Source organism: Molothrus aeneus, chromosome 2, assembly GCF_037042795.1.
Source record: "Molothrus aeneus isolate 106 chromosome 2, BPBGC_Maene_1.0, whole genome shotgun sequence".
Lineage (NCBI taxonomy): Eukaryota > Metazoa > Chordata > Aves > Passeriformes > Icteridae > Molothrus > Molothrus aeneus.
Window position 1 is genome coordinate 108,653,086 of NC_089647.1, and position 143,430 is coordinate 108,796,515.

General features: G+C 45.2%; 2 protein-coding genes across 3 annotated transcripts; both read left to right on the plus strand.

Annotated features, from left to right (window-relative positions):
- Window positions 1-10,664: 10,664 nt before the first annotated feature.
- Window positions 10,665-102,421, plus strand: TSPAN7 (tetraspanin 7). Its single transcript, XM_066545481.1, has 8 exons — window positions 10,665-10,799; window positions 83,156-83,344; window positions 85,844-85,918; window positions 87,410-87,505; window positions 89,270-89,425; window positions 93,973-94,056; window positions 100,321-100,393; window positions 101,289-102,421. Exons 1-7 carry the CDS (start codon window positions 10,719-10,721, stop codon window positions 100,387-100,389), a joined length of 750 nt encoding a protein of 249 aa, XP_066401578.1. The 5' UTR covers window positions 10,665-10,718; the 3' UTR covers window positions 100,390-100,393; window positions 101,289-102,421.
- A 37,206-nt stretch (window positions 102,422-139,627) lies between these two features.
- MID1IP1 (MID1 interacting protein 1) lies at window positions 139,628-141,424 on the plus strand. 2 transcript variants are annotated; one of them, XM_066545483.1, is made up of 2 exons: window positions 139,628-140,037; window positions 140,214-141,424. In XM_066545483.1, exon 2 carries the CDS (start codon window positions 140,371-140,373, stop codon window positions 140,863-140,865), a length of 495 nt encoding a protein of 164 aa, XP_066401580.1. In that variant the 5' UTR covers window positions 139,628-140,037; window positions 140,214-140,370; the 3' UTR covers window positions 140,866-141,424. The 2 variants fall into 2 exon arrangements, with proteins under 2 accessions (XP_066401580.1, XP_066401579.1); XM_066545482.1 differs by having other exon boundaries at window positions 139,628-139,834.
- The last annotated feature ends 2,006 nt before the right edge of the window (window positions 141,425-143,430 follow it).

Below are 143,430 nucleotides of genomic sequence, written 5' to 3' on the forward strand. Positions count from 1 at the left end.
AAGCCAGTAAAATCTATTTTGTGATGATGAGGGATCAGGCTCAGTAAAACGTATCCAGAAATTAAACAAGTAAAACAGAGCAAACAGCTCTGTCCTATCAAGGTGATTTATATCCTGTTAACCACAAGAAAAAAAAAAAAAAAACAACCCAACATGCTCAAGAGACATCTGGAAATGAAAATTAACTAAAACCAGACTGATGACATAAACAAGAGAGAAATACAGCCTCCAGATCTGTGTAGCTGAGTCTGATGTATATCACAAACTAGATTGCTTGGGGTTTTTGTTTTTAAAAGAACACAACAAATCAGGGAGGAAGTTTTCCACTTAAAGCCATAACTTCTCAATTCAGACATTTGCGAGGGCATAAAAGACAGAAGCATGGAGGAAAAAAATCATCTGCTAAGAGTTCCACATGCATGTTGGTCCCAGAACTGATTGAATAGCAATAACCCTTATTTGAGAATCATTTTGGTTGCCAGAATTCACAAATAATATCATTTACAACCTGTTGTATGACCACCTTCAGATTTAATTGAATTAAAAAATACATATTAGCACATACACACAAAAATTTAGAAAAAATAGTTTTAATTTTAATTTAAGAAATGACCGTTGAGCAAGCACATGATTTCATTGTGAAAAAATTTCTGGGTTTGGTGTATTTCCTCTAAATGTATGAGAAGGATGTACATGCCACATACATGAAAAAAAATCTGGGCATGGTTTTCACCTCATCACTGACCTTGACTATTCTCTTCCATATCTAGCTCTGAAATCTTCATCTAAACTGCAGTGGGATCTGCCATCTGTTTGATTCCCCTGCAGATCTGGGCAGAGCAGTTTTATGATCAGTTTCCATGTCTATAATAGAATTTTTATAAAGATGGCAGATGTTACTACTTAAAACACCGAGGAGATGTTGGCTTATTTTTTATTTTCAGTATTGGAAAAAAATATTTGGAAAAATATTGGAAAAAAAAAAAAGCTCATTATGGAGCTTTCATTTGCTCATATTACCCCCAAGACCCCACCAAAACAAACATTTGCTAAAATAATGGTAAAGCTCAGCAAAGCAGAAAGGTTCAGGTTTTGAATTATATACCATTAGATCTTAAACAGTACTGCCTGCCAAATCCAGAATCCACATCATTTTCAAGCACAAGTAATTTTCAAATTTTCAAATACCAGGCTAGTTCTGCAATGCTGACAGACTAAAACGATCTCCTGCTTTACTTAGAAGTTGACCCAATTTGACAGAAAAATCTTCAGGAGAAAGCAAATGTAGAAGTTTTTATTTTATTTGATACTACTTTACTGACTACAGCAAAACTCTGAAGGTCAGTAATGTTATCCAGGCACTAAATGCCAAATCCTGCATCAAAACACATCCCAGAAAAGTGTGCCTGGTTCTTTTATTCCTGCATGGAAATGGGGAAGTCTTTCCTTATGGTACCCCTTCCTTGGTGAACCCATCCTGTGTCTTTATTGTCCTGCTCCTGCACAGAAATAACACAATGTCAGTAATTCATAAGGATCATAGAGGCCTTTGCTGTGCTTTGTGAAGTCACCAGAACCCAGTAAAAGGCAGTTTACAATCTAGTTTGGTGTGGAAACCCAGGGCACCAGGAATATTTCTGTGTCTGCTCTGGGGTGCCCTGACCCCCAGGGGAGCACTGACTTTGATTCTCATTCATGGAGAAAGTTTCCTAAACTCCAGAATAGACTGGAATCCACAAAAGTGTGAAATAGATTATAGAGAGCAGTGTAGGTGTATCACTTGGTGAGAAATTTAGGGTTTGGGATTTTTAGTATGCTGTGGATGGAAGCAAGATGGAAAGCACAGGGCGTCATCTGTAGCCATGATATTTTCTGAAAAATCCTTTCTTTAGGATTTTTTCTCCTGAGAAGCTGAGAGGCCTCAGGAACAAAATGTAAACAATGGTCATCTGCTGCTGTGGAATGCAACAGGTGCATCTGGGATTGGGCTCATGTGGTTGTTTCTAATTAATGGCCAATCACAGTCCAGCTGTCCAGACTGTCTCGGTCAGTCACAAGCCTTTGTTATCATTCTTTTTCTATTCTTAGCTAGCCTTCTGATGAAATCCTTTCTTCTATTCTTTTAGTATAGTTTTAACATAATATATATCATAAAATAATAAATCAAGCCTTCTGAAACATGGAATCAACATTCTCATCTCTTCCCTCATCCTAAGACCCCTGTGAACACCATCACAGTCGTCCTGGGTTTCTTCTTCATGCTTCTTCTTCTTTCTTCTCCATGGCTTTGGGTGGCATTTTGTAATTGGGCAGAAAAGTGCCCATTGCAGCTCTTTGAGATCAGTTATTGGGTTAAAAAGGAAATAATCTAGGTATCAGCTCTTAATTGGATATTTTAGCTTTAAAAGACCTTGGAACAAAAGATTGTTGGCCATTTTTGTGGTGCTTTTCCAGTGCACTGAGCCTGGTGTAGGCAGCGTGCAAAACTCCAGATAAGATAACAATAAACAAGAACCTGAAGACCAAAAAAATCTACTGTGACTCTCTTTCCTGACACAAGACCACTCCAGAAGGGTCTATCCCAGACAGGGGAGCCCCCTGGGAGGGCCCAGCCAGAGTCTCTGAAGTCAGGGAATTGGTGACAGTTTGGGTTTGTGTGACTGGTGCAGTCCTTATAGCCCCTTATGGACATCATGGAACTGCCTCATGACAACCTCCCTAAGGGGGTCTGAGGGAGAAAAGATCCTGTGCAGGTCTGCAGGCTGGCCTGGGCTTGGAGAGGACTGCAAAATGCAAGGTGGAAGGAAAACAATGAAATGGAAAAAAGAGGACAGTCATTTCCTAAAGCCTGCAGGTTCTCAGGCACCAAAGTGATGAGTAAGAGACTTGCTGAGCTCTTCTTCCCCACAGGGGACATTCCACACAAGTGTCACTGGGGCTGAGGGCAGGCTTTGTGTCCCTCATCCATGAGGCCAGCATGCCAGCAAGGAGATATGGGAAGTTCTGGGGTTCTTGGGTCTGAAGCTCCAGGGAGAGCTGTACAATCTAGGGGGTTCTGCAGAGATTGTTTCCACAGGCTGTGGTTGTGGTGAGGTTTATGCAGCCCTGGTTTTATGTTCTCTTTTTCTGTATGAAATTGAGTATTGAATACAAGTGACATCATTAAAAATATTTCAAATGAGTCAATAAACTATTTATCTAAGTTCCTAATACAGGTATATTTCTGGGGGGCTGTCAAGAAAAAGAAGAAATTTTAACAAATACATACAATTTAGGACAAACATGGACATCCCAGATTTCAGAGGCAATAAATCAATAAAAATTTTATCAGCCTCCACTATGCATCCTTAAAAAGGAGAGTCCTAGCTGATTCTCTGTTAGTTAAAAATCTCTGTATCTCCAGTCTGAGCCTGGATGAGGAGAGGGAGAGAGAGAGGGAGAGGGAGAGGGAGAGGGAGAGGGAGAGGAGAGAGGAGGTACCTCAGTTATCCAGCAGTGCCCATAAGGAGGATGGGGGGAGCATGAAGCAAGATGTCCTGGTGCTTTCCCTGTGCACCTCCCTTTGCCCTGGGCTCCTCCTTTCACTCCTGCTGCTCCAGCACACGGTGCTTTGCTCCCAGTGCCAGGGAGGCTTTGTGAACGAGCTGTGGGTGCTTCTTGCATTCCTTGACCTGAGTCCATCTCGGGTGGGTGGGTGGCCAGCTGGAGCACAGGCATGGCCACAGGCATGGCTGCAATGTGGCTGCAGCATGATCAGGAGAGTGCCCAGCCTAAAAGCTCCTCCAGAGAGAAGGGCAGCCCTTCCATCTCCACCAAGGCTTCTCCCAGAGCTTTCCCAAAGGTTTGATTCAGGATGGGACACCTGCACCCCTCACCTCAGCTGGCCCCAAGCCCAAGCAGTCCAGAGCCCAGGAGGAGCAGGAGGGTGTGCTCAGGGTCAGGGTCAGACAGGCTGTGCTTGGCAGACTGGCACAAATTGAGACACAACTGTGTCTTGGAGGAGCAGAGCTCCTCACCCAATGGCTCAGGGAATTGCTGGATGGCTGTGGAGGAAAGGAGGCTGCTCATGAGGGAGCTGACAGGGACAAGCAGTGGGTGTCTCCAGGGAACAGATTGCTCCTCCAGAAGGAAGGGATGTGGGCACAAAGCAAGAAAATCCTGCACAAGGGAAGCAAAGCTGCTCTCGTCCACCTCCCAGCTGAGCCAAGAAACAAGCAGGGTCTGAGTGAGCAGCTCTGCCCCATTCCCCAGCATCACAGGGAAGGAATCTGCTCCACAATGGGCAGCTGGGCCTCTGAGCTGGGGCCAGAGCTTTTGTGTGCTCATGTAAGAGATACCTGAATGCTACATGCAACAGGCTGTCCCTGAAAAACAAGAACTTTGCCTGCACTGGCACTGATGTGGGCACAGGATGTATCAGTCTTTTTTCTTTGGTTGTTTTAAGATTTGTTGTCCCACACTTTACCTGTAATGAATTGTTTTTTAAATGCTTGATACAGCATAATTCTATTTACTAAAACATGCGACAATTTTGTTGTCATTTTCTCTTTTCATCACTAGCAAATTGTTGTTAGAAACATGGCAGCTTTAAAAATCAATCATCTCATTTTTTGAAGATAAGAAGAGGAGCCATTGTTTAGAGGAGGAGAAGGAAAATTAGACATCATATAGAGAGAAAACACATTGGATCAAAATCCATGCAGTGCACCTCAAATTCCTTTCATTATGTATCTGATATGATTATCATATGTACATGGTATGATTATATACTTATTTTACCTTGAGCATGGCTATTTACTAAAGAGCTCTTGGTGTTCCCATAGCCTCTGTGGTGCTTTTCACATTGGACTATCACACTCCACACCTTGACCTCCCTCAGCAGCACCCATGTTGCCCATGCTCCATCAGCTGTCCCTCCTGAGCTTTCCCCATCCCACTGTCCATAAGCTGAGGACATCCAGAATTCCCTTTCCAACACTTAGGTTATGGTTTCCTTTCCTCTGGAACTCGGCCTGAGATGCATACAAGGAAAAGCAAGCCTCAGGGGAAAATGAAGTTATAGTAGAGGAAATGTATTTGAATATCTGTATAGAGGCTTTGCCCCGGAGGTCCCAGTTGCCCTTGATGGGCTGCAGCTGCCATGTCCTTAATTGGGCTGCAGCTGTAACCAATGAACATGACTGGGATAAAAGGGGGTGGGTTAGCCAGTCAGGGAGAGCCTTGGAGGAGTTCTGACCTGAGAGAGAATGGCATGCAGAAGAAGGAGTCAGTGAAGAGCTGCAGCCATGAGAATATGCCAAAGAGGTATGGACTTCAGAAGTCTGAGAATATCATTATAGAACTCTAGAGAAATAGAACAACAACATGAAGTTTTCCCAAACCTGTTTGCAAGCTGGAGTGGTCTCTGCTGAAAGGATTTGAACACTCTTATGGCTGACACAAAGCAATCCAGAGTCTGCAGCTGGGGTGACAAGGGTAAGAGCACCCCAGGCAAGAGGTCCATGTGTCACCTGTGGCTGCTGTCAGAGCCAAGGTCCAGGGCCTGGCAGGTCCTTGCAGGTGCTAGGCTCACCACAGTCTCACCCAGCCCAGAAAACACCACACAGTATTCAGCCAGACATTCCCACATAAGCCAGGGGCCTGTGTCTGTCCCACTGGGGGATTGCTGCAGACAGAAAAGCTGGGATTTGCTCTCCTGCCCCTGTTTCTTATGCAAACTCTCACAGACCAGCCATGACAATGGGTAACTTCTGCCAGCACTGGAGAAGAGGCCGAGCTCTGCCTGCTTTTGCTTCAGGGCAGACAAAAGAGAAATCTAGTGGAAACAAATCATGGCACAGTCAAGAAAGGAGAAGGAGGCAAATAAAACCAGTACTGAATGCTTTGGTGTTCACAGTTTAACCCAGTGCAGCCCAACCACACTCCTTGACAGAAGCAAATAACAGAAAACCATGGAGGAGGGGGACCTCATAGGTGTTTCTTGGCTCCTCACATTGATCCTTCCAGAAGAAGAAATTATCTAATTCCTCCCAAGATTATTGTAAATTATCTACTGACCTTAAGAAAATGTCCAGGTATTCCAGGGATACACAAGAGAGAATCTGGTGTTGTTACTCATAACTACAAAGTAAATAAAAACCAGATAAAATACAGTGTGACAAAGTAATTTGAGTGACTTGGCAAATGTGCAGGGTTAATTGTCACTTTATTGCTATAGATGAAGATAATAAAATTGCATGCTCCATTCCTCTTGCTGTGTGTCAAAACTCCCATCATCTGGAGATGTAATAATGCTTCTCCTGAAATAACATAGACCTGTTCTTTGTGTGTTTATATGCCCTTTGTGTATTTTTCTGCTCTCTGACCTCTTATCTTTTCCAAGTCCTCCACCCACCCTCTGTAAATGCTGGTGATCTTAATTTATCCTGTTGTGGTAGTTATGCTTAGTCACAAATGTATTTCTGTTCCATTCCCTTCAAGAGGACACTTCACAAAGCTTTGGAGTAATCAGGAAAGTCATCACAAGCCATGAGAAATACCTGCCTACAAAACAGCTGTAAACCTCCCTTTTCAATCGAGGCATTTTCTGAGAAATATGAAGAGTTATGAAAAGCTTATTTGTATCAAAGTTACTGATAAAAACTAGATATTACATGCCTGCTCTGAAGGGAAATGGGACATCTCTTTTTGGCCTAACATTAGAGCATAAAATGAGCATGGTTCATAAGGCATGAGATGCTTCCTACAAAGCATCCTAAAGACCTTCTTAAAAGGTTTAAGAAAGTTTCCTAACATTGCTACTTCCTCTGCAAACAGGTACTGCTGCCCATCAGTGTCAGCACCACGATCTCAGTATTTCAGAGCCATCCCATGAGCCCTTTATGTTGAATCAGTGCTGAATCTGAATTTCATCCTAACTCATATGTGTTGCCAAACTCTGAACCTGATGTCTGTGTGTGCTCCCTTATGCCTGTGCTGCAGGAGACTGGGCCTTTCTTTCCAAGTTGTGGTAAGTGGAAATACCTTGGTTGACTTTGTCAACACGACGTTCATCTCCTTACAGGCTCTTTTCTGGCAATTCATTCTCTGGCACTGGTTTTGAAACCCCACATCTCTTCCTTGGGGACCTATAAAGCCTGAGGCATCTTTAGAAAACACACTCTGGGGCCTGGGCCTGGCAGCTTGGTCCCACTGATGCATCTGCCAAAAGCATGAAGCCACCAGCCATGTGACAAATGTGCCACCAGCCATGTGACAAACTGGCTGCTGTGTGAGTGAGAGCTCTGCTTTTTTAGAGCTGAAGGATGCATGATGCAGAGGTGGCAGTGGGACCTGTACAGAGTTACCTGAACTGACCTGTGACCCCTCAGTGCAGCAAAAGTATCAGACACTTGTTTTTCCTCCTGCTTCCTGCATTTTGCCACAAAATTTGTGGTTACTCTGCAATGGAGTGATGATGGAGTGATGTGGTTACCCTCCAATGGAGGACAGCCACTGGCAGGTCACCTGGAGATAGGGGGGATGGGAAAAGGACAAAAAACCCTCAAACCTCTGCTCTCCAGGGAGGATGAAGTGAGTGTGGATTATAAGCCTGAATGCCCAATAAATGATAGCAGAGGTTGCTGCCTTTACTTTCAACAGCACCACAGCAAATCTGTGAAAGGCCAGAATGGGCATGAAGAGAACAAAGCACCACATTTCTCACCTGCTGTGATTGCAGAAGGGTGTGAGACCTTTACATTTTTCCTCTACTACTCCCAGAAAGAAGTTATTTCCCCATCAAATAGCCAAGATCAGCTCCAGGTAAGGATGGAAGTCCTCATTTTCACTTTCAATGCTCTGCCACAGGATGCAGGACCTCCTTCTAGACTGATGCTTTGCAAACAGACTTAGTAAGACAGGATATTCCCTGTGCTTTATGAAGAAATAGGAATTTACAGATTAAAGAAGAATCCCTGCAAACTGCCAGTGTTTTAAAGAAATATTTTCAAATGACACAGTTAGGCAAAAATGTCCTGTTTTGAATAACTACAAAAATGTTCTCTCTGTGGGGAGATGTGAAGAGCAATTATGTTCCCAACCTTGCAAATGTGGATTACAGAACTGAAAATGTATTCTGCTTTAGAAAGGCTTGCTTTGATTTTGTTCAAGTAATACTTGAGAATCTGCCCTCCCAAATCTGCAAAACTATGATAAAAATATTTTTAAAAGGTAGATGTGTTTCCAAGCCACACATAAAGGCTAGCAATTGTTCAGTAATTCCATTTAAGCCTAAAATGTTTGATGGCTCGGTGCTCTTGTCATATTTTAATGGTATTTGCTGTAATCAGGCAGATTTTTGTTCAGCTCTGTTCAGACATTCTCATTTTTAATCCAAAATTTGCATCTACATCCAATAAAATATATCCTCCTTGACTGCATGCCAAAAAGCAACTCAGAGTTCCTCCACAGACAGCCTGGTGAGAAGAGTGGAGGCTCAGGTGGAGATATCATGAAGCCTCTGTTTCTCAGTTCTCAGGACATCATCCCCTCCAGGGCCTGACATTTGTGAAAAATGGAGCTGTATTTCCTGGTGTGGGTTTTTCTTCTTGCACCTCTGTTTTCTCTCTGGTTCCCTGGTGCAAAATCCTATGAGCTTTACCAGCACTGTCAAGGGAGGCTTTGTAGGCACTCATTCAGTTTAGATCCCCAGCACATCCTTCTGAGAAGACTCGGGGGATGTATCCCAAATTAGGCACTATGGGACAGAGTGACCTAAAATCACATGCTGTTGGCAGAAAATGGGAGTCTTTGTCAAAATCAGCATCTACCAAAATATCCATTCTGATTGATATTATAGTTTGTTTCATGCTTTCTTAAAAACACCTGAAGGGGAGGGGAAGTATAACCATAGCTACTGAAATAAATGGCTGCTGTCCCCTGGGCTGTGACAGCAGCATTTATCTTTCTACAGCCCATGTGTGAGAGGAAGGAAGAGAATTCTCCAGCTTGGAGCTATTTTCTGTCAAAAATCTTAGTGTAATTTTTGTACAGTGAATATTTATAACTGTTGTTAGTGTCAATACAATTTTTTGCAGTTAGTGCACTTATTTACATTTTAATGGCCAAGCCAATAAAGATTTATGCACCTGTCATCTGAATTTTCCACAAAAGTGGTGATTGCTTAAAAAAACCCCCAGTACCTCCTGCAGAATACTCCCTCTCCAATCATCTTTTAGATGCCTTCATTGTTTTGGGAAACAGTAGGCTTACAGCTCTAAAAGTCATAAGTTAAACCCAGCAAAATCCTGCATCAGTCTTCATGGCAAAACTTCTGCATATTACAAAAGCACTTGCTCAGGAACCATTTTTTTCTCACTCTGTTTTTCAAACACTGTCTCTTGAATGGCAAGGGCTGTTTAATCACTTTGATATGTCTCAGCTGCACAAACTACATTACTTTTGCAGCTTGAGGAGATTCGCTGTTTAGTGTTGACCTTGTTTTGATTTTAATGCAGTTAAAGGCATAATTCAGATCCCTGCTTTGTGTGCAGCCACTCCACTCAGGAGGGACACACAGTGCTCCAGCATCCACTCCCATGCACACATAACCTCCCCCAAAATGTGAACTACAGAAAAAGCCCTGAAGGCATCCCCTCTGTGCCTGCCCACGGTCCTGGCACAGCAGCCAGGACATGTGTGCCCTCATTCTGGCCATGCTTCTCCTGGAGGCAGCCAGCCCACAAGCCTTTTTTATTCCCACACCACTGCTTTGGTGCCAGGGCTCTGCAGGATCAGCTCCTTTTCCATGCCCAGACTAGCCCGGTTATTTCCCTGCTGTCCATCCCTCGCTGGATTCCCCAGTGGTGGCTGCGGTGACAAGGAGGAGGGGCAGGCTCTCTCGGGAGCTGTGTGCCCTCTCCGGGCTGCGCTGTCACTCAGCTCTGCTCCAGCCGAAGCTGAGGGTCTCAAAGACATAGAAGTGTGAGGTTTCTGATCAGTATAGCTGGGGTTCAATGTCCAGAGTAGTTTTAACATAGAGTTCAGATTCGAGGCATAAAGCCGAGGCCAGGGGCCAGGCTCTTGTAAGGCACCGTCCATAGGTCACAGCTCCTACAGTTCCACACAAGCACCTGCATAGAGCTGCAAAAGAGGCACGGCATAGGCCGAGAGCTGGAGGAGCCCCGGCCCCCAAATAGCTTCGGTGCAGAGCTCTTGCTCAGCCAGACTGCGTGGCTGTGACCAGAGCACCGTCAAACCTGCGCTACTTGCCCTTGCTGTGGTCTCCAGACCTTTGAAGCTTGCAGGAACACACATTTTAATCGTGACACTGAAGGATGTTTTCTCCCGTACGGGCAATTCCCTCCGCAGCTCCGACCGTGCAGCGCCTCCATCCCCAAACCCCTGAGCAGCCCAAGCAGCGACACCTCCGAGCATCTTCCCGACAAAACGGGGCGGCCGGGGGGTGTCCTTCAGCTCATCTTTCAAAACCTCAACTCCCCCCGTCCCTGAGATGAATGTCACCCCCGCGGCCGCCCCCCGGCAGGCGCTGCTGGAGCCCGTGCGCGGTGCCCGGAGCGGGGGTCCCCGGGCGGCAGCAGGAGGCGCGGTGAGCCCGGCCGCGGCAGCCGGGCGCTGAGCTCACCTCCCTCCGCCCCCCCGCTCCCTTCTCCCTCCCCCTTCCCTCCCTCCTCCTCCGCCTCCTCCCGCGCCCAGCCTGCAGCCGGGATCTCAGTATTATGGCATCGAGGAGAATGGAGACCAAACCCGTGATAACGTGTCTGAAAACCCTCCTCATCATCTACTCCTTCGTGTTCTGGGTGAGTGCGGCTCGGCGCGGCGCGGGCACACGGGCACCGCAGGGCACCGCAGGGCACCGCAGGGCACGGCCCGGCACCCCCCGGCCCCACCTGCCCGGGGCGGGGGGCACCGGGGGCTCCGCAGCGCGGGGTGGCACCGTCGGGCGAGCGGGAACGGGGCATGTCCGCCGGATACAGATCTGCATGCACACACACACACACACATATATGAGCTCACACATATGTATATATATACACACATTTCCATGTATAAAAAATGATGGCTTTTGCCTCCTCTCGCGGCGAGCACATCCCCCCGAGCCCCCGCGGGGGAAAGTTGCAGGGGTCTCCCTGAAAGCCTCCATAGCCTGCGCCTTCCCCGCCGCCCCCCTGGCCGCCAGGACCGTGTCCCCACCCTCCAGGACCGTGTCCTCACAGCCGGACCGTGTCCCCACCCTCCAGGACCGTGTCCCCACCGCATCCCCGTCCCTCCGGGCGATGCCGCCCGAGCCCCCCCGGTACCTGCGCGCAGCGGGGGCTGCCCGAGCCCCGCCGCTGTACCCGCGTTTCGTAACCGGGCTCAAGCTCCCGCAAACCATTTTCCTGACCCAGATGCATTAATTGAGTTGCCGCGATTGCCTGACACGGCCCGGCCGTGTTTTTCAGGCCCCCTCCGGGGACCGGAGGTTTTCGCAGCGCCCCGGCCTGTTAGTCAGCAGATCCCCGGCAGGAGCCGCGCATCGCGGCGGCGATCGGCAGGTTAAAGACCTTTCAGTGGCACACGGTGACAACACACGCTAATGGCCCCGCTGTGTGCAGTTAGGGACCTGCTCCGCACGCCATCGGCACAGCGCACCGAGGCGCATTTGTCACTTCCCAGCCGGGGGAGCTGGTTGTGCTCTCTCGGTTCGGTAGCTCTGCGCTGTGGAAAGTGTCTGTGAAACACACTGGCTCAAATCTTCATCTTTCTGCTTCAAAAGGCATTCTAAACAAAGAATTGCTTATTCATGGCAATAGCGTTTGACATCGTTACAGTGAACATAGGACTTCAGCTGTTTCAACTTTAACTTCATAGCCTTTCCTTTTTTTTTTTTTTAAAGCATAACCAAAACACATTTTTGTTTTTCCATACTCATGGAAGTACCTCGGTGTTATTGGTTCCCTCATACCTCGTACCCTCCCCCCCAATATTTAACATATCCCCCCCTCTTCCTTTTTTTAATAATCTTGGTGGCAGCAGAGGTGTCTGATGACTGAAATGGATAGGAAGCCAGAATTATCTGTTGGGGTTTTTGTTGGCAAGTAGATTCTTCACATTAGTCTCAAGGTGGCTAAGTTTATATACTTACCACAGTTTTAAGATTCATCCTTTCCAGTTCTCAGCAGATCTGTAAGAAACCCCTCTTCATTCTGTGATGAGTGAGCAACTGCAGGAGCTCAGGCGAATTCATGGCATCTTTTAAAATTGTGTCTTTTTTTTTTTTTTTTTAAAGTGATCGTTGTATCTGCTGCAGCCCGAATAAACAGAGGGCTTAGATCAGCATGCCCGTTGAGCTAGCACATTTCACCAACGCTAATCTCATTTAAAAAGAGAGAATTGTACCCTGAGCCAAGCAGCTGGCTGAGGGCATTTGTGCTGGAGGCTGTCAGGATGCCAGGCCAGGTTGACAGCTGGGACCTCGTGGGGTAGATGACACAGCTGAGCTCGGGGTGGGCTCTGTCAGAACCCAGGAAACGGGCTCCAGCAACACAGCTGTGCTGCTGGGATGCTCTGCTGTGAATTCTTTCCCTCTGAGCTGTGGGTCAGGCTCCTGTGTCTCCAGATCTTCTCCAAGGGCATGGCCCACTCTTCCAGTTACTTAACATTTGATGGCTACCAGAGTCTCTGTTTGTCCTCTTCCCTGAGCCTGGAAAACGAGGAGGAAATCAATGGTTGGGGACAGAATCCTGCAGCCATGATCAAAGGAGAATGAAGAATCATGCTTGCTGTTGCATCTGGTTTCTCAAGGCACCAGCCAAGGGACATAGGCAGGTGTCAGTGGGAGAAGACAGCAAAGGATTTGGTAAAGGTCCAGAGCATTTGACAGCAGATTCTAAGTCTTTATCAGTTCTTCTGTGCTAAAATCTAATTCATATTTTTGTCCTCTTTCTGGGCTCTGAATCCATTTTTGTCCCCTTTCTGGGCTCTGAATCCATTTAGAATAAATTGGAGCAGGATGCCATGAGGAGAGCAAAAACATGGCATACTCTGGCTGTATGCTCATTTTGTTTTTTTCAGGCAAGTTTGAGAGCTGAGGGATGTATGGACTTCCCTCAACCCCACTCCATTATTTTCTGGGGTGATTTTTGTACTCTTAGAATCTGCTGGCTCCAGAGTCAGTGTAACTCAACTTGAGTCCTTGTGAATTCTCAGAGCTGAAAATATGGGAAGGATTCTGTTGGAGGAACTATTTTATTTTTTTTTTCTTGGACTGAGCTAAATACCAGAAGGAAACCATGCCAGCACCACAAATGGCTGGTTTGTAAATTTTTATTCTGACGGCTTTCCCACATTTTTTGGAGAGGTTGTAAGCTGATTTCTGAAGGAGAAAGCTCTGTGTTGCTTAGCTGCAGTTTGTATGGGTTTTTTTTTTCTAGCTGTGGGAATGGAGCTGTGATACATCACAGGGCAGAAACTCGTCCTGTGGCATGGTGGTGTGTGGTGGCAACCCTTTGCCTGGTGGGTCAGGTGGTTACAGATGTGAGGCAGTGGGGAGAAGGTGCTTCTTTGCATCCAGTGAGCTGTTCTGAACCGTCATGAAGGACTCCTGTGTGTTTCACATTGTTTATAAAATAAGAAAGTCTGTGTACGCAGCATGTTCCCCCAACAAGTGATTTTTTTGTCAGGCTTAAATATGAATTGCATTTGTATTTGTGGGACAGATGTGTATAGGTGAAGGCTTTTAGTATGAGCATTAAATGAGGCTGCACAGATTTCATGGGAGCTGTAGGACCGTAATGGGGAGACACAGTTCATTCAAATTTCATACTGCGTAGCTCGTTCCTTTCCAAATAGGTTTTGTTTAATGTAACTTGTTATTTTGATAGCTTCTTCTCCTCCCCCTCACCATACTTCCCAACTTCTTTCTGTAAATGTATCAACATGGTAAAAAAAAAATTCCATAAACAGAGATAACAAGCTTTTTGTGTGCTCATATGCATTGTTATTCATAGAACACATTAAATGCCTAAGGTTACCGCTTTTGGTCCTTAAGGGATGTAGTAATAAAAATTCAACAGCCATTTTTTTCCTAATCAGAATTCTATACTGACTGCATCTGGTTTGGAACTAGCAGATTAAAAAAAAAAGTTGATAAAAGCTCTGCTCTGCTTGTTAGCTATTTTTATTTTTTCCTTTTGGGTATCATAAAATGCTTGCATAGAAATCTGAGTTAGAGCCTGTCTTGTTTTTAAGAGAAAATGAATTTTGAATTAGAATTCTAAGTGAATTTTTTATAGGAGAGAGAAACCTTGAAGCACCCCTCAGTACCTTGTATTTGTCTCGTACTTAAGTAACCTTTGGTCTTAAAACATGTGTATAATTAATATTTCACTGTAGCCTTCTAAATATATTTTGTTACCAAATTAACTGCCTGCCTCAATGTGTTTTGGGAGGGAGCTTTGAGGGGGCATGCACTCATCCTTAAAGTTATATGGCTGAGGAAGATGGGTTTTCTCTTCCATGCAAAGCTTGTTGTTGCCCCAAATAGGCACCGTAGCAAAGTGATTATTTTCTGATCCCAGGCCCTGTGAGACACTTGGCACCAAATGAGTGCTTTGTGTGTGCTGTCCTGCTGGAATGGGGTTTTCTTGCTGTCATAAAAGCATGTGAGTAGAGTTCCCATTTAGATAACATTCCAAGGTGGGTCACTGATCTGAAGAGCATCTTCCAAAGTTTGTGGGGACTACACTAGGTTCTTAGAACTTGGCCTGTCTTTGGCTATGTGACAAAATCAGAGCTAAGGTACCTGCTTAGCTCTGTAGTGGTAGTTTGGTTTGCTGAGTTTTTGTTGCCTTGAAAATAGACCTGTGCCTGCTGGTGTGATCCCTTGGAAGTTAGCAGGGGGCAGGAGAGAGGTGAGGCAGGTGAGTGTTGCTTGGCTGTGAGGCCACAGCAGGGCTGTGATTTTAAAAAAGGTACAGTTCCTCTTCTTTTAGCCAGTTCCTCTGGGAATGTGGTGTCACTCTGGAGGTCAGGGGGTCTGCAGATGGCCCCATGAAGGGTGATGGGCTCAGTGCCCCTCTGGCATGGGAGGTGTGGGAAGTCCTGGTGAGTGCTTTGAAGTGCCTCCCCATTTTCATCTTCTCAGAATTCCCCCGAAAGGGGTCACTGGTGGGTGCTGGGAGTGGCTCTGCTGTTGGGACAGACAGCTCCCACTGTGGCAGGAGGGTGGAGGGGGCATTTCCCTGCCATTCCAGGGCTCACAGAGCTGTTTTCCAGGAAATGACTGAGACAAAGAGCGAGTGTGGCAGCCTGCTTGGGAACACAGATTTATGGCTCAACTCCTGACCCGTCCTCAAATGCAGCCATCTGAGCTCTGCATTACAATGTGGGATTAAATTTGTGTGTCCCTTTGAGTTACTAGTGGCATTACTCATCTCCCCTATATGTGTCCAGCTGGGTTGCTGAAATAACTGGTTTTCTCCCCAAATCTTCTTTCCAGTGTTTCTGCATTGGTTCCTGCATGTTTCTGGTCTTTTTAATACCTCTTACCATGCCTGTATTTCTTTTCTTTTAATTCTTTTAAAATATATGTTAGCAGATGGTTTTAGAGGAAATATTTTGGGAAATTTTTAGCTTTCCCATGTGGCTTAGATTGCTTAATCTCTTGGTGGTTCCATTTGATTGCAAAGTCAACATTGCTATACTTTTAGAAAGAAGTGTTATTACTCATATGTAGTTACCTGAAATCCCAAAAAACCCCAAGCTCTCAAAAATGCCCAGTATCCCCCCCATCATGACAGATTTGAAGTGCTCCATGGTTCAGCACAAACCTCATGCAGTTCTCTCCTGAAGTCAGTTGTTCCCTGTTCTGTTCTCATAATGATATACATGTAAGATTAAAGATAATGGTGTTTTCTAGTAAGCATAGCCCAAGGTGAATTCTGTTGGCTAAATAAATAACTGGATTTTTAAAAAACAACAACAAAAAAGGCTAGATGGTGTTTGAAACCATAACTCCAGTCAGCTTTGTAAATTCCTTCTCGGGACGTGTACACAGCTTGGCTTAGTTTAGTGGGGTTTTGATTGGGATTTCTCACGTTCTGAAAATTGTGTGGTTTTGGTACAAATTAGCATTTTACACCTCATTTAATGGAATAATTGATTTTGCTGTTGGCTAAATCTTCCTTCTTTCCTGTTTGTGGAGCTGTGCTTGCATCTCAGCAAGTGCCACCCCTTGACCTTGGAGTTTGCATCAGGACCATTCTGTGGCTTGAGGATGGTGACATTTTCACATTAATGGGTCAGTTTGGACTGGTGAAGGGGGATAGTGGGGGACTTGGAAGTTGTTTCAGCTCTGTTTGGGAAGGCACAGGATGCATTCATAACCCAGCAGAGGCAGGAACCCTTTTTTTTCCACAAGGAAGGGCAGGAGGCTGTGGGGGAGTGCCACTGTTTGTGTAGTAAACATTTGGCTGTTTAGTGTTCCCTCCTGCTCTGAGCAACCTGTTGTGTGCTAAACAGGGTAAATATAAATTCTAGGGAAAGGTGCTGGGGAGGCCTTGTTAGCACTTTTCCATGAAAACAGCAGTAGAGTCCTTGGATGCTGCCTCATTCCAGCCTTGCTTGTCAAGGAAACGGAGGCAATTATCGTAGGTAAACCAAGGGAATTTAAAATGGATCCAATAATCTGATTTTATCTCTGATTCTGTGACTATTTATCAATTCCCTGTGCTGTCAGGGAGGAAAATTAGGTTACCTGGTACTGTTAGTTGTCTCCATCTCTGGATTTTTATCATCATTTCTTCTGTTGGTGCAACTGTCCTACAAATTTACGTGCCAGTGAGTTAATAGATGAGTATCTAGAAAGGCTCTTTGTGCATGTGAGCTTGCAGAAGCATCTCCTTCAATTTTTCACATGCTGTTTAAACCCAGTGATGCTTGTTAGAGAGATGCTGGCTTTGCTGTAGTGCTGAGTCCCTTCTGCAGCCACCAAATTTGCACTTTTCAGCCCTGCTGATCTCAGTGCCTTGCAAACCTCGGGACTGAATCTTTAAAATAAAATACAGGACTCAGAAGTGACTGTGGGCAGCAGATGACAGACATTGTGCAGCCATTTTTATTTTGCATGATGTTACTTCTTTAGGCTCATTTCTATTAATTAGCATTTAATCATCTCTCAGAGATGAGAGATGGGCAGAGCAGGCTTCTTTCCATCTTAGCTCTCTCTCGTGGTGGTGGGCAGATGGTTGAAATGTTCTGTCTCTATCACAGTTCTGGGTTAGCAGAGGGGAGCATTTGAATTTCCCTTGCACTAAATGGACTCTGAAGCATGGCACACTTGTGTCTTACTGGATTATCATTACTTCATAGCTGAGCTGGTTCTTTGAGCTCTGGCAGGAGGACACAGGATTTTTAGGAGCTACTGTAATGAAAGAGTGGAAGTTAATGTTGTTAATATCAATTTTGCTGTAATTTCCACGTAGTGTTTTGCAAGATGTTTTCCAGATGTGCTTTTTTCATCTCTGTGTTTCTGGGGACAATACTAAAATCTTTACAAGAAGTAAGCAGCCCCCCTTCCTCTCTGTTTCTTGCTTTTCCCATCTCCCTAAATTGCTGTAATGAGTTCAGTTGGTGGCTGGCCCCAGTGTGATGCTGGCAGTGACCCTCTCCCAAAAACCAGGCAGGATTCACCACATTCACCAACAGCCTGGGCTGAGCAGAAGGTTGAAATTTTGCCATCCTTTATTATTGGGAGATATTTGCTGAGAGCTTTGTGGGAAGGTTGGATTTGGTTTGGGCTGAGTGTGGATTTGGATGGATCAAACTGAATTTTTTTTTTTTTGTCATTATATTCAAAGAGAGTCTTTTTCAAGAGTTTAATTGCTAGGAGAATGTGATGGGGTGAGTAATGATGCGATGGACTTAATCTGGCAGAAGCCTCTGGATCTTGGGAGCAGAGCTAAGGAAAAGGGTGGCATGCTTGTAAGGTTCTGCAGAGAAGTCAGAGAGGAGAAAAGAGAGTGAAACCCTGTAAATATCATAGGAAGAGGAGCACTTACACTTCCCTTTAAAGTGGGAAGAGAAGGAAGCCCCTGCTGTCTGACCCACATAACCACTCAGTGCCTTAATGCCTCTGAACAGAAAGGATCAGCTCAGACCTGCTGCTGCCACGGGATTGGAGCTGCCAGGGAAGCTGACAAGTTCCTCAGGCTCTTGTTCCTGACTGGATTATGGGCACTGCTTCAGAGAATGCAGGGACAGGAACAGCAAATTGCACTGAGTGCCACCAGCAAAGCTCATCTGCAGCTCAGCACACAGGAAACTCTGCCTGCAAGGACCTGAGTACATCTCCTGCAGCTGAGGATTCAGCTAGGCCATGCTGATTTCGTCATTTGATAAGTTTTAAAAACATTTGTCATTTGGATGGAGTTTCTCTTGGGTTGGCCTCCATCTGGAAGCAACTTTGAAGTGTTTGGAGAATTCCTTTTAGCAGTTTTTGGCAAAAGAATATGAAAAATTGCTCATTTTTGTATGTTTCTGAAAGTAAATGGGAGCTATATCAAAACCTGACATTTTTGATGGAGGTAGTCTTCTCAATTATATAAACTTAGTGATTTGGGAAATTCTAAAAAAAAAAGAATTTTTCAAATAAGTGAGAATTTCCTGAATATGCCAGGTAGCACTGAAATTCTTTTTTAATTTTTATCTGGACTTGAAACTGAGGCCAGTTTGTGGCATCACAGGTTGTGTCATGGCATCAGTGTGGCATCAGTCCAGTTGGGCAGCACCAAGGCTTCAAAAGTTGTGTCTGGGGCTTGGAGCCCAGCCACAGGTGAAAGCCTGTGGCAGAGATGGGGACCTGGGGTCTGCAGGCCCCTGTAGCCTGCAAGGATTTGCACCTGGATATCCACCTGGAGTGGGATGTTTGTCCATGCTTGAAGATAATACAAAGGTGCATGGCAGTGTGCAGCTTGCTTGGACTGTAAAGATACTCTGCTGTGACCTCAGCCAAAGAAAAGGTGGAGGACATTGTAAACAGATTATGGAAACACATCCAAGTCAATCCCAAAAGCTATTTGAGGAGAATTGCTGCAGGTTTCCAGCAACGGAGAGCCCATGATTTTTGTTGTCTTCCCTAATAGTTTCCTACCCAAAACATTTTTATTACAACTTGCTGTGGCCTCTCCTGCATTAAAAGACAGTCAACACACCAGAAATGTGTCACACAAGTTGTGCCTTTCATTCTTGGAGAATAGGTTAAGATAGAAGAGAAGGCACTTTCCAGGTATGCATTAACAGAACAGATAGAAACTCAATCTTCCTGTTTCACTTCAATAGTACTTAACATCTAACTGGCTCTAATTAGGCTTGGAATGGGAAGATAATTAAGAGCATGTCTGTTTCCCTTTGAAAACAAAGAAAGGAAACAAATGCAGATAGGTTACCCTCAGTACCTTGATGGCTGCATCTTATGGCTGGGTTCATTTTCACTGGTGCAGCTGCCCTGTGCTGGATGTAGCAGTTATTGCTCTGTGGTGTGCACTGACTGCAGACAGAGCATGATTCAATTTACCTGCAAAATAATGTCTTAGAGGAAATAAGCAGCTGATATTATTACATGTCTTTGAGAATTTTTTTTTTCAAATTTCCTCTGTTTTCAGGTCAGTGATGCTATGCCAGAGCTCCTTTCTTTGTTTAGCTGAATCTTTGAGTCAGTTAAAGCTGATCCAGTGTGCAGTTGCTTGTAAATGTTGAGGTCAGCTTGAGTGTTACCTGGAACTGAGTTCCTCTTTCCAGTATACTTCAGGAAAACTGCTGAGTTAAATTGAGTGGGTTCAAATAATCTAGAGGCTTAAATTGATCTCTCTTGTCCCTGAATAACCTATAGGCCATCTGTGCATCACCTTCAGGGTTTGGTTTTTTTTCTGTGCAAGTGTGACCTAAAACCTCCTGAAGAAAGAACCAGAACCTCAAGATGCTGGAGAGCTGAGTTTCAGGGATGTTTCCCTCTTATTTCCTGGATCATACAAGCCAGCCCTGGGTATATTCCTTGATTCCTGTTCTCACAAAACAGGAGCTGATGCAAAGGGATTGAATCAAGATTTTCCAACAGAAGGTCACACCATTTAAAAATAAAAAAATGTAGTTCACAGAGATGACCTTACAGGTTTATTTCTGTCATGGCAGGTCGGACTGGGGACACATAAGAGCCTTTCTAGGAGGCAGTGTGACCTTGCTGCAGTTACTGAATATGTACGGGATGTCTGGGCAGCTTTCAGAGCACTGGTGCAAAACTCTCACTGACAGGATGGGGCAACTGCTGGTTTTGCCCATGGCCTTGTGGATAAATAGTTCCTTATGGAAAAAAACCCACTCCTTTCTAAACCTTTCCCTGTTGGTTTCCAAAGTGATGCTTTTATTGGGCATCCTCCCAGCGTGGAAAGGGCAGCTCAGTGCCCTCTGTGCCTGCTCATCATTGACCTCATCCCCCCTCAGCTGTGTTTAGTGGCATTCTCACCAGAGAGATGTGCAAGACAGGGCCACTGGTCCTTGTCCCATCCAAGGTGGTCCCTGCCACAGCCAGGGGACAGCCAGCAGCCTCCTGGCCAGCACAAGAGCACTGCCAGGCAGGTGTGGGTGGGCTCTGTACTCACCAGTGAAATTACAAACTGCAGGAGATGTGCTGGACCAGCCAGTGTGGTCATAAACAGTATTTCATCCAGAACTTGTGTAATTTTCAACAGAAACCAGCAACAAAAATAAGGCCTCCGACTCCCAGGACTTTTGTGTTTTGTAAGCAGCAGCTTTGTGACAAGATGATTGTGCTCAATATAGGTATGTCTGTGGTAGAGAGAATTTTCAGCTCATGGAATTATCAGAATGATATGGAAAATTTGCCTGAGTTTCTGTGAGCTGGCATGATATGCATGTAATACTCTTTAACACAAAACAAAGTTGTCCCTGTTGTACAGAAACCTGAGCATACTGCACCATAGCTATTTTTTAACAGAAGTATCAGATTTAACATGTTCCCTTCCCTCCTGCTCACTGACCTCAAATTGCTGGGGGACCAGACAGGATTAATCCCTGTGCCATGAAGACTATCCAGTATTAAAGCAAGGAGCTTGGTTGTTTCCTAGAGCAATGCAATCCCCAAATGATAAAGAATATAACTGAACCACAACCACTTAGTTGATTTCTACCCTTAATTTCACTTAATTTCCAGTGTCATAGCAGGTATTAGACCAAAATTATTTCCTATTTTTTCCAGCACTATTGAATATGAAAAATATTTAAGAGTGAAGACTTCTAAATCTGGAGGATATAGAGAAGAATTTCATGCTAAGTCTTAGCTCTTAGGCAATCAATCAAGTTATTAATGATATAAGAATAAGAGCCACCTCATCAGTGAGGAGCAAACAATTACCCAGTTTTTCTTCTGGTACCATTAACCAGCTTATCAGTTGTTTACCAAGCTCAAGTCTGTGTGGCACTAAAATTTCCCTTTTGGAAACATATTTGCTCTACATCATATGTTAGTGCAATACTGGTAAGCAAAAGAATATGGAATAAAAATACATTTCAAGAAGAATTACATCAGCTCTGGTTGATGGGCACATGTGGGTGGACTCAGCTTGGTCCATATGAAAGGTGTAAAATGTCTTACAACATCATCTTTCTCTGCTTAAATTCAGTGGGAAACAAACATGACCCAACTGTCTTATGCAGCCAGGCAATGGTTTTTGAAACTCACTGTGCTTAATATTCATGTTCAGTGAAACAGGCAGTTACTCTGGCTTGGGTTCCTCAGAATTCCCACAGACATGTGTGTGCATGGGAGGGTTTATCATTCGTGTGCTGGATATCTCAGCAGGATAAACCTTCTTCCCCTTCCTCTGCCAAGTTAAATTCTGCCTCTGGTCTCTAGACTCCCTTTGGTTACCCTGTGATTTTGCAGCACAGCATCATTTTACAAGAAGATATGTGATCCTCTGGTGTGGTGATGCCACTGAATTCAGATGGACCCTAAAATTGTGTTTAAAATTTCACAGCTTCTATGAAAACAAAACCTAAACTAAGAGAATACAAGAGCAAAAGACTTATCTCTGTGTGGATGAGATGGAGTAGTGTGTGACCACCTGAGTCAGCTGGTGGATGAATAAATGCTGAGTATTGTGGCTGGCATCAGAGGGCATGGCAGAGTGCATGTTATTTAGATTAAATTCAGGAAAAAACTGGACCCTGGCTGCACCCTGTATGTTGATAAGATGGGATTTTTTAAATGTTGATAGCTGTATGTTATATTTTCTCTATTCTTGAGAAGCATTGTGCAATTACTTAGAGCAACACTAAACCTTTGGATTTATTTACCAGTGGTAATACCTAGAAAAAGAAATGTATGAAAAATGTATTTTTTCATACAGTTGGTATGTCCATTTGATAAGACAGAGCCACTGCTGCAAGTCAGGCAATATGTCTAGGATGTGGCCCAGCTGTGAGTTGGTTATTTTAAGTCCCTAACTATAATAATTATTATGTTGTAGCATTCACTTTGACATCTTACTTCAATTGCAGGAGTAGAAAGCTGAAATAATAATTAGGGTCACCTGATGTTGCTTGTAGCGTATGGGAATGCTTCTGAGAAGTTTAATGAATTCTGCTTGTGAAGACAGATTATGATGGAGCAGCTGGCTGTATCTGAGCTATGAAATTCATACACCATGATGCTTCTTTATTCTGAAGCTGCATAGACAATGCTCTGAAAAAAACTTTTAAGCTGCCCAGCATCTTGGGAGAGAGAGTAGAGCTGCTGCTGCATGAGAGTAACCCCAAGGTGAGTGGGCTTCCACAGCTGGGAATTATCCATGCAACTTTCCTGACTTCACAGGAAAACCCTTTTGTGGGGAAAAAAAAATATTCCTGCCATGCAGGGCATAGGTGGGGGATAGTTTTTCTTCAGGGAAAGAGCTGCACATTTCTGTAGATGAATATCCACCTTTATTTTGGAAGATATTTGACTGGGCCACAAGCATGTTGACACAGCTCCCCATGGAGAGGAGACTTGGTGTACCTGCTTAAGAATGTCCTCCTCCTCTTGGTGCTGAGTGATCTCTTATCTCCATGCTGTGTTCCAAGGGTGGCAGCCAGGATCAGCTTTTAGTGGTGACCTCCAGAACAGGGTGGTTTGTTTGCTTTTACCCTGCTGTGGACATGAAGACCCAGAGGAAGATTTTGCTAATGTGGAGTTCTGGTTAAAGACCAGTATGCAGAATTTTGTCATTTGTGGGTTCTGCCAGGTCTTGTGAGTGGGATTGTCAAGTGCTTCTAGGAACTGGACTGACTTACTGGATCAAGAAGGGTTTCTCTCTAGTTTACTCATGCAGTGGATATTTTGACAGCTACAAAGAGTTATTAGCAGTTTTGTTTGAGAAATTGTAATCAGGTCGCTAAAAAGAGCACTCTCTGTGGGGATGCAGCTCTCAGGACTCTGCTTTAGCACAGGGAGAGACCCTAGCACCTACAGGGGCAGAGGCTGTGCTGGGAAGGACAGTGGGAGCTTTCCAAGCTGTCATTTAAGGCTAGAACATGTTCTAAGGAAAAGGGTATCAGGTAACTTACTGCTTGGAGGAAACTTTTAATTTGGGGATTTCTTCAAGTAGAAGGGAGTTTGTTCATGCTGAGAGCCTATTCTGTAGCTTGTGCTTTCTCCCACACCCCAGTGAGCCCTTTCTGGAAGAAATTAATGCTGGCTGCTCTTGGGTTTGTGTCAGAGTTAAATTAAGGCTTTTCACTAGCCCGGATTAAGGTGTATTTTGGTGTTTGGTGAGTGTAGGCGGTGACAACTCATGGAAAGATGTGATCATTCATCCTAGCATGCATCTTGCATCTGAGTGGGTGAATGACAGGCTGGTTTTCTTCTGATGGCCCTGTGCATTTCTATCTAAAACCCCTGTAATGCCCAGCTGGTCAGGCTGGGAGCAGAGCAGAATGCCTTAAAGCAGTCACTGTTTTGTTCTTGCCCTCTCCTATGGCTTGGGGAACAAGAGGGCAAAGGGCTCAGCAGGGCCTCAGCAGAAGGTAATTAATTTCTCTGGCATTCCTGGACCATGCTGCTTTCAGGCAGAGAGAATTTTCAGGTTAGCCACAGCATGATTTCTGTTTCCCACTTCTCCTTCCCCCTGAGTGGGTATCATGTAGGGACAGAGATTGCTCTGTGGCTTAGCTCATGCTTTTGTTTTCTTTTATCGCCTTATGTGGTGCAGTTTAAATTACACTTTTCAAATGGTAAATTGCTTGGGAAAGACTTCTTAATGCCAGTTCTCCTGGCAGTTTATTTCATACTTTTCATGCAAGTTGTACCAATCAGTGTCTGGTGGGGCTGCCTGCTAAGCAGGACCAGATGGCCCATGCTAGTGAGGACAGGAAGGATCACAGGGGTAGGAGCCAGTGTTATCTGAATATGTGTTTTGGATTGCATCATGAATGCTTCCCAGGAGGAAGCACAGCTGCCACTGGAATTGCAGAGATCTGATTTTTGGTATTCTCTATTTGAAGTCTTGGCATAAGTGAAAATCAAGTTCATGTTGAGCCAGATCAATAATATTGAAATTCTTCTTGGATAAAATCAGTTTGCTTGCTAGTTTTCTTTCTGTCTTTTTGCTTATCCTGTAATCAAATGTACTGTGTGATAGAAAACACACAGAAGAGAGCAGCCAGGTCCATGATGTAATCTTGCTTCCATGTGTGCTCTACCACAGGATGGCCTGAAAATGGAGTAACCAATACATAACTGCAGGAAGAAAACCAGAATTAATCATAGGTGGTTTGACCACTATTTCCCCCTCTGGCACTAAAATACTTGAGTACCCTGCTAGGCAAAGGGCCAAAGAGGAGAGGGAGATGTGTCAGAAAGTGGCTGCCTTGCAGAGCTCATGTTCTGGGCAAATTTCTTTTTCTTCCTAATGCTGGGCTGGCAGCATCCCCTATGCTTTGACCTGGTTTTCATCTGTAGCAGTGGGCACATCTCCAAAGGGGCAGGGAAAAAGCATGAATGAAGAAAGCTGTGATCTTAAACACAGTCTGTGGAGGCCAAATTTGATTCTGCTAAGGCTTAGCCACAGCCACCTTTGCTTTGTGTAATGTATTATATTGGATGTTTGTCCAGGTGCCAGCAGGAAAAGGCCAAGAGATCCCAGACATGGCCACGTGATTGAGATTTGGCACATCAGGCCTTTCAGAGGGCTCTTGGAGTATGTACTGGTACCTGTCTTCTCTTGAGACTAAGACACAACATGAATAAAAATGTGAGAAACTTCTTACTGAAAAACTCACTATCAGAAAGTCATGGGAAATTCATTACTTTGTGATTTTTTTGGGATTTTTTTTGGGGGGGGGTTGGTTGTTTTTATTTTAGTTTTTTGTTGTTATTGGTTGGTTGGTTGGTTTTTTGGGTTTTTTTGTTGTTTTTTTGCTGGGGGTTTTTGGTTTTTTTTGTTGTTTGTTTGGTTGGGTTTTTTGTTTGTCTTTGGGGTTTTTTGTTTGGTTTTTTTGTGTGGTTTTTTTTGGTTTTTGGTTTTTGGGTTATTTTGTTTTGGTTTGGTTTTTTTTTGTTGTTGTTTTTTGCTGTCCTATAAACTTTCAGTTTAGAAGATAACACTTCATTTGGTTCTGACATTTAAATCCTTTCCCTTCCCCTGCATGGACAGAGGCTGAGCAGTCCTTGCTTTGTGTAAGGCACCAAGAGCTTGTGTCAGTCCTGGGATGGTGTAAGCACAGAACCACAGAATGGTTTGGGTTGGAAGGAACCTGAAAGATCCTCTGCTTCCAATTCCCTGCCAAGGGCAGGGATGCCACCTGCCACACCAGGTTGCTCAAAACTCCACCCAGCCCTGGCCTTGAACTCTGCCAGGGCTGGGGCAGCCACATTCTCTGGGCAAATTCTTCCAGTGCCTCACCACCCTCTGCCTTCTATTCTCACCAGCAGAATAATAACCTGTGGTAGATAAAACACATTACAACTGCCCAGAGAATGATCTGGAAGATAACCTGTCAGGATGTGCCCTTATCCTTGGGCAGCTGAGCACGGGGAAGACCCTTCTTGTCAGCCTGGCCTGGAAGGAGTTGTCTCACAACTTCCCTTATGAATTTTGCACTTTCCTAGTGCTACATCACGGTGTTTACCATGGTTCCTGCTGCCTTGGTGTGTGTCTTTTGAGCATAAGCAGAAAATGTTGGCAATGTGTCAGGAAAAAATCCATGAAGAATGCCTCTAAAATGCCCTGGGAGGGAAGAGGAAACCAAGTAAGGTGGTGACAATTCCTGCTCTCCCCCTGGCCCATGTACACCAACTTGCTTGGGTTTAGGGTAAAGCCAGATTCTGCATTCACTTAAAAGCTTTTTCACCAACAACTTTGTGTGTGGAGAGAGGACTAGAAACACATGGCTGGTCACTCAAGGGAAGGAAAGGTAAGTTTATCCCCACTTTCTCCAGGAGACATGGAATATATGGAATATATGGCTGTGCAGAATGGTCAAATGCATTTCCCCTTGATGGAGGTGGCAGCTGGGTATTCCCTGGTTCTCCTGTTCCCTGTTAGCTCTGGTGTGGAGTCCCATGGCATTCCTCCTGGAGAACAGCAAAGGAGGGAGCACCTGCTTTTAGATACAAGCTGCTGAAGGGATCAAAGTATTTACTGATAACTCTCCCTTGCACTTCCCTCCCTTAAGCTCCGCTCTTGAGAAATAGCTCATTAATTTGTTAGTGGCTTGATGAGAAAGGAGGGGGTGGAAAGCCACTAAAAATGGCTTTGGTCCAGGTCAGGTCTCTCTGTAGCAGGAGGAACCTGCTCTTTCCCCCCTTGTTCCAGTGGGGAGATGAGGAGCTGGATGGCGAGGAAGTTCCTTCCCCTGTTATTCCACAGACTGGTTTGGCTGCTGCTCATACACAGGCTGCTATATATAACATTTCTTCTTGGTGGACATGACAAGCTACCAAAGAAATGATGTAAGGGCTGTAGAGCTTACACATATTCCAAAGTTAACTGCCACATTCCTCCCAAAACTTCACACCAGAGTTTAAATGTGGAACTTTCCTCTCCTTTTCAAAGACCTGTGTGTATATCACAAGTAACAGGCAAAAAGATCTTTATCATAATACTTTGACCTGATAAATCATTCTTGCAGACAGATAGAAATTGGCAGGTTCCTTTTGAATGGGTTTGGCAGGCACTGCTGGAGGAAAAGGCAGTTCAGCACCTCCTTAGGAAGGAGAATATCCTTGTCATAACACCATCCATTGCTGGCCTTGTCTCTGACTCACAGCAACAGTGAAACATCAGTTTTTTACCTGACTTTGAAACTGGCAAGAAAACCACAGGAGGACTGTAAAATGGAAGTGTTTGTACTTGGTTCCTGTTGTAGGAAGATGTGGATTTTCACTTTACATATTTCAAATTGGTCAGAGGAGGTGAGGAGGCCTGTAGAGACAGGAGATTTTATTATGCTTTTTGTTACATCAAACAATATGTGAAAGATGATTCATACAGAAAAGTTGGAAGAATTTAGGTAACTTAATCTGATGATGTAGGTATTTGAACAAAGAAAAACTCTAGCATTGTTTGTTTTGAAACTCTCTTTATGAAGGGACATAGTTGCTCACAAATATCCCGCTACTGAAGTTTTATAGGTCTTTGCTCCTGACATAGCTGCCAGTGTTCCTACATGTTCCTACAGCACACCTGGGTTGCACATTTGAGGCTCCCAGCTTTAGGAGTAGAAGACAAATGGTGAACACTTTGTCTTGAAACACTTAATGATAAAATGGTATTTGTGTATATACCTGACCTAAATACTAACACCAGGAATAATGTTGAACATCCTGGATGTAATCCCAAAGTTCAGAGCTCACCCTGCTTCTGATGCTTCCAGCAGAAGCACTTTTTCAATACTTCTCTCTGGCTAACCAGCAGATTCCCTCTGATTTTATGACCTGCTCCACAGGGAATGCCTCATCCTAAACAACATGAGCTCTTGCACTTCCCCTTTTCCTTTTTTTAAAAAAAAAAACTGATGAAATCATCTCTCTCTCTCTCTTTTTGTTATTCCCTCCCTCCTCCCCCCAGTTTAAAGGTTTACCTTATGGTTTTGGGTTGGTTCAGAAAAACTTGCCTCCCCCTTTGAGCTCTCTCTATCTAAAGCTCTTCCCAGCTTGTCAGAAGTCCAGATGCTGGGACTTTTAGGCTGTGGTACAGTCTGGGGATCCAAGCCCTCACTTGCAGGCTGTTTTTCCTGTGCTTTTGTCCTTGTTCAGCATTTTGGGAGGGATCTGCCTCTTGGGAATTGCTAAAACAAGAGAAGGAGCTGCTGCACTGCAGTGGCAGGGGATCCAGCTGTGGGGCATGGAGGGTTTACATCAGTGCTGAGGAGCACAACCACACTAAACCATCCTGTGCCAGCTGGGATTTAAATGCCCTCCCAATGAGGCTGCAGTTATTTACTGTGAGTGCTCAGTGTGGCAGACTGCCCTGCCCTCACCAGCACCTGTGCCCTGAGCAGCATTGCACACCCTGCACACCCTCCTGCTGTGCCCTTCAGCTGTGCTGGTTTGAGCTTTTTCCTATATCCAGCAGTGTGCAGGGAAAAAAAGAAGAAGAAGAAAAAAAAAAAAAGGAAAAAAGGCTGCATTGCATTTTAAAAAAGGAGGGGAAGGAGTGAGGAGAGTTGAAAAAATAGAAAATAAAGGTCTGCAGGAGCACACACTTTTAAAACAGAAAATAAAAGGGAGGTGCAGAAGCGTACACCTTGTTGCACTGTGTGCTGACACAGGGGGGAATGGCATCAGCTGAGGCACCAGCACACCCAGAGATGTCAGCAGTGCAAACTGGGCTGCACCCCTGACACCTCTGTGCATGCTGGTGCCTCACCCCTCATGTCCTTCACACCTAACCCCCCTGGACAGCACAGTCTCCTGTGCAGAGCTGAGTGAGCTCTCACTCGCTGTGGGGTTGTTGGCAGCTGCACCCAGGTATCCCCAGGGGTGCTGCTGTGGGCAGGCTGCCTGTGGTGTGGCTCACACCGTGCTTTAGTGGGGTCCAAGTGCCTCCCCCTGTGCCCAGGCAGGGCAAAGCTCATTTTGGAAACAGGTGGAGTCCAAAGCTGCCCTGTGTGCTCCTGTGCTGTCCTCCAGCAGCAGGCAGTGAATGCTGCTGGCCTCGGGGTGCCAGGGGGCTCTGGTGGGGCAGCACCCCTTGCTTAGCCCCAGAGCAAGGCTGCATTGGGCATCCCTGCCCCTCAACCCCTGATGCATTGCCAGAGTTTCTCTAAGGCAATAATAGCATGGAATGCCTTTGGGGTAGGAATTCCTCCTGTCTTTCCTTTGGGCTTTTCTTCCTTCACCTGCCAGGAGTGAGGATGGGTGCTGGTGCTGCCTGTTTCCAGCTGTGTGAAATGTGGCTGTGCAAAGGTGCCAAAGCAGAAAAGGTGGGCTAACAGAAGGAGAGAGAAGGAAGTGTGGAGAAGTATGGAGAAGGAAGGCAGAAGTTAATGGAGAAGGGCAAAGGGAAACAGGTATTTGAGGCAACCAACCAGTCAGTTTTGTTGGCCAGTACAATAAGTGGCCAGGCAGAATAAATCAGGGAGGTGAAAGAGGAGATAAGGCTGGCAGGGCATTCTGGTTTATGGCCCTGTTCATTGCTTTCTGGGACATTTCACTTCTGTATCACTGGGTTTGTTGCTTCACTGTGGGGCCTATTCATGCCCCTCTCTGCTCCTTGTGCCTCTGAGTGAGGAGCTGCTGCCCCACTGACCCCACTCTTTGGTGGGGGGAGGCAAAGGGGAAATGGTGTGGGAGCAGGATAGTTTGGGAGATCTGTGCATCTCAGGGGTTGTGTTGGGATAGAAGAACCCTGGGAAATGGGCAGGGGAGGACATCCCTGTGCTTCTTTTCAACTTGCCATCATGGCATAAAACCCCTTTATCTGCAGAGGTCTGGTGGGAGGGAAGGCGGCGTGGCACTGACAGCAAGGAGGGAAATTTCCAGTTGTGTGGGTGCGAAACTCCCTCATCAGTCCCTTCCCCAAACAGCTTTGTCATGTTGTCCCTCTTGGTGGCATCACGATTCACAGAGTTTTCACCAACAAACCAACAGTGCCAATGGCATTGGCCATGAACATTGTCACTACAAGGACACCTGTGCCTTGAATCCAACCCCACGCCTTTGGAAATGCCTGTGAGACTGCATTTTAAAGCTTTTTGTGCAGGAAAAAGGAGTGCATATCAAGGGTACTTAGGAGACATCTCTGGCTTGAAGATCTTCTGTCACCTTCTTGGGGACTTGTCACAAAGCCAGCTACAGCAGCATCTTTGTCATCAGCCACATTGCTGTTAATGAGAGTGAGCACTGAACCCCCCAACAAGCCAAGCCCTTCACTGGCTGCACCCCATGTGTCTGTCCCATGTGCTGGAGGTGTTTGTGCAGTGGGGCTGGGCCTTCAGTGCAATCCTAAAGCCAAGGGGTTCCACATGCCCAGTGAGCTGTGCAGGACAGCAAGCTTCAAGGGTCTTACTTTCCATTCCTATCAAAATTCCATTTTCTCCCACTTCCTTTTCTTCTATTGAATGAAAAAGCCAGTATCACTAATGATCCTATTTTTAAATGTAAGTTTCAGAAATTCATGAGCTGCCTGGGTGGGACAGAGCATCTCTTTTGTTTACAAGTGCAAATCATTTGATCTTTGCCAGACCCATGCATGTTGTGGAGTTCCTTAAAGAGACTTTTCTGGTGACATTAAAGGACAGAATATGTTGAGACACCCAACAATAGTGAAGTTGAGCTTACGGTGGGCAAGTCTGTTCTGAGAAAAGAGGACTTCTTCAGAGCATTTGTACTAATGAACTTTCTTTGTGCTCTGCTTGTTTGTCTGCTTTGTTCTCTCAAACGATGGTGCATTTCTGGATAATTTCCTCTGCTGGTGAGCTACCCCCATCAAGTTGAAAGTTGTCTATTTTTAAAATGCCAGCTGCCTCTCGGATAAAAAAGCCAGTGCTGATGTACCCTTGCTTGCAATGCATTATTCAAAGTCCTTTTTAGACTCTCTCAAATAAAGAGCTTCATTAATATTTCAGCGGTCGCTGTGATTCTCTCCAAGGGGGCTCCATTCCTTTTTCTCACTTGACACCCCTGTCTTTCTCTGTGCAGTGAAGATGATTGGATTTCCAGTTACCTTTGGTAGAGTGAACTCATCGTTTTCTGCAGGAAGTGGATCTTAAAAGAAAATCTGACCTTGAGATTGGTGCTAAGCAGATACCTGGCATACCCAGGGTCTTATCACAGCCCTCAGCAATGGGAGAGGTTTGGGAGTGGAGGGGCTGTTTTGTGCACCAAACTGTTGTGCACCATCATTCTGATCATTCCAGCTGGCTTTGCTAGCTGAGATGGGAGGTAGGGAGGGGGATTGGAAAAGGAGAATCACAACAGGTTGGATTTCTAGACATAAAGATTTGCTTAATGAGGTTTTCTTATGTAAATATTAACTGCATTTGCACTGATTTCAAAACCACACTAAGGGTTATTTTTTTTTCTTGCTGTTAGGTACAGAACCTGTGATAAAGCTGAGGTTTTGAGAAAGAACAGAGTGATTTCCACACTTGAGGTACTGGTAGAAAATCAGTAGCAGGCAGGTCTGGGAAAAGCGGGTTTAGCTCTAAAGAAGAAAGGCTGAGACAAAAAGTATCAACCATTCTGAACTCACTGCAATATGAGCAGTTTTCCTAATTTATAGGGTTCTTACATCTTTCCTTATGATGCCACAAATAAAGATTCCTTTGGCTTGATTGTGCATGACAGGTTTTGGTGCTGGGAGATGGAGATCAAGTGATACAGAGCTGCATAGTAATTTTAAGAGGTAGTTTCTCAATACATCAAGCAATTAAGTGTCTGGAGAGAAGACAAGCATTCAAAGCTGCTGCTCAGCCATGAAACAAGAGCAGGAGAGAGAGAATGGTTGCAAAAAATCATTGCTGCATCCCCTGAGTGCACGAGAGCTGCAGGCTGGGGTCTCCCCTGTGAGTGGAGGAAGGGCTGATGAAGAGGTAGAGCTAAGTAGGGTGGAGACCATCAGTCATCAAAGAAATTAAACAGCCACAAGCATAGAGGGGATTCACACTGTGGATACCTGGCTGGACATTGTGTTGGCTGCCTACAGCATGCCTGGTTTGCATGTCAGGCAGCTCTTGCACTGTCAGGCCTCTCCTCAGGACACTGTGCAAGGGGAATCCTGTGGCTTTGCTTGCAAAACACTAAAAATGCTGTGAGCTGCAGTTGCTGAGTGTCCAGAAACTTAAATTCTGCTTTGCTGTTGAAGAAAATGACTATGACCAGGCTGGTTAAGAATAGCTTGATGTTTCTGCCCTGAGTCAGCAGTAAAGTGATATTCTGGAAAAGAAATAGGTCTTCAGTTTGGGGGGGTTTTGTGTTTGGGATTTTTTCTGTGGGTGATGCTGTGCTCCAAAATATGGTCTGTGTTTAGCTACCTTATTCAGTATGAAATTAAATTTCCTTTAGTTTCATGAGGTGAATGTTAGTATCTAAAAGCTGCAATTCTGCTTTCCCAAAATGTGCAGAAGTGTTGCTTGTTCATTTAGGACCCAAATAACAGCTGCTGTTCCCAGAAAATAAAGATTCTCCCCCCCCCCCAGACACACTTCACTGGAATCATTCATGACTTTTCTGGTGTAATTTCCTTAACATTTTTTAAAGGATCTTGGCTCACAGGCTGTTCAGAAGGTACAGGAGAGCACATTTCAGGGTGCCAGGGGGATGGAGGGGATGCCAAAGCAACACTGGAATATTTTGACCGAAATGTTGTGTCTTGCTGGGAAAGGGCTGAGGACGGGGCCTATTGGCAGTGATTCGCCATCGGTGTGTGGTTCATGGTTACTTTCCTGTCTTTGCTTGTACATCTGAAATGATTTTAAATTGCCACAGATAATTCTGGGCAGAATTATCCAGATCTGGGCAGCACAAAGAATATCTCCTTGTTCTTGTGCCCATTAGTCTAATGGGAGTGAGGAGTGAAACTCTTTGCCAGGCTTTGCAAATGTACCTCTGGGCCTATTTATTTTGTGTCCTGTGGAGTCTTTACCTTCCATGGGTGTCTTCTGCTGATGCAGGGACAGCTCTCTGCCATGGATGGGGCTCTTGGGGTCTGCCCCGGCAGCAGCTCCGGGGGCAGCCTGGGTGAGCAGAGCCACTATGGGGCCAGGCAGGTTTGTGTCCTGTCCCTGTGTGCTGTGTCCCTGTTTGCTGTGTCGCTGTGTGCTGTGTGTGCTGTGTCCCTGTGTCCCATATCCCTGTGTCCCATGTCCCTGTGTGTCCTGTCCCTGTGTGCTGTGTCCCTGTGCGTGTGCCGTGTCCCGTATGCCATGTCCCGTGTCTCGTGTGCTGTGTCCTGTGTGCCACGTCCCTGTGTGCCGTGTGCCGTGTCCCTGTATCCTGGTTCAGGGCAAATTTTGGAGAGGACCCCCAAAGGGGCTCTTCTAGGAAAAGAGATTCAATTGGCAAGATTCAATGGGCAATTTCTCCCTCCCCGCAACTGGTCCAGGAGAAAATACCTCCTTGGAGAAAAGTGGAAAAAATCTGTTCATTAAACAATGAAACCTAAACAATATTAAACAATAAAACCCCTTGCTGCTCCAAAAGAGATGACAAACTCAGAAAGTCCCTCCCTGGGTTGCAGCTCAGCTCACTCAGTCTCTGCTCAGTCCCTCCGGTGCTGGAAATGCCGCGGCCCAGGCCCGGCCTGGTGGCCACAGGTGGAGCTGCCGGTGCTCCCCTGGGTGTTCAGGCCAGAGCAGGTTAAACAGGGCAAAGAAAAGGGAAAAAAAACCCCACAGTCCAGGGAACTTCTTTGCCTCAGCTAGCTAAACTAACTAAAACAAAGGAGAGCTCTGTCCTGCTGTCTGTCCATCCGCAGACAACACAGTCAGGAGCAGGACTGTGGAGGAGTGAGTGCAGGGTCTGAAAACAAACTGCAGCTTCTCCTCTCCTCCCTTCACTCTCTGGAACAAGTCTGAAAGGTGCAAAACTTATTATTCAACATAAAACAGAACGAGACTATTGGGGCTAAAAGCATCATCTAGTCAGCCTAGGACACCCTGTCACCACGCCCGCAGCGGATCATCCCGTCATGCGCTCCTGGGCTGACCTTAATCCTCCTAATACGGGATCGCCCTCCCGGAGAGGGACAATAACAACCCCAGAGGGACAATAACAACCCCGGTGTCCCCTCCGGTGGTAACAGGGTAAAAGAGGGACAATAACAGCCCCGGTGTCCCCACTGGTGGTAACACGGTAAGAGAGGCACAATAACCAGCCCCGGTGTCCCCGCTGGTGGTAACAGGGCAAGAGAGGGACAATAACCAACCCCAGAGGGACAATAACCAACCCCGGTGTCCCTGCTGGTGGTAACAGGGCAAGAGAGGGACAATTACCAACTCCAGAGGGACAATAACCAACCCCGGTGTCCCTGCTGGTGGTTATTCCGTAAGCAATCCCACAGCTCCCACAGGGGTGGAAGCGTTCGCAGGGCACCGAGATGCAGAGGATGGAAAGAGTGCCCTGGGGAAAACCAGGAGAGATGGGATTGCTTCCTCTGTTCCCTGTTGCAGCCAGGAAAGATGGGGTTGCTTCCTCTATTCCCTGTTGCTGTGTTGTTATATGGCAATGCTTACTGTGAGCAAAAAAGATGTTTTAAGCAAGTAATGAACAAATATATTCCACTAAAATTATAAAACACAAAGTAGTTAATAATAGTAGTTAATAAACCTTTGTAACGACACAGTTACAAAGGTTTATTTTTAGTTGGACCGAGAGGGGGGATTGTGGGAATCCTCAAAATCAGAAGGTTTTGGGAAAGCTGCAAAAAGCAGGCCTCAGAGACAGAAGAACTGTGGTTAGGGCTAAGCAGTAGCCATGAGATTTGTCAACAGGAAAGTTAGAAGTAGAAAGGGAAGACAAACAGAACAATAGTCTGTGTATTAACACTTCAATAGAATGACTCCCTAAGCTAAAGAAAAGTATATCTAGCAAGATATTATGAAGTTCTAAGCTTAGTAATGGAGCTCTGTGTATTGTATCTTAAGGCTTACAAGCAGGTATTGTATTCAAAATAAGCAAACATTGTTTTAACCAAAGGTACGTGTGCTTATAGTGGTTAGATGAAACTACTGTCAATGTGCTTTTGCTTTGTGTCATTGGTCAAAAGACTTTTAAAGTAAGTTGTAACATAAAGTTCTTTGTCTGCTGCTGGGGATGTGAGCTGATGGCATCTTCCCATTGTCATAACCATGTAATGAGACTGATGCTGGAAAATAAAACAGCTTGAGGCACATTCCCAGCAGTCCTGTCCTGTTTGTGATTTGTACATGGACCCCCAGCCAGCACTACCTCAGGGCTTCTGCAATTAGCATTGCCTGCTGGGACGTTCCACCTTCTAAGGTTGCTTTTCCTGGCCAAGACACCTTTTCCCCATTCCAACAGGGCTCCCCCAGGTACCTGGAGTGGCTGCTGTTTGCTTTTTTAAATCTCTGGAGATCTCTGCTTCTTTTCCCTGTCCCAGGAAGGAGGGAAGAATCTCTTCCCTTTGTGTCCTGGCCCTGCTACCACTGCCTTTCCTTCAGCAAACTGTTAATTACAATTAAATGCCTGTTACAGGCCCTGTATAAGTAATAGGTTACTTGCTTCTGCAAGGGCTGCAGAAGGGTCCCAGCCCAGGGGACCTGTCTGAATGGTGTCTGGAGCTGATGTTCCCATCTGGTTGTTAAACACTGACACTCATTATTTTACCCAAATGGTGGCTGCTGGAGAAATTTGGGCCGTTGTGTTCAAGGACTGACTGATGTGAGAGCAGATGCTCAAAGACAAAAATGGGTGCTTGGGCCTGCCTGACCTTGCAGATGGCTTATCTTGGGAAACAGGAGCCAAATCTCTTGCAAAAGCCCTTTACATTTGCTAATGATAAATCTTCTTTCCAGTGTGGGAAGCAAGGCCTGTGTGCAGGAGTGGGGAAACAACAGTGACAAAAAAGGAGAGCAGGAGTCCAAATTGTCTGGGCAGGTTTTTAATCCAGTGTCTTAGGGGATCAAGTTAGCACATAAAAATGCCTTTTTGTAGCTTCAGCCAGTTCTTTTAGTTGTGTGTTTTCTGGAAATGTGCTACAACAATCAGTATCAGCTCTGGTTAACTCCACACACCATCCAAATTTGAAAGGTTGAAATTTTCATGAAGGGACAAAGGTTTTAGGACTCTTATGGTGACATACATGGTTCTATCTTTTTCCTGTCCATTTTCCTCTCCTTCTTCCAAGCCAGTTCAGAAAAAAGGTCTCCAGGATTTTTTTTTCTGAGAAGACTTTCTGCAAGCCTCCTGACTCCTATTTGCTCAGAGAGAGAACAGGGGATTTAGTCAGAAAAGCTGGTGTGGTTGGAGGGCAGCCAAGCAAACAGACACTCACACAATCAGTGCTGCTGATAGAGTGAGACTCTGCTAGAAGTGACTCAGAGGAATTGGCCAATACGTCCTGCAGCCACAAAGTAGTGCTCAGAGCAGGATGTTGTTGTCAGCAGAACGGCTGGTGGTGCAGTAGGTAAACTTGTTTTTAATGGAAACTGGGAGGTAAGGCTTGGAAAAATGTCAGGGGCAGCCTTGAAGGTAGAAATTGAATGCTGTATTCTTGGATGTTTGCAGGACTGTAATGATTATTTAAGAGAGTAGAAAGTTAATTTGTTAATTAAATGTTCTGTCATTCTGCTCCTCAGTGACAGCTTCTCTGAGTCACCACTTATCAGTCCAGCTTTCCTTCCTACAAGTGTCACAAGCTTCAATTTTTACCACAGCTTGCTCTGCATGTACTGAAAACTGCACTCTGCTCATTTAGACCTGTGCAAATATAAATGTTGCCTGCAGTGTACCCAGTGTGGTTAAAATTACCTCTTTTGTGGGAGACATGTCAAAATTGGCTTGGATTTTCTTCTGGGAACAGCTGCTGGTGGCACTGTAGAAACACTGGGTTTTACCAGTGGGTTTTACCAATGGACAAGCAGAAAAAGAGAGTGTTGGCAGGGTTTGGTGGCTCTTTGGGAGCACCAGAGAGCCCAACCACTGCAGTGTGAAAGCAGAGAAATGGCACATCACAAGTGCCTGTGGTGCAGTGTCTACAATTCCTTCTGGTTTTTGCATCCTTGCCCTGGAGTTGGGGGTTTTGCCAGGCATCAGTGCAGTCCCACGCAGCTGCAGCCTCTTCACAGCCAAGTTTTCAGTGGAGATCCCAGCAGGGAAAGCTTATGTGAGGCTCAAAAATGTAACTCAGAGCAATGAGAAAATCCATGGAGCATCTGTCATGCTGCCTCTTGCCTGGACAAATGTCTGGTTTTAAATCTCTTTGGGAGGATGTCTGTTTGGAGCTGAGCTCTCCCAGCTCTGGGGTGCTTTTGGGAGGGATCTCTGGCTCAAAGTTGCTCCTTGCTGGTGCAGCAGACCAGAAAGGAGGCTTTTTGCTCCTGAAACTGCAGGAGCCAAGAGGATTTTGCAGAAGGATGCTGAGCAGAGCCTCCCCTTCCACTGGCCAGTGGGAGCTGGGCACCTCACTGCCCTCCAAAGATGCCATCACCACTGCCAGAATGCTCCTGCTTTGCTGCTCTCAGCAGCTCATGGCCTCTTGCAAAAGCAAAATCCTGCTTGTTTGCCTCTCTGGCATTAGGGGAGGTGCTGGTTAATGCTGATTTACAGCCCCTGCAGGAGCAGCAGCAAAAGAGAGCACATCATTTTGCTGTGTTTGTGCATAGCTACCTCAGTCAAAGGCTCACAGGCTGAAAGTTTCTTCCAGACAAGAAAGTGAATCTCCTGTCCTGCAGGCTTCTCAGTAATGCCTCCAAGGGCACATTTCACTGGGACAAAATGGCTCTTTGTGATAAGTACAGTGACAGTGCTATTACCACACACTAAATTAGGTCTTGGGTCTGAAATGAAGCTATTTGGACTTTTAAACATTGTTAATAGGAGAGATTCAAAGGCTCTTTCCCTCTTTGCTTTTTCTGCTATTTTCCCCCTCATCTTTGCTTTTACATCTGAAATGATTTAAAATTGCCACAGATGGACCTTCTGGGCAGAATTATCCAGATCTGGGCAGCACAAAGAATACCTCCTTGTTCTTGTGCCCATTAGTCTAATGGGAGTGAGGAGTGAAACTCTTTGCCAGGCTTTGCAAATGTACCTCTGGGCCTATTTATTTTGTGTCCTGTGGAGTCTTTACCTTCCATGGGTGTCTTCTGCTGATGCAGGAACAGCTCTCTGGCCACCTGAGGTCTTGTGTGTTCAGACCTGGACTGGGGAAGCCACTGTGCCTTGCAGAGTCACCAAACCAAGTGTGCAGCAAAGGCCTCCTGAAGGAGCTGTGTTGCCATTTCTTCTCTGCCCGCCATGCCCAGAGTGAGCCAGCTGGGATGCTGGGGGAGGCTGATTTTCTGTGGATGAATCCTGGGTTTTATGGTCATTTCTTTGCTCCCACCCTTCTCTGCAAGCGTGACTGCTGCTGATTCCCAGTGTGCACAGGCCATTCTCTAGAGCTTTATTGCCCTCACTTTATGGAAATGCTTGCTGAAATGTGGATCTTGATGAGATTTGCTTAAGTACTAGTACCCAAAGCACTAAAATATTCAATTCTTCTTAAAATAATGTTTGAATCATTTAAATAAAGCAGAAAATAACTTCTCTAGGAGACCTATAGGTTAAACAGATGAGAAATCCAAAAGTACAGCTAAGGAGAAGGAAAAAATCGGTTGTTCTGTTTTCCTTCTTTTGTAAGAAATTGCTTCATTTTGCAAAAGATGAATTGTTTGCTAGCAATTCCTGGTGACCTAGAGAGCCTCAGACAGTGACTGTGGCACTGCTGATGTCTCTGTGTTTTGCTGGTTTTCAGGAGAACCCCTGAATGCACCAGGTGATTGTCTCAAGACATGGAGCTCCTCTGTGGAGAGGACACAGCAGTGCTCCTGCATGGGCTCTTGCCCCCAGCATTCAGTGTTTTTGGGAGAATGTGGCTCCTTGGTTGTGGTGAGAGGAGGACTGACTGCCTTAGGAAGCTGCTCAAGTGTCCAGAGTTCTCCCCAGAGCTGGGAGAGCTCAGCTCCAAACAGACATCCTCCCAAAGAGATTTAAAACCAAGACGTTTGTCCAGGCAAGAGGCAGCATGACAGATGCTCCATGGATTTTCTCATTGCTCTGAGTTACATTTTTGAGCCTCACATAAGCTTTCCCTGCTGGGATCTCCACTGAAAACTTGGAGAGTTGGAAAGTACAATTTACTGTCAGTGAACTTCTCTGCAAAACCATCGTCCCTGGCATGATTTGTCCTTAAATGACTGGTGCCATTAACTTTAATGGCTTGCATAATCAAGCTCTCACATTATCCTACCCCACACTGTATTTTAGTTTGCTTCTCATCCTTCTGCAAGCCTCTGAAGAGAGGTGTGTGCTGGATGACACAGATACAAGTGTGCGGGCTCCACTCCTCTTGGCCACTTGGACACCTAAGAATCAAGGATGGCAGGATTGTTAATGTATCCTAGACAACCTCTGGAAGCATGTTTGACACTAGAAGTAATGTCAGGGTTCCTATTTCTGTTCTCAGGCACTGTCAGCATCAGTAAGAAACAAGGGTTGAGACCAGTAAAGGATTTGTGCGATGTGCACCCAGCACTGGGGAATAATGGGAGCACTGGCCTTGGTCCAGGAGAAATATGACCCAGTAAACTCCTTAAAAGACAATTCAATCACCCTCTTTATTATTATGCTGGAGCATACAGGCTGTGCACAGGATGAATGGCATTTTCATAACTGCTGCCAAAGGAAACATTTTCTGTGCTGTGTAAAGTGATTTTCTCTACTTTGGAGTCTGGGCTGGCAGCAGAAGAGGGCTGCTCCTCACCTCCTCACAGGGGTGGGTGGTAATGGTGCACTTTGAACTGGACCCTTCACCAGTGATTAAATTCCATCAAGCTCAAGCACAGCTTCATTGCTTTGTACCTTTGCAGAGGAATCCACTCTCTGTCTGTAGTCATAGAGATCAGGAGCGAAATAATAGAGAGAAAAAAGTTCTGTTTGAAGAAAAACAGCACAGCCCATGGATATCTGGATGGGAACAGCAGTGTTGCTGCTTGGCTGGAGATGCCCAGGCACCTGAGAGCTGTGGCTGCTCTTGGAGGAGGGCTGGAGCATAGAGCTCCTGCAGGCTCCTTCCCAAAAAAGTCCTCAATAATATCAGAAATAGCACAGTGTCTCCAGGTGGGGTTTTTTATGCCTCTAGCCTTTTCTCTAGCCTTTGCCCTTCCCTGTGGTTTATTGCTTTCCCAAAATAGGTTTCCTGGGAAAAAAATTTTCCACTACATTCACTCTGAAGTCAGAGTAACAAGCTGTTTATTTATTTAATTGGTTTTATGTTCCTACCAATAAATTAATCTTCTCTGTGTTTGATTTTTGAGCAAGCAAAGCTAAAAGAAGGGGCAGTGCATACCAGACATGTGGGGTTCTCTTTTTCATGTTTTATCAGCTCTTTCTTTAAATAAAAAGCTTAATTAAGTCTGTGTTTCTCATTAGAGTCTGTGTAAATGTAGCACCTAAGGAACGTGATCTGGGCTTGAGAACAGTTTGCTGTTCCTGTGCAGCTCATCGTTTTCTATATAAGAGCAATTTCTGCCTATAATAATTTTGCTATCCCAGTGTATTTATCTTTTGCATCTTCATACATGACTCTTGGAGGTTCTCCTGGTGTTCTGACAGCCTGAGCTTCCCCAGCACTCAGACTGTTTATTTCTCACAAGTTTCTGAAACTGCATTTGATTTTTTTTCTTATTTTTTGAATCTCCAATTGTTTTTTTATGCATCATAAGCCACAGTGCTCACAGTTGTGTGTACAACCCATCTGCACACAGAACAAGAATGAAATATGCAGGGTTCATTAGTCAGATGTGGTGAATGGCTTGAAATGTTTAATTAAAGAAAAAACACAAAAGGCCCAGTGAATCAGATGCTCACAGAGTAATAGAGGTGGGGGAAAAAACTTTGTGAATTATCTGCTCTTTAAATGTAGATTCTCTCATTTGCTCACAGTTAATTCTCACCCATGTTTTTTGCAAGGATGATCAATCAGTAAAATATATGACATCCTCAACTTTTTATTTCTTATGGAAATTTTGCTATGCCAATTCTTTTGCTTTGATGTTTTGCTTTCTTTTGTCCTAAATCTATTTTAAAGCTCAGCATTGCTGGATTCTACAATGTACCTTTGTTTAAGAATATAATGCCCATATATTTCCTAGCAATGCCATGGTCGTTTTGTCTTGGAACTGAGGCTTTGGAAAAGTCTCTTCTTCCCGCTTAGGATGAGTCTGTTCCCACTTAATTCTTATGAACTAACTTGCAAAACCAAACTGGTGACATCCTTGCTAATCAGCCTTTGCAAGATAAAAAAAACCCAAAAAAACATCAACAACAACAAAAAACACAACAAAAATGAACAAAACAAACAAACAAAACCAAAACAAACAAAAAAGACACAAAGAAAAAGCAAGTGCTTTATGTCTCTTGTCGTTGCTGTTAAATTTGCACGTTTTTTTAAAACCTTTCCTGACGATTCATGCTTCTTGTGAACCTCTCATCAGTGGAAAGCTGAGCAGAATAGAGGTTGTTTCAGCTAATTGCAGGGTGACGTTATAGCTTGAAATGGAGGATGAGGGATGAACAAGCACTTTGAGTGCTCTGCCCCTATTCTGTTCTGTGCAGGCATGTTAATAGCTGGATCTGTTAGTATATTTTTAAGGCTGTGTTCAGTCTCAATAGGGTGATGTTTGTCTGTGGGCCTGGCTCTCAGTCTGTTTGTGCCCAGTGTATTTGTGACAATGCCTGCACTGTGTCTGTGCCCTGAGCTGCTGAAGGGGGCTGAGATGTTAGACTGGGCTGTCAGAGATGCTCTTCATTTGTATTCTGCTCAGGGGGCCCAGCCACTGAGGAGGAGACGTGCCAGAGTGCTTTCCTTACAGAGCCCCTGCCCTCTTTCATTTGCCTTTGCATTTCTTTACCCCAGTGAACGTTTCTCTTTTGAGGTGTAACTCTTCCTGCAGCACAGAGCTTGGCTTTAGATGATGAAACAGCTAGGATGTGCAGTACCTACAAACCAGTGAGTTGTTTGGGGCTGGTTTATTTTTGGCTGTGAAATGTTGAGCTAGGAAACAGAGAGTTGCATTGAGAGCATCTGGTGCCTGCCCTCTTCCAGGCTGAGAGGGGGGTTTGGTGTGGGCAGAGAAATGTGAAGTACATTGTGGGAGTATGGCCTGTGCAGAGCTGCCTCTGAAGCAATAGCCAGCTCAGCTTTTTAGGGAATGGCACATGCTCTTGGAACCCCATGAATGAGGAGCTCCCAAAGTGGAATTGTTTTAAACCAAAAATGCTGGGTTTGCCCTAAATCTAAAAGGCTGCTCATTTGAGACCTGACATGTTAATGCAGTTTGTTTTTCCTAAAATGGTGCAGTGATGCATCCTCAGTGCTGAGGGGATGTGCAGATGAGTGCAGTGTCCTCACCTGCTCTGCTGGTGAGACAGTGGCAGCCTTTGGGGACAAGGAAGGATGTTTCAACAATATGAAGTAATTTTGTTACTGAATTCATGAGTACCTTCCTGTTCAAGATCTTCTGAGTTTGCTCTGTGGTTTTCTGGGAAGAGGAGGGTGTTGGTTGTACATCCTGTCATTTTGCATCCTTCCTTGCTTTAACTGCAGCAGTTTCCAAGTCTCTTGGTCCTGTTTTTGGGACTGCTGATGCAGTACATCCCCATGGCAGGAGAAACCAGCACCTCTGAGCGATTCCTTGTGCTCCACACTGACACAGCCAGGCTACCCCAGCTCCTCTCCTGGCAGACAGTGATTAATGTAAAGTTCAACAGCACCAACTTTCATTTTCTGCCACGTGAGTTGTCCCCCCCCAGCAAGAGAAAGCTCTGACTGTTCTGCTGTGGGCTGCAGTCTCTGCTGCTGTCCACATGCTGGTGTGACTTTTCTCTCCTCCATCTTTCCTGCAGTTCCCTTTTGCCCTCTGCCCTTGGAGACTTCTGTGTAAAGGTGAGATCAAACAGTCAGCCTGAAAGGAAAACACAGAACAGAGAAAAGGCAGTTTTGGTGAGGAGTGCAGGTCATGTGTCAGGTCGAATCAGTCCCTGATGGAGACAGCAAAGAAAATGTAACACTGCAAGAGCAAACGTGGTTTTGCTGAGGAAAGGTTCCTGGCTGGTTTTCATTGCTTCAGGGTCATCTGCATGGCTGCCTAGAAACCCTCTCTGCACTTAAACTCATGTGGTGCCAAACTCTTTCAAGTGAGGAAAATGAAGATCAGGAGGAGGTTGCTGGACCCTGGCCAGGGTGAGTGCCTGACCATTTGTGTGAGCCAAGTCAGGAACAGGACAAAGCAGCTCCTACCTTGGTGTGCCAGGGAGCCCCATGACAGGAATGAAGATGCCCATTTCTTGTACTGTACTGTCATTTTCCTCTGAGCCTCCCATTGTCTGCCCACTTGTCCTGGAAGACAAAGATCTAATTCTAGATTTAGACAGTCCCAGGTGGAATCACAGTCAGTTGCAAACCAGGGGTATATTCCTAAAGAAAACTGTTTTCTCCATCCAACTTCCCTCGGGCTTTTTGTATGTGCTGGAAGCAAAATCTTGCTTTCTTCTAGATTTCACCAGCTTTTGGTTTGGTGGGCACTGCAGGAGACTGGCTATGATGCTGCCAGTATAAGGAAAAGAGGAAATTCTTCTGTTTGAAGAACATTTTGGATGGAGGCCTGGTAATCAAAAGAAAGTTCAAACAAACTCAGCAGACACTGTATCCTGAAACCATGCTAAACCAAAACATGTGATGGCAGAGCAAGCCCTTATCTTCCTGGCCTATGAATGAATGAAAGTGACTCCTAATTTCAAAACAAATAGAAAAGTAACAGAAAACCAATTATTTGTTGTATTTTAGTGGGATTGTGGATCCTGTACACAGAGCTAGAACAACCATGCAGTAAATCCTGTTATCTCTTTTTCTTCATCACTGATGGATGCAGGGAAGCAAACTGAAAGGAAGCCACATCACAGCAAGTGAAGCAAGGCAGAAATAGAAGCTGGGCCTGTTTGGTGCCTGATGTGTTTGGAACTGAGTACCAGAAAGAGAGGTCCCAGCATCCTCTGAACAGAGTGGGGTGATCTGCTGAGGTCCCAAAGCCCTGTTGTTCCCATGCATTACACATTTGTTCCTGTCACAAAGATCACCATGACAGTGGAATTTTCTTACGTAATTAGAAGGAATGTGATCACCTTCAACCCTGGGAGCAAATGAGCCTCTGCAGCAGCAGCTCCCATTCATTTGTGCACTGCATACCAAGGGGAAGAGGAATACAATGGATTTTATGTGTCTAAGCAGAACACAGTCTGCAACTGGAAATGCCACTTCTTGAGAAGCAATTTTATGCGCTGGTGACTGGACATTTTTCATTTGAAAATAAATTCCTCTTGGCCCTGCTGCATATTGGGGTTTGGATTGATGAGTAATTTCTCACAAATCTGTGCATCATCTCTGTTTTGCATCTTCCCTTTCTGCTGCTCCCAACACTGCAAATTGATGGCAAGAAGAGAGCATGACTCAAATTGTTACTTGTTAAGCCTTCTGGTTTTATCTCGTATAGGAATTTTGCTATTTGAAAGTAAATCTTTCAAACATAACTAGACCTGTGAAAAATTAATAAACAGGTGAAGGAATCACCCTGTCCCAGCAACAGGCCAACAAATATAGTCTGTGGTACTGCCTGAGCAATGCCTGTGAATTAACTACATTTTAATCAAGTGAAGTGGGTAGCTTGGGTTTGCTGAGACAAGTGTTTGAGTTAAGGATCAGCTTTCTGTTTCTCAGTATTTTCAGCAAGCCTAGGAAGACATTCTGGAGTTAATCAGGCAACCTTCCCCAAAATGCTGTCCTGACTGCAAGCTTTCCAGGTCCCTAAGCGTGATCTCACTGCCTCTTTCTCATACTTAAACTTCTGACTAGACTGAGCCTCAGATGCAGATGTCAGCATGTTCCCAATTATTATGGCAGTGTCCTTGAGTGGAGCCATCTCCAGTCAGAAAAATCTGTAGAGTTGAATATAGCAAAGTGCTATTTCAACTCAAGTTTGGCTTTCTTCCAGCTGACATAGCATTTGTTCCCAAAGTCAATTCCAGGACAATTTTTTTTCCGTTTTCCCTTTTTTCTCCTTTCTCTGTTCCTTCCCCAAGGCCATTTCAGGGAAGAGAAGTCACACAAGTTGCATTGGCATCTGAAAGATGTAGCTGAATACGAATTCATGGTTATTTTTCAGTTGATGTTCTGTCCCATTTTTATCAGAAATCTTTTTCACAGGCTCATCTTTGAGAGGAAGGGGGATATCTGAATGCAATTCATTTGGAATTTTCATATTTAGAAGTTTGCCCTTCTTCCCCCTTAGAGATAGCAGAGTTGTCTGACTGGCTGTAATGTATCTTTTGGCATTACTGCACTGAAAAACAGAAAAATGTCTCTGTTCTTGCCTGATAATGCTCTTTTGCTATGAAGAATGTTTGCCAGAATCAACCCATCTTTTATTGCCGTGTGAAGTTTCCAGAATAATAATGGATGCTGACTTCCAAATATTTAGAGTTCTCTAATTAGAAGAAATTATCTCTGTGCTCCACAGTAGGGGAATCGTGTATGCCTTCCTTGCCCTCCCAGCCCCAAGGGGGCTGGAATGAATGCTGGGGTGTAAGAAAGCAACTCCTGCACCCTGCAAAAGGCCCATGAGCTGTGGGACAGCACTGCCCTGGCTTTGTAGTGTTTTCCAGAGAGGCCATGCCCCACCAGGAGACAGCCCAGTGCAAATGGGCAGATCCCAGACCTGAAATGTAATCTGAAGGATTCTGCTTTTCTTACCTGCAAGAAGCTAAGCCTGATGTTCCAGTGAGGATATTACATGAGCTGTTCCTGTCTGGAAGTTTCCCAAGTTGTGTCTTGGAGAAAAAAAAAAGGCTCTGAATCCAGAGCTAATGGTACATCTTTCAAAGAAGTGTTTCTCTAAAAATATACTGACATCCCATATGAAATAACATCAATGAGAACCCTGAAGTATGCTCTGCTCCCTTGTGTAGTAAAGGTTACAGCCAAAATCTTTTTAGAAGAGAAATGTAAAATCTGTCGGAGACCTGCCGGTGCTGTGCAGCATCTTCTCTGGCTGCACTGATCAGGCAGCTTCTGCAAGTGTCAGCATGGGTTTCTGGCTGAGGGGCTGGGTGTCACAGACACATTTCATGAAAAATCCTTTCCTTAGGACTTTTTCTCCTGAGAAGCTGAGAGGCCTCAGGAACTAAATGTAAACAAAGGTTATCTGCTGCTGTGGAATGCAACAGGTGCATCTGGGATTGGGCTCATGTGGTTGTTTCTAACTAATGGCCAATCACAGTCCAGCTGTCCGGACTGTCTCAGTCAGTCACAAGCCTTTGTTATCATTCTTTCTTCTTCTATTCTTAGCTAGCCTTCTGATGAAATCCTTTTTTCTATTCTTTTAGTATAGTTTTAGCATAATATATATCATAAAATAATAAATCAAGCCTTCTGAACCATGGAGTCAGATCCTCATCTCTTCCCTCATCCTAAGACCCCTGTGAACACTGTCACAGCTGGGTGCACAGGTGAGTGTTTCAATGCACACAGACAAATCATCCTGTATTGATTACCTGTACAAGAAATCTCTCAGTTCCAGCCAAGCCCTGACCCAGCCTGAGGGTGCCTGCCCAGCCAGCACAGAGCACAGCCTTTATCCCAAAACAGGTCTTGACACCATGGGCAGTTGTCTCTGTTGGCTCTGCTGAGAGCTGAGAGTGATATGTGGCTGAAATTTCTCTTCTTCTGCTAATCCTATGTCAGCTGAATCATGCCCTTAGTAAAAGGCACTTCCCTGCCATCACACTGACCAGACAGCACAAATCATTTGTGATTTAATGGTTGGCATGAATGAGGTACTCAATATATGTAGACTTCACTGAGGTTTGTGGTAGCTCTTATGGTTATAATATTGTTGTAGCTCTTAGTGCTTACAGCTGTACAGCTTGAGATATATGGAAAAGTGGGAAAAATGGGATGGGGGGAGAATGCCACAAGATTACCAAGGTCCTCTTCCTGCTCCTGAGTATGATCAGCAGTGCTTCAGGGATGCACCACTGCTGTTAATTTACCCTGTGTTTGGAGAACTCTGAGTAAAATCTATTCCTGTGCTTTGTTATCATTATATGTAGTTTTTATAATCTTTGATCTGAGTCATTCTTGCTCCAATTTCAGCCCATTACTCCTTATCTGCTGTGGTTATGGAGAACAGATCGTTCTATTGACTTTTGTAGCACGTTTCTATGTACATAGCAGTCCATTATCACCCTGCTCATAGCATTCTCCTCACTAGATAAAAACAATGCCATTTGCTGCACTGCCTCCTGACAAGTCCTATTTTCTAGATGTTTTTCCTGGGTTTTGTACTCTCTTCCTTTGGTGCCCTTTTATTTACTTAAAGCACTCAGTGTGGGAGATAATTCTTCATCCAGGGACTCAGAAAGCTGAGCAGGAGAATGACTTGTATTGTAGGTGATGTGGGCTCCTGTATTTAGTAATCCCAGCTTGTTCAGCTTTCATAACAGTATGACTTCACCCAGGCATGTTCCCCTTATAGCCTGCTACACTCCAAATCTTCCTCTGAAGAGCTGTTGTCTGAACATTCAGAACAGTTTTCCCCAACCTCTCTTTGTTGGTTGCTCCTGAGTGCCTGTAGTAACTGTACTTCTGGCCGTGTTGAATTTCAAAGCATGTCTTCAAATGATGAAATAATCTCATTTAATCTTGTCCTCTGGTGTAATTGCGTTCCCTCCAGACTTGTGCGCTGCAAATTTTAATAAGCATGTCCTCTACTTCCTCCTCTCCTTCACTAATGTTAGCAGGGAATAGAACCAAGAAACAAAAAAAAAAAAAAAAAAAGAAGGAAACCTACTTAACATCTCTTTTTGCTTTTACAGTGTCCCATTAATGACACCCATGTGGGTCCTCCATTTGTTGCTGGTTTCACTAAGACTGTGCTTCTTTGGTTGCTTATTGGAACATCTGTGAGTGCAGCATCCAAGGAAGTGTGGCTATACATGAAGTAAAAACTATAAAAATGTTTTTGTACAGAGGTATCTGGAGCCTTCCTGTAGAAGTGAAAACTCATGGGCCATCAATATACTCTCTTCCTCTTCAGTTTGGTTATAGTCAAGTTGGAACAGTGAGTGATTGTCCAAAACAGTGGGGGTGTAAGTGCAGGTTCCTCATATGAAAATCTTCATATGAGACAAAAATCATGCAGACAAGTGTAAATCAGTCATAAAAATAAGGATTTTGGAGGCTGGGAAGCAGCAGACATTAAAATGGCCATACTCCTGCCTTTATGTTCAAAATGTTCAAAATCAGGTAACTAGGTGCTGGCATTCAGGAAAATTGGCCCTGAAAGCTCCCATGTTAAAAGGCCTCATAGACTTGAAAGCTAAATTATTTCACAGACTGAAGGCAAATGTAGGTTCAAGTGCTATGTAGGTCCCCAAATCCCTTGCCAGTGTGTGGGTTTTGCAGTAGGCTCTTTTCATAGTACTTTTGCACTTCTCCATGTGTGACAGCTGGGGAGATTGGAGATGGGGTGTGTGGCACAGACAAGTGCTCAAACTGAAATAATCCTGAGAAGAGTCTTCGTGCCACTTTCTCTTTGGGTTTCTGATGAGCACAGCAGATGTCTGCAGGGATGGGAGATGCAGGCTCCTGCTGTGAAAGACTGTAATAATGAGAAGCATTTGATGAGCTGTGTGTTTCATTCTTACTGATGAGTTGATACTTTAAGTATACAAATTATTACAGCAACTTTGATCAGATTTAGTTTAGGTGCAACTAGAATTGATTCCAAGAGAGGCATCTTGCGTGGATAGAAAAGTAACTAAGATGTGCTATCTTGTAGGCTTTATTTTTCATTCCTTCCTCATCCCTGTTTCCCCATCTACTTAGCACTGATTTTATGTTAAGTATCTCTTTAGAATTGTCTTGTTCTGCAGTCTTTAATGTTTAAGGTTGTGTAGCATCATTTTGGTTGCCTGGTTATCACAAGTACAGGGAAAATAGTCTTCTTGTTAAATATGAGTCTTACTCTGGCAGAGTCAAATTGCAAACCCATGTGTGCCTTGTTGCCTGGCTCTGTATGGAAAGGAACCTGGGAGAGCTGTACAGGGTGAGAAATGCAGAGGCTGGGACTAATGCTGCCCTTCAGAGCAGTCACTGGGGCTGAGGGACTGGAACACTTCCAGGAAAAGAGTACTGATACCAAAGTATCTTCACACATCACTGCTAATACTGGGTAGGAAAGTGCCTGAGGGAAGGACAAAACTCTGTAAACAACTCTGAGATGGAAATACGTGCAGCAGCCCTTTGGGTTGCTTTGACCGAGGGCAGGCCAGCAGGAAGTCTGTAGCAAGCTGTTGCTTTCTCCAGGTCAAGGAAAACATTTGAGGAATAACCTCCCCATTTTATTTTGCTTCTCATTCTTGGGAAACAGTGGGGGTTGGAGAATAAGTGTGCAGCAGTTATTATTTCATGGCCAGTGCCCCGGGGAAGGGGGTGCAGCCTGGTAGCTGTGCTGCTCTCTGGTCACCTGCCTTCCTGTGGAAACTGCTGCAGGCAGCAGGTGCCCTGCCAGCTCTGTCAGGCTTCTCTTCCTCCAAGATTCCCCAGATGTGGAGTGGCTTGGAATACCTGTCCCTTTCTCCATGCCATAACTTGCCCTGAGCTCTCTTGCATCAAGGTGCTCCCGTCACGACGTGGGGCTGGAGGAGCTGCCATGGGCTGCCATGTGGTATTCACATGCCCTCTGAACAGAGAGAGGCTATGAGAGAAGCAGAGAAAAGAATTATCAAAACAATTCTTATCTCGTTTGCTACTCCTATGTAGAATGTGTTAAAAAAGCTGTTTACCTGGAAGAGTTTAGTAATTAGATTCTAGTAGAAATTGTTTATGTTAATTAACCTATCAGGTCCAAGCTGTGTGGACTGTTGGTCTGGAGACAGACAGCCAAGAGTTAGTTGGTTAGTGATAGTTCTTGTTAGTGTAATGTTTGTTGCAGTGTGATTTCATGGTTTACCCCAGAACCCCGGGTTTCTCCCCTGAAGATTCCCTCCCAGGTGTGTCAATCACCCCTCTTTTCCCCACCTTGACCCCTGCCAAGCACTGTCTGTCAATCCTGGCATTCCAGAAGTGCGTTGAGTGATTGGGCAGATTCAAAAGATGCTCTCTACCCCCTGGGGGCATTGGGCCATGCAGGTGTCCTTTGTCCCTTGAGACCTCGCCTCCTGTACCTGTTGGTGGCTTCCTACCCCTTCCCTCCTCCCCTCCCCCGGGTAAAAGGGTGAGCAACCATGCAGTCAGGAGTAGTTCTATTGGAGCTGGTGCTGGATTCAGAGGCCTGAGGGCCAGAATAAAGCTCTGGATCCAAACCCTCCATCAGAACCAACTCCTTTCCTTCACCATCGCCTTAAAGCTTCTCCACCAGAGGGAAACCTGAGGAGCGGCTCCTCCATGGGGGGAAGCTCCATCCCAGCACCACCATAGCTCCTGCATGCCTGGACTTGTCCCCAAGTGCCCAGCTGCAACATCCAGCTGGCCAAAAGTGTCTCTGGGCTGAAACATCACAGTTGCCACTATTTGGTTCAGCTGCAGGGGCCAGACAAGCCAAGGCACGTCCCGTCCACAATATCGGTAATACCAATAACATTCTCTAATATAGTTATAGTATAATATAGTATAATAAAGTAATTAATTAGCCTTCTGATGTCATGGAGTTCTACACATCATTCTTCCCACCCGTTGGGCATCCAAGCACCGACAGGCCACCACCCAGGGCTCCTGCGCCGCTCCCAGCGCGGTCGGTCAGCCATGGGGCTGTGAGGCGGAGGGGGCAGGGTCAGGTCATTTTTGGAGAGCTGCTGGTGAATGTGTCAGGGAGCTGCTGCCTTCACATGGCCCCAGCAGGCTGCTCTGAGCCCAGCTCTATAATTAGCTGGTGGCAATCAGCGCTGCTTGCTGCTGTCACAGGGGCTCAGGCTGGCTGGAGCAGTGAATGCACAGAGCTCCTGCTTTAATGCCTGTGCTTGCCTGGTGCCAAAGCCAGCTGACTTTTCAGCCTGCATTTCAGATTGATTTGAGGCTTAATTTTTGTGATTCGGGTGTGGATCGGTCTTTGCTTTCCCCAAGTAAATTCTAGGAGATGTGCTGGAGCATTAATAGACCTGACAGATATTTCTGTGCAGCCCCTTGGATTTACAGGAAGCTTTCATCAATTAAAAGACCTCACTGATTGGAATATGTGCAGATCCATTTGTAGAAACAGCCTCAGTACATTCCTTTAACCATGTCCTTCCCATGTTAGCTCACTCTGCTTGAACCACTTAGGAATACAGGAACCCTTATGGGGTTTGAAGTTTTTGAAGGCATTTCTTGGAAGTTCCTGGGTCCTTTTTAGCTAAGATTGCTCTCAGGCCTGATTGACTGGCAAAATTCTGTATCCCCCTGACCTTCTGACTTGCATCATCTACCTGACAAGGAGAATGGAGAAGAGATTGTGACGGTGCACACCACCAAATGGTTTCTGTGGGAGCCAAAGCTAGGAAAGGAGGATACCACATTCTGCTCACTCTATTTTTATTTACAATGTGATAAGCTAGGACATCAAGATTTGTACTGGCTTTTAATAGATTTTGGGAGTGCAGCTAACTCCAGTTGTTCTCAGTTAAGGTACCTGCCTGCTCTGGCACATTACCCATTTCCATTATTTTGTTCTGTGGTGGTAGGAAATGTGCTTCCCCCCTCTGAAAATTATCTCTGTACCTAAAGTTTGGGGTTTTTTGGTGATATGCCAACATACAGCATAAGCACTTCTCTGGCAGTTTTTAAGAGCTTGACTGTGGGAAGGGAGAATGAGGTCTCACATCCTGGGGAGCGGGGTAGGATCCAGAAATCTGCATTACGTCAGACTGGGCAAGACCGATTTTGACCTGATTCTATCAAACTCAAGTGCTGGCAGTAGGAGCTGGAAACATGAACTCCTTTTGGTGCCTGCAGTTGTAGGGTACGATCAGCCTGCCCTGCACTTGGCTAGAGAGATGGACAAACAGCATCTGGAAGTAAACTGGGCACTAACAAACTTGGGGGCTTCTTTATTAAGGGTGGGTTTTTTCCTCAGTCTATCAAGTAAGTTCGAGTTTGCTTACTGAAGGATTTGGGGTGTGCACTGACAACCCTTGTCTGCAGCTGTGATCAGCCCTTGAAGCACAGCTCTCCAGGCTTTGCCTTTAATTCCAATTACTGGTTTGCATGGAGTCTCCTCTAATGCCTTCATGCAGCCTCCTGCTCTCCTACACAAGGATAAAGCCATTTCTGTGAAAAGCCCACAGCAAACTCAGCAGGTCTGTGCCTGGATCTCTGTGGTGAGGCTCTGAACCACTAATCTTTCCTGTGGTTGCTGATGTGCATTTGGAAGAGTGAAATGACATCATAAGGCTTTCAGACAACTGTGCAGTCTCATCTTTCAAAGTCAAAAGTTTTTTCTTGAAATCCATACATATGTTAGAATCCTGGGCACCTTGTTTGTACTCATCTCTTCCCCTTTGTCTACCCCCTTTCATGAGTTACTCACTGATTTATAAATAAGTAAGGATGAAAGTACATTTTGGGAGACTTTTCATGTGTTGTTTATAGAAGAAATTTGTTTGGTAAAAAAGATAGCTCTAAAAAGCTTTTGGCGTCAGATAACAAGACTGGAACCCTGAGGACCTGCTTCACACCCAAGCTGCCATAACCTGAAGGAATTTTTAGGAGGCAGCACTGCTTGCAGTGTGTGATACTAGAAGTGTCTGCTCCTGATGTACTGTGGAACTACTGCACAGCCTCAGTGGCTGCATTTATAGCACACAACAGCCAGATCCACCACAACAAGCAGAACTGCTCTTCAGTGTCGTGGGATTTCCTCAGTGTTCTGGCTGAACAGAAGGATGGGGACATCTCCTCACTGAGAGCTTTGGAACTGGAGCCCTCTGAAGCAGTTTTCATGTGTCACATGCTGTGTGTACCGAGTGCTTTATGCCGAGGTTGGCACAAACCAATTTGTTGCTCTGTTTACCTTGTACTCCACACTGCTCTGTGTTCCAGAGAGGAAGGGAAAGCGTTGGGTCAGCTGCTCTCATCACCTGGGAGAGGGATTATGAGGGGAAGCAGAGCATCACTGGAGCAGGAGCTGCTGCCCATCTATCTGCTGCTCACATAAGCGATAATCTCCGGAACAAAGCGCTGCCCACACCGCTCCCCTGCTGACATCCATCCTTCCACTTCCCATCTGCTCCCAGCTTTCCAGGGCATCAGCTGCCTCCCCAGCTGCTGGTCCTCTTCACAGACCACCCAGCTCCTGGGACAGGCTTCCTGAGGAGTTGCCCACTAATCCAAGCCCTAAGGGGTGGCAGGTTACCCCTTCGAAACACTGTTCCTTCTATTTTTTGTACTCGTATGTAGAATCATTGAATGCAATGTATAAAATCATACGTGCACAGCTCCTACAAAAAATAATTAATTTGCCTTAGGCTATTGGCCACTTTACCAGGCTTCCCTCTCTTCACCTGATGGCTTTCAGCCCTGTTGCAGCCTTGAGTGTCTTTAAGCCTTAGAGGTGTTTTTCAGTCACTCAATCTGCCATAGAAACGTTTTTCTCCTCTGGACCTCCAAGTTCCTGTGCCTGAAGGGAGTCAAATATGTAATTTAAACATCCTTTGAGCATGTTCTTGGCCTGCTCCTCTACAAGATGTGCTCTGCAAGAGAAGTGGGAATTTTCCCCTTCCCCTGGGATTTGTAGCGCTTCCATCTTACTTTGGAGAGGACCCAAGATACCCATTTTTAAAATTCTTACTCTTTTTACAGGAAAGTGTAAGTGTTCTACATCATGTAACAGACTTCAGCATGCTCCAAGCCTTGTATCCATCACATTAAAGGGATACAGAAAACTAGCTGTGGTAGGATTTGAAAAGCATTTCTGGAGAGGTGACATATGGATAGTACAGGGTAGCTCTTTTTTAACATTTCCATCTCGCCATCCAAGCCCAATTGTGGCTTCACCACCTGTGAACAATCCACAGTTTCAATCTCCTGCTGCAGTCACCTTGTATGCCCTTCCTCCCCATCACATATTCCAATTTCTGCTACAGAGTGACTTGAAAGGACTCTTCAATTTTGGCAGGAACAGTGTGGCTGCTATAGAGCCTCTAATGCATCCTTCTGCATTTTATTCATCACTGAAACAGGATTTGGAGAGGGTGGGGATTCTGAATAAAATGTGTAAAATTTTGCTGCCAACAGCATGATAATTAAAGAGAGAAGGTAGCAGTACATGTAAAAATATTGTTACATGTGCACAAAGCAGGGCTGATCTTAGTGTTGGAAGCTGGGTATTTCTGAGCCCTGTGCCTTTAAGACCTACATAATGCTGTTGCATTACCTTAGGGTTTTTCTTTTGAATTTCCAGCTTCAGAAAACCAAGCTTGATTTTCCTTTTTTCCTTCCATCCCCTGACGATGCTCTCAAAACCTGGGGCTGTTTATTTGAAAGAAGACTCTCTGCCTGTAAGATATCACGGTGTGATAAGACGCGTTGCAGTAAATAGGGGTAGAATCATGTGGACACCCCTGTCAGAGCTGCCATGGCCGGGTGACTGTCACCTCCCCTTCACCACGCCAGCTCCGTCATTTAGGGCAGCACCACTCATTTTTCTCTATTGCTCCCTGACATCTCGTGGCAGCACCAGGTAATGCAGTCAATTGCTTAAAATTTTTCCAAGAGAGTAGCTCTGACATGAGATTTTGAATCTTCAGTAGCTTTGCTGGAAAAGAAACTCATTTAGCTGTTGCTATTGCGTTTTGGAATTATTTCCCCCCCCCCCCCCCCATGGGGAAGAACGCTTCTCTAAGGAAGGATTTTGAAGAGGCCAGAACTTACAACAAATTGTGTAGATATATAGATATATATATATAGATATATATAGATATAGATATATATATATATGTATATATGTATATGTATATGTGTGTATATATATGTATATGTATATATAATATGTGTATATATATATGTGTGTGTATATATATATATATATATATATATAATTTTATACATTAAATTAAAAGCTTGCACTAACATGGTGCATTCTGTTTTAAAATTTTTCCAGTGAAATTTCACTAAATTTCACTAAGAACTGCTTTGATGCTTGGAGAGGAGGAGGTTGATGACAGCCAGTGCTGCAGAAGAGCTGAATGCCTTTGGCTGGCTCTTTGATATTCTCTTGCTCTAGCATTTAATTCCCCAAAAGAGTTGGAGTTTTGCTGCTTAGCTTTGAGAAAATGGCCAAGTCTGGGAATGGAAAATTATGCTGCATTCTGAGCTAGAGAGAAACATACTCTTGCTAGAAACAACTGAGTATTTTCTGTATCTTTCCTCCCTTTCTAGAGTGCTGAGTAAGGACAAAAATGAGGATAAAACAAGCAGAATGGGCAGTAAATGCACATGTTTGTGTGGCAGGTGCAGCAAAACTTAAGAGTAGGACTCGATGATCCCTCTGGGTCCCTTCCAAGTCAGACTATTCTGTGATTTCTGTGATTTCAATATATGATCTCCCTGCAATTCCAGCTCAGGGGCTTGGGGTTTGTGTGTGGCTGCCAAGAAGGTGTCAGTGAACCTCCCCCTGGTGCTCGAGTTCTGTGCCACCTAGAAATAACAAGGTTTCTCTGTGAAGGCCAGGAATGAATGGACAAAACATTGCTAATAGGAAGGGTGGCTTGCTCTGTAATGGTTTGTTTTCTGTTCACAAGTCCCCCTTGTAATACCTGTTGCTGCCTCCTCTCTGGGTAGGAGCAGTGAGACCTTGGTGGGAATGTGAGCTGATAGTGATTAATTTTGTGTGGCACTCTGCAGATTGGACTCTTGTTCCAATTTTAGGTAGAGTGCCTGAAAATTCATCTTTCTTTTCCTCTCCAATCTCCAGTCCCAAGGTAAGAAACCAGCCACAGCTTGTGGTGTAGATATAGATATATCTCTCTATATATAGATATATACTCATCTGTGCAGTGAGTAGTTCTCTATTCCAGAATGGGCTTTTCCACCATCTCTCCTGCTTTGCACTCTGTGCCATCTTGGCTGTTCTTTTATATGGATGGAATTATCAGCAGCTTGTCCCATCTTTCTCTGTCAGTTTAATGAGGTAACAGCTACAAGTGTCTTTTTTTTATTCTCTTCCTTGGTTTTTTGGGGTTTATTCTTTGCTTGTTCCAAAGCCCCTCCATCCTGGATTTTGCCTGAGAGGTTTCCCACCTGTACCACTCAGGCAGAGTTGCCATGTGTTTATCTCCATGACTCCATGAGTAGATGGCCACACATCCCAGCTTTCAGTGCTTGAAGGGAGGGCAGAGCAGGAGCAGCAGCTGCTGCCTGCCCCCAAAGAAAACCTGAGCCAAGGGCCAAGGTTTATGTCCATTGGCACTGCAGGGCTGAATTCTGCACAGGAGAGACTTCAGAAAACACTGGCTTTGTTCAGCATGTGGGACAGTTCTGTGGCAGCCCGAATTTCACCAGAGACCCAGTGTGTGTCCATATCCCCTGAAATACCTGTGAAGTCCCAACCTCCCAGTGGCACAGAGGATGTTTTGGAGAGAGCAGAAATGCTCCAGCACAGTAGGAGATATATTGCCTATGAACCAAGATCCTATCCTGAAGGGCAGCCCTGGGAGGGCTCTGGCTGATGGAGCCAGGCTGGCACCACAAGGAGTGAGAGCTCCAGAGAAAGGGCAAAAAAAGAGAGCAACATGAGGATTCCTTGAGCTTATCATCCCCATCCTTTGCTTTGTAAAGTTTTAACAGAAACCATGCCATAGGAAGGTGCCCAAATTAGTACTTCCTTCCCTCTTTGTCCTGTCATTGATCAGACCATGAGTTTAGTCCATTATTTTGGAATTATTTTCCACAGGGACTTTGGTGATAATACCAGAACACTGTTTTAGCTAGACAGAGTCATTTCAGCCTTGTTCATGGTGTCAGTGTGCCGTCCCATGCAGAAAACAAACCCCTAAAAATTAAAACCTGCACTTTATAGGGATGTTCATAGTCTGAATTATACCCAACTCCATCATAGCTTATCAGGTAAAATATTTACCATAGGTGTTTTCCCACAGGGAATGACAGCTGGACTTGACTGGATGTTTAAATGCTCAGATGTTTTGAATGAGGAGTCCAAGGGAGGCTCTTGGTTGGTGGCAGAGGCAGCATTAAGGGACAATATCAGCCTGGGAACTGCCACAGCATCTCCCAAGCAATAAAACTGCACTCTGCAATCTTTGGTGTTGAAGATGACTGGATCTTAACCTATATAGCAAAAATTTCCTGCTCACCAGAGAATGAGTGATCACATGAAAGTCTGCTCAGTCCTTTTGTGGGGAAGGAGAGAGTGCAAAGATCTTGGGTTTGCAGTGAACCCAGGGGGACTCCACCTCCTGCCTTGGAGAATGGTGTCTTCTTCTTCTCAACTGCTCTCCTCTGTGTGGCAAAGAGTAGTTTGTCCTCTCCTTCCTGACAGCTGGCTTTTGTGTGAAAGTGAAATAAACTCCCTGTGCTGAAGGTTTCATGCAGGGCAGTGGCTCCAAATCCTGCAGTGCAGCCCACGCCTCAGCAGAGGGGTTGTTTCATGGCACTTCAATATTGTGTAGCACCCCTGAGGTGGTTACACCAGGCACTTCTGCACAAAAGCACTAATTTTGTGTATTTTAGCTGCATTTGCTGCAATTTAGCAATTGGTTCTAAATAGCAGCAGGGCAGCTCTGTGCTTGCTGTCACACAGGAGGTATGATTTGGGAGCCAGGAGCTCTGCTTGTCTCTGAAAACATCCCAGCACTGCCTTTCAACATCACTCTGGGGTAAATGAGCTCAGGACCCTGCCACCATGGAGCCAGGAGGGGTTTGCTGCTCCTTCTGTACAGAAAATATCTCTACATTGGAATAGATGATTTTTGATTTAAAACCTTCATTTAGCATTTGAGAGAGAGATTTTTTTTTTCCTGTCTGGTTATAATTGTTAAAGTAGGTCAAGGTTGAGATCCAGATCACTGTAAATCACTTCCCTTTAAAGGCAAATGTTTTGCTTTGTGGCCCAAGGGACTGAAATCAAGTCTGACAAGGTGCACAGACCTGCATTTTATTCCTGGCTTTTCTGTGCTGCCTCTGTCATTTTTTTTCTCCATCTGGAGAGCAGTGCTTACCTCGCTCTGCTGTGGTGGGGATTAATTAATCCCTCTATTTGCACAGAGCTGTGAACATGCCCAAATGCAATGCTGTTATTTTAATTGCCTGGTGGCTCTGTGCAGCCTCCTGTGACAGCAGAGGCTGGGGATGAATGGAGGGGCACAGAGAGGCCCCTGGGCTACCCCACGTGCTGATTTCTGAGCTCTGCCTGGCACTCCCAGCCAGCCCAGATGCAGGGGACACCAGGTGTGACAGACCCCTGGGCTGGGCAGAGGTTTGTGCAGATTCCTGTTTCTGTGCCCTGTGGCTGGACCAGCTGGCGAGGAGGCTTCAGCAAGACTGGCTTGCAGGTTGCAGGTGTGCACTGCCTGCTAAAGATTTGGACATCAATTTAAGAGGCAAGTGGCTGTCTAAAGTTATCTCTTGGTGTTTGGAATCCATGAGGAGGCTTGATCTCTGCTTAGAAGATGTCAAACCACCACAGGATGACAGTGCAAGCATCATGTGCAAGTATCTAAGGATAAAATGGTCACTTAGCCATCCTAAATGTACATTATCAATTCTATGTGTAATCTACCAGGCATTTAAGGCCATAAATCAGATTACTGTTTTTAGAGGGCCACAGGCTTTGTGTATTTTTTTGGCAGAGGGCTCTTTGATACCCTTGTGATCTCACCTCCTAGAATTTTCTTTGTTTTACTGGTTCGCTGTAAAACAGGGGCAGGTTAAAGGTGTAACAAGGATTTTTATTACCCAGTTGTAGTTACAGCAGCAAGCATTTGCATACCAGAGATTGATTTTTTTCCTAGCATCTCTTTCTACAAAAGAGATGCACTAACAAAGCATGTAGGGCTTCACAGATGGGCTGTAAAAGAACAATAGGAACATTGTAGCTGTGTCTGCTGTGTCATTTCCTTCCATCTTTTCATTTTCTGTCTTTCCCCATCACTCTTCCTTTTTTTTTTTTTTCCTCTGTCTTGTCATTCCCTATTTGCTTTGCTCCTTGCTGGCAGAGTTATTTGGAGTGGAAGTGGATGGTTCACATCACATGGTGATGCTCATGCAGTGGTGCCCTCACCTGCCCAGCCAGCCTGGCTGTTTGAGAGCTGCAGAAAATGCAGTCCACAACAAGGGAGGAGAGACCAGAATTCACTTTGCTGTCATCATGGCAGTGGATCCTTTTCCAGTGATGGATTTGGGACACTTGGGAGGAAACAGAATAAAAGCAAACACAGAGGGAAAGAAAAACTCCAGAAAAACATTTGAGTTACTAATTATGTGCTTGGAAACAAATTTGGGATGACAATGCTGGAGGGACAGGGTTGTCTCTGGTCAGCCCATGGTGACCTGCTGGAGCAGTGGTGTGGGTTTTTCCTTGCAAGGAGGAAGAGTATGGAAAGGACACTTTTCTTAGGGATGCTCTTCTTAAATTTCCTAAGCAGAAGAGATGCTGCATAGGTGTAGCTTTCAGAAAATTCAGTTCAGGCATGAAAGAGCAGCTTGTGGAGAAAGCTTGAATTACTCCACTCCACTGAAGAAGAAAAACAAAACTTGATCGTAGCTACAAAAATCCATACAGGAAAACCACATTATGCCACCATGTTTCTGTGACAAAATGCAAATGCCATTCTGGCCATGAACATGCTTACTGCATTGTCTGAAAAGATGCATTTTGATCCAGTAACAACTGGATTTCACCCACCTTTATTTTGTCAAGTTATGCTGCATTATGCATGCCTGCTAACTGGAATTTTGGGTGGCCATGGGTGAGACCTGGATGTTTGCTGGGAAATCAGAGCTTGGAGCTGACAAACTCAGCCCATGCCCCACTTTAGAGTGATGCCAGTGTGTTGTGAGGTACAGATTGCTGTCATTTCCATCTTTCTTCATGTGCTTTGCCACAATTTAAAGGACTTAATGATGGTATTTGGTATAAAGCAGCACCAGTAAGAGGGATAATTGAGTACCAGTACAGATGGTTGTCCATGTATGTCCATCACTGCAGCATGTACTGACCTGCCTTCTTCATTTAAAGCCCTCTAAAATTCCCTCTGCTTTCTTCCTGCCATGGACTGCATTCCACAGAATAACCCAAAGACTTCTTGAGGGCATTCTCTTTATCATCAGTTTTCTGTTGGCCATCCCTAGAGCTGCTTTATACCTTCTTGCCAGCATCCCTCATGCTAGCTGCTGTGATGTGAGCTCCTCCTTCTGCAAAAAAAAAAAAACCAAGCTGACCCAGTTGCCTTGGGTAATGTTCATTCTATTAATGCACATTGCTACGATAAGAGGAATGACTGTCACTTGAGGTAGCTGGAAAAGGAAATGAGGAATTTATTCAGCAGAGTGCAAATTGTATTGCTTTCTCTTCCAGGGAGCCAGCAGGTACCAGTGGTTGGTGTGAGGTGAAGAATTGCTTGGTCCTGGATCCGTGACTGTGATCCTCACCATGCACATGCTGTGCCTTCATCATTCATTGCTTGCTTCTGTCTCCTTCTTTCCCCAAAAAGTGGAAGGATAGAGGCTGCTGTCTTTTATTCCCTGGCTGATGGAAGAGCAGCCTTACATTCTCTTCCTATGGATTGTGTCCTTGGTGTTAAAACCTCATGTGAGGGCCTTTCTGCTGCCTTCCTGCTCAGCCCAGCAGGGTTCCAGGGCTCCTTTCCATCACCCTGCCTGGGCTGGCAATCATGTCCTCACACACCAGACCTTGTGCTCTGGCTGGTGGGAGGCTGAGCCTGCATTTGGGTTCTGCCACCTCCATCTGGGGAAAATAATATTCCTGTGCAGCTGGGGCCCCTGGGGTGGGGAGGGAAAGTTCACACCTTGGCTTTCAGCAGAAATGCTCAGGCACTCCCATGCCACAGACATCTTTTATGAAAAATCCTTTCTTTAGGATTTTTCCTCTTGAGAAGCTGAGAGGCTTCAGGAACAAAATGCAAACAATGGTTATCTGCTGCTGTGGAATGCAACAGGTGCATCTGTGATTGGTCTCATGCAGTTGTTTCTAATTAAAGGCCAATCACAGTGAGCTAGCTCAGAGAGAGAGAGTCTGAGCCACAAACCTTTATCATTTTTTCTTTCTCTATTCTTATCTAGACTTCTGATGAAATCTTTTCTTCTATTCTTTTAGTATAGTTTTAATGTAGTATATATCATAAAATAATAAATCAACCTTCTGAAACATGGAGTCAGATCCTTGTCTCTTCCCTCATGCTAAGACCCCTGTGAACACCACAACAGTCCCACACAGCTTTGGCTGCTGGCTCAGTTCTCAGTGCCTTTGGTTTGGTTTGGTTTGGTTTGGATGAGAGGGAGGGAGGGAGGAGGTTGGATGGAGTAATCCCTGTGGCCCCTTCCTTTGGCTTTACTCTTCCACAGGATGCTTTTCCTTGGCTTTCTCCGTCCCACCTGCCCGTGCAGCTGGTGTGTGGGAGCTGTGAGCAGTGCTTGGCTGAGTGGAGGTGTCACTGAAGCCTTGCCACGTTCTGCAGTTCCACCTGAGACTCGAGCAAGGCTGCACCATCACTTTCTTTCCTCCAGTCACCTCGTGCAGCTCTACACCTGCTGGGTCTGTCATGTGCTCACTCAACCCAAAGTCTGGTTTTTGTCTCCACTTTCCAGGATGAGAGGCTGTGCATGACCTGGGAAGGGACCATGCATGACCTGAAGAAGGCAATTCCTTCCAGCAGGATCTGGCTTGGTGTCCCCTGGCTGTTCTGGCCCTCTCCTGGACCTCATCTCTCTGCTGCCCTGGGCAGCTCTGGGCTGTGAGATGGGAAACACCCTCTTGATTTTCAGACTGAGGTCCAGAACCAAAGCAGGACCTTAAGCCTTGAATATACTGAAGTGGGGTTTTGTAGGAGAAAGCTTTTAGAGCAAAGCACACCAAGTTCATTTGTGAGTTTGTATGGAGTGAAGGGAGTGGCTTGGTGTTTAGTTTTGATCAAAATATTTTTAGAAGCAGGTCAATTACACACAGCATTCATTAGCTTTCATTTCCCTGTCAGTCATTAGAAATGTTGCATTTTTGTTGTCTTTCACCTCTAAATTGAAATAAAGGAAATAAATTTTATTAGAGCATCTCTATCTCTACCTCTTAAATGCTTAAAGTTGGTTCAGAACCAAGTATTAATAATTGCATTGTATTCATTTATTTTTAACTTGACTCTAAGCCTGAAAGCAACCAAGCAGAAAAAGTATTTAATAACCAACAAACTTAGAGGAGCAGAACACATAGCCCAGTGCTGTTAACATCCTTCAGCAAAAAAGATTAAGTACTGCTGTCGTCATTTAGGCTTTGGGGGGGTGGGAGAAGGGAGAGAGGAGATGTCTGATCCACTTAATGCAAAGTATAAATTGATGTCATTTTAATTTTCTTCTTATAAGATTTACCACTTTACATGTAAATACCAGGCAGCACTGTGGCTATGCTGGATTTCTGATTCATATGGAGAATGTGTTCATCTGCTGGAACTTAACTGATCACACTGAGTTAAGGGGAGGATAATAAAAAGCTATGGAGTGAATAATGGAAGGATTTAAAAATGAGGCATGGGGGGCAGAAGATAGGATACAGAGTAATTTTGGAGGTAAAACTACAGTTGAGATTAACAATATATTTCTGGACATCTGGCTGATCTAAAGTCTGTCTGATGATTGTCTTGTAATTGTTAAACCTGCTGCCTTTATGTGTGGGATTAGGCCTTTTTAAATATGCATGCAAAAGGCAGAATGGTTATTGATTCTGTGCAGCATAATTTGTGTGGATCTTAGTTTGGAGTCAAATGGAGTTTATTTCTACTTTAGTTCACACATACTCGGATCTTGTTTAGCTTTTTTTCTCAAATGCAATGTCAAAATGAGCATCTGGGAGAAGCTTAATGATAGGGAAAGAGTTTAAAATAAAAGTTACCATTTTTAGAGGGATTGATTTATAAAGGAAAAATGAACATATTTTTAGTTACTTAAAGTGCATTTTCTGAACAATTGTATTACATTTAGCATTTAAGGATCCTGCATCTGTATTTAATCCCTTTCACTGCCACAGATCTTTAATTAAAGACTCTTCCATCTTTATGCCAATTAGTTTGAGATCCTAACCTTTGTGCTTAACAGAAATGGTTGCAGGAGCTCTGCTGACATCCTCAGTGCTGTTTGTAAAGAAAGAAAACTCCAGGAAAAACCCATCAATATCAGCCCCCATGGAAACACCCAAGCATTTCATTAGTGGCTGTAAGCTGGAGCGACAATGAGCTGGAGGGAAGGCTTTATTAGGCCAGAGGTGGTAAATGGAAAATTGGCAGCAGAAAATCAAAGTTTGATCATGAACAGCCCCTCACAACTGCAAACAGTATCTTATTGTGCATGGGTTTGCATTTCCACCATGCCCTGATCACAACGGTGTCAGGCCACGTAATAAATAAATAACCCAACCTTCACGAGCAGGAAAAAACAAAATGATGGCTCAGAGCCAGCCAAAGCTGCTCTGCAGCCATCTGCTCAGCATCAGCCCAGCACCAGCCTGCATGCTGAGAGCAGGGAGTACAGATCATTCCCCAAGGCCTGATGGTCAAAATGTCACTGATTTTATGTTCTTTGCAGAAGATATTTAATGTGATATTAAATTCCTTACAGCAACCATCTCCACTGGTGTTTTAGTTACATGTCTGTATTAGAAATCCACTGTAAAAATGTTGTGTCTATATTAACAGGCTGAGGGTAGGGAGAATACTTTGATTTGCTGTTCTAAGATGGTTTAAATGGAAAAAATGAACACAAGTCAAGGGACGTAAGAGAAGGGACAGATTAATGCTGGCGTGAGAGTGGTCAGAAAAGGTGATGTTCATGTAGAGTCACATTTCCATTTAGGTACCTAAAAGTGCTGATAGGTCCTGCAGTTTTTACATGGTCAGGCTGCTGGACCTCCGTGCAGTGAAAGACAGCCTGTGGAAATTGGGTGCCTGTTTTCTACTGCATTGTCTCTTCTGAATATCTTGGTGCTCTTGAAATGTCCTTATTTATATGCTAGGCTTTTTACATCTCTGCAATCTGGTTTAAGTGGGTATGGAATCTGCAGCCTCTGTTTTTTATCCTCTGCCCTGTGATGCCCATTCTTGGGTGCAGTCTTCATGCTTTAGCAGTGTTGACAACCAAAGTCAACACTGGGATTTTGGACAAGAGATGGAAGAAGGAAATAGAAGACATGGGAGCTCCCAACTCTGGTTTAGTGTTTAGATACCTAAAATCTGTTAGTATAAGTGACCTGTAGCCTACAAAGTGTTTTCTTTATTTCAGTTCTGCTGTCAGTTCAGGCAATATTTTATGGGTGTGGGTGTTCTTTGTCCTTGGGGGAACTAAACACTCTTAGGTGTTAAAAAAGTAAAAGTGACACCTGAGAGCTCTGTTCAAGTAATGCTGGGTGGATTTAGAGATTTAGAGAGATGGGGATTGAAAGTGTAGCAAAAATTGTCAAGTGTAGCAGGAATTGCCAAGTTGGAACATAAAAGCTGTAAATGAGATCTACCCTTACTCTTTTATTCCCAGCCAGCTCTAATTTAAGCTGGCTGTGTAACCAATTTTACGTGTGATCCACAGAGTCACGTAGGCCATGTGTGCTTGCAGAAAGAAAAGATTTAAGAGCATGACTGAAAACTGCCAATAAAGCTGCCCTCAGACCTTGCACTGTCGTGAGCATCACTGGTGCTGCTGCTGAAGGAACCCCCTGAGCAGCCCAGAAACTCCGACTTCTGCAGCAGTCATGGTGCCTTCCACACTCACGGTACAATAATCTGAGCATGGACAGCTCAAATCATACTCTGCTCCAGAGGAGATTTCATCAGGGCTCTGTTCTGTAGTACTCAGATTTCCATGTGCTGGAACTACACAGTTTGCACAAGCATTTTTCATGCCTTCTTTGCCCTGGTAGCTAATATTCACCTTTTGAGCAGCTGGTGCAGGCCTTTCATCTGGAATTCCTGAGCTCTGAGACCAGGCTATGCCAGAAATCTGTATACATATTAGGATATTAACACATTGGACATCACACAGTTATTCAAGTTCCTTCTGTTTTGGTGTGAAATGCCTCCATTTCCTCCAGTGTCCTCTTTGTGACAGTGCTTGTTGGAACTCAGCACATCCCTCCAGGTGTCCAGAGCTGCTGAGGACCCCTCCAGGGGGCTTGGAGACCCTGGCATGCAGCCCAGAACACCTGGGGATTTGATTTTTGACCCCTGGAGCAAGTTGCCAGCTTTGTATGAGGACCTGAAAGTCACAGAGGTTTGAATAGTATAATAATAAAATTATCACAGAGTGAAAATGTCGATTTTAGGATTTTTGGTATGGGGGTTACAGGGGCAAGATGGAGGAACTTGGGCGTGTCTAGCCTTTCTTCTTCTTCTTCTTCTTCTTCTTCTTCTTCTTCTTCTTCTTCTCCATTTTCTGCAGTGATGTTGGCACTTTGGGATTGGTCTAGAGTAGAAGCTCACTGTCCAACATAGGGGATAGGTATTGGGAATTAAGTGTAAATATGTTACACGTAGTTTGTAGTATAAAAGGACAACACTGCCTCGGGGGTGGTCAGAGTGCCTGTGGCTGCCTTGCTGAGCAGACCTCAGCTGGGCAGAAAGAAAATTTTATAGATAAGAATTAATAAACAACCTCAAGAGCGAAAGGTGAAGAGTCCAGACTCGTTCTTCAGTGGCACGGGCCGAAACAGAGACATCCTGCACATCTTGGGGCAGCAATTAACAACCAGCTACCCGAGAAGTGCTGGCCGTTTTCATCCTCAATAAACTTTCCTTAGGATGTCCCTCATTTTTTTGTGACACTCATAAAAGCAAGTCAGCTCCAATGCTTGCAGAATTTCTCTAATAACTCCTGCTGGCACAGGTGATTGCAGCTTCCCCTGTGTTGGCAGCTCCTTTGTCATCAGGCTGTTTCAGTGCAGCTTTTTTGTGTTTTCCACGTGGTGCTCTGTCAGCAGGTTTCCTGCAGGGAGCTCAGATGGTTCCTGTGGTACTTCTGTTGTATAAAAAGTGAGTCAGCTTTTCAGAAAGGGTTATTTGGGTTAATTTGCAATAACCAAGCTTCAGTGAGCCTTGCTTTCTGCATGGCTTTATCCCACTTCCTACTTTCCTCTGTGCCTTCATTTAACAAAGCAAGTAAGACAAACTAGAAAAAAATATTTTTTTTTGTTTTTTTTTTTTTTTTTTTTTTGTGGTCAAAGTAGAGCATCTGTTTAAACTAATAAAACATTGGGGTTTTGCTTCATTTAGCTGCAGTAGCACAGGCAATGCTGCTAAAGATGTGCGCTGATCATCTGGATATGAAAATTAATGCTGGTTTTAAGTTTTGAAAGGAATATTTTCATTATATTGTAGCATTTTGATGGGACATTGAGAGTTTAAGAAAAAGTGAAGATAATACCTTGCTGGTAAAGATAATACCTTGCTGCCAGATGCCGCCCATTCCAAAAAGTGGAGGCAATGGCTCATACTCAGTGGTATGACCATGCAAGAATATTATTTTATTTTCAATAGGTGGACCCTAGTTTCCCATTTATATTACACTGTATCAGCTTGTACAATGAAAACTATATCTACATTTACTTAACTTTTTTCTAATATTTCTAAGGGTTTTTTTTTTTACTTTCTTCTTGTATTTGCATTCCTAAACAGTGCAGTTGCTGTAATGATGCATCAGGGGTGTATTTATTGTGCTGACATTAAAATATCCATTTGAATGAGAAAATATTTTCCTCAACAGAAGTGTAAATGTGTTTTAGAAGCCCTTACAGTTCTGTATTGATCAGCAAATTTGACTAAAGCAAGTTCAGCTTACTTTGTCATGTTGGCATAAAGCATTTGCCTCTGTTTGAGCAATTCCACTGGGGAAGAGGGCAAAGTATGTAGAAAGAACATTTTTTCATTATAGTTCAAGCATTGCTTTGCTTTGAGGCATCTCCTGGGGTGCACTTACCTAAGCTTTGTTTTGTAAGGCAGCTTGATCTCACAGAGGCATCATTTATCCCATGTGGAGCATTCCTGGGATGTGTTCTCATCTGGACACTCATTTATGCATTTGTGCCTCAGCATCCAGCCATAGCTCTTTGCCTCTGTGAATGACATGCATCTAAACCTTTAAGTCAGGCTGCTCTGCTGACCAAAGTGTTCAGCCCCACTCCCTGAGCCAGAGGGACCATCCAGAGCTCCCAAAAATCCCTCTCCTGTCTCTGGCAACACCACACTGCTCTTGGAAGGGATGCACTAAATCCCTTTTCTGTGTCTAGGACATGGATGTGGTCGGTTGGATGTTTCTCCTATAATTTCTCTAGAAAGAGACAAAGTGGGAACCTGGAAGATGGATGGTAAGAACTTGGTGGCCTGAGAGACAAAGGTTTTTGCCTGATCTCTTGAAATGGTGTAATGGTAGAAGGGGTCAGTTCCAAGCAATTTGCATTTTGCAAAGAGCTTTGTAAGTCAGATTGTTTGTCTTTCTTGCTGTGGTAAAGAGTGGTACTTTTTCTTTAATCGATGAGACATTCCTCTGGTGTTGCATTCATGGTGTTTGGGTGACTTACAGGTCAGTGAGCTTCAGCCCTGCTGTGCTTAATTCACAGTGTATCTGGAATATCTTTTGAAAATATGCCCCTATTTGCACAAACAGAAGAAGATTAATTTTTGTTAATTTTAGATATTCACATTTCTTGATATGGCATGTTTTGGGATGCTTTCTACTGATCTTGATTCTGGGTTTCTACAAATTGCACTGCAGAATTTGCATCAAGACTTTGCAGTGTAGAAACTTGAAACTAAAGTACCAAGTTGAGTGTAAGTGAGGTGGGAATGGAAATGCCCATGTGGGAAACTGCCATAAGAAACAGCAAGATAAGGGTTAAAGGAGCAGCACCTTAGAGGATCCTTTGTGTGACGTTCAATCAAGGAACCAAACAGCAAGAAAATAGAGAATTATATTAGACTTTCTCAGAGAAGTTCCTGTTACTTGTTGGGTTGTGTCTTCTCCAGACATTGATTTTGGAGCATTCCCTGTCAGCAACACTTAGATAGGAATAGCTTGTTTTGGTTTTGGAGAAGCAGAACTTGCTGGGACTGTTTGGCAGGGCTGTCACAGCTGGAAGCAGCCTTTGTTTTCTCCCTGTGAATCCTAGGAAAGTGCACAATTCCCAAGCTTTGACCTCTACAGCATTCAGGCAGGAGAGCTCCCCAACAGCCTGGCATGCTGGGAAACCATAGGGTCCCCTTTTAATATAATCCATTTCAAAATGCAGGTCCTTATAATTCTGTACGTTAATTAAGTAGGCAGATGTGGTCCTTTTGCGTGTGCCTGGAGTTTGGAAGAGAACTCTGCTGTGTGTTAACACTGAGCTTGGCAGCATGAGGTGGAAAAGGTGTGTCTGGTCTTTTCCCATACTCTTTGGTGCCAAGGTTTTTTTAATTTTTTCTTTAATTACTGTTGTTATATATGGATGAGTGTAGCAGTTTGATTTTTGTTTCCTTCCTTGCTGGTACTGCTGCTCTGTCATTGCTCCCAGGCTCTGATATCTTAAGCTGAGAGAAGCTTAGGATACAGGAACTTCTCTGAGAGAGTCTGATATCATTCTTTATTTTCTTGCTGTTTGGTTCCTTGATTTGCTAAACCACCATGGTGCTGGTGTGCCATCCTGGATGAACAGTGTGCATCAGCTACAGCCAGCTAGGAGGGCAAATTTGGGAGCCTCATCCCTGCCTGGACTCACAGTACAGTCCTAGGGACAGCTGCTGGCAGGGTGTAGTGAGAGCTGGTGAAGTAGAAGAGGAAAGCTTGGTAGAGTAATCAGTTAGGAATTTTTATGGCTCGTGCTCAGCCTTTTAAAGGTTTCTATTTTCTGTTGTTAGTAGGTGGTTCCCCAAATTGGAACCTATAAAGAGCAGAGATGAGGCTTGAGTAAGATCAACTGGCAACAGTGCAAACATGAATTTTACAACAACCAGTCAAATGAAATAAAACAGAATGATGTGTATAATGATGGTAACATTAGCTTGCCTTACTGCTCCTATGAATGCTAGTAAGATAAATATTGAATATCTGTAAATAAACTAGCATTATACCAGCATGAAATCCCCCTCCAAACTGTAATTCTTCTTGAGAAAGATGCAGTGGTTTTCTTTAATCTTTTCAACAGGGGCTCTGCAGTGAATCATTTCCTTTAATTGCTGTTCTGAAACACATAACAGGTTTTTTAATGCCTACTTTTTATATTTGTCTTTTTTCTTTCCGTTAATTGCAGTACTTCCATTCAGGCTTGAAAATGAAATTGCTTCCTCAACATATTTCTTCTCTGCTTTATGTAAACATGGAGGGGTTTATTAGCCCAATTTCCAGGGAAGATGGAAGTGCACTAACGCCGAGCACGCGGAGAGGCTTTAGTCAGCTGTTGTAGTCACAGGCACTTTAAAGGAAACTCAGAAGAGCTGCAGGCAGAACAAACCTCATCTCCTTCTCTCACTCTGGAATTTATCTCGTGCCTGGGGGACTGAAGGGCAGCACCAAAATCCAGTGGGATGGCTGCTCCAAGAGGCTCAGAAAGGCTTTGCACGTGGCACTCTGGAACTGTGTGCACCAGAGCCAAGGATCAGATAAAGTCCTTCTCTTCCTTCCCTTTAAACAACCCACTTGCTTAATTTATTTGCATTGATTGCAGATTTGGTTAGCAAGTATGTTAACTGAATATCAAAACCTGATTACAGCTGATGAGATGAACAGGAATAAAGAAGCCTGAAAGTACTTAAAAATTAATCATCTTTCATAGCAATAAGATATGCAAAATCCCATGCAGTTTGGTCCGTCTGTCATTTAGGACATCGTTGCAGCTCTTCCAGGAAAGGAAAACTTGAAGGATTAAGCAGCAAGCGAGCCTCAAGTACTAGATGTAGAAATCTAAAGAGTTTGATTTAAAACCCATGAGTAATCCATCCCTTCTGCAAATCTCATAGTGCATCTCAAACAGCAGGAGCAGTCCTGCTCAGTTTTGGGGTATTTTGTTGGTTTTGCCAAAGGACATTTCATAGGCCAGGTGGAGGCTCGTGGCAGGGATGCAGATGGAAGCAGCCTTTGCCTCCCAGGGCTCTTCTCAAGGGGACTGGCAGCAGCTCAGCCACAAATGGCTCAGACATTTGTCCTGTGCTCCCACAGGAGCTGTGGCAAAGCTTCAGGGTGGGGTGAGGGAATCCTGCCTGATGGCATCCCACAGCTGCTGGACCCACGCCAGAGAATGAGTTTGGGTTGGTGGGAGACCTGTGGTTAAAAGAATTTCCTGGAGGCATCACTGTGCTGGTGGGGAAGAGATTGCAGGTCACTTTTGTCTTTGGTATTGCAATTATCTGGTATTTTTTACTGGTTTTGCTGTTTTGGTGGTGGTGATGGCTTTTGGGGTTTTGTTGTTGTTGTTTTTGTCACTCAAGTTCTTTTGTGTTGCTTTGGTTTGATTCAATTTTTTGGCTTAGTTTGCTTTTGCTTGGGTTTTTTTGTTTTGTTTGTTTGTTTTTTTCTTGCAGTGTTGTTTTTGTTTTCTTACTAATCAAACATCTGCGTTGAAATATTTTAAGTTTTGTTTCTGCTCTGCCTGACATCTTTTGGTTTTGTTTCAGCTGGAATTTAGCAGTTTGACTGCAGGCCACTCAAAATGTAGAAAATTTCTACATTCATGCAGAAAATTTCTTTTCTTTCATGCAAGCACATATAGTCATACACACTCAAAGGTGTCAGACATGTAGCAAAACCCAGATAATATGTGAGGAATAGGCCTTTATTTTCAGACACATGCTCGAGTGAATCCCCACAAACAGGAACTCGTGTCTCAACCATTTAAGCACCAGTGTATATGTATGTATAGGAATAGAAAACACAATTAAGTTGTTTCTTTTAATTTTATCCAGGGAGTTTTGGTGAATGGTTACAGGTCCTAAACTATTTCAAAATCATATTTATAAGCCATGGTATGAAATTTTGATTGTGCAATCCTGTTGGGATTTGGGGCAGATATTTCCTTCCTCTCTCTAAAAAAGCATTGAAGTACTTAAAAAAGAAGCTTTTTTAAAGCAGCTTCTGGCTTTGGCTCCTGTAGCAGGAGCAGCACATGAAAACCAGAGCTGTGCACAAATGAACAACAGAGCAGTGTGAAAACTGTTGTGTAGATGCAGAACCAGAGTGCTGGGCCTTAGGTGGGAAAACTGGGCTGGTTTTGAGTAGAACAAACCTTATTTTTGCCATCCTTAGCAGGTGAGGTGTGGGTGAGAGCAAATGCAGATGGTTATGGAGAACATGGTTGGTTTTGAAGGACTGACCTGGGTATGCTGAACTGAGAACATTTTATTTCTCAAGTGAGCTGTACAACAGCATAGTGGGGATCCATCCTCTGTGCACTGCCTCCAAAAGCAGACCTCCAGAAAACACTGGAGCCTGAAGAACACAAGAGGAGAACATGGCTCATGTGAAAGGAGAAAGGGAAAGAACCAGAAGTTGTAATGATGGAATAAATGTTTCCTTTCTGGGGAAAAAAAAATAAACCAGCCCCTCAGTGGGAATGGCAGTCCTCAGCCCTTTCTGAGTATGATCAGGATGTAAATAACCAGTGATTTTCCTTAAAATGGGATCAGGACATGAGGGGCTTGGTTGCAATAATAAAATCCCTTTTCAACTTTAAACAAAACCTTATCATTACTTGTGCCTTCAAGCTGATTTTTGGATGGACTGAACTGAAATTATTGCTGCAGCTGACAACCTTCTTGCCAGAGGCATCCTGGCTCTGCAGGGATGGAGGCTGAGACCCTGCTGTCCCCTTTTCCTCTTTGCAGCTCTGGCCTTTTAGGCATTCAGTGGGACCCCCAGCTCTCCATTGGTGCAGCCCCCATCCCACAGTGAAGGGATGAAAGCTGACACCCTTTGCAGGCTCTGGCTGTGTTGCTGTTTTCCCCTCCTTCCCTCTCCCAGAGGAGGAGGCTGCTCCCACCCTCACCACCCTGATTTACACCCTCCATGAGCCCATGGCCAGCATGGGCTGGGCTGTCCTGGGGCTTAAGCAGCTCCCTCTTGTCCAGGGAGTGGAATCCCCCCACTGCAGGTTTGTATCCCCTCATCCCTCCTCATCCCCACACGCCTCAACTCCTGCTCAGGGAACTCTCCAGCACCTCCTCATCCTTCACTCCTGCCAGGGACCTGCTGCAGCACCACCTCAGCTTCCTGAAACAGCCTCCTCTGGGAATTCCTCACCTTTGGAAATGCTCCTCTGGGAATTCCTCACCTTTGGAAATGCACCACTGCCTTGGGTGTGCTGTATGTGTGTGCCACGAGTGGCTCCTTGTGGTGTTTGTGAGGTCCCCAGGACAAGGTGAGAGATGAGAATTTGACTCCCTGTTCTCAGGAGGATATTATATTATTATTATATTATATTATATTATATTATATTATATTATATTATATTATATTATATTATATTATATTATATTATATTATATTATATTATGAATGCTATACTAAAGAAAGAGAAAGGATACATCAGAAGGCTTCACAAGAGTGATAATGAAAGCTCGTGACCGACTCAGAGAGTCTGGCACAGCTGGCTGTGATTGGTCATGAAGTTAAAACAATTCACATGGAGCCAATCAAACATTCACCTGTTGGTGAGCAATGTCCAAGCCACATTCCAAAGCAGCAAACACAGGAGCAGCAATCAGATAATTATTGTTTTCATTCCTCTCTGAGGCTTTTCAGCTTCCCAAGAGAAAATTCTGGGCAAAGAGGATTTTTCAGAAAATATCATGGTCACAGTTCCTCATCAACACCGTGGTCAGCGGGCATTCAAAAGTCCTTTTCCTCCATTATTAGTTGCAAATTCAGGGGCTTGAAACTGCTGGAATTGGTCCCAGCACCATGACCTTGCATTTGTTACTACTCAATTTATCATCTCACACCTCAGTGCCATATTCTGCTTTTTCTGAAGGTTATTAGGACTGTAGTGGCCTGAATAAAAAATTATTCTGAAGGAGTTTCACGCCACTGCTGTTGTGTGCAGTGACTAATGAGCTTGTACATCTCTTTTTAATTCTTTTCAAGTTCTCTTACTGCTAAATTCAAACTTGGTAAGGCTGTTACATGTGCAGGGAGGAATTTATGTGCTGATTGATCCATTGAAATTATCAAAACTCCTTGACTAGGGTCTCTCTCAAAGTCTTCTCTGCCCTGGTCAGTCTTGAGGGAGCCTTTCACCTGAAGCCTGACCCAGCCTGGGCTTTGGACACAGTGTGAGTGCCATGGGCATGGACAGCACTAGAGGATGTTTTTCAGAGTGTTTCTTTTTATTCCTTTTCCTTGTCCACATAAGCATTATAGAAGTTTAGACTTTGCCTTGATTTATTAGGAGGCAAGCAAACAACAAGAACATTTAAGAAACAAAGTGTTTAATTAGGGGTAGTCTTGTTTCAAAACATTTTATTTTCTTGCATTTTTAAAATTTCAGATCTTCTATCTCAGTAAAATAGGTGAACTGTTTTAAAATTTGAGGCCGAGCCATGTCATGCTGTGTAAATAATGTTTCTGTCACCTCTGCATTGCTACTGAAGGGATTTTAAAGTGAGAATATGAGGGACAGCTGCTGCATTCAAGCTTCCAAAAACTTTCAGGCCCCACAGGTTAATATTCTCTGGCTGTATCACTTTGCTGATGATCAGTTAGTTCCTTCTGGTCTGTGCACTACCAGACCTCCAAAACATCCCCAGTTCCTCTGGCTAGGAGCGTGCCTTAGCCTTGCAGAGTGGGATGCTGCTTTTGAAGTCTCCACTCTCTAAGTTCTTTTCCCTGAGATGTTCAGTCATGCATATTTAAAGCTACATTTCAAGAAATTAGGTCTGAAAATTCCCAGCAGAAATGTATTTCTGCGTTTTATTTTTATCCAGAGATGACCACATTTTTGTCTGCCAGCTGGCTTAAAAGATACATCAATTAATAGAGCCACTGGTGATTAAACTGCAAAGCAGAATATCTTCTCTCATTTAATGAAGTGCCTTACATAAAAATAAGTATAATTCTCATGATAAAGAACTCAATTTTACTGAGATTTCCAGCTTCTTTTCTGAAAGTGCAAGGTGTTATAAAGCTACATCTTCAGCATAAGAATATGGCTGTTTATTATAATTATTCATCACTGGCATGATATTAGTATAGAGTTCACGTCCCAAATGTCCTTATTCTTCCTGAATCTTCCTACAAGTGGCATGTAATCAATTGTTTCCTTACAGAAAAAAAAAATCTCTAAAAATAGGTATTTGCACTGTATTAGCAAGAAATCCTTAGTTTTGAGCAATGCTGCACGGTTGTTTTCAAGTTCTTGCCTCCCCACTGCAGTCCTTGTTAGTGCTCCTAGGACTTCTTGGGCCATGTCCAATTTTTTATCCTGCAGCAAACAAAATTACTGTGATGTTTTCTTCCATGCTGTTCATTAAATGATCATTGGCCTCTTCTGGTTGCAAGGAGAAGGTTGCACTCACCTCTATGTGATTTTTAATCTGTTTTCCATACAGAGCCAGTGATTCAGTCCTGGTTGTCATTTCTGCCCCAGCCTGCAAGGAAAGCACCATTAGACCTTGGTGTGTGGTTGGTATGGATGGGTGAGGGTGCTGGAAAACCCCACCTGGGTTGTTTATAAAATATCCACTTCCTTTCAGAGGTCATTTAACTCTGCAGTTGATAGAGGCACTATTAAAGTTAGGGATTAGTACACACTCTGTTGTCTGCAGAGTTGGTGGTGAGAAGCCAGATCAGCTCCATGATAATTTGGTTTTCACTTTGTCATCTGTGTGACAGCCAACATTTCAATTTCTTTTCATTTTTTTTTCTTTTTTTTTTTTTACCAGCACTACAGTTTGACCTCTGAGGACCTTAATCTGATGTCAGCTCACCTGGGACAGCTATTCATGTTCTTGTAATAGTGTCCCAGCTAGGACAAACACTGAAAATTAAAACTATTATTGAAAAGGAAATAGGATGGTAGTCATCTCACAGAAAGGATCTGTGCCAGAACAGGGTGTTAAGCTTGATATCAGCGTGTCTAATCAAAATCTCCTCCACTGTGTTTCAGGGCAGATTCAGTATTGTCCCCTGATTTGAGTGTGGTAGATACTCAGCTCTGACCCAGTGGTGACATGGGAGCAGAGGCAGCATCCCCCTTGCTGTGGTTTGCCTGTCCTGGTACCCCTGAGGATGCTTTCCACATGTAGCTTTAAACACAGGAATCTCAGTTTTGCACAGAAACAGCAAGGGCTGTGGTGGATAATCAGTGTTGTGACAGCAGCTAGCTCTGGATGGATGCTGAGCAGCTGGAATCATAACTCAAACAGATTCCTGAGGTGAAGGGATGGAGCAAGATTCCTTGTGCTGGACATTCCACACATGCAGCAGGGAGAGAAAACCCTGAGCCCAAGGTGTGGCAGCCTGCCCAGGTGAGACAGGCAAGGCATCTCAGAGAGCAATGTGGATTAATTTTAGGGCGTTTTTCCTTTAAATCCTTTTGGCTGTGTCTTTTTAGGAAGGAATTATTTACATGGAAAACTGTAGGGAACAAAGAAGGAGAGGGACAGGCCTGAGTTACAGGAGCAGAGGAACAAAGTAATTAGGTTAGGTACTGGGGAGATGTGTCAAGAAATGGTGAAGTCAGGAATGGAAGACACTAGAACAGTTAGTCACATACAAGAATGGCCACTGCAGGTGTTTTCCTCTAACACAGTGACCTTTACAGGCTGTCTCTCAGTTTGCCAAGGGGCCAGAAATTATGATTTATTGGCTTCCAACTTGTTGCCTTCTTCCAAAGGTACAGCTGGTGGCATCTTCCTTTCCTGTTTGCTCCAGCAGAGATCAGCCCTGTGCAAAGGTGACCCAAGATGGGTTTGCAGGTGTAGTCAAGATCAGCAGATGAGAGGACAGAGAATTCAGGTGTGTTGCTGGGTCACAGGCATTCCCATGTTCTGTTGTGTCTTGGCCTAATGCTTTGCCCCTGCCTGTGAAGAGCTGGCACTGAAGCTCAAAGGAAGATTTATATCCCTTTTAGTCACCTGCCTGCCTGAAGAGGGCCCAGGGGCTGAGGAAGGAGAAGACTCAAAGCCAGCCACTCCCAGTGCTTGACAAGCTGTAAAGCAAGAACATTTTGAATGTGATCCATTGCCTATTTTGGGAAAGTTATAAAATTTTCAGAGGTAGGCCAGTTATTTTTAAGTCTCTCTGGACATGCTTTTAACGCAGGATTTGTTCTGGATGTTGTCAAGGTCAGACATTTTCTTCATGAAAATGTTTCCCTCCTTTGGGGAAATGTCTGGAAGAGCTAATTAGCTGTGTGCCTTGGTCCTCTCTCATTTCCTCACAGCCTGCTAAACCTATTGCTAGACCTTTCAGCTTCAGCCAAGATGGATTGAGATAGTTCTTGTCTGCCTTCCCCTGGCTTCATCCTTTTTAAGCACATTATCCATTTTCTCTGGCCTGTTTGAGGAGAAGGTTGCAGGACAGCTGTGCAGAGACAGCATGCCTCCACCAAAATGCAGGGAGGCTGGTGTTTGGAAAAGGATGGAATTGGAATATTTGGAATTGAGAAACTGAAAATACCAACAACGTGGTTATTTTCCTTGTATCTGATTCTTTGCTCCTGCTTTGAATTTCTTTTTAAGTTGCCCACATTTTTCATTCATTTAGCAAGGTGAAAATATGAAATGAAATAGAAGAATTCTACCTACAGTGAGATAGATCCTCATGAATGAAGATGCCCTCCTGCATCTCAGTTCTGTAGATAAAGAACCAGTCCAGAGAAATGCTGAGCTCTTCCTGCTGCTTTTGGGAGGGGAAGGAATTGCTGTGTGCTCTGCAGCAATCAGCATTGGCTTCCAAGTTTTATTTTGACAGACCTTAGGAATCAAAATTGCTCACATCAGTAATGAACAGGAGGACATGGATTATGTGGACCAATAAACCAGCAATTCCTGCTGCACATTTATCTTCATCTCTCTAACTGACAAACTTTAAATATTACATATGGCAATCCTGAGTATAAATAAGGGTTTGAATTAGGGTCTTGTATTGTATTTGCAGGGAATGCCTCGACGAAGGCAGGAATGATGCATCTGACTCCATGTTCTCAGAAGGCTCATTTATTACTTTATAAGACTATATTATATTAAAGAATACTATACTATACTAAAGAATACAGAAAGGATACTTACTGATTGCTGAAAGGATAATAATGAAAACTTGTGACTCTTTCCAGAGTCTTGACACAGCTTGGCCCTGATTGGCCAAAGAGTGAAAACAACTCACAGCAGAATCCAATGAAGCAATCACCTGTGGGTAAACAATCTCCAAACACATTCCACATGTGAGCACAACACAGGAGAAGCCAATGAGATAAGAATTGTTTTCCTTTTTCTCCGAGGCCTCTCAGCTTCCCAGGAGAAAAATCCTGGGCAAAGGGATTTTTTCAGAGAATGTGAATGCCAGAGTCTTGAATCTCTGTGGATGTGAGGTGTAGAACCTTTCATGCCTCCTGTATCAGCAGCAGCAACCTTCAGATCGTGCCACCAGTGCTCTGTGGGTTTTGGGGTGTGGAGACAACAGACTCTTTTAGGAGTGGTGTGCATCCAGTTGAAATGAGTGCATAGTGTTTTCCTGCCTAATTCTGACAGAACTAAAGACAGTGTACTTTCAGAAGTTATTTTCTGAACACTCCTCTCTGTAGATTTTGCTGCTGTTACCTAAAAGAAGGGGATTGATAGTTTGATCTTTGTTTTAGCACTAATAAAAGAAGGAATTCTCAAACATTTTTCTGTTGCCTTTTATTGAGGAACTGCATGTGTTTAGTATTAGTTCTGATTTTATGAATGCCCATCCTTACCAGGGCATGACTCTCCCTGTGTCCTGTAAAGCTGTGGCACACACCCTTGTGTCAGTGCTGTTGGCCACATCCTTGTCTGTGTGTCTCCAAAAAGCAGCTGGCTCATTGGACAAGTGGAGTTAGAGCTGAGAGTCAGTTCTGCTGTATTTCTGCCTGCCTGCAGCATGGTAGCTTTACCACCACATCCTGACCTGTGAGCAGTACTGCAGGTAACACTGGAATCATCTGTATTGATGCTGAAGGAAGGTAACAGGACTAGAAAGCCTGTCTGCCTGAAATCAGTGATGGTGGGATGTGCCTGTGGTACCATGCTTGAGGGGAGGCAAGAGGCAGAGCTGGGGGTGGGGGGGAAAGGTTGGTTCACAGATTTTTTTTTTATTTTTTTTTTTAAAGCCAGAAGAATCCAATTCATCTAGATTAAAACATTCTGTGGGAACACCATGATTTCAGTGGTGTTTTTTGTTAGAAAATGTCCAGGTGGCCCACCTGCTTCATTTCCTGCCGTCTCATCAGTCAAGGGCTTCTGGGGTGTGTTTGCTGAGCCTGAGCTCAGAGGCACTGAAATGTGAGACCTGCTAAGACTAAACAATGTGATTTCTACTTGTGTGCAGTCTTTACAATCCTTGCCCTACTTGGATATCTCCTGTGTTTTGGGTTTTTGTTTTTTTTTTTCCTTTTAACCTTTAAAATTTTGACCTAAATGAAGGTCAGGACTAATAATGTTTTATGGAATGCTGCATCTCTGGTTTCCTGGCTGAGGAAACGTGAGTGCAAGGGGCTTCCACTGCAGTGAACTTTTGTAAGGAAGATATCATCTACCTTTGATGGAATCCAGGATGAAATAGCTTTCTAATAATGTTTCAAACTACAGAAAGAACACAGAAAAGAAACAGAAGGTGCAGGGAAAATCCATCAAAACAGTGTAGGGGGCAGGACAGGGTGCAAGCATAAAAAAGAGACAACCAAAACCAGCACAAACCACTTGCAAGCCCATTTGTGGACACAAAACCTGTCTGAGTTTCTGGGGCTTTTTATGATCATAGGAACTGGTCCCAAGCATGGATAAATCAGGCCAGCCCTGGCTGCTGGCAGGAATCTCTCCAGTGATGTTCTCTGGTTGGGTGTGGATATGAGCTTTGCCTGTGTTATCCAGAGTGGGCTATTTCTGCTTAAACCAAGGCTTGTATAAAGTCTAAGGAAAACTTTAGAGTTTTTTTCTGAATCAAAAGCATTTGGTAAGTTTGTGACAGGCCTTGAAACTTGGGATTTTGGGTAGTTGTTCTCTTTTGCTTTCCCTTAAAAACACCAAAAGACAGGATCCCACGTGTCTTTACATTTAGATAGGAGTGTCTGGCAGTTGCTTTTTAGAGGGAAACTTCTTCCTTTTTGGTTTTTTTGGGAGGTTTTTTCCCTTTGCAAATGCTGGTTTTTCTGTACCACTCCAGATGTCTCATTTGGGGCATCATGGATGTGCATGATGCCCCAAATGAGCAACAGGGGCAGCTGCCAGTTCATTTCTTCTGTGGCTGCTGAGGATCTGGAGTGGGGTCATGACACTCTTCCCTCACTGTAGGCTGTAGCTGTCATAGCATCTCCAGGACAAATCTTAGAATTCTTGCTGGGCCATATGAAGACCAGGTTTTGCTGTAGGAATTCACTGGTGGAATTTCACTGCTGCTCTCATGCTCCATGTGTGCTGGCTCTTCCAGGTGTTTGTAAATAAACAAAGGTGTTTGGTTTAGGTGTTTGGATGCTCAGAGGGTCTCTAAAGGTCAAAGGGCTGGCAATCACTCTCCTCTGACTGCCAGGATATCTGAAATACTTTGTACATCTCCTGTATGATCATTGTCTGAATTGAAACATTACCGTGGAAAGGGAGTAGGGAAGACTGGGGGGGTGGGGAGGAGGTTGGGGGGATTGTGCATTGGAGAAGGTGCTCTGAGTTTCCTTTTAGACCTTTCAGGCATAAAGGGACACAGAGCACCCTGCTTTTGTAACAATTGAGCCTGGTCACTGGTCACAGAATTAGGCTGGTGGAGAGATTTTGGGTCAAAGGAAGGAGATAAGGGGAAGATGTGTGTACTGATGGTGAGTGTCCAGAGCAGTGTCTATTCCTGCTGCCTTGTTCTCAGGCCAGCTCTGTCCTGGTCTTCTGTCTGCCCATTTCTCTCCTGCTTTTAAAGAAAAATCTAAAAACCAAACCAGAAACCAGCACATTGATTGTTCCCTAACTGTGTGATGGCACAGAGAGATAGTGATAAAAAGTGTGTCTTGGAAATAAGGAAATGAGGCTTGCCTTGGGGTGGAGGTAGGCATTAGTCACACCACTGCTTGTGCTCTGCTGAATAAAGGTCATGGAAAGGTTTGTAGGGAAGTCTTATGGGTTTTTGTCTTCAGGAGCAAAATTCCAGCCAGCACTGCTGCAGCTTGAGGTGCATCTCCAGTGTGTCTTTGTGGGAACATCCCATCCCCTCTGCACCATGCCAAGCTTCCCAGGGGCTTAGACCTCCCAACAAACTCAGGGATTTCCTTAAATCCCTGTAAATCAGAGCTCTATTAAGAAGCAGAAGGGGAATAAACCACCAAGAGGCTTTCCTCCTTTTTTCCAAAGTCTGTGTGTGCCATAAATTGAATAGGCCCCCCCTGAGACCTGGGGAAACCAAACTCTTAAAATGCATAGTAAAGGGTTAGTAATTGTTTCAAACAGCCAACTAAAAATGCTTTTTATTAGGAGGCTTGAGCTCTCTTTCATATGTGAAGCTGCCTGTTCACTTTGGCAGTGAAGGCTGCTTTTATGCCTCCCTGGGGATGGTGGTAAAACTTTCAGCAGCTTAGGCACAGAAACCAGCCCTTTGTGGAACTGGAGGCGAGAAACCAGAAGTTGTTCTGCAGATTTCTCAGTCCCCTACAGCTTGCTTTCAGATTTTGCTGATTAATCCACTTTTGTTCAGGCCAAGGAGAGGTGAAGTGCAGGGATGGGACAGACTTGGCAGGGGCATTGCTGTCTGTGGGTGGGTAGGCTCCTCAGTGATTTTTTCTGACATTCAGCTGTTGGGTGCCATAACAAGGATTCAGCACTTTTCACACAGTTGCACTGAAAGATGGACAAGAGCTGGATTTATTATTACTGCCACTGTGAGCAGGAGAGCAGAAGTCTCTGCTAATCCTGTCCCAAGGTGGCAGCAGAAATGCCAGCACCTGCTGAGGCTGATCAAGGGGAGCAGGGGACACTCAGGCAGAGGGACAGGAGAAGCTGGCTGTGTGTCCCTGGGGCTGCAGGAGCAGAGAGCTGTTCTGCAGGGGTGCACTGCATCCTCCCCTGGCAGTGATTACCCTTGGATGTTTGTCCTTCAGTGCCAGCCTCAATGCAACAGGTGCTGGAGTTTAATTCATCTGTCTGTCCCTCTGGAGCTCTTGAGGCTCCTTGCTGCCAGCAGCAGGGCACCAGCACATCCCTGCAGGATCACTGAGTGCTTTGGAAGGCTCTGGATGCCCTCCCCAGTGGCTCCTGGTTGGAACCCTGCTGGCTGAGAATTTTAGGCTTTCCATGCTGGCAAGCAGTGACCCCCCCCAAGAGAACACTGCATTTGACCTGAGTTTGTGTAGAAGGCTTCCAAAATTGGATGATAAAACTGAGATTATAAGTGTGTAGTTTAAATAGAAGTGTATAATATGACATGGTAGAAAACTTAAAATTTAAAGTTTTAGAATATATAAACAATACATAAAACAAAATAAAAACATAAAACATGCATAAAACAAAATTTTAAAAAATTAAAACAAAAGCTAGTCCTTCTTCTTCACCTTTTTCTTCATAAGTTTAAGTAGTATTGTATAATTAAATTTAAAACTCCTCATTAGGAACCACAAGTAGTTAGTTATTAAGTTAAAAGTAAAAATAATTTAAATATCATTTCTTAATTAGACAGTTTAGCCTTAAAAAAGCCTTATAAAGAAAAAAATACAACTCCATCTTTAGTATGTTAAAGCACTATAAAACCCACAATTTATAAGACTATAATATATATAAAAGTTAATAAACATCTAAATCCAAACAAAAAATACCATCTTGCACATTTCACCCCAACCTTAAAAAAAAATTAAAAAAAAATAAAAATAAAAAAAAACAAAACCCAAAAAACCAAAAATCCACAGTTCCTGACAGGTTTGTTCCCTTCTTCCACCAGGCAGTAACTGATAGAGCCAGAGGACACAGTCTCAAGCTATGTCAGGGAAGGTATAGGTTGGATATTGTTGTTGTTCTTCTATTTCTAGAGTTTCATATTGCTGTTGTCAGATTTCTTAAGTCTGTACTTCTTCAGTGTATTCTTACGGCTGCAGATCTTCACAGCACAGACCCCTTCTTTTTCTGCATGTTGTTCTCTCTCAGTTCAAGGCTTTTTTCAAGGCTCTCCCTGACTGGCTAACTTGCTCTCTTTTATTTTAGTTATCTTCATTGGTCACAGCTGCAGCTTAATTAAGGACATTGCAGCTGCAGCTTATCAAGGACAAGTGGGACCTCCCGGGGCAAAGCCTATATACAGATATTCAAATACAATACATTTCTTCTTCTATAGGATATCAGGAAAAAAATTTCACCTAAATAATAATAAAGTACTGGAATGCACTTCCCAGGGAGGTGGTAGAATCACTATGTCTGGATGTGTTTAAAAAAATGCTGGCCATGGCACTTGGTGCTATAGTCTGGTTGAGGTGTTAGGGCGTGGGTTGGACTGGATGATCTCAGAGGCCTCTTCCAAGCTCTTTATTCTGTGATTCTTTGCAGATCACTGGCGTTATCCTGCTGGCAGTGGGAGTCTGGGGCAAGCTGACCCTTGGCACCTACATCTCCCTGATTGCTGAGAACTCCACCAATGCCCCCTACGTGCTCATCGGGACGGGCACCACCATCATCGTCTTCGGCCTCTTCGGCTGCTTTGCCACCTGCCGGGGCAGCCCATGGATGCTGAAGCTGGTGAGCAAACCCCAGTGCCTGAGGAGGGTTTGGGATCAGCTGGGATTCCCCCCACTGTCACTGCCATGGGTGATGATTAGCTCTGACTCCGTGATTCACAGAAGGCTGATCAATCTCGTTATTATTATTGTTATCATGATTAAGAAACCCATTGCTTTTATAGACACTTATGATACAGCTGGACCTAACTGGCCCTTTAATTAAAACACCATCACCTTTGGCTAATTAAGAACCCACCCTTTGGTAAACAAATCTCCATAACAACACTCCACATGTTCACAACAACAGGTTAAGATAAGAATTGTTTCTCATTCTTTGCTCTGATCTTCTCACAGCCTTTCCCAGGAGGATGCCTGGGAAAGTTGTCCCTGTCCCTCTCTGTGACCAGAGAGCTGCTGCCACACCCCCACCCCCTGACAGATGTTGGTGAAACTTCTTAAGCACATAAGCTAGATTTTATTAATCATTGCTTTCAGCACTTGTGCCTTTTGGACAAAGGGGGGGGAAAAAAACCTTCACCAAGCCCAGTTTTTGATTGACTGTGGCTGAATTTTGCAACACATGGCACATAGGCCCATGTGTTTGGAGCAGGGTGGTGCTGCTGAATTGCTCTGTGAGTTGTTCTACAATCATTCTGGTTTTCTGTGAGCCACACAGATAAATATATTTACAATCTGAAAGATTCCCAAAGCCTTATCAATTTGAAATTCTTTCAAATTGTATTTTAAGGGATCAGTTTAATACCCTGATGTGAAATTATGGAACTTCATGAAAGCCTGCCCTTCTTTTTCTCCTAACATTTAGGAGAATATTGTTCTAGGATAGAACAATTCAACCCAAAAAGAAGGGCATTTATGGTATGTTTGGCCTCACCTCAAAAGCAGCAGGGGCTCAAGGTGCACTGAGCAGAGGGGGAGCTGTTGTCCCTCAGTCCACTTTAACCTCTCTCTGTATGAATTTCTCTGTTCTGAGTTTTCCAGAAAATTCTGGAAAATTTCCTTAAAATTCAAAATAACTACAGGTTAAACAAACTTACATTATAAACTGTGTTTCTAGGCATATTTAGGAGCAAAATGCTGCATGAGGAATGAAGGGTGGAAACAGCACTTATGAAACACTGAACGAGTGAGAAAGGGCTTGACAGTGCAATGCATCTCCTGCTACAGTATTTTGGGACTGGTTTTCTAAGGAGATGGGATTATTTTTCTCCAGTTTTAACTGCATTTTAAAAAAGAAAGAACATGTTAAAGGGAGTTAATTTCCCCAAATGATGGCAGGGAGGGGAAGGGGAGATGCAGCAGCTGCAATTCCATCAGCTGGTGGCCAGCTGGCAAGAACCTCACTGCTGTCTCTTGCTGGTGATGGGTGTCAGGGCATGTGCAGAGGCTTGCTGGAGTCACTGCAGTCCAGATGGGAAAGGGATAAAGGTGAATGATGGTATAAATCCATAGGAAATCAGGCTCTGCTAGCTGCTCCATAACTTTCTTAAAGCTATGCCACTAACCCTAGCATGTGGTGTTCCAAGCACATGGGTTTATTTTCATTGTACATATAAGAAATATTCCTGAACTTCTTTTCTCTCCTGAACAGACAGTGTTTTGACAGCTGCATTAACTGGACACATGTTTTTTCTAGTTCTGCTTACACTGTTGTGCTCCTTTTCCCAATAACCTTTCATGAAAGCTATGTTTCCCTTTCTCCACTAAATCCTGCTAGGACTGAATTTAAAATATTTCCTTTCTTAATTAACTGTTACTTAGCAGGTGGAATAAAAAGGTAATTTTTCCTCCAGAAAATTAAGTCCCAACTTCAAATTTTACTATCCCACTTTGCAATTTTTCTTTACCTTCTTTATTTCTGCTTCAATATATTTTTAGTACTTGGTGAGTGCCTACACTGAAAGCACTGTTTTCAAGGTTTATTCAGCTCCTGATCCAAATGCTGCACCTAAAGCCAAACACGGACCTTGGCTCAGCAAAGTATTTGGAGCATATGTCTAGTGTTACTGTGAGAATATTTCCAGTCAAGGCAATGTTTCAGTTCATTCATTGGAGAAACTTCAGGAACCAGGCAGCCAATCCCAGCCTGGCAGTGAGATAGATAAACACAAACCAAAACACCTGGGGAAGCATGTTGAGCTCAGCAGAGCACCATGCAAACAGGAAGGGTCTGTTTGTATTCCTTATTGCAAGATCAAAACCTGAGTGACTTGGATTCACTTCTGGCATGTGAGTGTGTTTTAATTTATATAAGAATGCTGAGAAACTTGGAACAGAAATGTCAGAAAAGCCAATAATTAAGCAATATACATCAGTTGTGAGTTGTATAAACACGTGTGTTACATTCAGGCCATGACCTGTGTATCTCCTCCAAAAGACCTTTGGTTTCTTAACATCTTTGAAGGGTGCCTAGAGGGGAAGGTTACATTTCATGTGATAACATCTGTGCTGAGACAAAAGCCTGTCGTGCTCTGACTTCTCTTGCCTCCTGCCTTTCCAGTATGCCATGTTCTTGTCCCTGGTGTTCCTGGCTGAGCTGGTGGCTGGCATTTCAGGGTTTGTCTTTCGCCACGAGGTAGGTGGAAATGTGCTGAGCTGGAAGGTGGGAGGTGGGAATGTTTGCAGCTGGCAGAGCCTCCCTGGCAGGGCAGGAGCTGCTGAGGAGCTCCCTGGAGGGTGGAGAACGTGCAGGGCACTGAGCTTGGCTCCAGCACATCTCCAGGGATGGGGCTGCTGTGACACAATGACCTGTACAGCTCCTAAAAACCAGTGCCATTCCAAATGAGGGGATTTAGCCAAAGCTCCTGCCCTCAGCTGCCTGGTGATTTACTCTGGAGCTATCAGGTTTTGTGTGTCCACCACGGAAGATCTTCTTTACTCTTTTACATATGCTGAGGGCTGCAAAACAGATTAAATGCTTTTCTTGAACACACTTTTTCAGCCAGGCAAATGCTGGTTTATGTAAGGCAGAGAAAACTTCTGCATCACACCAGAATTGCTGTTTTGTAAATCTTTTTTTTTTCCCTGGGGGAGGTGAGGGGGAGAGAGGGGGTGGGGAGGGAGTGGGATGGGATTTCATTTCTATCTTGAGAATAAGGAGAGATTAGAAGTAGAGTGAGGGAGGAAACTGGGACAGGAAGAAGCTTTAAAAAAGCATGAGGGTCTAGATTTGTAGTAACACTCCTGCTTTATCCACTGTAATCAGGTCTATCTCTGGCTGTAAGTCCATGGACCTCCATGCCACTGGTGCTGAACCAGAGCAGCCCCAGGACCCTCCTTGTCTCCTCTCTTTGTGTGAGCTGGTTTTCCAGCTCTTTTGACATGACATTTCCATTGCTATAGAGTTTTCTGCTGCTCACCCGTGCAAGCAGTGGATTGTTTTTAATGTGGTCCTGAGGTGCCTGTCCAGCTGCTGAGGATTCCCATTTCATCCCACCTAACCTGCAGCAGCCCCAGTGTCAGACTGCTCCCTTTTGGGAGAGGCAGTCTCTTGTTAAGGCCACAGCCATGTAGGTTGCTCATATCATCTGCTTCCCAGCCCCTGTCCCACCCCGAGTGCCATTCTTGATGATGTGCCTGACACCTTCCAGCTGAGGGACCTCTTGTTCCTTACCCAAATCCCTTTGGTGCTGGGGATGCCTGGTCAGGAGATTTATGTCCTACTTTGGTGCCACTGGCTTGTGTCCCCAGTGTGTTTGTACACCTGGCATCCATGAGCAGGGAGAAGCATGCAGTCTCCTTCAGACTTAGTGCTGGAGCAAAGTGTTTGGGTGGAAAAGCATAAAATGATACCTTTTTGATAGGTTAAGTCATTTTACAGTATTTTTTAACATATCAGTTTGCTAGGGTAGTCTTCTTTCTGTGACTGATATCCCACTGGAAAAATGGCATAAATTATTCCTGACATTTAAGAGGGAGCTCTGCCAGCTCTAAAAACACCCTTAAAAACAACTGGGAAGAGCTAGTTTGGGTATTTTGTTAGGAAATCTGCTTCCTGCAAAAACTGCTTCAGATATTGTGCTTCTTGTTGCTCATGTGGGCTGTTTCTTATTCCTCACCCTCACAGATCAAGGATACTTTCCTTAGGACATACACCGAGGCAATCCAGAATTACAACAAGAATGATGAGCGGAGCCATGCAGTGGATAACGTACAGGAAAGTGTAAGTTTCAAACTGGGTACCAAAATTAGACAATAGAGAAAGCACGGATTTAATCCCAAAATGTGAAGTTTTGATGGCTCAATCTGCAAGCTGTAATCTGCAAGCAAAATTAGAGGCTGGCAAAACTGATCTAAAGGAAATGCTTGCCCAGGATTCCTAAATTTTAGTGAAAAAGCTGTCTGATAAAGGCAAGGCCTGTCCCACTGGCTTGTTGTTGGTCCCAGATCTTGAATTAGGTTTATGGGGCAGGTCTATTCCTAAAGAACACACCTTATTCCTAAGGGAATTTGCCAATAAGATCATAAAATGTTTTAAATTTGAGCTGGATGAGACAGGGTTTTATAATCTTGTGTCCTGCATCACTGATAAAATGCAGCAGTTCTCTTCACTAGTACAGTGAGAGGCTGGCAAAGGAGACCTGGTGAGTCAAGAAGAAAAACTGGGTATCTTTTCCCCAGAGGAAAATGGAGGGGAAAACTGCTGAGGTTGGCAGTGAAAGCTCTGGTGGAGGGATGGAGTAGGAGCTTGGTGGAGAAGAGCCTCTCTGACCCTCAGGGTGGCAGCAGGGCAGTGGGAATTGCCTTGCCTTCCAGCAGAACACATGGCAGGAGCAAATGCCACAGCACAGCCAAACCAGCTGGGGATGCCACCCACAAGAGACTAAATACACCAACTACAACACAGAGTGATAAAATTCACATTTAAATTCCCACTGGAAGCTCTGCCCTAGCAAGAAGCTGTTCCTTCAGTTTGCAATACATTCCATGAGCCAATTTCCTTTCCATATGATTGTGGCTCTATGAATGGCTGAAATTATCAGTGTAATTGTATTGATGATTTCCAGACCTTTAGAAATTACAGCTCTTGTGTTGGACCCTTCAGCATGGTTGAAACTGTACTCTAACCTGGCTTCTCCTGGTTAGCAGATTACTGCAGTGCTCCAAATCGAGTATATTGTGCTGTCAAATTGTCTGTTTGCATAATGTTAACCTGTATTTTAAATTTCTGATTCCATGGAGTTGGCCAAATGAAATAATTCTGAGTAGTTTTTCAGTGTTTCTGTTGTAGCAGAATGTTAATTTCATTCATAGTTCTCTCTTTACAGGAACTGCACTTATAAGCCCTTTCCATGCAGAAAATTCAGCACATACTCCACACTTTTGAGTCTCTGACTTCTAGCTTAGGATCTAAATCAGAACATCCTTCCCAATTTAGGGTTTTCTAGCTGACTTCCTAGATACACCCTGTGAACATATGGTCTCTTTCTATTCACAGCTCAGTGAATTGTCCTAGAAATTATTTTGGTGAGTTAGAGAGGCTTCACCTTATGGATTTGTACTAGTTTTAACCTGTATGTGTTACATGTAATTCTGTGTAATGCTTTGAGGTCTTGAATTTACAGGATCATCTTTAATCAAATAAAAAAGTAAAGAAAACAAACAAACAAAAACAACCCAAAACAAACAACAGACTGTCAACTAAAAAAGATGTGTTTATGGCTGGACCTTTATCAAATGTTACAAATAATAGTTCTGCTCATAAAATACCTTCTTTTAGTAGGTCATCATCTCCCATGTTCTGTAAGCTGCATCCCTGGTACTTTTGTAATTAATGGGGCAGGGGTGTTATCTGCTTTTCAAAACTTGAGGTGCCCTGTCATTATTTTGATTATGAGCTTATGAAGTGGGCTGAGATGATTCTGGTCTAGTTTGAATTCTGGTTTGTTTGTTTGTGTGTTTTAAACCTGCCTCTTACCCCTCCCAGCTGAGCTGCTGTGGCATTCAGAGCTACACCAACTGGAGCACCAGCCCTTACTTCTTCAAGCACGGCATCCCTACGAGCTGTTGCATGAACTCCAGTGACTGTAACGCTCAGGATCTGCGCAACATGACCGTGGCTGCCACTAAAGTAAACCAGAAGGTACCAGTAACCTTGTGCCAGAGGCACTTGTGACACCACCCAGCACCCCAGGGGAGCGTGTGCCTGCTTGCACCTTGCATTTCATTTCAAATGGTTGGTTGATAACGTGCAAGTGAGGCTGGAGTAATGGTGAGGATGGGCTTGGTCCCGCACTTGCTTCGTTTTCTTTCAGCTGCCCTTTCTCAAATCCAATCCCAGACCCAGCAGTTCTGAAGAAAAACAGGTGTGGGGTATTTTCAGGGTCCCCCATGGCAGGAAGGAAATGATGAATCTGACTCCATGTTCTTAGAAGGCTAATTTATTATTCTATTCTATTCTATTCTAGAATGCTATACTAAAATTCTACTAAAGAATAGAGAAAGGATACTTAGAGAAGACTAAAAGATAATAATAATAAACTCTTGACTCTCTCCTCAGAGTCCAAAACAGCCTGAGCAGTGATTGGTCATTAAGTCAAAACTATTCACTTGTTGGATAAACAATCTCCAAACCACATCCCAAAGCAGCAAAACACGGGAGAAGCAAATGAAATAATATTGTTTTCCTTTTTCTCTGAGGCTTTTCAGCTTCCCAGGAGAGAAATCCTGGGCAAAGAGGATTTTTCAGAAAATATGATGGTGGCACAGGTGATTGACAGTAAATGCTGTGGTTGGTGGGTACATTTATTGTGAGTTAAAATCTTTGAAGGTGTAGGGCTGCAAAGTGACCCCTTCCCTGGGTTCACCTGGAGGAGAAGGTTGGGAAGACAGAAATAGGATTGAGAAGGCAAGTAGGGAGAACAGGAAGAAAATGAATTAGAGAATAAAAATACAGAAAATGCTAAGAAAGGAAAGAATAAAGAGAAAATAATGCAGCATCTATGCATTAGACATTGTGCTGAAGAAGTGCTACTCAAGTTATTGCTTCAAGTGCTACTGTTTCATCAATTCTTTCTCACGTGAGATTTGCAAGAGAGGGAAGAGTTTGTTGGTAAGAGGAATGATATTGTGGCTAAATCACCATTCTAAGTAGTGCAGCTTAGTCAGATTTAAGGATTATTTTCTTTTCTGTTTTTATTTTCAGAGATCTGTTTAAAAAATAAATAGAAGTCCTGAGGTCAACAGGGGAAATATGGAAATGCCTCTATCTCTTCTGTTTCTGTCTTTTTCACCTCAGTCACCTGTGACTCAGAAGGTTGGACTGGTGGCTGAGCACAGCCTGAAACATCTTTGAAAACCAGTCAAGTAGACAACATTTTCTGGCATCTATTGTAAAACGGATGCTAGAGGATTATTTTCCACTAAGCCTTTCTCTTTTTTTTTGCAATGGTTTAATGAGAGCCACTTGTTGCAGGTGTGGGGAATGTTGGTAGTGTCCATTGGTTGAGTAACTCACAGTCACCACCAGCAGAGTGACCTTGCATGAGCATGGAGGGTGAGCCACTCTGTTCAGCTGCTCCTGGTGAATTTGTACTACCTTGATGTTTTTGTGGAAGTGGAAGGAAGGTGAGAGGCAGGGTGTATGTAGGGCATGTGCAGCACTGCCAGCACCCCCAGCAGGTTTGGTGCCTCCTGGGCAGCCCATCCTGAGCCTCTGCTTCTGCTCCCCTTCCCAGCAGGAGAGCTTTCTGCTGTGGCTGGTGCTCCAGCAGCTTTGCAGTTCAGCACAGCCGTGCACTCCCAACCTTTCCTGCCTGCAAAACCATTTAGGTACCATTGGCACTCCCAGCACTGATCTGTGGTTCCCCCAGGTGTCTTGGTCTGCCTGCTCAAGGAAACCCCTGTCCACTTTGGAGTTCCTGGTGGCACAGGATGCCTGCTGAAATGTAGGGAGTGACTGAGGGATCAGTGAGTGCTAGGCCAGGGCTGGAAACACATTTCCAGCCATTCTTGCTCCTTGCTCTCCTGTCAAATGCACAAGTCACCTAACAGAAAAGCACTGCCAATTCTTCAGGAAATAGCTGAAGTAATTACTTGAGGAAATTTGGATGTTTGGAAGTTCATGTGGTTTTGACTCATTTTCTGACATAGCCATTGAAAATCAAAAGTTGCAGATTTCTGTTGAGCAGTTGTGGGAGCTTGGAGTTGTCCCAGGCATTTGAGCAAAGTGGGATGCTTCTGAAAGATGCATGGGAATAAAAAGCAAGAAGGAGAAAATGTTGTTTAACCCTATCCTTTCACTTCAGATAGTACCAAACACCATTGCCTCTGACCCAAGCCCCTTGCTCATCTTGGAAACAGACCCTTTGCTCTCTGAGTGTTGGAGAAAAAGGAAAATATTTATTGCCTGTGTTGTGGAAGACCCATCTCACCATGCCTATGGACAAGTACATTTGGATTACATCTTTTGGTGGATTCTTGCAAAACTATCAGAAAAACGAGTTCTCTATGAGCTAATCAAATTACTAGCAGTTTCTGAGGACTAATAATGAATTAACCAAAGAGGATTAAACTAATAATATAATTACAGGACAAAAAGACAGCATTCCTGGATTTTCTTTGCCAGTTCTGACCCTAACTTGCTCAGTGACCTTGGGTTAATTATTTGGGCTCTCTGTTTCTTCGTCTCAGACAGCACTAATACCGAACTTTAAGGGCTGTCATTAGGATTAGCTAATTAACGTTCATCTAGTGCTTTTAATCACAGTTCTTTACTAAGAAACCTCAAGAACCATTTCTCTCTAAAATCTTAAGAAAGGAACAGATGCATGGAGTCAAGAAAGATCAGATCCATTGTAAGCTGTCCCTTCTGTGCTCTGGATCTCTGCTCAGCGCGCAGAGGTGCTCACACACTTCTGTCCTGCCCTGTGCCAGTGGGTGCTGCCCGTGCCCAGTAAGGACTGAGCAACTGGGCCATATGTAAGCAATGTTCTTCAGAAAACAGGTTATTGTGGCTTGGGAAAACAGATTCTTCAAGTTAGGAGGTTGATCACAACTCTGCCATTGCATGTTTTGTTGACAAGATCTTCTGTCTCCCTCAAATTACCACTGTGCTTCAGTGTTGCATCTCTTGAAGGCTCTTCAACAGAACTGGTTTCAGAAGAGCTGGGAGAGCATTAAGCCATGTCAGACAGAATGAAAATGCTGCTTGAGAAATCTAATCTCATTGCATAACATGTAAGACACACAAAATATAGTTGCTTGATGGGTTAAATAAGCAAGCTTGAATCAGACTTACTGTACACTGTGGTAAAACAAAGTTGATATGTACACATAAACATTTCAGAAATTAATCAGGATCAGCTGTGCTACTATTAGGTTCAGCCCTTCATTACTCTCAGGATTAAATGTTTTGTGATGTTATAAAAGAAGTTAAAGAAATGGTACAATTTATTTAATGAATGGCCTGTCTGAAATAAAGAACATTGTTTGTCCTTCCTGCTGTTATTTTTTACAAGCACCTGATGCTCTGAGGCCATCAGGAGTTCCTACAGTGCTTGCAGAATGAGGGGTGTGTGGGTGTGGGTGAAATGTGGAGACACTTCTCTCCTATGGGACAGGAGTCCAAGCTGGGAAAGGCAACTCACTGTTATTTCTGAGTTTTCCAATTTCTGATCAAGTGGATAAAGCTATAATGTATAAAACTCCTCAGGACTGGCCTTCAGCAAGAGTGAAGTTGGTCATTAGAGAGTGTTGATCATTTGAGGAAGGTGGCAAAAGGGGCTGAGGAGTGACTTTGGGTTGTGGAGACAGATAATGGGGGTTAATAATGAAAGAAAAAAGAGATGTGTAGTGGTTTTGGTGCCATCTTTCTTTTTTAATTCATGTATCAAGTCACATGTTTAGATTAATTTAGGCACCACAAAGCAGGAGATAACTTCAAATGCTTTTTTGAGGGGTCAAATAGGTGAGGGGAGAAACTTGGCAAACATTATTATACTGAGAGGGAGCATCTCAAAGAATTCTATCCAAGAGAAGGGCAGATATTGCACATGAATCCTCTGGCCCCAGTCTGAGCTGTGAATTGAGGCCTGAGAAAGAGAAAGAAAGTCAGCAAAGAGAAAATTCAGTCTGGGGAGCAGGACAGGGAATTTTATGTCCAAGGGCAAATGAACCAAGAAAATTCATAGAAAACCCTTGATAACTTTGTTACATGGTTTAAAGTTACATGCTGTTCAGTGCCTTGCCTGGTGTCCTTTGATGGGTAAAGGCAAGCAGAATGCCTCAAGGGACACTTTATTAAATATCTAGAGTATTAGGAAATCAGCATCATTTATTCATTTTTGACATCTGTGTTGTATTATAACATTGGTGTATTGTTACTAGTTTGGTTTCAGGTCAAAGCTATATTGTTTTTTAACTGACTTTCTTTAAAAAGACCCATAAAAATGAGTGCAACATCACATTTAGATTTTAAAAGTATTGAAATGCATTCATTTCTAAAAGTAATTGGTTTTGCCACAACTCCACATCATTCACTCAGAATTGCTGTTTTAGAAAAAAGGTGACACTGTTGGAAATTACAGCAGAAATATTGTCTAGCCAGAGTTCATTCCAAATGAGAAATTTGTATGTATGCATTCATGGCAGGGAAGGTCAGTACAAAGAATGATGATGTTTGTTTTCCAGGGCTGTTATGACTTGGTGACCAGTTTTATGGAGACAAATATGGGAATCATAGCTGGAGTGGCTTTTGGGATTGCATTCTCACAGGTATGTGCATAAACACTCCCCTTCCCCCCCTTTTCTTTTCCCCTCTTTTTCTTTACCTGGACTTCAAGGAAGGAAGGAATATGGAAAGGGACTGAACTCAGCATGCTCTTTAGTCCTGAGGTCATCTGTTCATTGATTTTCTTTTTTTCAACTTAAATGAAGTTTCTCCTTGGGAATATCAGTTACGGTTGAGCTAATGACTAGCTCAAGGAAAACAACTTGTCCCTGCACTGGGTCAAATAGAGGTTAACCCAATAAAACATTGGCTTAAATGGAGCATAAATGCTAAGAAGACAAATAGCTTATCCATTGTTTGGGTAGGCTTCTATCTTCCAAGTACTCTTATTTGTTCTTAAAGGACTCAAGAATTCAAAGGAGTGCACCCTCAGGCCTCCCCATCCTGGACCTGGGGCCTGGAGAGGACACTTTGTGACCAATTTGATTTATTTTCCCTTTAACACTGAACAGTGAGAAATGTTAAGTCTACCAAAATCAGATTGTTAAACCAACTCCTTGTCTGCACCAAAAGGGGTTTTCTGCTCCATGATGTCCAAACTGCGTTTATGTAGACAGGAACTGGGGAAAGTATAGCTCTGGTCAGATTGTTCTGATCAAGAAGGGGCAGGAGAACCCCTGAATCTTTCAACAAGGTGTCCTTTTTCCAGTCACTTTGTGTGTCACAGCAAGGACTGTACTGGAAACATGCAGAAATGAGAGAGAGGGAAATATAAACAATTCAAAACTATCCCCAAGCCACAAAAGTGTGAGAAACGGCCCCCACATCCTCTCCATCAGCATGCACACAACCTGAGGGAGCCCTAAAATTGTCTGGGCTCAGTCTGGCTGAGTGCCCTGCCTTGGGCATGTCTGGAAGCCTGATGCCCTGTGGCCAAGGTGCTGGATGTGAGCAGCCCATGGTTTGGTGCGGGTGGAAATGTTGGTTGATCTCAACAGCAGCTGCCCAGAGCATGTGCCCACATGCCAAGGATCCAGAAAAGGAGAACAATCTGCAGCTGTTTGTGCATGGAGAAGGGGAGGTCAGGGGTTTTTTAAATAGGCTATTCTAATTCTTGTTCAATGGTGACAGCACTGATATTCTTCTCCAGCCTTGATTATGGTTTGATTGCTGCTACAGGACTCCAGGCTCGGGTTTCAGTTTGGGTTCTAGATAGCCAGAAGGCTGTAAAGCATCTTTTTAAATGCCTCCTGTAAAGCTATTCAAAAGAAAAATGAGACTAGTAGAATTGTAAAATATGCTGCTGGGGGGAAAGAGTCAGGACCAATACTGCCTGAAAGCATTTAATGGGTGTTTCATGGCAGGCTGCAGGCAGCAAGGGCTGCAAGGCATTTTGTCCCTGTGACTGAGAGGAAAAATGAGGTGTGTTTTGGTGTGGTGTTGGCATCTCATACTGCTGGTGGCACCAGGAGCCCTGCTGCCAGGTGGGGATGTCACTCCCCAGAGCAGGCACTGGGCTCTGGCACTGTGAGGACATGCCCAGCTGCTTGGGGTGCTAGCAGGCTTCTCAAAAAAAGAGAAGAGAGAGGCTGCAGAGGGGGAACACACAGCTCTCCCAGGCTCTGAAGAATAGAAGGTGGCCAGTTGTAATTTACTGAGTAATCTGTTTTGCTGGGCCCAATTAGGGACAGTGTTGACAAATTGATTTCAGGTTAAGGTGGCTGGCAGAAATGCCAGGCAGGGCTCCAGCTGCAGGCGAGGTTTTGCTGTTCCTATTGAGAATAGGTTTAATCTAAATAAAAGACAAATTAAATCATGTTGCTCCTCTACAGCAAAGCATGCTCAAGGGCCTTTCCTCCACGTGATTTGTTAGGTGTTGACTAGCATGGAGAATGTGCTGATGCCCAGAAATAGGGAAAGTTGGTGTAATGGCATTGCAAATCTTACAGGCCTGGCACAGACCTCCCCATCAGAGTCAAGAGTTCTTATAAAAAACACTGTGTTGTTGACCTTGTCTGATCTGCTCCTTGGGTTTGAAATAACAACAACAAAATAAAATTTGATGGTTTTCGGACTTGGATGCCAATGTTCACTTCCAGCTGGAATAATTTCCATTTAGCAGGTGCTCTTCAGAGCAGAAAAATTATTGCTGTGTTGTGCCCAACAGAGAATGAAATTATGCAAACTGCACAGATGATGGAGAGCTGTGCCTAGATGAAACTACAGTGCAGGCATTGGCTGAAGGAATGCAAGGGACACTGTCTGGAGGTGTTTAGAGATTGTCAGTAGGGGAGGCTCAGTGCAATGTTCACATTATTCCCTTGGTGCTGAAATCAGGTGCTCTCCATGTGCTCCAAACCAGTTGTTTGGCATGTGCAGGTCCCATTATTCTAAGATAAATTCCCCTGCAGCCATGGACCCTCTTTACTGTCAGCATCAGTGTGGGCAGCTCTGCCTGAAGGTGGATTTGGTTCTGGTGCAGAAATCATCCCCCTTGTCTGCTCCAGCTCCTCCCTGAGCACAGGGAGGCTGGGACTGGCTCAGGGGTGAGGAATGGGATCCACATCAGCCCCCAAGATGTGACTTGAAATCTGGTCTAAGACTGGGCTGTTTCTGAAAGCTACTCACAGTGGATTCAGTGGAGGCAGGGCCTGTGACAGAGGCACACCACAGCACAGGAGGCTGACTCAAACAACTGACATGTGACACAGAAAATTCTCCCTTTTAAAATAGAGCCAGAGAACTTGCACGTTTGGAGATCTGCATTTTGAGAATATGACAAGGTATTGAGCTAAAAAATTATTCCTGATGGATTAAACCCTCCCCCCAGTTTTGGCTTACCTGATGTGCTGATGAATTCCAAGTTAGTTCAACACATTTCTATTTATAGAAATTCTCCCAAAGAATGAAAAATGGTGACAATACCAAGACCCAAAATAAAATGGAAATTCAAATTGCAATTCAGTTTCTTTCTCTTCAGTATAATAAGGTGTAATAAATATGTCATGCAGAACAGCTTCCAGTCAGTGGTAACTCCTACAGAATAAGTGTATTTAAAAGCCGGTTATTATGTGTACTGGGGGGATAAGACTGCTACAAAGTATGCTGTGGATGGTTTTCAATGGCCAGAACTAAGATGTGCCTGAGATTGCTCCTAGAAACCATGAGAAATTCACTGCATTCTGCTTGCTGGGAGTGACCTGTGGCCAGCAGGATGGTAATACAGGAGAAACAACTGAGGGGTGTGGGTTTCCCACTTGTCTAAACCAAAGAATTTGTCAGCATTTTCAAGTTTCCTGTGACAAGACCACAGTCTGGAAAACTCTCTGCTTTCTATATAATAGTTCAGAAGACCAAGATAATCTTAGAAAAAAAAGGAAGAAAAGAAAAAAGTAAGAAAGAAGACAAATGCAAAACCAAGTCTGACAACTTAGCACTCAAAAATCAAGAGACTAAAGTCAAATAAATGAATAAGTGGATAAAAGTTGAGATGGGGCATTTGAGGGGCAATGGGAGTGCAGGGAAATGAATGCAGCTCCCAGCAGCAGTTTCTTTGTGGGAATCCTTTACCACCAATTCTTCTGGTTTTTCAAAGGAGCTGCAGGAACCTGGTGCACAATGGGATAAGGAGCTTCCTCCTGCCTGAAGAGCAGAGGAGGCAAGTGATGGAACAAATGCAGAGAGCAAGGCAGGGTGCAGAGTGCTGATTTGTGCTGCAGTCTGGGAGCCTCTAGCCTGACTGAAAAGCAGAGGACTCTAGTTCTGCCTGTAATGAAAGAGCACCGTGGAGAAAACTCAGCAGCTCAGTACAATGTTGCCTCTTTTGGGCTGCAGGAGGAGCAGTGCTCTTGCGGTTAAATGTGGAAATCAACACATCAAAAAGCACATGTTTTTATATGCATTCAAAGCGTTTCCAGACTATTTATTATAGCTCTGTTATGTCCTGGTAATGCTTAGAAATGCTGAATAAAATGTGTGTGCAATGGCTTGACACGCATGCCATTATTTTTGAAATACAGAGTTAAGCATTCTGTCACTATAACCACTTAAATGCCTAAACCAGCCTAAGGTCAGAGCCAAGAATCAATAATTGGGCCAAAGATCATGGAGATAGACTCATGAGTAACCTGCCACTCGTCTTAGGAGTGAACTGAGTAAAACAAAACACCATTAAAAGCCTGCAGATGCTACAAAGTTTAGACACACTGATTGTTAGAGAAGAATCCCTAATTAGAGGTGTCTGGGGAAGTCTGCTCCAGTTGAAGGGGGAAAGAAAAGCCTGTGGTTTCCTATTTGTAGAGGCTGCAGCATCTTTCCCCTTGTAAACCTGATGCAAGCAGCAGATTGGGGTCGAGAAGAAAGTGGTTGTAACCTGAGTGCTTGTGGTGGGGAAAAATAAACAAACTGCAATGTACATTCTTGGCCATTGTAGGGAGGAATTGATTTGGGTCTGGGCTGGAATTTGCTCAGGGAAAATAATTTGGATTAAATGCATTGCAAAGTTCATCTTACTTAAAAATGCAGTAAGGCAGAGAGGTAACTTCTGAGTCCAGCCAAGAAAGGTGAAGAAAGACTCAAAGTCACCACAAACACAGAAAAACGACAATGAAGGAGGTGGGACAGGGCCACCCAGAGACACTCACCGTGTTCAGCCTGTCAGAGCATGAAGAAATACACAGCACTGTCCAAACCAGAAATCTCATTCTCCAAAATTCATCTGAGCTAAAGAAACAGTGCATGAACGAGCTGCAGGAGTGTTGTAAGAATTCACATTAGTGCAATACAACAGAGTGTCATGTAGCCAGTAGAATGTGGTTGGTTTTCAGCAACACCTTCAGAAATTTATTAAATCATCCTCCCAGTGATGAGTAGAATAGGCAACAAAATAGCTAAAATCTATTCTTGGTATCAGCTGAGATTTTTCAGAGCTGAGGAGGGTTTCCACCTCTGGCAAGACCACAGTATGGAAATCTCTTTGCTTTCTATATAATAGTTCAGAAGATCAAGATAATCTTAGGAAAAAAAAAGAGAAGAAAAGAAAAAAGTAAGAGAGAAGACAAAAACGTATTGTTTTGGCAACCAAAAACACAGGCCCTGGACCCTGGTAGCTTTGGTTTTTGTTGGAGGCTGGTCAGGAATTGATAGCAGTGCCCCACATCTAGTTCTAACCAAGGCAGTGTCATCCTTGGTGCCAAAATCAGAGGGTGCATGTGGGGAAGAGGGGAGTTCAACCTGCTTCTAAATGTGGCTCAGTGCCCTTTGGAAATTCCCAGAAGAGCTCCTGTGGACACTGAAACAGGAAACTGAACAAATTTCTGGCAAAGAAGCATGGCCCGACAAGGACTGTGACATCTTAGGGACAGGAAACAATTTATCCAGATTTGAGTTAACCCTGGCTTGGCCTTGGTCTGTGCTGGTGCCAGCCCAAAGCAAGATGGTACAGATGTGTATTTTGATGATTGTGTTAGCAGCGAGCACTGCCTGGTCTAGGGGAAGGGACACAAAATCCTGGGCTGTGAAATAGGAGGATCCAGTCTGGATGAGCAGCCAGCCAGTCATACCTAGGCATGCTCTGGATGTGCTCAGGAGTTAATTAATTGACCAACCCCAATGAGAAAAGCAAGGCTGAATTATTTAGAGCATATTAACACTGTTGGCACATGAAGGAAGCACTAAGAAACTGCAGTAGACAAAACATTGAAAAGACTGAGTGCTTATTGATGAGTGGAAGCCTGGGATCTGTTTACAATAATCTGAGTGACAGCCAAGGGAATAGTGAATTTTGTGAATAACTTTTTTAAAAGTTATTTCCAGATTTACAGAGCTCATTTCTACAGTGCTGCATCACTTGTAAAGGAAGCATAACCAGTGTGGGACATCAGGAAGCTTTTCCCTGGCACAGTGATAGAGAAGTTAAAGGCACCAGCTCTCAGGGCTGAGGGGTGGTGGTGAGGGATGCAGGTGGAGCAAGTGAAACACAGCCTGTAACAAGCTGATACCCCCAGTAGCTTATTCATTCACATCTGGCTTGGCCAGACTTTGACAATGGGATTAAAAAATACCAAAAAGTCATGCTGTCTGTCAAATAAATGTCAAAAATCAAGAGGAAGATCTGACAAAGACAGACAACAGATTTAAATGCTGTTTTTCTAATTAGAGCAGTCCTTAAAATAGGGCATAAATACGTTGTGCATAATAACTCCAGAACATGAACTACATGTTTACCAATGCTCTGCACTGATGTATTTAACTGAAATTCTGTTCTATTGAACTGAAATTCTGTTCTGTCTCTGTCTTGTCTGGAACAGTTGATCGGGATGCTGCTGGCATGCTGTCTGTCCCGGTTTATTACTGCTAACCAGTACGAGATGGTGTAACAAGGTGAGCTTTTCCCATTTTCCTGGTGATATAAAGCTATAAAAGCCTTGCTGTGTTGTGGCTGTGCTGCTTCTGCTGAAGACAGCGAGCAAGTTTTACATTCTGAGTTCTCATTCATTCATTTTGAGCGTGTTCATTGAGAATTAAGCTTTCCCATGGGCTTCTTTGCTTTGGGATTTTCATCCCCATTTTGTGTGTGGTAGGGGGAAAAAATAGAAGGGGGGGGAATGCAGTGTTGAATTTTTTCATTTCAGTTTTCTTGGGAAGAGATGTCGCAACCCAAGAAATTCCTCTGGCTGCCCTGGAGGACTCGAGCCCCTGCCCAGGGGGCTCAGAGACCTTGGAACAGAACCCAAGACCCCTGTGCCTTTGATTTAGCCCTTGGAAAAAACAATACCAATCACCTATGTTAGACAGTGAGCTTTTACTCTAAACCAATCTAAAGGTGCCAACATCCCAGCAGAAGATGGTGGTTAGGAATAAGAAGGAGAAAGGCTGGACACGCCCATATTCCTCCATCTTGCCCCCCGAACCCCTATTCTAAAAACCCCAAAAATCCATTTTTCACATCTATTTTTCAGTATCATTCTACTTAAACTGTCATGGCTTTTAATTCTTCATATAAGGTTGGTAATTGTTTTTTTCCAAGGGCTAAATCAAAGTCACAGGGGTCTTGGGTTCTGTGCTAAGGTCTGTGAGCCCCCCAGGCAGGGGCTTGGGCCCTCCAGGGCAGCCAGAGGAATTTCCTGGGTTCCAACAAAGAGAGATCAAAACACCTGCTGCGAATACTGATATCAACCAAAGCAACCCACTTGTTGGTTTGTTATTTTGGTTTTTTTTTTTGGTTGGTTTTTTTTTTTTTTTTTTGGTTGGTTTTTTTTTTCTTTTTCATCTCCAGTCTTTCAAGAAGTGTGAAGTCCAGAGCCTGTGTGAAGACCAGGAGCTGCAGAGCTGGAGAAAGACTGCCATGAATGTTATAGCACACACTGTCTCTCGCACGCACGCACGCACGCACACCCCCACGAGCAAGCCCGTGCGCGCGCACACTCGCACCCACCCCACTCCCCAAGTGTCCCACGCCTAGTGTCCCATCCTGTGAAGTTCCACGGTGCCACCCGGAGTGTGGCCGGGTCCCCTCGGCCTCCAGAGCCAGCGCCACCCCCGGGGGACGGCACCGTCTGTATGTTCTTGGTCACACAGTAGTTGCATCGTAAGTTAACAAAGGTAACTCATTAACAGCATTGATCGGGCTGTGCATGTAGTGACTGGAGGGCATAATTAGCCTTTCACCATGGTTAATAAGTGTTGCACACATCCATATAAACCGGTATATGAAATATATATTCTTTTTGGTTTTTATCTTAATTTCTTGGTTTGTTTATTGCTTTACTAAGGTTTCCATCCTTTCCCCCCTTCCCCTGCGCCTGTCCCCCCTCTCCCCAAAAACAAAGGAATCGGTAACATAACATAAAGATACTTGAAAATGATGTTAAAATGTTGTGCTTGAAGGGAACTGTTATTCCTGATGTTCTTCTACATCTTTGATTCTTACTCAGTGTTGTATGCCTAGTGCGTATCCCGGTAGGCTTTGTCTAGTGCATTTTGCCTCGGAACCTGATCCTGTGTAATACTGTTATTAAGCTGTGTTGTTGCTTACTGTGAAGGCAGAAATTTTTGCTCCCTTTATTTTTATTATGTAGCTATGAACTAATTGAACTGTGCTGTACTGCGGCCTTCATACTTTTTTCCTGTTCTTTTTTTCTTTCTTTCTTTTTTGCATTGAGGTTGCAGCCACCAAGTACATTGTGGAATCAAATCAAAATAAAAACACACACACAGAGACACAAAAAAAAAAAAACTCAAAAAAAATAACAGGCATATGAAATATTTTTGGGGGAAAGCAAAAGTTTAAAACCTTTTTAAAAAAAAATAGGACTTTTTTAATAATGCCTCTGTCTAGCATGCAAATGAGAATGCATTGATATTGTGAGTATTTGTGATATACGTATTAATAAATGGAACCATTACAGATTTCTAGCTGCTTCTGTCTCATTCTTTAGTTATAAGAAAACTCTTTTTTTGGGAGGGGGGGAAGTGAACATGAAACACCCAGGCACAGCTTGGCGTGACATGTCTTTATGTGTTTTTTAACAACTAATTTGCTTGTAAAAGAGAAGTGTGACTACTCTGGGAAAATAAAAAAAAAAAAGGAGAAAGAGCTGGAATTGTTTCAAAACTCCTTCTACAGCTGGTTTCACCACGGGACAAATACCCTCTGCTTTGCAAGTTTTCTTCTTGTAATTGTTAAAAATCCACAGTGTTAGTTATCCCATCCTTAGTGCAGTGAGTGATTTTGGCATTAAGCATTTCTCTCTTGATTTTGGTGAGAAAGGAGAGAAGAGAGCTTTGGGGTTGAGGGGTGGGCTCATGGAAAGGCAGGCAGCTATCTGTTTCTCACTTGAGTAAGTGAAATGTCACAGATGTGACAGAAAACCCGTGGAAGTTTAAACCTGGGAATTTTGGGGCAAGCCCGTAGCTTGGCAGTGTGGACCGAGAGGGAGACTTGAGAACTCCTGGAGCCTTCTGGTTGTGGGAGCTGTGCAGCTGCTGGAGTCCCAGTCCTTCCTCTGTCTGTCTGTCTGTCTGTTTGTCCATCCATCAGTGCCACTGTGACCCCTGCCCGTGGTGCTGCCCTGCCTGGTGCCTCCAGCATCAGATCCTGGTGAACCTTTGGGTGGTGCTGGCGTGGGCAGTGCACTCCCACCCTCAGCTCTGGAAGGGCTCACAGCCACACGGGCAGAAACCTGCCAGCATTCTTAAAAACCCCAGCAGCATCTTCTTTAGCTTTGTTCAGAGAGCACTTCCAGAGCAGGAAAGAGAAAAAGAGTTTAACAAATAGAGGAGGAATCTGGTCCCCAAATTTAGGTCTGCCCTCAATAAAACATCTGCCATGAGGGAACCAGACATTTTTAGAGGTGGAGATGCCAATGCAGGTCCTGCATCTGTGCTGGGCAGTCAAGCAGGACAGTGCTGGGGACAAAGCCACTGTCAGGTCACAGCACTCCCATTTGCAGTCTCTTCTGAGCCTTCAGAGCAGCCACAGCCCCTTGCTGGTTGCTGGGGCTACGCTGTGCTGCAGCAATGCCCTTCTCCTGCAGGCACAGGATGTTCACAGAGAGATGTTTTTCCATGCCAGAAAGAACTGGCCCACCAGCTGCCCCAGTTTCCCTTCTCTATTCACTGCCGGGCAGGTCTCTCCTTGCCCCTCGGAGGGGAGGGAGGTGGGTGAGGCTGCCCTGCCTCCTTCAGGAGTCACCAGTGACCTTCCGGAGCACAAAAGCACCAGCCTCTCCTTGGTTTTCTTTCTTTTTTTTTTTTTCCTTTTCATTTTCCTGAAAGAAAGAGCTGTTTGTGCCAAGAGCTGTTCCTTTTGAAGATGCTGATGTTGGGTGACAGGTCAGCAGGCCCCCAAATGTGCCTGTCCCCATTCAGGAGCACTGAGCACAGCTCAGCTTTAAGGCGTAAGCGCTGAATTAAATCCATTCAGCAAAGCCCTTCAGTGCGTGGCCGATTGTTTCCCCCAGCGCTGCACCACTCCTGCTTTTATGGGGTAGGTGTGTTAATTGGGCTCTTGGCAGCTTCCCTGAAGAGGATCCGGCTGCTGGAGGAACTGCCAGGGGCTTCCCTGGCGAAATCCCCCTGGCTCGGGCTGGGACCACCCAGGCTGCGCTGCCTGGCACTGCAGCATCCCCCTGGCAGCCGGGGTGGAGCTGGAGCATCCCCACGCTCCCTTCCCTTCCCTTCCCTTCCCTTCCCTTCCCTTCCCTTCCCTTCCCTTCCCTTCCCTTCCCTTCCCTTCCCTTCCCTTCCCTTCCCTTCCCTTCCCTTCCCTTCCCTTCCCTTCCCTTCCCTTCCCTTCCTCCAGGAGGGAGAACTGGGGTTCTGGCTGATGTAGGAAACACAGCTGGAGCTGCAGAGTGTCAGGACCCAGGACATCCCTCTGGCTGTCCTGAGCAGCCAAGACCCCTGCCAGGGGGCTCAGAGACCCTGGCACAGAGCCCAAAATGCCTGTGGTTTTGATTATGACCCATGGAGCAAGTTACCAACCTTAGATGAAGATCTGCAAGCCATGAAAAATTAAGCAGAATGATAGTGAATTTATCACAAGGTGAAAATGTAGATTTTGGGGTTTTTAGAATGGAGGTTCAGGGGGCAAGATGGAGGAATCTGGGTGTGTCCTGCCTTTCTCCTTCTTCTTCTTGGCTTCCATCTTCTGCTGTGATGTTGGCACTTTTAGATTGGTTTAGAGTAGAAGCTCACTGTCTAACATAGGTGATAGGTATTAGAAAGTAATTGTAAACATTGTACATGTAGTTTTTAGTATGAAGACATAACACTGCCCTGGGGGCAGGCAGAGTGCCTGGAACTGTCCTGCTGAGTGGACCTCAGCTGGACAGGAGAAAGAATTTTATAGATAATGTTATGAATAAGAAGCTTGACTAGGCCAATATTCAAGCAGCAATCAATTTATTATTTAATATGGTAAAGTATGAGCAATACAGCGCTGGGTACAGTGGGGGAAGTTTTCCCTCCAACTGCACACCGATAATTGAGGGTTACAGGTATTTATAGGGGTACTCATCAGCTTTTTCAGCAGTTTCTATTTCCAATTTTCACTCATCAGCAATTTTTGTTCCTAATTATTACATCACAATTCTATACACTACTGTGATTTTAGGTTTCTCAGGATGTTTCTCAAAAGGAGTATTCCAGATGGTAGCGGTCCAGTTTCAAAAGAAGAAAGACGAATCCCATCTGGTGGAGTCCAGCTCTCCAGATGTGGGTCCACCTTTTAATTGCAGAGACTACAAATATAATAACAGTGATGTCCAGCTTCCCTTTGGTCAAAACCATAAATCCTTGAGGTGATGTGCATCTTCCTTTCTCAAGCTGTTTTTCTCTGCTTCAATAAGGCATGAGATAAGCATATTTCCTTTATATATATTCTAAAGCTATAGTTTTAAGAATATAAGTAATATTCTAAAATTATACTTCAAAAGGTTATTATTGCAGAGCTCTTTATGGATTAAATGCAAGCAAAAAGCAGCATCCTTAACACCTTAATTCCAATGCTCCTAAATCAACCAGGGTGAATTGCAAACAAAAGATAGGTTCCAAGGCCTTTTTCCATGCTTTATTTTCCTCAGTTATTATTGGAATTCACAGCTCTCCCATTGTCGGGGTCCGCACATTTCGCACTCACAAATACACACGTCGCCTGTTTGTACCTGACCCGAAACACAGCTTTGTATTTCACACTAAGATGCAATAAACAACCTTGAGACCCAGAAATGAAGAGCCCTGACTCCTTCAAGCACCAGGCTGGGAAAAGAGACTTTTTAACTCTTCTCAGGGTCACTCTGAGCAGCCAGAGACCCCAACAGGAGAGAACGGGTCGGTGTCAGCCGGGCATGAACGAGCGGGATTTTCCTTCCAGAGGTGTTTGCCCCAGGGTCCCTCTGCTCCCTCTGTGAGAACTGAATGAGCAGCAGAGGAATCGAGCTGCTGCTGTGCCAGGATGGCTCTGGCTGCTCATCCCTGCCTGAGCAAATTGTGTCTGTGCAGTAGGTGAGCCAGCTGGGCCAAGGAAGGGTGGGCAGGTGGGGGAGTGAAAGCAGATGATGGGCAGCCAGATGAGCCCCAGGAGGGGTGGGAGGAATGGCTGGGCATCGAGGAGAGTGATCATAGAATCATTTAGGATGAAAAACACCTTAAGATCAGTCCAACTGTTACCCCAGCACTGCCAAATCCACCTCAAAATCATGACAACACATGAAGCAGGACTCTGGGAGGAGGAGGAAGGAGCAGCACCTTTGGTCCCAGTGAGCTGCCAGCTTGGTTTGGCTGTAAGGTGCACCAGGAGCCTTAGCTGATGTTTGTGCTATCCTGAGCTGCCTCCCAGGGCTGGTTTGTGCTGAGAGGACAGCCCTGAGCCCTGCTGAGAGACAGCATGCTGCTGTGAAGGTGATTTTTCACTGTGTCAGTGAACTGTGGCTGCTCTTGGAGGCCTTGCTGCTGCTGCCGCTGCTGCCATCCTTGGGCAAGCATCACTGCAGAAGAGACTGGCTTTGCCACAGGACTTCAGGCTGCTGCTCCTTGGAGGACCCAGTGCAGCCCCTAAGGTGATTTTGTCTTCTGTGATTCTTCTCTTGACTTCAATGGCTCACTAATACTGAAGATAATTTTAAAGCTAGGAAGTTAATTTACTGCCAGCCAAGCCCCTTGCATAAAACACCTGGCATCCCACTGGAGGGGAAGGATTGATCAGACTTCCACCAGGGCTGAGTGAGGCCTGCTTCACTGTGAACCTGTATCACAAAAATAAAGATCCTCCTAAAGATCCTGTATCCAAAAATAAAGATTTGACACAGAAATGACACTTCTCTATTTTGTAAGTAAAAATGTTTTGCCCTCCAAATGTGTAAAGTATGGTCAACTTTCTGCAAGCTGTTTCTGCCAGCTTGGCCTGGTTTTGAAGTAAAAAACTGTTGCTTTTGCCTTTTTCTTGTCACTGCACCTGTTCCCGTTGCAACCAGAAAACATTTTATTCAAAAGTCATTTCAGTTTTGTCCAGTGTGACTGGAGGTATTTGGTGTGTGCAAGCTCATGAAAAGCAAGCTGTGCTGAGGCAGCAAGTCCTAAGCTCTGGAGTCTGTTCTGCTCCCTGGCAGTGAGGTTATTTTTGGTGTCTGGACCTGTCTGTAGGTGGCACCGAGGACTTGTTTTAGATTCTGGTCCTCCTGTGTGATCAATAACTGGGGAGTGTATATCACAGACCCAAAATATCCAGGCTGTGGGAATCCACAAAATCAGAGGGTTTTGGGAAAGCTGCAAAAGGCAGGCATCAGAGACAGCAGAACTGTGATTGGAGCTAAGCAGTAGCCATGAGATTGGTCAGCAGAAAAATTATTTAAAAAGTAGAAAAGCGAGGACAAATAGAACAATGGTCTGTGTATTAATGCTTGTCTAGAAAAACTCCCTAAGCTACAGAAAAGTTTATCTAGCAAGATATTAGGAAGTTTGAAGCTTAATAATGGAGCTCTGTGCACTCTGTTTTAAGGCTTACAAGCAGGTATTGTATTTGAAATAAGCAGGCATTGTTTTAACCAAAGGTACATGTGCTTATAGTGCTTGGATAGAGCTACTGTCAATGTGCTTTTGCTCTGTGTGATTGATCAAAAAACTCATAAAGTAAATTGTAACATTAAGTTCCTTTGTCTGCTGCCTGGGATGTGAGCTGCTGGCATCTTCCCATTGTCACAACCATGGAATGAGAGTGATGCTGGAAAATGAACCAGCTCAAGGCAGTTCCACAGCAGCCCCGTCCCGTTTGTGATTTGTTCATATAACCCCAGCTGGCAATACAGACCAGGCTGGATGGGGCCCTGTGCAGCCTCACCCAAGGGGGTGGGGATGGAACAAGATGAACTTTAAGGTCCTTTCCAATCCAAAGCATTCTGTTATTCTGTGATTCTATCCCTGGTGCACTGTGCAACAGTGCAACTCCAAACATTCCCAAAGCAGCTACTCAATCACCTGAATGCTATTTTTTATTCACCATACTTGGCCAAGACTTGCAGAAGCAGTAGATTCCAGGCAACCCCTGGAGGTATTTCCAGAATGCTTTCAGAAAGTGCCAAACTACCAACTTTTTGTTAATCTGGCCCTCTCAAAACCTCTCAGGGCACTGAAAAAAGTCATTTCTGAAAGCCCTATCTGTTCTTGAAATGGAGATGCTTCAACCAAGTTAAAACATTAATATTATTAAAACTGTGATTTCCAGGGGGAAAGAGAGCTTTCTGGCTTGCATAGGGAGGGTATGGTTTGTGTGCTTTATCTTTTTGAGGAAAGAATCAGAAAGTATGATGTGAGAGAAGACTGATGCCCTGTAAAACTGATGGGGTGGCACAGCAGAAGGAAAAAGAGGGAAAAAAACTTCTCCAGTCAGAGTGGTTGGAGTTGGGAAGCAGCTCAGTCTGATGGTGAGTCTGACAGCAGCTCCAAGGTAAGCAGGCTCAGCAGCTCAGCTCTGCAGCCTGGGGTCTGAGGTCTGGTCTGGAAGGGACTGTTCCCTGCCAGGGCACCTCTTACATCTCCTGGCTGGTGAGAGCAGCCTTTTTGTGGAGTCTGTAGGTGTCAGACAGCTGGGAACTACTGCAGTGCACACCCAGGGAAATTCACAGCCAGCAGCAGCCCATGGCACCTCCTGAGGCTTTGCAGGAGCCTTTGGACCCTGGTGGTTTCCTACTCTGCCCTCCACAAGCTGACTGCACTTCTGTGGGGTTTGCTTTCAATGCAGTGTTTGTAAGTCACTGCTTCCTCAACAGAACTGAAAGGACTTGGTCAGGGCTTCTGTTGATTTTTTGGTATCTTCAGCCCTGTATTTATCTGTAAATAAAAGCAAACAAATGATTATCTGGAATTTTCTTCATCTTGGAGTGCAGTGTGACACAAAGATCAGGTGAATGAGTTTTCCTCCCAAGTACAGGAATGGGTACACTGGCCCAGGGGTTGCTGCTGTGTGCCTCTCCTTTTGCTGTGTGCCTCTCCTTTTGCTGTGTGCCTCTCCTTTTGCCCTCGTGCATTCCTGGTGCTGGCAGGGCCAGGTATTGCCTTGGTCCTGCAGGGGAGCTGGAATTCAGCTCTGGAGGGAGCCTGCCTGAGCCTTGTACATTCCCTCTGCCCTGCCAGAGCAGAATTCTCTGCCAGAATCAATGCTGTGCCTTGGGGAAGGGCAGAAAACAAGTCTCCACCTGCCTGGTGGAAGCAGGAAGGTGTAAGACCCAGAAAATCCTGGCCAGCACCAGAGCAGGCTGGAGCACTGAACTGAGCATAGGCTGGCATGGTCCACTGGTCTTTGTACTGCTGGGGTTCCTCCCCATGCTCATCTGGATAACCTAGCTGTTCCCAGCTCCTTTGGACTAAGCATTAAGCATTACAACATGAGAGGGAAATCAAACACAATCAAAATTATCTCTATGAGACCCATTCAATAAAATAGTTATTGGCAATTAGCACGGGTTTTTTTATAAAGAAGTAATTAGCCCTCCTGCCCTGAGCATTAATGAATGCTTTTCATTGCACCCCAAGGGGTAGTCAACCCGATAATAATCCACTTCAACACAAATGTTGTTATAAAACAACATTGTTTGACAACAGAGGCAGCAGGACAGTCACAAACAGGAAGCAAGCCTGCTCTAGTGAGCACTGGAGCTGGTTGTATAAAAATGAAAGATCATTAATAATTTGCTTGGATTGGCACTGCAGACTTGTCTTCTTACCTGTGAAGGAGATGAAGCAACTGATACAAAAAGCAGGGTCTCATTTCCATGGGTGAAAGCTGAGAAAGCCAATGGAGATGCAGCAGTGCTGGCCACAAGCTTCTGGTGGTGGTGCCTGCAGAGCCTGGCAGGGTGGAACAGGACCTGTCTGTGTGGTGGTCTGGAGGTGGTGATTTCATGGTCTGGGGGTGGTGATTCGGTGGTCTGGAGGTGGTGATTTCATGGTCTGGGGGTGGTGATTTGGTGTGACCATGTTCACAGGGGTCTGAGGATGAGGGAGGAGACGAGGATCTGATTGTACGTTTCAGAAGGCTGATTTATTATTTTATGATATATATTACATTAAAACTATACTAAAAGAATAGAAGAAAAGATTTCATCAGAAAGCTAGCTAAGAATAGCAAAAGAAAAAATGAATAACAAAGGTTCGTGTCTCAGACAGAGAGTCCGAGCCAGCTGGACTGTGATTGGCCATTAATTAGAAACAACCACATGAGACCAATCCCAGATGCACCTGTTGCATTCCACAGCAGTAGATAATCATTGTTTACATTTTGTTCCTGAGGCCCCTCAGCTTCTCAAGAGGAAAAATCTTAAAGAAAAGATTTTTCAGAAAATATCATAGCTACAATTTGGTGGTCTGGAGGTGGTGATTTCATGGTCTGCAGGGGTTTGGCAGCCAAATGGCAGAGGGCTGTGTGTCCCTGCAGTCTCCACTGCTGAACTCTTTGGTGCTACAGGGAATGAGCACCTGGTGACAGCACCCCTTCCCCCCTGCTCCTGTTTGATTGTCGGCATTTTCTAGTGAGCTATGTGTTAGTGCAGGTGCAAAAATCACATTGGCCTCTCAATTCAGTGGCTTTCCTGCTCTGACAACCCATCACAGCCACCTGGTTCTGCTCAGGGTGGTGAGCACAGCATGGGCAGGGCTCTCTGTCAGAAGAAAACCCCCAAAGAGTGGACAGATGAACCAACCCCTGCTCTGAGAGCATCCTTGCTGCTCCCCTCTGAGGCCTCTGCAGCCCTTGGGTCTGGTGGGAACCCCAGGAGCCACTGCTGACCAGGGACTGCTGGCACAGCCAGGCTATAAAAGGACCCATTTACTACCCTGAGGTGAACAGCTGAATCCCCCCCTCCAAGCTGGGCTGTCAGACTAGGAAGAAGTGGTCCAGGATGATGCTGGGGAGCTCAGCCCCAGGGCTTTCCCTGTGGAAAGACTGTGGGTAATGGGAGATCTAATTAAGAAGGCCGACAGCACATTTGTGTGCTGCTGGAAAAACCTTCCTTGCCCACACTCCCTCTGCAATTGCACACTTGTTTTCTGGGGAGCCCATTCTCACTCCAGAGCTAAAAGATGCCTCCAGCCTCTTCTCATGTCCAGCTATCCCTGTGCTCTCATGGGAAGCAATGACAGCCCACACCAGGGTGGGGAGGAGGGGTGCTTGAAGATGGTGCCACAGCCCCTGGGACAACGTGGGACACTGGAGCCAGGAGTGACACTGGAGCCAGGGGTGACACTGGAGCAAGGGATGACACTGGAGCCTAGGGTGACACTGGAGCCAGGAGTGGCACTGGAGCAAGGGATGACACTGGAGCCAGGGGTGACATTGGAGTCAGGGGTGACACTGGAGCCAAGGGTGACACTGGAGCAAGGGGTGACACTGGAGCCAGGAGTGGCACTGGAGCAAGGGATGACACTGGAGCCAGGGGTGACATTGGAGTCAGGGATGGCACTGGAGCAAGGGGTGACACTGGAGCCAGGAGTGACACTGGAGCCAGGGGTGGCACTGGAGCCAAGGGTGGCACTGGAGCCAGGAGTGACATTGGAGCCAGGAGTGACACTGAGGCAGGGGTGACACTGGAGCCAGGGGTGGCACTGGAGCCAAGGGTGGCACTGGAGCCAGGAGTGACATTGGAGCCAGGAGTGACACTGAGGCAGGGGTGACACTGGAGCCAGGGATGGCACTGGAGCCAGGGGTGACATTGGAGCCAAGGGTGGCACTGGAGCCAGGGGTGACACTGGAGCCAGGGGTGACACTGGAGCCAGGAGTGACATTGGAGCCAGGGGTGGCACTGGAGCCAGGGGTGACATTGGAGCCAGGGGTGACATTGGAGTCAGGGATGGCACTGGAGCAAGGGGTGACACTGGAGCCAGGAGTGACACTGGAGCCAGGGGTGGCACTGGAGCCAAGGGTGGCACTGGAGCCAGGAGTGACATTGGAGCCAGGAGTGACACTGAGGCAGGGGTGACACTGGAGCCAGGGGTGACATTGGAGCCAGGGGTGGCACTGGAGCCAGGGGTGACATTGGAGCCAGGGGTGGCACTGGAGCCAGGGGTGACACTGGAGCCAGGGGTGACACTGGAGCCTAGGGTGACACTGGAGCCAGGGGTGACACTGGAGCCAGGGGTGACATTGGAGCCAGGAGTGACACTGGAGCCAGGGGTGGCACTGGAGCCAGGGGTGACATTGGAGCCAGGAGTGACACTGGAGCCAGGGGTGGCACTGGAGCCAGGGGTGACATTGGAGCCAGGAGTGACACTGGAGCCAGGGGTGGCACTGGAGCCAGGGGTGGCAGCCAGCTCTGGAGCCAGCCCAGGCTGTCCCTGGTGACCTGGCCCAGCTCCTCTGTGGTGGGCACAGCTTGGCTGCTGCTCCCTCCCCGTGCAGAGAGAGGAGCCCCTCTGCAGGGTGAGCAGGAATTGTCAGGATTGCTCATCTCGGAGCTGCCTGCTCCAGGGGCAAGGATCAGCTTTCCTGGATATGTCAGGGGAATTCAGTCCTGCCAAGGAGCTAAGGCTGTAGGGGTGAGAGAAGTAACTCAACAATCCTTGTCGGTCCCTTCCAGCTTGGAATATTCCATGGGAAAAAAAAAAAAAAGATAAGATTACTAGGCAGTGTGGAGGCTGCTGGGATCAGTGCAATGAGCACAGGGCTGCATTAGGCTTGCTTTAGGCAATCTCAATTTTGGCATTTCATAGATTATGGGTGCCTAATTTCACAGCTGTAAGCTTCTTTGAGTACACATTTGTTTTGATGTAATCACTTCACTTCAAAAACAAAGTACATGGGGGAAAATATTTTTTTTTTTTATGTGGAACCATAACCATCCTCTGAGGCACCCTTAGCAGGGCTACAATCCCTGCATCAGCCCTTCAGGGCTACAATCCCTGCATCAGCCCTTCAGTGCCTGGCTCACCAGCTCTTTATGGGGTGGGACATGGGACTGCTCAGCTCCTGGCCCAAAGGAAAAACTGCCTGGGATTAAGGGAATGCTCCCACAGACATTGGGGCTCCCTGGGGAGGCTGATTTCTATGCTGTGTCATGATTTTAGTGTAAAGACAGTTTTATTCTCTATTATTGCTGGAAAGGTTGGCAGACCTCTAGGGAAAGCTTTACAAGGGGGGAAAACTGATTTTTTCCAATGTAGAAGTTTCCAGAACTTCAACAAGCTGCAATTAGCTTTGAAACATGAACTAGGAATCACTTAACTGCTACATTTAAAGTATCTGTGGTCTAGGATTACATTTTTTTGTAATATAATGATATTTAAATTAAAGCAACTGTATTTGCTTTTTAGAAATTTGTCCCTTTTCTGGATCGTTTTTTTCATTTTTTTTAAACAAACAAAAGAGATGAAGACTTGTTCTTACTAGAGAACCAAGGAAGCCCAAGACCATGGCCAGGTCTCCTATGGATTCATACACCACTGGGGTCCATATTTTCCCTCACCCATTTTCCTGCAGTACCAGGAAGAGAAAAATTTTGCAGGAATAGTTGAAGCTTGAAAAAGGGAATTATCCTTTAATGCCATCACAGCAACAGTGCCAAGAAATACCAACTGCTTGTATCTGCACCAGGACAGGTCAGACTCTGAGGCATAAAGGCTGCTACAAAAGTTCAAAACCAGGGGAGTTACAGGGTGGGTGTGTTTGGTGTCAGTGGGACCTGGTACACAGGGGCACCTACTGGAGTGGGAGATGCTCACCAACCCTCCCTAGAGATTACCTGCCCCACAAACTCCCATTCATTCAGCACCGAAGGAGCCTGTGCACAGCAAATGCAAATTCTGGGTGGCTCTGACTCACAGGCTGCACTGAGCAGCCCCTGGGCCAGGGCTCTCAGCCCCTCAGAGGAATCATTGTCCTGCCCAGGATGCTGTCATGGTCCTGGGCTCACACATCCAGCACCTCCTTTCCCCCTGGTTCCCTGTCTGGATGGCTTTGCTGGGCTTTGGGAGCACAGCTGTGCACAGCAGCAGGTCAAGAGCAAAGGCTGACCCGGACAAGAGCAAAGGAGGACATGGACAGAATTGCTCTTTTATTTGCATTTATCCTGCATTGGAGGTTGCATATAGCTGCCTGTCTGTCCTGGCTTAGGCTGAAATAGAGGTAATTTTCTCTACAGTAGCTGGCACAAGTCTGTGTTCTGGATTTATGGTGAGAATAATATGGATAACACACTGATGTTTTAAGTTTTTGCTAAGTAGTGTTTATACTAAGTCAAGGATTTTGTATTGTGTATGCCTTGTCTTTCTTGGGTTTTCTCTCTCTCTGCCTTTCCTTTTAATTACAATTATTATTAATAGTAGTATCACTTTAATTTTCTTTTATATTTTACTTTGTTTTAATTATTAATTTATTTAATTATTAATCCATCTTCACCTACAGTTAAGTTTTGCTTTTCTTTCCTGATTCTTCACTCCATCCCCCTGGGGTGGGTGGGGAGTGGGTGAGTGGTTGTTTGGGGCTCAGGTGCCAGCTGGGTAAAGCCATTACACTGTCCCAGGAGGGTTTCAAATGCTGGACACCCTGCACAGTTACAACAGTCAGGAGGCAAATTCTGCCTGGGGGACAAATGAGCTGTTGTGTTTGTCACTGACTTTTTCCAAACTGGAAAATCTATGGCTGTGACTGTGGGAGATCTATGGCTCCTCAGCCTTCCGAATTCTCTCTTGCCAACCACTGTCTTGTATTTGAGAATAATTAGACTCTCTTTTTAATAAGTAGGATACATTTTTCAAGGTCATGCTAATCCACTGCTTGTGGTCAAACAAGCCATGCTGTGTGCACAGGTGCCCAAAAAGTCACAGCAAACTCTGTCATCTCTCTGGGAAAAAAAAAAGAACAAACTGCTTTTAAGGCACGGATTGCAACAAGGCACTACATGGAGTGGAGCTCTGAGCAAGCTCCTTTAGTTTGGAGATGTCCCTGCTCATTGCAGGGGGGCTGAACAAGATGATCTTTATGGTTCCTTCCAACCCAAACCATTCTGTGACTACAGTTCTGTAATTCCACGATTCCTGCTGCCTGAAGAAGGGCATATTTAGGAGGTGAAGCAGGAGGCCTTTCCATCCCTAGAGCTTTCCATTTATCTCATGATGAGGCTGCATCCCTCCAAAGGGTGGCTGTGCAAGGGCAGGTGCAATACCCACAATTTGCTCCTGCCTGTGATGCTCACCCCAGCACCAGCACGCCAGGAAGCAGCTGAGAAATGGCCAGGGAAGGCTCATATCTCCCCTGTCACAGGAGTTTGATCCCTTCCCTGGCTGGTGGAGAGCACAGTTTCACCTGGTGGTGTTATGGGGTCCCAGCACACAAAAGACATTGGAAATTCATCCCTTCTGCAGCACATCCACTGAAATGCCAGGGTGCAGATAGGGACTGGCCTGGCTTTTCTGCCATGCTGCAGTCAGCCCAATCCACCTGGCTAAACCTGAGTCATGCTGGGGAGGACACAGCCCAGAGGCCAAGCTGCCAAGGTCTACAAGAGCTACATTCCCCAGTTCTAGAAATCCAGTCCCATGTTGGTATTGACCGTGCAATTTTCAGCACTGCATTCCAGGACCAAGCTTTTTGTAATTTCTCCACCAATGAATGATTTCAATGTTTTGATTTCTTGAGAAATTTGTGTGTCTGTGCCACCTGGGGAAGGTACAAGTGAGGGTGCACATCTCTGCATCTAAAGCACAGTCTCAAGACAGCTCAATAACCCATGGCTGATTGATTTAAATAATAAAATGAATGTATTAGTGGCAGCCTAATGAAATGGCCTTTACCATCTTGAAAGTGGAAAATGAGCATGATACACCAGCCCTTCATGTGAACCATACCTTCTTTGTTTTATGCAAGTTATTGAGCAGAAGATCCCATGGAAAACCCTATAAACACTTTCCAATTTATCAATGTTCATTATTTTTACTGATTACCCTTCAGAGTAAAAATATGACCAGATAAACCATGCTTAGGTGATAGTTCATATACTGAGTATTTTCTATAATGTAAGCATGTGGTGGCACTCACATCTGTGTATGTGTAAAAAAGACAGCTATTATGCCATTTATTATCATCATCATCATTATCATCATCATCATTGTATAATGTGTAACTTACACTCTGATTGAAATTGAATACATTTTTTGCCTTACGGGAAGGAAGAGAATGTGGCAAGGGAAGGACAAGTTAAAAGTGTCTGGGTGCTTTTAAAGGTATCTCAGACACAGCACTCTAGGGCAGCAGAGATTTGGTAGGTCCCAAGCATGGTCGTACCAGACACTTTGTTTGAGATATTCCCACCCAACACAGTCCTCTGCTTATTCTGGACTGTAAACAAGGTCAGTGCTGAGTTTCACAAGCTCAGGATTGTTGCACCCTTGGATGTCACCACGGAGCCACGAGGCAGAGGAGCCCTCAGTGCAATCTAACATTGCACCGCCCGCACAACCCACGCAGGAGATGGAGAGGTCACGTTTCAGGTCTGCAAGCCGTGACAGTGTCCCTTTCAGCCCTATTGCAATGACACCTGTTACACCACCTCTCCTCGCTCCCACTTAATGCACTGTGGCACTGGCGGCGGTGTTGCAATGACAGCTGACAGATTCCCTGCCTCTGCAGACCCGCTCCTGTCGCGTTGCGGGCGCTCGCTAATCGGATCATTCTGTTGTTCTGGTGGCGCTCGTGTTCGTCTGTGCTAAATGACAAGCAGGAGCTTGTGCTCTGCTTTCTGCCACTTCCCTTTCGAGCTTCACAGTTGTACTTGCCATTTCACCTTGTGCGTGAATCCGAGTTGTTCTCGCCTCTTTGTGAGACACGGCGGCGGCTCCGTCCGGGGGCAGGGAGCGCTGGCATCCCCAGAGCCCGTCCGGGGGCAGGGAGCGCTGGCATCCCCAGAGCCCGTCCGGGTTTAGGGAGCACTGGCATGCCCAGAGCCCGTCCGGGGGCAGGGAGAGCTGGCATCCCCAGAGCCCGTCCGGGTTTAGGGAGCGCTGGCATCCCCAGAGCCCGTCCGGGGGCAGGGAGAGCTGGCATCCCCAGAGCCCGTCCGGGCTTAGGGAGCGCTGGCATTCCCAGAGCCCGTCCGGGCTTAGGGAGCGCTGGCACCCCCAGAGCCCGTCCGGGGGCAGGGAGCGCTGGCACCCCCAGAGCCCGTCCGGGTTTAGGGAGCGCTGGCAGCCCCAGAGCCCGTCCAGGCTTAGGGAGCGCTGGCATTCCCAGAGCCCGTCCGGGGGCAGGGAGCGCTGGCATCCCCGGCAGACCCGGAGCCTGCTGGGGAAGATGAAACAGGAAAGCCTTATAAATATGATTGCCTGGCAAAAAGATTTTGAGAATATAGAAACTATAAGCGAGATTGAAATGAAAGCAAACTTTGAGATCCCTTAGTTACTGAACAACGGGAAAACTATGTTGTGGCCGGCTGAAGGTGATCCCCTTTTGATGAAACAGGACTCTCTGCTTGCAGACAGGCCCAAGGGTCAGAGCAGACACTACCAGCTTGGCAGAAGGGGCCCAAAGAGGAGTTTTTAGGGTTTAAATTGTAACACAGTATGGTAATGTAAGGATTCTTATAGGCTGTATGTAAATGCTCTAGGATTTGTATCTTGTACTAGATTGGTTAGTGAGAATCAGAATATTCAACACAGAAGAAGATTTATGGTATTGTAATGGGAACTTTGCCCTCTTACCCCTTTTATTCTCTTATGCTTTTGCTCTCTTACCCTCTTACTCTCTCACCCTCTCATCCTCTCTCCCCCTCTCTTCTCTCAGTCCTGCTCTGAGCTGTGGCTGGCAGCTCCCAGCAGGGCCCTGCCCCCAGGCCCTTTGCAATAAACCCCAATTCCACGACCTGGCTGCAGAGATCTCTCATCTCCATCCATCCCAACCGTCCCACCCCCCGATGCTCCTACAGGAGCCCGTCCAGGTTTAGGGAGCGCTGGCACCCCCGGCAGCCCCTGCAGCCCTTCCCAGGCAGCTCGGACAGGGATGGCAAACAAACGGCAGCCCCCTGAAACTGGCCCCAGTTTGGTTTCTGCTGATTGATCTGGCAGCTCCACCAGGGAAAACTAGTAATGCTGGATATCAATTATTTGTGGGCCTGCTCCCTTCACCCCAGGAGTGCTTTTAGTCAAGGTCCAGGGAGATAAATGAAGGAAGAGAGGATCCCTGTCTCTCCAGCAGTGGCTGTTCCTCTAAATCAGCTCTTACTAATGAGTCCAGGTGTAAATGAGGCACTGCTGAAATGCACAATTAGACACACTGATCATCAGGGGAGCTTGATACGAAGATTTCTGCACTGAACCCACAAGACTAAAAAATATTTCTCTTTATATAGTTAGGATCATGGGTGCAAAACTGAGGATGTAGATATTCTTCTGTTAAACAAGTTTGTTCACCAGAGCAGCTCCAGCCCCTGCCAGGCAGGGCTCTGTCCCTCACACCATGCAGCCAGGGCCTGTTCAGGGTTCTTGTGGCAGGGCCTGAACTTTCATGCAGCTCAGGTGCTTGGGAGAAGACTGTCTAATCAAGGAAGGGTGCAATTAATTGATTGCCTTTGTGCATGGGATCAGAGCAAATATAGAACTTAATAATACAGTTCCCCACCTTGGCACACATAACAGATTTCTCATTTAGTGCAAGTTGGAAGAGCCCCTGTAGGGCAAGGCTCAGTCTCTGCCCAGAGCAGAAGATCCCTGGGTTATATCCTGGGAAGTTAAGCCCAGCAGCAATTCTGAGGCACTGCATCTCCTCGTGGGTCACTGTGGGGCACCAGCTTCCAGCTGACTTTGGAAGTGCTTTGAACACAGAGCTGGGAAGCAGCTCCAAAATACACCCAGCCTAGAGCACAGTGCTCTTGGAGGGCTGTATGAATTTACTTTGTTTACTTTAGAAATCTTACTACAGATCAGCCACCGACTGTAAAAGATTAAATATAGGGAACATGGAAGCATGCCATGAAAAATAAATCAGATAAAGGCCTGTTCTTGGTAGGAAAATGGGAAAGAGCACAGTCAGTGCCACTTTTTGTTGGTTTTGGTGGTGGGAGTTGAGAGCTGAGAGTGAGGGTAAGAAGGGAAGAACATTACTTCAGAAATTATACATTTTACATATATGATCTACCAAAGATCAATGTTCTGCATAAGAAGTCAGAGATTTTAAAAAATCCTACATATTTAAAACAGACTTAAAAGAAATAATGAGCCTTGTTAGTCTGGCATATTAAAGAAACCCCACATCTTCAATCTGATCAGCTCTTGACACATTTTGTTTAGCATCCTACAGGCATGCAGAATGTGTCCTGTTGAGCTATAGAAAATAAAGATACATGGCAGCCTCTGCGTGGGTGCAGAGATCACACTGGGCACAGCAGAAATGAATGAACACATCTGCAATTTGGTGTCTAGAAAGCACCAAAAAGCATGTGCTGGAAACACCAGAGTAAAGAGGGAAAGTGCATAAAAAATCCAGGGGAAAGGGGGATTCATTTCCTACAAGGAGTGATATCAAGACAGATTGGATGAATACTTTGAAGAGCTTCCAACCAGAAAGAATCACGAGAAGCTCAAAGCGGGAAAAACTGGGAGGTGAAGGTTGAATGTGGTGGGTCTTTGCAGGAAAGAAAGGAGCAACTTCAAGCACACTGAGAAGAACATCTGTCAACTTTCAAGGCTCTCACTTGTGAAACCATCTCGTGACTGTCACAGCTGACCATGGCCAGGCAAGCAAGCACGGGACCACAAAATTCAGGAAATTTAGTATGAAGATTAAAACTGGCCGTGCCAAACTTTCCAACTCTAGATTGGGTGCCTGTCATTTAATCCACTAGAGCCAATGAACTTGACAGAGAAAAGCTGTAGGCTGTGAGATTGCATATACCTGAGCTGTTAGGCCCCAGACCAAGAGGATGCACATCACCAAAAGCTACAACAATAAAAAGCAAAAATTCTTCCCAGGAGCAAGGGGCCAACTGCATCCATAGGAAAGGCACAGGGCTGTTCACCAGAAACAAAAGGGCATGTCATGGAAAAGATGAGCCCTGTTCTTGTCACCACCTGCAATGTTTCACAAACCTGAGATTAAGGGATTAAAAGAAGCATTGCAGACGATCAGTGTGCATGGCACAGCTTGTAACATGAAATGAGAGAAAGCCCTGTAACAGTGTGCTGCTTTGGGCTGGGGTAGGGTTACATTTCTTCACAGTGGCTGGTGTAGGGCAGTGTTTTTTATTGCTGAAAGCAGTGTTTATAATAGAGAGGTGCTTTTGTCATTGCTGAGCAGCCCTTGCACAGTATCAAGGCCTTTTCTGCTTCCCTACTGACACAGTGGCGAGGGGGATGCAGGTGCATGTGACACTGGGAGGAGACACAGCAGGGACAGCTGACCTCAAGTGACCAGAGGGATGTCCTATACCATATGGCATCATGATCAGCCTACAGAGCTGAGGAGGAAGGAAGGGGGAGAAGTTTGGAGTGATGTTGTTTGTCTCCCCAAGTCACTGTCACATATCATGGAGCCCTGCTGTCCTGGGGATGGCTGAACACCTGCCCACCCATGGGAAGTGGTGCATGAATTCCTTGCTTTTCTTTGCTGGCACAGAAGGCTTTTGCTATTAAACTGTCTGTATCTCAATTCATGGCTCTTCAAACTTTTACTCCTCTGATTCTCTCCCCCATCCCACTGGTGAGGGAGTGAGTGAGAGACTGCCTGGGGCTCAGCTGTCAGTTTGGGTTAAGCCATAAGAAACAGCAGAGGAGAGAAGGGGCACAGGAGAGGTACCAGGTCTTGCTTTAACTCTTTGGCAAAATCATGGACAGCAGGAAGAAACCAAATTCTTCCATGAACCAGTTTTTTGTCAGAATTTTATCAGCCACTGAAGGACCAAGGGGCACTCCAAATGAGATCTCTGGCTGGGTGTGAAGGTGAAGACATCAGCCCTGGAGAGCTCACAGTCCTCCTGCATAGGAATGGGGACCCTTAGAGATTCCTATAGCTCAGGGCAGTCCTGCTGGAGGCTCCAGCATGCACAACAGGCACAACAGCTGAGGCTGCCTTGAAATAACCTTCCGGAGAGCTGTGAGAGCCAGAAACACTTCACTGCCTTATTGTAGGCACAAGGGAGTCCTCAGGAATGAAAGCACCCATTGATGATGTGCCATGCCTGGGCAGGCAGTGATCAGAATCCCAAATCAAGGAGGACATTGAGGCAGCCAAGAAGATGCAACCCAAACCTCAGCAGAGCCAGATGTCAATTGAAGATGATTTAATTGTGTCTGGAGAAACCAACCACAGAGGCAGCAAAGCCTGCTGATTATAAGCAACAGTGAACAAGCTGACAATGAAAGGGGTAAACAGGGAAATTCAGAAATTGAAAAGGTGGTTGAAGTAGGTCACACCCAGCCACACAACTCAAACCCCTTGCTAAAGAAAGTGCATGGCTCAGATAGAGAGCAATTATCACAGCTAGAGCAGTGGACATGGTCCCTTCCAACCTTACCCATTGTGAGATTCTGAGACAGAAAGGACCTGAAGCATTTACAAGCATCAACAGTATTCCTCCTCCTTCACCCTCCTACCACCACAATCAGGCTCATGCTACTGGGTAAAATGCAGCTGTAAATAAATAATAGGACTTTGCCAAGCTGTGTCAATGACTACAAAATGTTCCATGGTCTGTGGTTCCCACCTTCACAAGTGTCTCTTTCATTAGCATGGCCATATTTTCGCTCTTAAACTATAATCCATCAAACAGTGTGACATCTGTTGATGTGCAGCACAGACTTAACGTGCTTGGTGAAGCTGAGAGGATGATCAAGTGCCTCTGCCTTTGGAAAGCTGCTAATCTGAAAAAAAAAATGAAAAAGAACTAGATGTCCACAGGGAGAACTAAAGAGAGGAGAGGTGGTGTGTCACCCAAGAAATACAGGCTCAAGTACCTGTAGCCTGTAGTGGACTTCACATGAGGCAGAGCAAGGCTGGGAACCAGTTTGGGAAGATGTGCCATGTAGATCACAGTACCTTCCTTTAAAGTTCCTTAGAGCTATAGAACCTCAGTTATTTTTATTTTTTTTATGAAATAATGGTTGTGGCTGGAGGTGGAATTGAGATAATAGAAGGATAAACTATACTGAGGCCATCCCCTCACTCTGTGGTATCTTAATATAAACTGCACCTAAATCACTACATTACAGAAAAGGAAAAGACAGGGAATAGCACCTTGGCAGGTAACCATGAGTGCCTTTGTTAGCAGGTTGAAAGTCTGGATGAAAAATTATGTCAATTCAAAAGGGCAGCCAGCATTCCACCTGGTAATTGCCAGCGTGTTCAGCTTGATGAGATACGAAGGATTTGGAGAAAGCAGAAGCTTCCCATGTGAACATGATGTGCTGTACCTCCAGCAAAAAGGGGAGAGCAGGGAAAGAAGTGCAGCCAAAGAGGAAATACTGTAACAACAACAAACCCTCAAAGTGCAGGATGGTGTAACTGATCCCCCCACACGAACACTCAGTCATTTAGGGAATACTCATGAAAAGTGTGGGCTCAGTATTTCCCACGATGCTGAAAAGGAAGGAGTGGAAGGGGGAGTGTGGGAAAGCACTTTGCAGTGACTCTGCTCACTGACATTGAAATGGAGAGAAAAAAGCCTGGAAGTTCTGGACTGGGCAGGGAAAAGGACCTCAGTGTCTGCCCTGAAAGGCAGTCAGGCTGTGGAACCCCTCCCGATCCTCCTGATCCTCATGGATCCCGAGTGTCCCAGCACTGCTCAGCCCAAAATCCCCTGCAATGCTCCCAAGAAATCATTCCTATCTGAGGCATGGGAGATCTGTGGAGTTACACAAACAGTTTACAGACTTTTAATGTCAGGCTGTGACCACACATTACCCACAGCTTTTTTAAGTCCAATCTGCTGGGATTTTATCACAGCCAGAGTATCACTGTCCTTTCCAACTACCAAAATCTGACTTCTGAAAAGGCCTCCATCTGTCTCCCATCTTACTTTAATTTACTAAGTTGTGCCATATCCCCATCTGGCTATTGGCTGGAATTTTGTTTTGTTTTGTCCCCTTTAGTTATTCAAGGAGACACAGAGCTGGCTGAGTACATTAGATCATTATGTGCCTCTTAAAGTAGTTGTTGGATTTATTTGAATAGGGATTAGCAAGATTAAGTATGTTTTCTTTAAATTACTATAGTAGCCTACAATTTTCAAATGGTAATTTTGTCCATTATATTGATTTGTATTTAAAGGACTTTGATGTTTTTTATTACAGTACAAAGAAGGCAGTTAAGCAATGCTCCTGTGAAAACCAACAATTTTAGAATTTTGTTCAGGACTGAAATAACAGATGCACAAATCCCATTAAGATTCAATGGAAATTGACCTCACACCTCTGTAAGTTGCTTGAAGAGCTCGTTTATAGAACTTCCAGAAGTAGCTTTACACACAATTGGTGTTTCCTACCAAACATTCTTCATACAACTTCACACATTGTTATTTTGGAGAGAAAAATAATCAAAGAGCACTCCTGACATGGTATTACTGACATGGAAAAGTGTTTCAGCCCTTCTGAAAAGTGCTTCAGTCCTTTCCTTCTCTGTCTTTGTCTCTCTGAAGTGTTGGGCCTCAGTTTAGCTATCTCTGCTGATTGCATCAACAAGGTCAAGAAGGATGCCTCAGTATAGTTTATCCTTCTATTATCTCAATTCCACCTCCAGCCACAACCATTATTTCATTAAAAAAAAAAAAATAACTGAGGTTCTATAGCTCTAAGGAGCTTTAAAGGAGCCATCCAAGATCCCTTATCAGAGGGGAGCATTTGGATGGAGGGCTGGTTACTCAGGATCCCATCCCGTTGATCCATCAGCTCCATCACAGCTGGTGTAGCACCAGCACCTGGTGCAGGTACCTGGGGCTGCTCCAGCATCTCCTGGCTGTTCCTGTGTCCCACTCAGGGGGAGATGGATTTGATTTATGCCATTAACTTGCATTCATATGAACCCAAGGAAAGCCAAAGGTGTGAGCAGTAATAGGACATGAAATAAAATGACACGCACGCTGGAACTTCTAAGGTAAAAAAGAAGGGATGTTTATTCTTGACTTCAATATATACAGAATTTGAAAAGTGACTTTGGATTGGAGGATGAAATTGCCACCTCTCCAATGACACTGGCTAAATTAACAGTTTATCAATTTTCTCCTCTTTTAGGAAAGAATGCAAAACCAATCATTATTTACATAAAAGTGCGTGAGAAACTCCATTACGAAAATGTAAACATCAGAAGGCTTAGGAGAACTTAGAAGAACAGGGCAACAGGTGCCCCTCCTTTCTCCCTCTAAAGGTCATTGAGTTTGATGGGTTTCAAGGTTTTCTACAAACCCAGGACCCTTTGCTGCTCATGCCCATCTGTTGGATTTTAGTCATGCCTGGCACCGACCCTGTGGCACAGTTTGGCTCAGTGGCCAAACACTGGCTGTGTGCAGCCCCTCCTACCCTCACTGGCACACAGGGAATACCTAAGCTGAGCTGTCAGAAAAGAATGCTTAATTGTTCACTGCCTGTCTCCTGCCCAAAGTTCTGTGCAAAAACCATGGGATTTTATTCTCCTTTCTGGAGGGAACAAGATGGAGGGAAATGAAGTGCTTAGAAACCCTTTTGTTTTCCAATCATGCTTTGTCTGTCCAAATTATTTAGTCATTCTCTCTGCACACTCACTGGGAGAAAAGGAGCAATAATAATAATAATAATAATAATAATAATAATAATAATAATAATAATAATAATATCTTAATTTAAATACTGTAAAGATTAATTAATAAGTGTATAACATGTAGAAATACCCTTTCTACATGTTTTCTAAATGGCACAATCATAGTCTCTGTGCTGATAGCAGGCAAGTTCAGCCTCCCCTCAATGTGTAACTACCATCTATTTTAGAATCTGTAAAGTATAAAGTATTCAGTAATTTTTCCTCTCTATCTCTTTGTATGCATATCCTAATACATGCAGAGACTCCACAGCTCACATTTTTGTAAGAATACAAGCAAATATCCTGCCCCAAAAGTTAAACTGAACCACAGCTCAGCAGCAATCCTTTCAAAAGCTTTTCAATGGCCTGTTCTCTGCCTTTGAACACATCTTTGGCATTCAAGTCCTCAGAAGAGAGGCATTTACTCAGTTTGGATCTGAGGCATTATCTGGTGTATGCTCTGGATGTTTTAGGATCTGTGAGATCGCACATCACCGCACATCTCACAAAATTAACATTGCTGTGCTCCTGTACTCACAGTACAACTCTGATCCAAACCCAGCTCCTTGTGTTGACAGGAGATTGGCTTTGGGGTGTCTCACCTACAATGATGCTCACAGTTTGCCGAATCTAGCAAAAAAACCACTGAATAAGACATCTCCCATCTAAGTCCTGTCTTCCTTGCTTTAATATGAAAGAAACCCTGACGTTTTACGATCAAGCAGGAATCTATCCGAATGCCTCTGCCTAAAATTTTCTCTCCCTGCACTGGCATGCAGTGTGCTGCATGATTGTTTTTGTCCTATCCAAGAAGGGACTGGGCTATAGCAACACTGCAAAAAATGCAATGAATTTTGAGAGAATTACTCTGAAAGTGGAAAATAAGCTGAAAAGCACTTTGAGATGTAAGCTATTACATAAAAGCTCAGCTGTTATTTTTATAACTTTATTACTCATGATTGTTGATAATGATGGAAATGCTTGCCAGGCTTAGAAAAGGTCATCCTTTCTGCTGCAATGGAATCCATTTTAAAGGCTGAAGTCTTTATTCCTCCAACTCTGTGCTGAATAACTTGAGTTTGCTAAGGGAAACAGACTAATTCAAGCCATTTGTTGATTTTGAGTCCAGGTAACCTCAACAGTTTTCAAACTTGCCACCCAATTTAACCAAATGTGACAGAGGGCCAATGATGTCTAAGACAGACATTTCCTGTGGGTTGGATGAAAGCAGGAAGGTGGATGGAAAACACCTTGTTAATATTCCCAGCTGAGGGAAAGGGCACAGTGTGGGCATGGCTGCTATTACACAGTACAAATTCCTCTTAGGTGCTCAGCCTTCAGCCATGGATCTGCAGAAAACCAGGCCTCTCTGGATCCTGTCTTCAAACACCTCTTTGTTATTCTCTCTTGATAGCAAACCCAATAACCTCCTAGGTAAAGATTTGAATTGTAGATGACAATATAGCCTGTGCTAGCATGAAAAATGAAACTTTGGTATTATTCATAGCTCACCAAGCCTACAGGGTGTGGCACGGCTTTACCTGAAACTTGCCAAGTTTTCTTTGTGGTGGCACAGCTGTTGCCCTGTTTTGCTGTGCAGTGGGAGAGGCATTTTGAAAACAGCTCATTAGTTTATTATTGTTATTGTCTTCACTCTTTCTGTCTCAGTCTCTCCAGCTTCACTCAGTCTCCTTTTGCTTTGCCTCATCATTATCTGCTTTGTAAGCTGCTTGGCACACTTATGTGCTTGTCCTTTACCCAAGCAATGCCAACTCCTCCCTATGACAATTTCTCAGGTCTGTAAAGATGTTTGTGTGGATCCAACTGGTGAAGGAAGTTTTACATAACAAAACCAGAAATTATTTCTAAAACTCCTCTGGAAACTGGCTACCAACAAAAAGATTGGGTTTTTTCCTTCTTTAAGGAAATGATATTCAAAGTCCAAACCTGTCCCTGTTAAATTCAGTTCATGAAACATGAGACCTTTTAGTTCTACATGCTGGGAACTGATTGTGAGGCAGCCAAACTCACTTATCTATGCCCTCTCTATTTCAGAGGTGACTAGAATTTGTTGAAATTAAACCTAAAACGAAAAGGTTCAGTAAATATTAATTTGTACTTTATGGGAAATTAGGTTGGATTTGCATCTCAGGCATTTTTTCATATCTAGTTATAGTCTTAAAAATGTCAGAGCCCTGAAGTTTGTAGACACAGCACTCTCTAAATGAACAGGGGAGAATTATTTCAGAGAGTAAATCAGAAATTCGTACATGTGAGCAAGCCCTGTGTGTCTGGACCAAAAGGCTTAGTACAGTGTTCCCATGCTTCCAGTCAGCCAGCTATAATTCCTGTGACTCCAGGGCTCCCCAAAAACTGCCTGCACATCCTTTAGGGATGTCCTATGTTCACTGAATTTTTGACCCATTAATTTAGAAGAATGAGTTAATGTGAGAAAATAGTGATCTACTCATCACAATTAGTGAAAATGTGAGAAAATGGTGACCTACTCAACAATTTCCAGGTGAGAGGGAGGGTCCACAAAGCTGATTGGATCCATTACTCAGTGTCACTGGATTCACCTGGCTCTGCTCCCAAGCCTTCCCTTGTAAACCATATCTCCCACAGCTCAAAGCAGCCTCATTGCCAAAAAAGTTGAGTGGTGGTAAAACTGCTGCAAGGCTTCGGTTCCGTCACACGTGAACTGTCACAGCTCCAACCCTAAATCAGGACATCCCAATGACACCAAATGTCCACTTTTAGGCCACTGCAAATCAGTGAGGGAAGGGTTTTCCCTGCTCACAGGCAGCTCATGTGGCCACCAGTGATTGATTCCCTTCTCACTGCCATCGACCTCATGAAACACCCACCGCTTCTTCCAGACACGGCTCTGCAGCCATTGCGGCACATGAAATATTGATGCGATTTAATGCTGAAAAAACCCCCAAAACAGCCCAAGCTGAATTCCAGTAATTCCAGCTGGGTTTCCGTGCGATGCCGGGCTCCTGCAATCCGGACGAGCGGCACTAGATGGCAAAGCAGCGCCAGGTTTGGCTGCCGTGGGTCCGGGGGCACCTGGCGGAGGAGGGGATGCGCATCCCCGCCTTGCCCTTCTGCCTGCCCTGCCTCCCTCCTCCAAACCGCAGAGATCGCCCCAAAGATCGGATGCTGCGGATAAACACCGGAGGTGAGGGGACTCTAAGGATGTAGACGAGGCTGGTTTTTCTTATTGCTCCTGCTGGCAGCGGTGGCTTGCTCGAGATCCCGTGCAGGACAAGCAGTCCTCGCTCCAACAGACATCACATGGCAACAGAGTGGCAAAACTTGTCTCATGCCCTTATTGAACAAAAGGAGATTTACATTTAATAGTCCCAAGTGGGAACACCTTTCAATCTCATGTCAGTCTGTGCTTTGGGTGTTTAACTCTGAAGGAAGCTATCATCTATGCACTTAAGGTGTGAAGTAATTTTATTAGGAGTCTGTTCTCCCTTTTCCCTTGTGTGCAGATAATACCTGTTTATGCTAAAAGGAGTTACAGAGGGAAAGGTGGAATCGTCAGGATCCTCAGTTTTGGATCAAATAACAAAAATCTTTTAGAGCTAAGTAAAAAAAACCAAATGTCTGGGCAGGCCAGTAAATCCCTCTCTATTTTTTGTAAGGGAGTGTCATGTTTTAATCACTGTCTTAACAGGGAGTTAAGGTCATGTCAATAAACTCATCCTCACAACTGCAACACCACAAATTATACCACTTAAGGGTTACCTCTATTCCCCCACCATATCTACCTGTTAGACTCCAAGGATCAACCTAAGCTGGAGATTGCAACATTTACAGTTTCATCAGCGGGGATATCCAAACTTCTCTGTCCTTTCAATGCTTGTGAAAACAGGATTGATATCAGGAATGTTCCTGCTCTTCCTGACAGCTGCAGGAGACTGCATAAGGCTCTGGATGCTAATGCTCATGATGCCACCCTGTTGGAGGTGTCTTATGCATGGTACCCTTCTTGGGAGCAGCTGAGCCCCTGCTGCTGAAATATGATGTTCAAAACAGAGCTTTCACTCAGAAAGCTTTGCAGAAGCTTTGAGCTTTGCTCCTCCCTTTAATTTTTCTCTCCATTCTTGCAATATTCAGTCCTTCCCCCTCTCCCTTGCCTTCTTTGAGCTGCTGGTGACAGACCCAAAATGAGCTAGGGATTTCAAAATACTCTTCTTTAAAAGACAGTGCTCTACTTAAGTCCCAAACTTTGCACTTGGGGATAAAAGGGCAGCAGTGAGCCTAAGTGGGCAGTGCACACACACTGACAGAAGGGCATCTGCTCTTCAGGGCTGAAAGAAGTCAAGATACTTGCCAAATCTAGATTATTTCTACCTTAAGGACAGGACAAGACTAACATGAAAAAAATCCTGCTTTCTGCTGGTGGGGGCTTTTACAAAGGTGTATCATGCTCTTCTTTGGCTATTTAAATAACACTGCCTCACTCTGTATAAACCAACTTACAATATGAATGGGAAAAAAGCTATGGATCATGAAGCAAGTGGGAATGGATAATCAACTTTTATCACTAATATTGTGGGTATCACCAATAAGTCTGAATGAGTTATGGAAGTCTTTGCTCTGAGCAAATGTGTCTCCTTTCAAAGCAGTCTCTTTCTGGCACAGCTTTAATAACAGAAAAAGTGTTGATTTAAACATATTAAAACTAAACAAACATGTATTTTCATTGTACAATATATTTCTTCTTAAAATGTAGGAATATGAAATTCTCAGAGGTGGGCTGGCTGGGGGTGACACAACAAGGGATTACAAAAGCTTTCAGCTTTACAAACATGGGTTCAAATCAAGCTTAAGTAAGTGACAGGCAAAATGGGGTTATTGATTTCCTTCTAGTCCCATTTGGCTACAGCAAAAACTGGGCACAACAGTGTCTTAACACTGAAAGGGATGGCATCAGCCAAAAGATAAAGCTTCTGTGGGAGAACATTTGTGGTGTTATTTATAGCAATTGAGATTACTGGACCACTTGAGGTTACTAGGGCTGAAAGACATCAGAGAGTAAACTCACATCCCCCCATTTTGGGAGGTGTGCTTTCTAAGTTTGGCTGTGCTTTCTGGCAACCCTGTGCCCAAAGCCCCTTTCCAGTTACATGGTAGAGCAGACATGATCCATGTGTGCAGGTCAGGATGGGAAACTTGTTTTCTAAGATAAAAGTTCACACTGAGTCAAAAATCCTCTGCTGGTCAGGAACCAGCCTGCCAGGCAAGTGATAAGGTTGGCTGATTTTCCTTCCTGTCCATGCACTCATGCTGCAAGAAAGGCCCAACAGGTCCTTGAAGCAAATGTGGTGGCCAAGGCTGTGTCTCCTTGCAGGTGACAACACACAAGGAGCCAGGCCTTGCCTTGACTGAGAGGAGTCACAAGCAGAGCTGAAACTGGGGTGGACTCACAGCTCCATCATGAACTGTACAATCAGGCCTTAGGAATCCTTCTTCATCCTGCCCAGCAGGCACCACCTGGACTTGGTCTTTAAACACCTCGATGCTCTTTGGGTGTGTAAGTCAGGTCCAAGGGGCTCAGGAATGAGCACAGGAAGCTCTGTGTAAGCACTGTGATTAACACCTGAATGTCTGGCCCATTGAAAGAGCCAGGGCTAAAATGCAGGAGTTTCTTGCTCCTATATTGCTCTCCTACCTTTCTGAATTAGGTGCACCCCTCCAGCTGCTGTTTAAAGACACAGCAGGGCTCAGTGGAAGGTAATGGGGCTGCCCTCTCCATTTCCTTACATCAGGGGATTTGTGTCAGAAGTTCAGCATTGCCAAATGTCATTTTGAATGATTTTGTAGTTCTAGGTCAATAAACTGCTTACCATCATAGGGGAACTGAACCATGAATTACTCCAGTTGCTACAGTGCATATTTTTTAGCTATGTACATAGAATGTCCGGTTCAGGATGATTCTAAATAGCCCTACATTTTCTGATTCACATTTTTAATTAAATGTATTTTTCTTTCTTTTGTTTCTAAATGGGCATGCTCTGTCCATTGTGGCTCACCAGACAAGAATATCTCAAGACCTCATGGCTGCAAAGCTCCGCTCTTGCTGCAGAGGATATCAGAGAATAGTGAAATAGAAGGGCAGAGAGCAAGAACATTCAAGAACATTCTCTTCTTTTTTTTCTTTTTTTGTTGTTGCTATTGTTAAATTAAAGGGATAAACATCATATTAATTCAAAGTCACTTTGTAGTGACCTCTCTTCAACATTATCTGAAGATTATGTTCATTTCTTATTTTGTGAGGCTCCACTTCAGAGGAGGAATGGAGTGAAAACCCCTCCCAACCCAGGGAGAACCAGGATGAGAATAAAATATTTGCTGTTGATACTATTCCACTGTAGTAGGGAGCAGTAGTTTGTGGTATGCACCTTCCCACACATGTAACAGGGGTGGATTCACAACCTTCTGAAAATCATTTAAAACATGCATACATGCAATATTATGTTTTATACTCATATATAGTTTCCTTGATGCTGTGATGTGATGGCAAAGATCCCTTATGGTGCCTTAGACTGCTGAACACTGCATGTTTCCCCTCTCAACCCACCATTTCCTCCAGTTTGAGGCAAGGAACACAGTTTGTAATTTTTTTTACTTTCCTAGGTGCGAGCCAGGCACAAGGGCCATGATTTACTTTCCAGAGGTGCCCTTTCCCTTGGAAGCTGAGGAGCAGCCAGCTTTTGTTAGGAATCCTGCTCAGCCCTTCAGCCCACAGCAGGGACGGGCAGCGTGGCAGCTCCTCTGCCCACTGCCATTCCTTCCTGCAGGCACCACGTTATATATCCCTCACAGGCCTGACCACAGCTTTCAGAAACATCCAATAAATCAACAGTTAAAAGGGAAGAGTAGACATGGGGAGCAGGTGCTTATTATGTGTGCATCTCTGGAGAAGAATAACCCACAGTGTATTTCCATGCCCATTTGAAATGGAATACGACCATGACCCTGCAAGTGGCTCTGCTTGAATTGTTCCTGGCATGATGTTTTACTCCTAATATTTTCATTGTCTGCCTCCATCAGTTTTACCTCCCACTGTAGCATTAATTTTGTATGTGAATATGGAGGCTGTGCTTTAAATAATACAGCATATGCTTTTTATTTGCCATGTAGAATAATATTTTTTTGGCTGATTTATGTTCCACCTGGACAAAATTATTTTTTATGAAGGGTTTATTTCATTTGTTCCCACATCCCCAAATAGAGGGGGGGAGGGGGAGAGAAGGAAGAGAAATTGTAAACCACCAATAATGATGGACACAAAAATCTGCTTTGAAATACAAATTTACGCAAAAACAGAATTCTCTCCAGCCATGTAAATGAAAAAATGCTGTTCTAATAATTTTAATGCTACAAATGCCTGTTACTACTGGAGAAAGTAACCTTCAGTCTCCTGTGTCATCCCTTACACAATGCTGGGAGTATGGGGAAATTCACTGACAGCTATAAGCTATTCCAGTAGAACAAAATTGCACATATGGCTACAGCATGGATTAAATTTAGCTCTTTTCAGAACTTCATCAAAGCCAGGACAAAACCCTGTGGTCTTTCAGTTCAGAGATTTGCCCCAGAACTTCATAGGCTAAGCTGCCAAATCTACCTTATTTCCAGTTTTCACAGGAACTGTGGAAAAACATGTTACTTGCCATTGAAACAATTTCATTTCAAACAGATAATCTGAGTTTCAATTAAAAAATAATATATGATGTACCTTGTGTTTTACAACCCTGAAAAACTGGCAGTATTTTTTATGTTAATCTATCACCTACAGAAATATGCACTGTGAATAGATATATTAAAAAAATGTAATATGCAGTTCCTAGCACAACTTTGTTCTGATTTTGACTTCCAGCTTTTGGTGCTTTTTGTAGAGCAACTAAATATTAATCTTACAAATTCATAATAGTCATAGCATTCGGGAAGCTCTGGTACTATTTTTGGTTGTAATAGTCCTCTTTAACCACACAGCATCCCCCAGCCAAAACCACACTATAATAGGAGGGCTTATAATAAGGACACACAACGCCTCCATGTCAGCTCTGAACTACAGAGCCAGGAAAAGTAGGATATACTTTCAGAGCAGCTTCTCTGTCAATACTGAATGTAAGATGAAGAGATAGGACTTTCACAGAAAAATTCTGCTGCTTCTATCCCATCCTCTAAGTCCCCATCAGACAGCAGAAATCCAAGCTGATATCTTCCCCCTGGCATTTTCGGGCATAAGCAGATTTGTTCCCAGGCAGGGCCCCTCCTCTCCACACAGAGCTCTCCTCTGTCACCGGCTGGGGTTCCATGTACAAATCACAAACGGGACGGGGCTGCTGTGGAACTGCCTTGAGCTGGTTCATTTTCCAGCATCACTCTCATTCCATGGTTGTGACAATGGGAAGATGCCATCAGCTCACATCCCAGGCAGCAGACAAAGACTTAATGTTACAATTTACTTTATAAGTTTTTTGATCAATCACACAAAGCAAAAGCACATTGACAGTAGCTCTATCCAAGCAGTATAAGCACACGTACCTTTGGTTAAAACAATGCCTGCTTATTTCAAATACAATACCTGCTTGTAAGCCTTAAAACAGAATGCACAGAGCTCCATTATTAAGCTTCAAACTTCCTAATATCTTGCTAGATAAACTTTTCTGTAGCTTAGGGAGTTTTTCTAGACAAGCATTAATACACAGACCATTGTTCTATTTGTCCTCGCTTTTCTACTTTTTAAATAATTTTTCTGCTGACCAATCTCATGGCTACTGCTTAGCTCTAATCACAGTTCTGCTGTCTCTGATGCCTGCCTTTTGCAGCTTTCCCAAAACCCTCTGATTTTGTGGATTCCCGCATCCTCCAGCCCCTCATCCTGCCACATCTCTAATTCTGGTTCCACCAGAAAGCTCCAGTGACAGTGGCCACCTTTGTTCTGCTCCTTCTCGTGAAGAATCCATGCAGCAAGCCAGGCGCTGAAAATCAGTGGCTGCTCTACAACCAGGAATTACCATTTATAGGACTGCATGAACGCGTATTGTACTTGTTTCACCACCTGGGCAGCTCTGGGCCTTTTAAACAAAACCAGAGCTGCGGTTTTCCCTCCAGCCCGGCGGGATGAAGGGGCAGCTCCTGCGGGAAGGGGAGGCAGTCTCGGCAAAGCGCAGTAGATGGAGCCGGAGAGGCGCGGCAGAGCCCGCGCGTCACCTGAGGATACCTGCGAGATTTCCCCCTCAGCTAAAGCGGGTTGGAAAATGTGCAATTTAGATTTATCAGTTCAGGAGGGAGATTCAGATAAAAACAGTTGAGCTGGTGAGATTATTAAATGCAGAGCGCCGTGCTGAGACGACGCTCACCTTACTAATGAAGGGGAAATAGGGCACCGGCACCCCCCCAGCTGCACCCAGGCAGTCACACGGGAGGGAGGTGATGGAAGGAGGGGGAACATCGCCAACAGAGACCTTCCTCCACCCAGGAACATCATCTGGGACCTTGAGGTGGCACCCTCGGGATGCAGCAGGAGTGGTGCAGGTTTGGGTCAGAGTGGGAAGCGCAGATGGGCATTTCCTGCTGCCAGCCCCTGCGTATCAGCCCAGTAATGTCACACAAAGGTGGTCTGGTGTATTTAATTTTATCAGGCAGAAGAACTCTGATATATGCTGCGCTCAGTTCAGCACTCCCGTGCAGATTTACTCGGCGCTTTAGCATGCGTGCTGCCTCGCTGACAGAGATTAAAGGCTCTCCTCAGAGCCCCAGGTATTACGCTCAAACGTATGAATCAGGGCTTAATATATAATATTTGTCCATAAAAATATATCACAGTGGCATTCGTTTGACTATCTGCATATTAAATACCATTACAGAAAAGTCCTGAGCTTATTGAGGATTACTTTGCTACACCACTAAAGTCTCCTGCCATCCTAATTAGGCTTCTTTCCTGCCAGAGCGTGGCCGAGAGGCAAAGAGGAAGGGGCAGATGTTGCTGTCACTGTTCATGACCCCAGGCATGCCCCAGCCACGCAGAGCTGTGCCAGGAACATCTCCCAGGCCGGCCCTGGGCTCTGGCTCGCCGGCACTGGGCAGGCAGGGCAGGGATCACGGTGGAGATGACACTGCAAAGCTCTAAAGGAGAAAATTGCATGATGTATCAGCACTCAGGAGCACCCGCCAGAGAGCTGTTTAGAGTGAGATTACAGTCTCACAGGAGACTCTCATGCCTCTTGGTCACAGGGTTACTAAGATGATGCAGTTGTGACTTGTATGCGGGAGGTAGGAGGGATTTAAGCAGCGGCCAGAAAGAAAAGCTGGATCAAATCTCCACAAACCATGCTCAGATTAACCCAGATTCCTGAGTCCCCAGCTTTGAGGGACTTGAAATCAGCCAAATTGGATCCTTTCCCTTGAACAGAAGACAAAAACTGTGAGGGAGATTATAAAGTTTATACTTGGGCCACAAGTTTATGAGCAGCATTTCAGAATGAACAGAAGCAAAGCTCCCTAAAATAGGAGTTTGTGCAGTGCAGAGGTCTTGATCCTGCTCATGCCAGTTCCACATCAGCACAGCTATACAGCTTTCTCTGCTTTTGCTGCTGACTTACAGAGACGCAAAGGAGAAAAAATCAGACCCAGTTGCAATCTTCTCCCCTTCATCCTCTTCATATTCAAGCTCTTTTTTTTTCCTTCTAAATTCCTATTATTAACACAGGAGAAAAAAAAAAAAAAAAGAATCCCTGGGATCCCTGGTGCATCCTTGGAGTGGCTGCAGCCTCATCATGGATGACTAGACAACCGCCACTGTGCCACATAATGAGGAGCACACATGCTGCACCGGGAGATACTAATGAGGGAGCTACAGCCCCCTTAGCCCTCTCCAGTAAATCCGTGTCTGCAAGCCATGTTTTATTTATCAGGCTTATTATGGCAGCACTAAGGAGCCATTTGAAAAGGGCTGCTGCTGTCCTGGGCACTGCACACTGCAGTGCCTGCTCAGACCAGCTTCCAGGGAAGATGGATGGGGCTGGCAAGAGACAGGGGAGAGGGATGCTATGCACACACCAGGCAAACAGTCTGTGGCAGCATTTATCCCACCAGCTCCTTTAAGGAGGAAGAGGATTCAGCCTGTTTCGACCTCACAGCTCTACCCAGATGATCCCAGGCCCTGAAAATACAGAGTAGGTGGCAAACAGATTGAAGCTGTGCGTGTAATGACTTCCTGGAAAGCTGAGGAAGCAAGGATTTGACAGACCTGAGGAGACCCAGGTGCAAACTGCAGCCAGGCAACTCAGAGGGGCTTTGCAGCAGCTCAGCTGCCTGAGACAGCTGCCTACTGCCCAGCACTGCTCCCTGATCCCTCTGCCTGCAGATCTCCTGCTGGATCCCACACTTTCCACCAGGCACTGCTGCTCTGTGCCAGGATGTGAGCACACAGAGCTCCAGTGTGTGGTCTCGTGCAATGTGCCAGAGGGAAAGGCGATTTTCCATCACTGCTGCCTCCTCCGAACATCTTCCTGACCCCTCTGCACATCCTCACAGAGGCTTCTGTGCACTTTAGAGAATCACTCCACTTGCTGAGGATCAACAGAGAGAGGAGTAAAAGGCAGCTGAGTGAAAGAGAGGAGAGAGATGAGCAAATCTTTGCAAAACTTACACTGCAGGTCTCAGCAGGGCTCAGACAAATTGGTCTACATTCCTTTAATATATTAGATTTCTACTTACCCTGTTCATTAGCATGTTAAGCTACAAGGGCTGATTATATGAACCTCATGGAGAGGCATCAATTAAGATGATAAATTTACATACATTCCTTCTGGATGAGAAATGACGGGTTTCCCCAGTTCAGTGTTTGGTACAACTGGACTTGCTTCCAGAAAGAGAAAGAAGTGTTAAATGTGTGCATCTCTACTGCTCCCCAAAATGATGGGAGCAGTTCACAAGTTTGAGCAAAAATGTATGTCAAATAGGAATGGAAGGAAACAACTTGCAGTTTCCAAGGCTGAACTCTAATCTGCCATGTCACATTGACAACAGATTATGAGAGGAAGTGAAATTCCCAAGAGATGTTGCCCTTACAAGGCTGGCCCAAATGGTGCTCCCAGCCTGAAGAATGCAACACTAAATATTTGCACATATTTATCACTTCTTGCCCACGCAAGATCTCATCTTATTTTGCACACACTGTGCAGCAGAACAACTTCATAGCCACCAAAGTGTAGCCATTTCTGGTCTGCAGCATGCCAGGGGCACCTCTCCTGTGCCAGCACGTGTCTTGGGAGAACTGTGAACAAAGAGGGTTTGTTATCCTGTTGTCACTGAACAGAGAAATTAGATAGGCCTTGCAAATGGTATGAAAACCCACTCAAGCTGACAGAATCATCTGTCTTTACTTGAAAAACACTGCACAGCTGCTAATGCTGCCAGAGGAGACATGCCAGTAGCAGTTCTGTTCCTATAGCCAAACTTTGTAGCACTAACCTCAGTGCTCCTGGGGCCAAAAACTGGTTTACAGCTAAGTCAAACAGTTAATGCCATTAATAGCTCAGTAACAGGAACAGCTAAATAGTAACAGCCATAGTGCATCCCTCATCTTCTTCAGGAAGAAGAAAGAAAGCAGGCTGTGGTCCAGAAAGGGCTGAATACCACCAGCCCTCACTAATTTCAGAGAAAATTAAAGGTTTTTAGCCAATATAGTAACTTTTATGTGACTCCTGCTGTCCTGAATTGCAGAACCAAGTTTACTGGAGCAGAAAGGTGTTTTCACCTCACACTGCTGGAGTGCTCCACCCAGCTAAGGTGCTGGATAAAGACTACTGTTGCATGCTGCCTTACCCAGGACCGTGCTGGGCAAAGGTGCACATTTACACTTTCTTGAACTGCCAGATAGCAAACATGCAAACTTCCTCATTGCTCAGGGCACGATAAGGGCTTTCCATCTGAGTCCCCTTCCAGGGCCTGCACGGCCACGATAACCAGAACATTCTGAAGAGGCCACATTTCAAACAAATACCACTTGCATACAAAATTTTTTGCCTTAAATGGGATCATCTTTTCCTCAAGAGGAATGGAAAAAGTGCCGTTTCTTTTCCTCTCATGTGCACAGCCATGTCCATTACATACCACCGGAGTAAGGAATAAGTGCTCCTTTATTTTTGTTTGAACCAAAGAGCAATCAAACCTAGCCAGGCTTGTGTTCATGATGCACATTATATGTACCAGGGACATTTATGTCACATATCATAAGAACATAAGAAAGGTTAAAAAAAAAAAAAAGCCAATTGCCTTACGCTGTTAAGTTTGATTTGAATATGATCTGTCTCTGCCTAATGGGTGAGGCACATGCCTTACTAAAATAAGGAAATATTTACAGCTGAAAGCAGAATGTGTGGCTATACCTCTTGGGGAAACAAATTTCCTACTCAGACCCTAATTCCTATAATACCATCACACTGAAGACTCATGTACTTCCCCCCTTTGCAGCTCCAAGCTGGGTTGTTTCTGCCAATTTTTCCTCCTCCCCAGTCAGTATGTCATAACCTCAGGTAAAGATTTCAGCTTTAATTTCTTCAAATGTTTAATTGTTTTAATTTGGAAAGTTGGACAATAAACCAATTCCCCTCGTTTCCAAAGATTTATTGTTTTTTCCAATGTATTGAACGTTCAGTGCAGGCTGCATTTCAATTAAAGGCAGCAAAACTGTTAATGGTCTATTAACGACACACTGCATCTATATAAAGATGCAAATATAAGTCGCGGCCAATTTTCTGGCCCGGTGAGATAATTTCTTCTTTTCCCCGTAGTGAATTATCTGCGAACAACTCATAATTTTATACCAGCCCGTATCTCTGGCTACTGCTTAACTGTGAGTATCTGCAGAGCACGAGCTGCCCGCGGTCCAACCCCAGGTTTGTCACCCAGGGAAGCCTCCTGCCTTGGGGACGGGGACTACGGGGGCTGTGGGGAGCAGGGTGGGCAGGGGCAGGGTGCCGGGCCCCTCTCAGGCCGGGCTGCCCGTTCGCGGCATCCCCGGTGATGCGGGAGGAGCGGCCCCGGCCCGCTCGGTGATGCTCCCGCCGTTACCATGGCAACCGCCCCCCGCCCCACGTGACCCGCGGCGGCGCTCGCGGCCAACCCGCCTGTTACCAGGGCGGGGGCGTTGGGAGGGGGGCGCTCTTGTTTCCGATTGGCTGCTGGCGGGGCTCGCTGATTGGCGGAAGGCGGAGGGCGGCGCGCCGATTGGCTGGGCCCGGAGGTGAGGCTGTGGGGTGATGCCGGCCGCCCCGCGCAGCGCCGGGACACAGACAAAGGCTGCCCAAAGGCTGCCCGGAGGCTGCCCGGGCTCCCCCCGCCGCCCCGGGGCTGGCGCGGTGCGGGATGGCCGCGGGGGAGTCGCGGCTCTTGGCGCGCTGCTGGGAGGTGGCAACGCGAGCCTGGCCGGGCGCCCGCAAACCGCGCGCCCTCCCCGCCCGGCCGCCCGCTCCGACTGGCGCTGGGGCACGCGGCGCGCGGAGGGGCGGAGCCGCTGTCACGGTCGCCGCGCGCCCGGCAGCCAATGGGCGGGCCGGGAGAACGCGGGCAGCACGCGGGGCCCGCGTGTCCCGCGGCACGGGCTGTCAATCACCCGGCAGCCGCTCGCCCCGCCCCGCTCCGGCGCGGCCCCGCCCGGCGGAGGGAGCGCGGGCCCCCAGCGCCGCTCGGGCACGGCGAGCCGAGCCTCCGGCGGCACCGGCGCTGCCTCGTCCCAGGGTTGGGGTGCGAGGGGGTCTCCGCCGCACTGGGACGGCTCCCCTGCGGCCTCAGCCCCGCTGTTTCCGCCGCCAGCGCCAAGCCCGCGCGGCCCGGCCCCCTAGGGATGCCCGCGGTGCGGGCTCTGCTCCCGGCGCCCTCCCCCGGTGGGGGGAGAGAGGCGGAGCCGGCGTGGCCGCCGCCCGCCGCCTTTATCTGGCGTGGCAGCGCGGGGGGTGGCACTGGGGAACACCTTGTTGTAAGATACGCGCTATAAATACGGTGCCGGGGATGGGAGTGCGGCCACGGGCGGCGGGGAACAGCTTCGAACTACGGTGAGTGCCTTCCCCGCGGCACGGCGGTCGGGGACCGCTCGAATCGTAATTACCGGCGGGGCTGCCATCCCCTCGGCCACCCCCCGCACCCGGTTCCCGGGAGGAGTCGCGGGGGAAGTTCTGCGTTTTGGCTAGTTTTGCACGGAGGGCAGCGGCGGCAGCGAGCCCCAGTGGCTGCGGCAGGGCAGGCGGAGGAGCGGAGGGTGAGAGAAGGGACAGGGAGGGCAAGGCTGGAGGAAGGACGCGGGGCTGGGGATAAAGGCGGCGTGGGAGGAGAAGGCGCTGGCGGGAGGGGACGGGAGGACGGGAAGGCGGGCTGGGGGAGGGAGGAGAGAGAGGGAGAGCAGCCTCTAACCCCGGCGCCACTGCCTCCCAGCAGGGCTCTGATCGCCAGCAGTCGCCGAGCCCAGCCCGCCACGGAGGGCGGCCGGTGCCGCTAGCGCCGAGGAGGAGGAGGAGGAGGTCGCCGCCGGAGGAGCTCCGCGGTCCGGTCTGGTCCGAGCCACGTCGCTGAGCACGCCTGCCCGGCCGCCAGCATGATGCAGATCTGCGACTCGTACAGCCAGAAGTACTCCCTCTTCAACGCCATGAACCGCTTCATCGGCGCCGTCAACAACATGGACCAGACGGTGATGGTGCCCAGCCTGCTGCGCGACGTGCCGCTGCTGCTGGAGGAGCTGGACGCGGCGGGCGCCGTGTGCCCGCCCCGGGATGCTGCCCTGCCGCCCGGCGACCCCGGCGCCTACTTCTCCCGCAGGGACATGTACAGCCACTACATGCTGCTCAAGTCCATCCGCAACGACATCGAGTGGGGCGTGGTGCAGCCGCCGGCGGGCGAGGAGGCCGCCCGCAAGAAGGACAAGCTGGGCGGCGGGCCCGCCGAGGAGGGCGAGGGAGAGGAGGACCTGGAGCAGCAGTTCCATTACCACCTCAGCGGACTCCACTCGGTCCTCTCCAAGCTCACCCGCAAGGCCAACGTCCTCACCAACAGATACAAGCAGGAGATCGGCGTCAGCAGCTGGGGGCAGTGAGCGCCGGGGGGAGCGGGGGAAGGGGTTCCGAGCCGGCGGCAGCGGCGCGTCCCCGGGCAGGGCCCCGGGCCCGGGCTTCTCTGCGCGCTCCCAAGACTGCAGCAGGTTTTCTACCAACGCACAAGAGAGAGAAAGAAATGTAAATTAATCAGTACTAGTTTATTAATTATTTTGACCCCCTCCGTGTTTTTTTTCGTTGTACGGTCCGGGGCGAGCAGTCGCTGTGCGCGCCCCGGCAGGGAGGCTGAACCCGTGTGCGTACGAGGTGGTGGCATTGCTGGCCGATAAGGAGGCTCCACTCAAGCCGATGAACGTAACGAAACTGGCACAAAATTGCTTCTGTCACCTCGGAGGGAACCCAGAGAGCTAAGGAACATCCCTCTGTTGAGGGAGAGATGGCGGGTCCTGTGGTTGTACATGTACTGGAGTTTATTTAAAACTTTTTTACTCAGATGTAGAGTATATTCTAAAATAAATGCAAACGTATTAACGAAGAGTGACCTAAACTTTTGGTATGATTTATCTTTCTTTAATTAAATTATATTTTTAACATCTGGAATTCTTCTGTTTTTCTTCTATGTCACATTCAGAGTTGCCTTACTAGATACAGAAATCTGTATGTGCAAGAGAGGGGGTTTTGTGGCTTTGTTTTTTTTCCATCAAAGCAATTAGGCAGTGATGATAACTTGGCGCATCTGAAATGTTTGAATCACCATATTAAACTTAACCATACATGGCCTGAATTTTAGTAAGCTGTTCCCAGCTGCACAGTGCAGTTGCTCTGTGTGAGTGTTGGATTGAAGGTCAGTGCCTCTTTAACAAAATCTGAGAAGATCGAGTCATGGTTACTCTGCAGGCAGCGATTCATGGCAGTTGGAGCAAAGCCTAGGAATGACTCTTGCTTTTTTCGGGAAGTATCTTAATGTACTGTGGGGAGCTCTTTTCTCTCCCTCCGAATAGGTCTGGCAGACTTGCCTCTCCAGTCTCTCTGCATTTCTTTCCTCTAATCCTCCTTGGATACCAGGAGTTAATCGGTTTTATGTTATCCAGATTGTATTGATATTTTTTTTCTGTTTTTTTTTTCATTTTGTCAAGTAAAGTACCTCAGAATTGGGTGTCTACATTGTGTTACAACATTAAGTTCTGATATTAAAGTGCACTTGTTGGTTGTGATATATATATATAGATAACAGAGAATAAATGTTTAATAAACATGTAAGTCCTTACATCATGTAAATTTTCTTCTCAGGCACTGAAATACCAAGTTTGTAGACATACTGAGATTTCACTTTGTATTACTGTCATCAAATTTAGGCCTTGTTTGGTAGTGTTGGTTTGGGGTTTTTCTTCTAAAAATAGAATCATTTTTCTCTCAACGTCAAGGATATTTTTGTTTAAATTCAGATATTCCTTAGCACTTTATTTTTCAGCCCAACTGTTTGGATGTTGTAGTAAAACATGAGCATTCCAGACATGGTACTAGTTGGCAGATGTTTGTGTAAGTTAAAACACTCAGTCTAAATCTATGTTTAAAAATATATCTTTTGGAAGGTTTTTCCCTTCTGGGGTAAAGAACAGCTTTGTAAGGCTGGATAATTTTTAGTTTGGCGATGCTTGTTCTTTTTGTAATGTTTTCAACTCCTCTTGGGAAGATGCCAGGAAAAAAGTCAGGAACAAGGCGAGGGATTACCCTGGTTTCCTAACATGTCAGCTTGCCAGTCTTCCTGCAGTCAGACTAATGCAGTGTGAAAGGTGCAGAGCCCTGTGCTGGATGCTGAAGTTCTGTTCTGAAGACAAGGGGGAGAGGGAGAACCTGTTCTGCTGTGTGGCTCCCTTCTGCATCAGCTGGAAACCACATTACAGCTTCTGCTGGGGAGCACGGCGAAACCCCAGACAAAAGCAGCTCATGCAGTTTCACCCGTGTGCCTTTTGATCTCCCAGTAACTTCTCCTGGTATGGGTTTAGACAATACTGTTTAAATGTTGCACAAGAGACAATGTGATGCTGATTTAGACTATGAGTAATGTCAGAAAAACAGTGCTACATTAGTGCAGCACAGCCATGACTATGGCATCCATTCCCTTTGCATTCTAAAAAAAAAAAAGCACAAGAGAAAAGTTTTGGTGGAAGAGCAGCTGAAATCCTGTGCTATGGGGCAGCAAAAGTGGCATTTCCTTAGAGGTAAAACTTTGGGTAAGAGGAGGAGGAGGAGGAGGAGGAGGATTCTGTGACTCAAGGGTTTGCCTTGCTGTGACTTAGTCTGTGACTAAGCTGCAGTTGCTGGGTGCACGTGGCTCCCATGCGGGGCCCAGGCGCTGGGCTGGCAGCAGCCCTGGCAACCCCAAGGCAGCCACGCAAACCCTGCTGAGAGCCACAGCATCCTGCCACCTCCCACCTGGGAGCTGCTTTAGAATTTCCCCTTCTCAAGGTCGTGGGAGAGGATTGAGGCTCTTGGGATCAAGAAAGTGATATCTTAATGCAGGGGGAAGACAGCAACAGATAAAACCAGGGATGACTTTGCTGCTGGCTGTTGTGTAAAACAACTTGGCCTAAAAGGTGGGGTGG

What these genes read in the sequence shown, in the direction of transcription:
- TSPAN7 (XM_066545481.1), top strand. Translation starts at nt 10,719, where the DNA reads ATGGCATCGAGGAGAATGGAGACCAAACCCGTGATAACGTGTCTGAAA. An exon ending in GCCCATGGATGCTGAAGCTG is followed by an intron (nt 83,345 to 85,843) that starts GTGAGCAAACCC and finishes CTGCCTTTCCAG; the next exon opens with TATGCCATGTTCTTGTCCCT. An exon ending in TGGATAACGTACAGGAAAGT is followed by an intron (nt 87,506 to 89,269) that starts GTAAGTTTCAAA and finishes TACCCCTCCCAG; the next exon opens with CTGAGCTGCTGTGGCATTCA.
- MID1IP1 (XM_066545483.1), top strand. Translation starts at nt 140,371, where the DNA reads ATGATGCAGATCTGCGACTCGTACAGCCAGAAGTACTCCCTCTTCAAC.